Source organism: Bubalus bubalis, chromosome 5 (genome assembly GCF_019923935.1).
Source record: "Bubalus bubalis isolate 160015118507 breed Murrah chromosome 5, NDDB_SH_1, whole genome shotgun sequence".
In the NCBI taxonomy this organism is placed as follows: Eukaryota; Metazoa; Chordata; class Mammalia; order Artiodactyla; family Bovidae; genus Bubalus; species Bubalus bubalis.
The window spans coordinates 123448918-123593096 of record NC_059161.1 but is presented as its reverse complement, the minus strand read 5'-3'; the positions used below and the strand labels follow the sequence as shown (position 1 = coordinate 123593096).

At 41.0% G+C, this 144179-nt stretch overlaps 3 protein-coding genes across 7 annotated transcripts in view; 2 read left to right on the top strand and 1 right to left on the bottom strand.

The window, feature by feature from the left end:
* The window catches only part of RTN3 (reticulon 3), a 64309-nt gene extending 11531 nt beyond the window's left edge, over positions 1–52778 (bottom strand). Inside the window, exons 1-3 of one of the 2 annotated variants that reach the window (XM_006050833.3) lie at positions 52412–52778; positions 33112–33168; positions 23090–25402 (exon numbers count right to left, since the gene is read on the bottom strand). In XM_006050833.3, the coding sequence (XP_006050895.1) occupies positions 23090–25402; positions 33112–33168; positions 52412–52556 (2515 nt within the window). In that variant the 5' untranslated portion in view covers positions 52557–52778. The remainder of the gene's footprint in view (positions 1–23089; positions 25403–33111; positions 33169–52411) is intronic. The other variant, XM_006050836.3, reaches the window with a different exon arrangement.
* A 6301-nt stretch (positions 52779–59079) lies between these two features.
* Positions 59080–103237, top strand: ATL3 (atlastin GTPase 3). Of its 2 annotated transcripts, none has more exons than XM_006050832.4 (13): positions 59080–59227; positions 72106–72320; positions 72459–72602; positions 81492–81596; positions 82104–82154; positions 84898–84954; positions 85908–86000; positions 86946–87084; positions 97128–97255; positions 98337–98393; positions 99476–99547; positions 99925–100356; positions 101109–103237. In XM_006050832.4, exons 2-13 carry the CDS (start codon positions 72114–72116, stop codon positions 101193–101195), a joined length of 1572 nt encoding a protein of 523 aa, XP_006050894.2. In that variant the 5' UTR covers positions 59080–59227; positions 72106–72113; the 3' UTR covers positions 101196–103237. The 2 variants fall into 2 exon arrangements, with proteins under 2 accessions (XP_006050894.2, XP_006050893.2); XM_006050831.4 differs by lacking the exon at positions 59080–59227 and adding an exon at positions 59336–59562.
* Positions 103238–110027: 6790 nt separating this feature from the next.
* LOC102400714 (phospholipase A and acyltransferase 3) lies at positions 110028–141769 on the top strand. 3 transcript variants are annotated; one of them, XM_006050829.3, is made up of 5 exons: positions 110028–110180; positions 110618–110695; positions 128980–129082; positions 131605–131873; positions 138839–141769. In XM_006050829.3, the coding sequence occupies exons 2-5, from the start codon at positions 110681–110683 to the stop codon at positions 138938–138940; spliced, it is 489 nt and encodes a 162-aa protein (XP_006050891.1). In that variant the 5' UTR covers positions 110028–110180; positions 110618–110680; the 3' UTR covers positions 138941–141769. The 3 variants fall into 3 exon arrangements, with proteins under 3 accessions (XP_006050891.1, XP_025142348.1, XP_006050892.1); XM_025286563.2 differs by having other exon boundaries at positions 110078–110145; XM_006050830.3 differs by lacking the exon at positions 110028–110180 and adding an exon at positions 110225–110403.
* Positions 141770–144179: the final 2410 nt, after the last annotated feature.

The window sequence follows — 144179 nt, the reverse complement described above, 5'->3', positions numbered from 1 at the left end:
ATAGGGATATAAGACTTAAACACTATCAATCAATTTGACATTCAAAAGAACACTCTACACTTTTAACAGCAGAACATGCATTCTTTCCAAGTATGTGTAGAACATTTACCAAGATAAACTTAATTCTGGACTCAAGACACTTTTCATGATTTCTGACTATAAGGTAATTACATCAGAAACAATAACAGAAAGATACTGAGAAAACCAATGATAAACTTTGTATAAACTAAACGATATCCTGCTAAACAGCTCATAGACCAAAGGAAAAAATCAACAGGGAAATTACAAAGTATTTTGAACTGAATGAAAATAAAAATCTGTGGTGTCCAGCTAAGTGCCTATACTATAAGAGAAGAAAGATAAGAAATCAGTGATTTCATTTTCAACCTTAAAAAGCTAGAAGAAGAACTGATTGAATTCCAACTAAACAGAAGAAAGGAAAGAAAACCAGAGCAAATGTCAATGAGCAGATAACAGAAAAACAACAGAAACATCAATGAAACCAAAGTTGGTTCTTTGAGAATACCAATAAAATAGATAAAACTCTAGCTAGACTGATCAAGAAAAAGTGAAAGAATACACAAATTGCCAATATCAGGAATCAGAGAGGTGACATTGCTACAGATTCTAAAGACATTAAAAAGATAAGGGGATATTAGGATCAATGTTATGCCAATAAACTAGACAATTTAGATGCAGTGGACAAATTCTCCAATGACCAGACCATCAAAGCTCACTCAAGAAATAGACAGGGCTTCCCTGGTGGCTCAGTGGTAAAGAATCCTCCTGCCAATGCAGGAGACATGGGTTCGATTCCTGATTTGGGAAGATCCCACACGCCACGAAGCAACTAAGGCCGTGCACCACAACTACTGAGCCTGTGCTCTAGAGCCCGGCAGCCGCAACTGCGGAGCCCACGCGCTCAGCCACCACGGCCCGCGTGCCCTAGAGCCGTGCTACCCAACGAGCGAAACCACCGCAACGAGGCGCCTCACACTGCAGCTAGAGGGCAGCCCCTGCTGACCGCAGCCAGAGGAAAGCCCACGCAGCAACAAAGACCCAGCACAGCCAAATGACCAAGTTATTTTTTTTTTTTGCAAAAATGTGAGACTTAGTACTCATAAACCAGTCAATATAATTTACTACATCAACAAACTAAAGAACCATACGATCATCTTAAGAGATATGGAAAAACAAAATCCAATGTCTTCTGATAAAACTTCTCAGCAAATGAAGTTATAGAAGGGAATTTCCTTTAGTTAATAAAAGTAATCTGCAAGAAATCTAGAGCTAACATCGTATTTAATCAAAGAAGGCAAGGATATTCTCTTTTACTACTTCTATTGGCTTTAGCCAGCACGGTAAATCAAGAAAAATCAACTAAAAAGCATCAAACTAGAAAGGATGAAGTAAAACTGTCATTCACAAATGGCATGTTGCCTATGTAGAAAATCTAATGGAATCTACAAAAAAGCTAATAAATTTTAGCAAAGTTGCAGGATACAAAATTAATTCTATTTCCATGTATTAGTATTAACCATAAGAAACTGACCTAAAAACACCATTTAAAATAGCATGAAAATATGAAATACTTAAGACATAAATCTGCCAAGAGATGTATAAGACCTGTACTCTGAAATCTATAAAATGCTGCTGAGAGAAACTAATGATGACCTAAATTAATGGAAAGCTACATTGTTTTCAAATAGATGGGGAAAATGTCACATTTCATTTTCTTGGGCTCCAAAATCAACGCAGACGGTGACTACAGCCACGAAATTAAAAGACGCTTGCTCCTTAGAGGAAAAGCTATGACCAACCTAGACTGTGTATTAAAAAGCAGGGACATCACTTTGACACAAAGGTCCATATAGTCAAAGCTATGGTTTTTCCAGTAGTCATGTATGGATATGAGAGTTGGTCCATAAAGAAGGTTGATCGCTGAAGAACTGACACTTTTGAACTGTGGTGTTGGAGAAGACTCTCGAGAGTCCCTTGGACAGCAAGGAGATCAAACCAGTCAATCCTAAAGGAGATCAACCCTGAATATTCATTGAAAGGACTGATGCTGAAGCTCCTTTACTCTGGCCACCTGATGCAGAGCCGATTCACTGGAAAAGACCCTGATGCTGGGAAAAATTGAGGGCAAGAGAAAGATGCAACAGAGGATGAGATGGTTGGATGGCATCACTGACTCAATGGACATGAGTTTGAGTAAACTCAGAGAGACAGTGATGGACAGAGAAGCCTGGAGTGCTGCAGTTCATGGGGTCACAAAGAGTCAGACATGACTTAGCAACTGAACAACAACGTTGTTTTCATGGCTCTTTGCGACCCCGTGAATCGCAGCACGCCAGGCCTCCCTGTCCATCACCAGCTCCCAGAGTTCACTCACACTCACGTCCATCGAGTCAGTGATGCCATCCAGCCATCTCATCCTGTGTTGTCCCCTTCTCCTCCTGCCCCCAATCCCTCCCAGCATCAGGGTCTTTTCCAATGAGTCAACTCTTCACATGAGGTGGCCAAAGTACTGGAGTTTCAGCTTTAGCATCATTCATGGCTTAGAAGACTCAAAATTGCTAAACTGTTAATTTATCTATAATTCCAAGTAATTCTAGTCTGAATTTCAGTAGGTTTTTTGAAAATTAGAAATAGACAAACTGATTTTAAAATTCCTATGGAAATGTGAAGGACCTAAAAGAGCCAAAACAACTTTGAAGAAGAATAAAGTTAGAGGACTAGCCCTGTCTGATTTCAAGGGTTGTATAAAGTTACCACTATCAAGACACTATAGTACTGGCTTCAAGACACAGCAGAGCAATAGGCTGTCTACACACTTCAGAAATGGGTCAAATGGACAAACTAATTTTTGACAAAGCTGCTAAGACAGTTCCCTGTCTTAGGTAAGACAGGTTTCCCTGGTGGCTCAGACTATAAAGAATCTGCCTGCAATGCAGAAGACCTGGGTTCAACCCCTGGGTTGGGAAGACCCCTTGGAGGAGGGCATGGCAATCTACTCTAGTATTCCTGCCTAGAGAATCCCCCGACAGAGGAGCCTGGTGGGCTACAGTCTATGGGGTCTCAGAGTCAGACACAACTAAGTGACTAAGCAGAAGACCGTTCATGGTAGAACTGAGTCTTTAAAAAATGGTGTCAGAACAATAGAATATACATATGCAAAAATCTCCAAACTTTTATCAATACCTTGCATGATATGTAAAAATTAACACAGAAGGATCAGACTTAAATGTAAAATTTAGTACTACATAACTACTAGAAGAAATCAAACAAAAATCTCTGTTGACCTTGAACTGTGAAAAATTTCTTATATACATCAATTTGATACATAACAGGAAAAACTTTAAAAACTATACTTCATCAAAATTAAAAACTTCTGCTCTTTTTGAAGGACACTGTTAAAAGAATAAAAAGATAAGCCAGAGACTGGAGAAAGTAATCTTCAAAGAATATACCCAATAAACAACTTGTATCCAGAATGTGTGTGTAACACACACACACATTCTTTCTCAAAAACAAAACACAATAAAAACTAGTCAAAATGTGAACAGACTTTTCATCAAAGAAGCTATATGGATAGCAAGTAAACACATTAAAAGATGGTTAACACCAGAACACCATTAGTCATTAGGGAAATGCATATTAAAACCACAGCAAGAGCCTACTCTGTACCTGTCACGATGTCTACTCTTCAAAGACTGACTACAACAAATGTTGGCGAGGATAGGGAGGAACCACAAGTCTCATATACAGCTGGCTGAAATATAAAATAATGGAAACCACTTTGGAAAAAAATCTTGACAGTTTCTTACAAAGTTAAATCAATTATCCTATGACCCAGCCATTTCACTTGTAAGTATTCACCCAAGAGGAAAGAATACATTGTGTCCATATAAAGATGAAACATGGATGTTTATAGCAGCTCTATTTGTAAAATAAATTAGCAAAACTGAAAATTAAAAACTTCAGCAAAAACTGAAAACAACCCAAGTGTCTGTCAATAAATGGTATATCCATACAATAGAATATTACTTATCAACATGGATGAATCTCAAAAAAAATTAGGTTGAGTGAAAGAAGCCAAACCAAAAAAAACAGCACATACTTTGTGATTCCATATATATACAAAATTCTAGAAAATGCAAACCAGTCTAATGACAGCAGGCAGATCAATGCTTGCCTGGCAGGAGGGAGAGATTAAAAAAAAGGGAGCAATGAGATTTTTGTGTGCTGGAGATGTTCGCGGTAATAGCTTCAAGGGTGTAGACATATATCAAGACTTACCAAGTTACATATTTTAAATATGTGCAACTTATCGCACAGCAATAACACATTTTTTTTTTTTAAAGTTAAATGACCATGAGGTAATATGTATTATTTTTGGTCCTCAAGTGGTTATTCTAACAAAAACTTAGCAATGATTCATGAGACCGAGTCAGAGGAAAAGGAAGAATAATGAACAGAAAAGCCTTTTTAATTTGAAGTCTTTTACTATGAATTCAGACTTCATAATATTCCAAGCTTACCTCTGTATTGGCTATAAGTAAAAATGTCTGATAAATAACAGAACAGTTTCCCAACCTCTTAAACTACTCAGAAGTACGATTTGTAAACAACAAATGTACACATTCTTTTGAAGATTAAATTTTATTTAAAAATTACCAACAAAGGAAACTTTAGCAATCTGGTTACTGTGTCATTCAGAGAGAAGCAACCTATGGTCTTGGATGCTACAGGCAACATCAGAGATGATTATGAAAGGCATTAGTTAGATCCAGATTTAGGTACGACAGTGAATTAAGCAATGCTTATTTTAGGTATTATTCTGCTTTCTCTTTGGAGCCCCTTCATGCCTCCTGGCTTCCACTTGGCTCCAGATCCCTACCTGGTGACATACTTTATCTTCAGCTCTAGCGTCAGCACAGCCAAGAACAAACCCTGCTCCAGACTGCCTGGGTTTTCATCCTCTTACATTTACTAGCTGTGTGATGCTGAGCAAGACACCATCTCTCTGTGCCTTGGGTTTCTCATCTGCAAAATGGAACAGTACAGTCCCTGGTTTATAGTGATGTGGCTTGCAGTAAATGGGTTAACGAGTAGAAGTGCTCAGAACACTACTGATTAGGCAGTAATACAATGTTTGCTATTATTATTATTCATTTGACTGCCAATCCCTACTACCATTAAAATGGAAAATTAAGAACTAAAGTTAAAATCCGCTACAAAGAAATAAAGATTTTTCTTCTCTTTGTTGCTATATTTTCTATGAAAAAGGAGTTGCACTGTCAGCACTGATTAAATAAAGAGGATGGTGTGTAAAAAGTTAGAGGAAAGCAGAGCGTAGGAGGTAAACACAATATGACAAGGGGGCCTACAGGGCAGACTGAACTGGCACAGATGAGAGGTGCCGACACAGATGAGAGGTGCCGACACAGATGAGAGGTGCCGGCACAGATGAGAGGTGCCGGCATAGATGAGAGGTGCCAGCACAGAGGTGGAAACCCAAAGCCATGGGAAGAGAAGACGTCACCTAGAGGCATCTTAGAACACCTCAAAACCCACTTATTCTACCCTCCAAGCAGTAATCCAAAACAGTTACAGAAATAGGGCTCATCTCTCTTTCTCCCTCATTCCCTACACTCAAACACCATGGGCTGACAAAGCCTACCTCCTGGAATCTATTCACAGGAAAACAGGATCTTAATTGAGAGTCAATGGCTAACAAACTGCTATTCTAGTACACTATCTTACTGAGACAGAATTAAGCCTTGGCTAGTCTTTTCCAATGATAATGAACACAACTGGGAGGCTCCCTTAGATGTGAGGCATCCAATTATAATTGCCCCAACAGGAGCCCTGGAGAAGGAAATGGCAACCCTACTCCAGTATTCTTGCCTGGAGAATTTCATGGACAGAGGAGCCTGGCGGGCTCCAGTCCATGGGGTCACGAAGAGTTGGACACAACTGGGCAGCAACACTTACACTTACTTAGCCTCTTCCAATGTTCGAAGCATCACTACAAACAAAGCTAGTGGAGGTGATGGAATTTCAGTTGAGCTATTTCAAATCCTAAAAGATGGCGCTGTGAAAGTGCTGCACTCAATATGCCAGCAAATTTGGAAAACTCAGCAGTGGCCACAGGACTGGAAAAGGTCAGTTTTCATTCCAATCCCAAAGAAAGGCAATGCCAAAGAATGCTCAAACTACCGCACAATTGCCCTCATCTCACATGCTAGTAAAGTAATGCTCAAAATTCTCCAAACCAGGCTTCAACAGTACGTGAACCATGAACTTCCAGATGTTCAAGCTGGTTTTAGAAAAGGCAGAGGAACCAGAGATCAAATTGCCAGATGTTCTGTTGGATCATTGAAAAAGCAAGAGAGTTCCAGAAAAACATCTACTTTTGCTTTAATGACTACACCAAAGCCTTTGACTGTGTAGATCCACAATCTGTGGGAAATTCTTAAAGAGACGGGAATACCAGACCCCCTACCTGCCTCCTGAGAAACCTCCTCCTGTATGCAGGTCAAGAAGCAACAGTTATAACTGGACATGGAACAACAGACTGGTTCCAAATAGGAAAAGGAGTATCGGCTGTATATTGTCACCCTGCTCATTTAACTTATGTGCAGAGTACATCACACAAAATGCTGGGCTGGACGAAGCACAAGCTGGAATCAAGATTGCTGGGAGAAATATCAATAGCCTCAGACATGCAGATGACACCACCCTTATAGCAGAAAGTGAAGAACTAAAGAGCCTCTTGATGCAAGTGAAAAAGGAGAGTGAAAAAGCTGGCTTAAAACTCACCATTCAGAAAACTAAGATCATGGCATCTGGTCCTGTCACTTGATGGCAAATAGATGGGGAAACAGTGGAAACAGTGAGAGACTTACTTTTCTGGGTTCCAAAATCACTGCAGATGGTGACTGCAGCATGAAATTAAAAGACGCTTTTGCTCCTTGAAAGAAAAGCTATGAACAACCTAGACAGCGTATTAAAAAGCAGAGACATAATACTTTGCTGACAAAGGTCCATCTAGTCAAAGCTAAGGTTTTTCCAGTAGTCAGGTATGGATGTGAGAGTTGGACTATAAAGTAAGCTGAGCGCCAAAGAATTGATGCTTTTGAACTGTGGTGTTGCAGAAGACTTTTGAGAGTCCCTTGGACTGCAAGGAGATCCAACCAGTTCATCCTAAAGGAAATCAGTCCTGAATATGCATTGGAAGGACGGATGCTGAAGCTGAAGCTCCAATACTTTGGCCACCTGATGCGAAGAACTGACTCCTTGGAAAAGACCCTGATGCTGGGGAAGACTGAAGGCAGGAGGAGAAGGGGACGACAGAGGGTGAGATGGTTGCATTGCATCACTGACTCAGTGGACATGAGTTTGAGTAAGCTCCGGGAGGTGGTGATGGACAGGGAAGCCTGGCGTGCTGCAGTCCATGGGGTTGGAGTTGGACACAACTGAGCAACTGAACTGAACTGAAGTGAACCTCTTCCAAAGTCCTGAGCTAGTACAGTGGGGCTGGGAAAAAAATGAAAAAAAGTTCCCGGACTACAAAGTTAGTGTTTTCCTAACTTTTCAATTGTAAGTTTATTGTATTATCACATAACTTAAAATTTATTTTTATTTGAAAGACCCTTACTTTTTTCTAGTTATGTTTCAATCTGTTTAAAGTCTCATGTTATACTAAGTATTTCTTAGAATCCATTTCCAGCTTCTTTGTGTAAGTTTATGTAAACTAAGTCAAAAATTTCTGTTATCCTATTTTGCTACTGGCAGATTAAGCATATGACAGTGAACGTCTACATTAACCAAGAGTGTTTATGTTGCTGGTAGAATTATGAGTGATTCATTGCTTTCTTTAATTTTCCAAATCTTCAGCATATTTTTTACTTTAAAAACTTTAAAGGATGTTTACCTTTTGCCCTGGAGAAGGAAATGGCAACCCACTCCAGTAATCCTGCCTGGAGAATTCCATGGACAGAAGAGCCTGGCAGGCTACAGTCCATGGGGTTGCAGAGTCAGGCATGACTGAGCAACTGTAACTCACCTTTTGCCTGTATTATTTAAGGATGCAGTAACCTTCTTACACCAAAAGAGGGCACTAATATATCCAATGGTAACCTCAAGACTGAGGGAAAGAAATCGGTTCTTGCCAATTCCAATGAGGACAGCCCCAAACCTTGTTGACTCCTTGCCTATTGACTTTTATTACTAAACCAGGGAAACATTTCGGTTTGATGCCAATGTCAACCATTCCCAAAGCCATTCTCAAACTTTACTCTCCCAAGTGTACTCCTCAAAGGAAGAAAAGAAAGGCTGCTCAAACGCTTATTCTGAAAAGGAATAAATGTGCCAAGAAATTTTAAGGTTTGGTAGCCCATAAGCTTTAACTTCATTTTCAAAAATAACTCTCTAAGTAAGGATCCATACAACATGTTCTACCTTCTAAGCACTAATTTTCCAAAATTTGTTAATACAAATCTTTAAGATTTAAAAGTGACTGCAATAACTACAAGAAAAAAAATTCATGACCACAATACAAAAACTTCTTTAACAAATGGGGAAATTGAACAGTTAAGTTTTTTATATGAATAATTATTTCTGTAAAGAAAAATATACAGACATTTCCACACTGATTATTTTCTTTGGTTACTTTTGTTATTAATAATTCATTATCAGTGAAGCCGTTTTTTGTTATAAGACATTGGATAATGTATTTATAAACTTAGAGCCAAATTCCATGGCTGCTGAAATGGGTTAATAGTCTGCTCTGCTACAGACTGATCCTTAACAAATACACTCCCTCAAGACGGCACAGAAGGGTCACTGAGAACACAAACTTGACAAGGACAAACATGCGTGCTTTCGGTCATGCATACACTGGGCAGCAGGCCAAGGAAATTTGTAGGAACCCCTTTCAAGCCAGTGTTCCTCTCAAAGACTGTCTGGAAAGAGTTTTTCATTTATTTAAATAATCTAACATCCCCTTCCCCCAAGCCTTCAATTTTAGATTTTAAAAGCACAGAAGACAAAATGGTACTGACTACCCTTCCCCAACAAAATCGATGGATCTGAACATGTGAACTTTTGAACTAAGTTATCTAAAGAATAAAATTAAAGATAATAAATGTAGTGCTAAATCATGATGGAAAGGATAAAGACAAAAAACCCTGGCTTTAGTTTCTTAGCTTTTTTCTTTCCTTCTAGGTCCAGTTGGTTATTTCCACATGCTTGACAACCACTTAATTCTCCAACTAAGAAAGTTTAGACTTAAGTCTGCAGAAATTATCAGATCAAATGTTAAATTAAAACAAAACACTAGTTAACGTTAAAGCCCAATCAAACTTGAAAAGTGAGTTTATGCCCTTCGTGTGTATTTATCTGTAATTCAATCTTCCAGGCTAGTCATGTTATGGTAATGTGACATTTCTCCTATGGTTACAATACACTTGGATTTGTATGCTTCTCTGACAGTCCGTTAAATAATGCAGATAAGTGGCAGAGTTTCAGACTATCATAATAAGTAATACAATTATTTTCTTCTTTTAAAAAAGCTGACACTCCCTAAAACCTTTACCAGTAATAAGCAAAAGAAGTTTTAAACATAAAAGTATTAGGTATTATATTAATAATACACATACCCTTGACCTTTGAGATACTCTCTCCATTTTCCTTAGCTCTACTGAATGTCTCCCTCATGGGAAAATGGGCTGCGACGGCTTCCCTCCACTCTGCTTTATTTCGCAACCCCCCTGCCTCCGCCAGCATTTAATTTCCTCCCAACATACAGCAAAGCTGAAAACAGTTTAGAGTAAACACCCATATAATCACTAACTAGATTTTTACTAGCAATGTCTTATTTTAACTTTTTTTTAACATGGTAAGTATATGTAAGAAAATTTACCATCTTAACTATTTTTAAGTATGCAGTTCAGTGACATTAAGTACAGCCATTGTTGTGTAACCATCACCGTAATCATTAATGGTTTGCTACGCTTACTTACATATTTGTTCCTCTTATCTGTCCACTAGTCCATTTTAATTTAACATGTTCCAAAGTAAATGGCAAATATCAGGAAATCAACATGCACTCACCCACGTAACTCTATCAAACTACAGAACATTATCATCACCCCAAGAAGTTTACTCATGTACCTTCCCAGCCAACACTCTGACAGGTAGTCACAGCACTGATCTGATTCTTTTCCGTACACACAACAGTCTGCTTGTTCTACAATTTCATATAAATGGAATTGTGCAGTATGAATCGTTGCTGTACTGCTTCTTTTACTCTTCATAGTTTCTGAGATTCATCCATAAGTGTTGCAAGTATCAAAAGCTAAGTAGCTACACCACAGGTTATCTACTCCTTTACTGATGAATGGCTGTGATGAAGAAAACTGCTATGAACACACACAAGTGTTCGTGCAAATGCTTTCATTTCTCTACAGTGGAGTTGCTAGGTTATGGGGCAGGTGCATGTTTAGCTCTTTAAGAAACTGGGCAACATTTCTCCAAAATATCTGTACTATTTTGCATTCTTGCCAATAGTTGGCTAGTTGTCAGTCTTTAGTTTTAATCATTCAGGTGGGTGTGTAATGATCTTATTTTAATTATATGAAGACTTCTGAGGGTGAACATTTTCACTGATTATAGGGTTATTTACCTTTTGTGAAGCATCAGAATCTTTTCTGCCCACTTTATTTTCTTGTGTTATTTGCCCTTTTATTGTTGAAATGTATTTTAAGTATTTCCTGGATACTAGTCCATCATCAGATACATATTTTGTAAACACTTTATCTTTGTCAATAGCCGGCTTGTTAGTGGTGTCTTTTAATGAGCAAGCTTTACGTCTGATGAAGTCTAAATAACTCATTGATTCTTTATGATGAGTGCATTGACTTAACAAACCTTTGGCTACCTTCAAGTCATGAAGATATTCTATGCTTTCTTCTAAAAGTTTCATGATTTTAGTTTTTATGTTCATGCCTCTGATCCATTTTCACTTCATTTTTGCACATCATATGAAGTAGGGGTTGTGGCAGGCAGAATGCTAAGATGGCCCCCAAAACTCTTACTTCTTGGTGTACGTGTCTTCTATATTTCCTCCTGCCCCCAAATGTGAGCAGAACCTGTGAATACGATGGGATAGTCGCTCTCATGTCTAAGTTTCAGTTATGTAAGACCCTGTAGCAGCCTGGAGAGAAATCATCCTGACAGCTTTGAAAAAGTAAGCTAGCATGTTGTGAGCGAGTCCGAAGACCAGGGATCTGAGCACAGCCTCTTGGAGCTGAGCCGAGACTGCTGCCCACAGCCAGTAAACTAGAAGATGAAATCCTGAATAGAGGATCTGGCCTAACCTGTGCCTGAACTCCTGACCCTTGAAAACTGTGAAAGTACGGTGTTAGTCACTCAGTCGTGTCTGATTCTTTGCAACCCCACGGACTGTGTAGCCCACCAGGCCCCTCTGTCCATGGAATTTTTCAGGCAAGAATACTGGAGTGGGTCGCCTATCCCTTTTCCGGGGGATGTTCCCGACCCATGGATCGAACCCAGGCTTCCTGCATTGTGGCGGATTCTTTACCGTCTAAGTGACCAGGGAAGCCCTTGAGATGATAAACTTGTATTAAGTTACCAAGTTTTTGGTAATGTGTTATTTCTGGATTCTTCGTTTCTTTCATTTGTTGACTCTTCTGCAAGTTCCACAGTCTTTATTAGTGGAGTTTTATAATGTCTTGGAGTAAGTATTCCAAGTCCTCAGTTTTGCCCTTTTTCAAGATTGCTTTGGGTGTTAGGTCTGTATATTTCCAAAGAAATTTTAGAAAAAGCTTATCAATTTCTATTGAAAAATTCTTCTAGGACTTTGAATTGTACTGAATCCACATGTGAATTTGGGTAGGACTGACTTCTTTACAATATCAAGGTTTCCAATCCATGAATACAGCATGGCTCTCAGACAGTTCCCTGGCTCCTTTCTGCAGTTTTGTAATTTTCAGTATAGAGGTCCTGCATATTTTTTTTAGTTATGTTTATTCCTATTTTGTGCTTTGATGTTATTGTAAATGGAACTTTAAAAACATTTTTTATTTTCTCATTATTTGTTGCTAGCATATAACAAATAAAACTGAATTTTGTGTATTAACCTAATATCCTGTAACTGCTGAATAATTCATTTGTTAGTCTTAGCAGTTGCTTTGAAGATCCCTTAGGATTTTTCTATGTACACAATTATATAATCTTCAAATTAAGACAGCTTTACTTTTTTTCCAATAGTCATTCCTTTTATTTCTATTTCTTGTCTTAATCCAAAGGGGAGGATCTCCAGTATGATGGTAAATACAAATGGTGAGGGTGACATCTTTACCTTGTACCCAATGTCAGGGGAAGTGTTCAATATTTTGGCATTAACTATGTCAGTTGTAGTTTTTAACAGATACATTAGACTGAGATTACCTTCTATTCCTGGTTTGCTGAAAGCTTTTATCAGAAAAGGATGTTGAGATTTTTCAAATCTTTTCTGTATCGACTCACATACTCACCTAGATTTTCTATATGTTAACGTGGCAAATTATGTTGATTGGCTTCTGATCTCAAAACCTATTCCAAGAACAAACCCCACCTAGCCATGATACATTAACATTTTGATATAGTGCCTGATTTGATTTGCTGTTAATATTTTGTGAAGGACTTCTCATTTTATTATGTTTCTGAGTGATATTAGTTTATAATTTTCTTTGTAGTGTCTTTCTCTACTTTGTGTATCACTATAAATATACTAGTCTGAGTTGGAAAGTTGGCCTCCTTTTTCCTTAAATGCTTGAAACACATCCTACCCTGCCTCACTCCCACCCAGTGAAACTGCTGGGTCTGGACTTGAATATGTAACTGTGTTAGTTTTGGTAAACTGTATTTTTCAAAGAACTTGTTTAATTTAAGCTGGCATAAAGTTCATAACATTCTGCTGCTGCTGCTGCTAAGTCACTTCAGTCGTGTCCAACTCTGTGCGACCCCATAGACGGCAGCCCACCAGAATTCCCCGTCCCTGGGATTCTCCAGGCAAGAACACTGGCGTGGGTTGCCATTTCCTTCTCCAATGCATGAAAGTGAAAAGTGAAAGTGAAGTTGCTCAGTCATGTCCGACTCTTAGCGACCCCATGGACTGCAGCCTATCAGGCTCCTCGTCCATGGATTTTCCAGGCAAGAGTACTAGAGTGGGGTGCCACTGCCTTCTCCCCATAATATTCTACTGACCTTTTAATATCCATTGGATCTGAAATGACAACTACCTTTTCATGTTTAATATTGGTAACCTGTGTTCTTTTTTCCTGAATCAGTTAAGAAATCAATTTTGTTAAATTTTTCAGGAACCAAATTTTGGCTTTGTTAATTTTATTGCATTAATTTTTGCTCTTATCTTTATGATTTCCTTCCTTCTACTTCTTTTGGATTTACTTTGCTCTTTCTCTAGCTTAAGTTGAAACCTTCAGTTCAGTTCAGTCGATCAGTCATGTCCGACTCTTTGCGACCCCATGGACTGCAGGATACTAGGCCTCCCTGTCCATCACCAACTTGCAGAGTTTACTCAAACTCATGTCCACTGAGTCGGTGATGCCATCCAACCATCTCATCCTCTGTCATCCCCTTTCCTCCTGCCTTCAATCTTTCCCAGCATCAGGGTCTTTTCAAATGAGTCAGCTCTTTGCAACAGGTGGCCAAAGTATTGGAGTTTCAGTCCTGAATGTTCATTGGAAGGAGTGATGTTGAAGCTGAAACTCCAATACTTTGACTGTGTGGATCACCACAAACTGTGGAAAATTCTTAAAGAGATAAGAATATACCAGACCACCTGACCTGCCTCTTGAGAAATTTGTATGCAGGTCAGGAAACAACAGTTAGAACTGGACATGGAACAACAGACTGGTTCCAAATCAGGAAAGGAGTATGTCAAGGCTGTATATTGTCACCCTGCTTATTTAACTTATATGCAGAGTACATCATGAGAAACACTGGAATCAAGATTGCTGGGAGAAATATCAATAACCTCAGATATGTAGATGACACCACCCTTATGGCAGAAAGAGAAGAACTAAAGAGCCTCTTGATCAAAGTGAAAGAGGAGAGTGAAAAAGCTGGCTTAAAGCTCAACATTCAGAACACTAAGATCATGGCATCTGGTTCCATCACTTCATGGCAAATAGATGGGGAAACAGTGACAGACTTTATTTTTTGGGGCTCCAAAATCACTGCAGATGGCATTAAAAGATGCTTACTCCTTGAAAGAAAGTCGAAATCTCCGATTACTGAATTTATTTTTCTTTTCTAATATGTGCACTTAGAGCTATAAATTTCCCTCTCAGCACTATATTCCACAAGTTTGATTACTGTATTTTCATTGTTATTCAGTTTAAAAACATTTCAATTTTTTTCTCATGATTTCTTCTTTGAGCTATAGATTATACAAAAGTGACTAGCTTAATTTTCAGATATTTGGGAATTTTCCTAGGTATTTTATTTTCACTGTTTAACATTTTTGTTTCATTATGGTCTGAGACCATATTGTGTATGATCTTAATCTTTTAAATTTACTGCTTTGTTTGATGGCCTAGCATATTGTCTATACTGGTGAATGTATACCTTGTACATCTGGAAAAGAATGTATTTTATGCCGCTTGTAGGGCACAGCGTTCTGTAAGTATGATGCAGGTCAAAGTGGCTGGTTGTGCTGTTCAGATCTTTGTGTGTATGCATAGTTGGTTTGTCAACTGCTGAACAAGAGGTATTGAAGCCAGTAATTATGATTAAAGAATGGGCTATTTCTCCCTTTAACTCCGCCAATTTTTGCTTCATTTCTTTTGAAGCTGTGAGGTACATACACACTTAAAACTGTCAAGACATCTTGACATCTTTTATCATGGTAACATGTCACTTTTCATTTCTGGTAAAACCATTTGTCTTCTATGCTTACTTTTGCATGGCATACATTAATATACATTTTTGGTATACCTTTGCCCATCCATTTACTTTCAACTAATGTGTCTTTACATTTAGTGCGTATCTTTTTACAGTTAGTATATAAGTAGTTCTTGCATTTTTATGCAGTCTGTCACTCGGCTGGTTGTAGTCTTAGCCACTAACATACTGATGATGACTGCATCAGGTCTCCCACGTCATTACCATGTTTTCCTCTTTTGTTCCCTCATTCTTCCTTTTTGCCTTCTTTTTGATTATTTGAAAGTTTTAATTTAAACTATATGTCTCTGCATTATTATTTTAGGAAGCACAACATATACCCTTCACTTTTCAACTGACTTAAAATATCATACACTTTATAAAAAATGTAGAATCTCATCCTACAGTTTAGGCTCACATACTCTTGTTATAAATTGTTCTATCAAACAAACATTACCATCCCTGCACACAGTATAATTTCTCCTTTAAACAGTCTTAAATATTTTATAGAAGAGGGAAAAGAGTAAGTCTTTGGTATTTACTCAGATATTTACCATTTCCAATGCTCTTCGTTCCTTCTGAAGGTCTCAGTTTCTATCTGGTGTCAATTCCCTTCAGTCTGAAGACCTTCTTTTAGTGTTTCTTGTAGTGCAGGTCTTCTAGTGACAATTTTCTTAGTTTTCTTTTATCTGAAAATGTTTTTATTTTGCTTTCATTTTTGTTGAAAAGATAAATCTGGATTGACTTTTCCCTCTGTTTGGCACTTTAAAAGGTGTTATTTCACTCTCTTGGCATCCGTGGTTTTGATGTGCGTGCATGCTAAGCTGCTTCAGTCGTGTGACTCCTTGTGACCATATGGACATAGCTCATCAGGCTCCTCTGTCCAGGGGAGTCTCCAGGCAGGAATACTGCAGCGGGTTGCCGCGCCCTCCCCCTGGGGCCTTCCTGGCCCGGGGCTGTGCTGGCAGGCGGCTGTTTTACTACTAGCGCCACCTGGGAAGCCTATGGTTTTCGGTTAAGTAAGCTCTAATTACAACTGTCATTTCTTTGTGTCTTTTCTCCTTATCTTTCATTTCAAGCAATTTGACTAAGATATACTGGGCAGGAAAAGGATTAACTCAGCAGTTCTGGAATGCTCAATCCCTGCACATGCCAAAGAAAGGTCTGTCTTCAGGACTGGGAGATGAAATCTGAGCCAGTTGCATATGCTGGCTGATAAGTGTTTCTGTGTGCCTGGGGCCTTGTGCCATGTTGCACCAGTGTGACCACTTAAGTCTATCTGAACAATATGATTTATGGCAAACACTTGTTCCTGCTCTGGATGGCTGGGGTCTGAGTAGCTGAGATGAGTCACGGGGGTCAGCACACCGTCCTGAATACCCAGGACTCGGTGAGCTTCCCTAGTTGGCAACACTTTGCACATGCTGTCATGGATCACTGACGGGAGGATTAAGGACAGCTCTGTGTGAGTCTGCTGGACACCAGGAAGCTTGTACCTGGTTCCTCTTGGACTTTATCCCATGCGCCTTTCCCCCTTGCCAATTCTGATCTGTGTCCTTTTGCTGTGTACGGTGAGTGTAACAGCTTCTGAATCCTATCAAGTCATTCCAGCAAACCACTGAAACTGACAGTTGTCTTGGGAACCTCTGACACATGTACCAAGGCATGGTTTTCTTCATCCTTATCCTAAAAGGTGTTTGCCAAGCTTCTTTAATCAGTAAATGTGTTTTCCAAAAAATTTGATTTTTTTGTCATATTATCTTCAAATATGTTCTTCCCCAACTTCTCCCTTTCCTCTCTTCCGGGACTCCAACTATACAAGTTCAGTTCAGCTCAATTCAGTCGCTCAGTCGTGTCCGACTCTTTGCGACCCCATGAATCGCAGCACGTCAGGCCTCCCTGTCCATCACCAACTCCCGGAGTTCACTCAGACTCATGTCCATTGAGTCAGTGATGCCATCCAGCCATCTCATCCTCTGTCGTCCCCTTCTCCTCCTGCCCCCAATCCCTCCCAGCATCAGAGTCTTTTCCAGTGCGTCAACTCTTTGCATGAGGTGGCCAAAGTACTGGAGTTTCAGCTTTAGCATCATTCCTTCCAAAGAAATCCCAGGGCTGATCTCCTTTAGAATGGACTGGTTGGATCTCCTTGCAGTCCAAGGGACTCTCAAGAGTCTTCTCCAACACCACAGTTCAAAAGCATCAATTCTTTGGCGCTCAGCCTTCTTCACAGTCCAACTCTCACATCCATACATGACCACAGGAAAAACCATAGCCTTGACTAGCTGGACCTTTGTTGGCAATATTATAAGACCTAACTATACAAGTTAGGTCTTATAATATTGTCCCAAAGTTCCCTGAAGCTTTTTTCTTTCTTCAGATTGGATAGTTTTCTGTTCATCTATCATTAAGTTCACTGATTCTTCTATCATCTCTGTTTTACTATTAAGGCCACTTGGTGAATTTTAAGTTTAGCTACTGTATTACAGACTTCCACTTTGCTCTTTTTTAAAAAATAATTTTACTTATTTATATTTTTGGCTGTGCTGGCTCTTCGTTGCTGTGTGGGCCAGCTTTTCTCTAGTTGCAGCGAGCGGGGCCTACTCTCCAGTTGTGGTGCGCGGGCTGCTCACCATGGCAGCGTCTCCTGTGGGGAAGCACAGGCGCTAGAGAGCACAGGTTTCAGCAATTGCGGTGCATGGGTTTAGTTGCCCAGCAGCATGTGGGGTCTTCCTGGACCAGAGATCGAAAAAACTGGTGTCCCCTGCATTGTAGGCGATTCTTAACCACTGGACCACCAGGAAAGCCAAAATAATAAGTCTTCTATTAAAATTTTAACCACCCTGTCAGATGCCAACTTCAGTCTTCCTCTGGCAAGAAACAGTAAAAATAGAAAATTAATTTCGTGTTGTTGAAGTGTCAGTCCTTTTTAGAGTTTGCCCACTTTTGCTCATTTCCCAGTGCTTTCAGGTGTCCCTTTGTCCCCACAATGCTGTTCAGAGTATACAGTTACACGAAGAAAGTTGCCTGTGCCCTGTGGCATGTGGGATCTTAGTTCTCTGATCAGGGAAATGAACCTGTGTCCCCTGCGATGGAAGTGCAGATGCTTTTTTAAAAAAACAGTTTCAGTTATTTATATCCTTTGGTCTTTGTTGCTGTGCACAGGCTTTCTCCGTTTGCGGTGAGCGGGGACGACTCCTCGTTGTGGGTGCACAGGCTTCTCACTGTGGTGGTTTCTCTGGAGCATGTGGGCTTCAGTAGCTGTGGCACATGGGCATAAGAGTTGTGGCTTCCAGGCTCTAGAGCGTGGGCTCAGGTACTGGTGGCACATGGGCTCAGTTGCTCCGCTGCATGTGGATCTCCCTGGACTAGACATCAAACCAGTGTTCCCTGCACAGCAAGGCAGACTCTTACTGGACTTACTGGACCACCAGAGAAGTCCCAACAAAGGTCCAGTAAAAGCCTACTTGGCCACATTGCAAGAAAAATCACTGTGATCTTGTTTTTAAAAATTTACTTCAGAATCACACTGTGTGTAGGTATACAGATTCACTTACAATGACATGAAAATAAGTATTATTCTGAAAACCTTGTTTTCTAACTTGTTTTTTCTACTTTAAGTATTCATCATATAATAAAAACTCTAGTGTTAAATAATATTTTTTATTAATAAACTATGAACATTTTCTCATAACAGAAGAAACAACTTTGACAGCAAATTGATAGTAACTAGAAAAATAATGCATATACACAGAAGTGAAATTGATAAGCAGTGGCATAAGGACCCAAGAGAAGTATGTACATATGTATAAAAACAGATGAGTACAGGATGTTAACTTCAGCAATGTCTACAGTAGTAAAACACAGAAAATAACCCAAATATTAGTTAAAAGAAAAATTATATAGTAATAAAATGGGTTACAACACAGCCATTAAAATATATACCTCCATATGAAAAGAGTTAAAAAACTGAATGTTGAATGAAACAAGTTGCATAACAAAGATAATATTAATTTATTTTGAGGGTGAGCTCTGCATGGTATGAAGGATCTTAGTTCCCCCACCAGGGAACTAAACCCATGCTCCTAGCAATGGAAACACAGATTTTTAACCACTGGACCACAAGGGAAATCCCAACAAAGATAAAATTAATAAAGTTTTAAAAGCACAAAAGAATACCATATATGCATACATTTAAAATGTAGTGGAGCAGAAACTAACACAACACTATAAGATAATTTCCCTCTGGGGAAATGGGGGAATTGGGTCAGATGGTAATCAAAGGGTCCTTTAGTTTGAAAGCAAATATTAATTAACAATAGAAATTAAAAAAAAAAAAACAATAGAAATTAATTCTAATATACAGAAATACAAGTATATTTCTTTTTGTACTTCACATCAACCTATAACAACTCCAAAGGCTATATAACATTCAACTGCACAGGTATGTTACATACTCCAACAATCTTTAATTGTTAAGGCACTAAGATACCTGCCACTATTGTAAACAGCCCTACAAAGAATATCTCTATAGTTGTTTTTGCACATAAATTTCTTTTCCCCTTAAATACATACCTAGAAACAAAATTGCTAGGTCATTTCCAGGTCTGTTATATACTGCCATATATACCAAAGAATAGCAAAAGAAAAATAAAATACCATTAATTTTTTCCATAGCTTCCTTTGCCTATTTTCCCCAACAACTTTAGGCAGAATATAATTACAGAATTGGTTTTACTTTAGAAATGAAGACTGCTCAGATACACTGCTTAGAGCTAGATGGTGGTATCTATTAGTATAATTTACATCTTAAAAGATTTATTCATGATGTAAGACAATTTTAAAAGGTTTTCAATTCTGAAACCTTCAAAGGAAGAACTTTTAGCTTCTTGGTCTAATTATACTAGTTTTCTTTAATTATCATCTAAAAATGTCTATTTATCATAGAATTTAGTCAGTGACAAAACAACTTAAACTTCCATAGTCCTCTTCACCTCTCACACTAAATAACTCAGTTGAGATTTACTAATAATTAGTATTTACACAGTACTTTATTTACTATAGGATCTTCCCTGGTGGCTCAGACGGTAAAAAAGCATCTGCCTACAATGCGGGAGACCTGGGTTCAATCCTTGGGTCGGAAAGATCTCCTGGAGAAGGGAATGGCAACCCACTCCAGTATTCTTGCCTGGAAAATCCCATGGACGGAGGAACCTGGTTAGGCTACAGTCCATGGGGTCACAAAGAGTAACACTATGCTGCTCCTGCTGCTAAGTCACTTCAGTCATGTCTGACTCTGTGGGAACACCAGAGACGGCAGCCCACCAGGCTCCCCCGTCCCTGGGATTCTCCAGGCAAGAACACTGGAGTGGGTTGCCATTTCCTTCTCCAATGCATGAAAGTGAAAAGTGAAAGTGAAGTCGCTCAGTCGTGTCCGACCCTTAGCAACCCCATGGACTGTAGCCTACCAGGCTCCTCCGTCCATGGGAGTTTCCAGGCAAGAGTACTGGAGTGGGCTGCCATTGCCTTCTCCTATGAAGCAGGGCAAAATACCACAATATTAACAAAGCAAGATGCCAAACCAATTTGGCTAATTGTCAAAGGTCACACACTAAAGCAGGAATTTGCCAGAATTAGACACTGGATTGTTACCTAATTTCTATACACCTCATCACTTCAAAAGCCTATGTTTAAAAATTTTGACAACAACTCATGAAGAAAGCTAGTACTTACCAGGGTCAGAGAAATGGTATTGATGATCACCTACATCAACATCCTCACTTTATAGATAAGGAAACTAAAGCCCCAAAAGGTGATGTAACTTAATTGTTTAAAGTCACATTTCTAGCAACAATACGGATTCAGGTCTCTTTAATCCAAGTTCAACTATCTTCAACTTCTAGAGTATAACAGCTATCCTTATCTGCCATTTCACATTTCTGAGTTTATAAAAAAGCCTCAGTGTTTTCACAGATAATTATTAACAATGCATTCAGTAACAAATAATGATCTAGGACCTACTATATGCCAGGTCCTGTACTTGCTGCTAAATGAATATTTACTATATACTAGGCCCAAGGCAATGGCACCCCACTCCAGTACTCTTGCCTGGAAAATCCCATGGATGGAGGAGCCTGCTAGGCTGCAGTCCATGAGGTCGCTAAGGGTCAGACACAACTGTGTGACTTCACTTTGACTTTTCACTTTCATGCATTGGAGAAGGAAATGGCAACCCACTCGTGTTCTTGCCTGGAGAATCCCAGGGATGGGGGAGCCTGGTGGGCTGCCATCTATGGGGTCACACAGAGTCGGACATGACTGAAGCGACTTAGCAGCAGCAGCAGGCCCTCTGAAGAAAGCTGAGTGCTGAAGAATTTGATGCTTTTCAACTGTGGTGTTGAAGAAGACTCTAGAAAGTCCCTTGGACTGCAAGGAGATCAAACCAGTCAATCCTAAAGGAAATCCATCCTGAATATTCGTGAAGGACTGATGCTGAAGCTGAAGCTCCAATACTTTGGCCACCTGATGCTAAGAACTGACTCATTAGATAAGACCCTGATGCTGGGAAAGAATGAAGGCAGGTGGAGAAGGGGATGACAGAGGATGAGATGGCTGGATGGCATCACTGACTTGATAGACATGAGTTTGATTAATCAAGGAGCTGGTGATGAACAGGGAAGCCTGGCGTGCTACAGTCCGTGCGGTTGCAAAAAGTTGGACGCAACTGAGTGACTGAACTGAATGAACTGAGGCCCTTTATAACCTGCATTTACACTTTTAATCTTCACGCTATTATAAAGTAAGTACCATTATTATCTCTATTTTAAGGATTAAGATTTAGTAAGGTTAAATAACCTGTCCATGGTCTTCGGTAAGGAAATACCTTTATAAAATAAGAAGTAAATGGTGCCTTTCTGCTGCAGGCTATGATGGGCAGCACTCATGGTTCTGCAGCGGCCTATGGCTGTAGACTTCAAGGTGACCCACAGATGCCAGCAGGGAACCTAACCAAGCAAAGCAAGTTAGCGGTACCCTTGCAGGAAGAATTGACCAGAGGGAAGTGGCTACAAAGGACTGAGCCCCCCTCCTTATTCTGTGCATAATAAAACCTTTACAGGGGGAAAAAAAAATGGTACAACCTCACTTAAAAAGTTTCTCTTAACAAAAATCTCATTTGGTTTTAAATATTATAACTCTGTGTCTGATTTCATTTTAAAGAGAAATCTATTGTTTAAAAAGTTTGGAAAACCAGAGCCCTGCACAGCACCTAACTCTGACCACACTGATCATACACCAAGTGCAGAGCCTCCTATCAGATCAGAGGTTGGGGGTTGATTCTGGAGGCTTTATAGATCTTTTTTTCATTACATTAAGACACCAGAACGGAGAACTTCTGAAGTAATTTAAATGAAGGTCAACAGCTAGGACGGTAATCACTCAAATAAACAGAAGACAAGCAGAAGGGCTTCTAGTACCATACAAAGAGTTTTGACCTGAAGACTGTCAACAAGGTCCAAAGCAGAACAATCCATGAGTTCTCCTAAAGCATCACTGGCACGACTGTACTAGAGTACAGGTTACCTACTTTCAGAGCATAAAATCTCTGTGGTATAAGATCAGATTAATTAAAAGTTTCATTTATTATCTTCCCAGCAGGAATTCCTTTCTCTTTGATTGCTAAATAGATTTTACAAGGGCTAAGCAAAAAACCCAAGGGCTAAGCAGTGCTATTATTATGGAGATTTTATCATAATCTGTGTAAATAAGAGCCTAGTGATAGTCTTAAAAGCAGCAATCTCCCCTACAGTCAACGTATAATGAAAGGAAGACCTTGAAAAAACTGGACCATGACACTTTTTTTCTTTAAGAGAATATTAATTTTAACAAGTAGTCTCCTGCTTTGGGAAACATTTGTATAAGAAAACCAAATCAAACAACCATTAAAAAAAAATCTACCTTTCCCCATTATACAGTATATTTTATTCTAGCTATAATTTAGTGATATAAGTCAGAGAGTAAGAAAAATGGCCCTCTAAATAATCAATCATAGCAGAATTAACCACATGCAGTATTTCTTTTTTTTCCCACATGCAGTATTTCTAATGTAAGCAGTTACCTGATGCATCTGTCAGAAGTCTTGTTAGGACAGGCTTGTTTACTGGCTCAGTCTTGCTTAGGCTGGAAATAACCTCTACCCTACTGGTTTCTTTGATAATAGTGGGCTTCCTGGAAATCTCAAGATCAGATCCAGTCTTGACATCTTTGTGTTCTAGGACATCATATGATCTCTGTGGCCAAGAAGATTCTTTAACATTTGTTAAAGTCTGTTTGAGTATTTCTTCAGGAGATTCTCCTTTATCCTGTACAGAAGCTGACTTCTCAACCTTCCTTTCACTCAGTTCTTTAAGTGCTTTGATTGTGAGCTGTTCTTGTTCTAAGTCGAGAGATGCTATTGGAGTACCTTGGGTAGGGAAAACTTCCAGCTCACTCCCATTTGTTTCTTTGCTTTGTTCACTGTATTTGCTTTTTATGTTTTTAATTTCAGAACCACCTGACTTACTCTCATGCAAAGCATCTAGAGGAAGAGTTGTTTTAAAGTCCTTAGTCTCCTCTGATGTTGCTTCGAAGGTATTGACTTCACCTTTACCTACTATTCCTTTCTCTCTGGTTTCTGTAAAGGCCGCCATCAGGTCCTCTGGGGAAGAATCATCTAGATCTTTCACATTTTTTTCATGCAATGACTCCAGATAGGCAGAGCTTGTCACACTTTGTGCCAGTTCTGTAGGAGCTGCTTCTGAAGGGAGTTTTGGGTTCTCAGCTGCAACAGGCTTTTCAGGAACAGCTTCATGCTTACTACCTGACTGCTTCACTTCTGACGTGCCATTCTTATTAGATACTAGTGAACACACTGCTTCACCTGGGCTCCTTTCAAGAGGATCAGGCCGAACTTCTTGTGGCTCAGAGTCACTGACCGACCCTTCAACATTTTCAGATGTTCTGTCTTTCTTGTTACAACTGAGGATCTCTTTGACTTCTCCATCTGTTTTTACAACAGGACTTGGGATGGAAACAGGTTTTTCAGCCTGAATTTTGTTTCTCTCAAATGAATTATCTGCTGTGAGGTCCTCTATTACTGTGTCATCAGATTCACCAGAACTATCAGCTTCTGTCACTTCTCCCAACACAGAGGTCTGCCAGCTCATTCCACCTTTCAGGTGGCCGTCGGGTAAAACTACTTTATCTGTGGCCACTCCAGAGCCAAGAGAGACACATTTCTCCAGTGGAGATCCAGGTAACTCTGAAAGTGTGTCGTCTCTTTTCTGCACACTGTCTTGCACACCTTTGATAGTGACTTCCTGTGTGGAATCAAAATGATCTGGCACGGCATTTTCCTGTGGGAGAGATGTTTCCACCCAGTCACCTGGTGATTTAGTGTTAGTAGTGCTTCCATTAATAGAACATACAGGAATTTTCTGAGTGTTCGTTTTAAGATTTACAACAGGAATTTCTGAATTATATTCACTTGTGCCAAGTCCTGTAGTTTTTGTATTGTACTCAGCTTTATCATTCTGCTGTTTCACTTGGGGAACCAAATCCCAAGTCAGTACTTCATTAGTAAAGTTATGCATATCATTCACACATCTAGATACCTCTTCCAATGCTGCAGTTGTGTGTGAAAACTGCCTGGTGAGCAATGCAGAGGCTGGGTAACGCCCTGCTTCTTTCTTTCTCAGTGGAAATACTTTGTCATTAGACTCTGAAATGTCTGTAGGTGATTCTCTACTAGTATGCACTGCCCAGCTACCAAAATCATTTATGCTTTCCTTATATAAGTCTTTAAATTCTTTGTCAAATGCTGCTTTGTCAATAATTACTTCAAATGGTGATTCAGGGGAATCCTTTTCCATAACACCACCTCCTGAAGCTTCAGAAGGAGACAAGGAATATGGACAAACGCCTTCTGTTTTAGGCTGCTGGGTGGCTGGCTTCTGGGCTGTCAGCGCAGTGAACTTGTCATCTGCATCCAAGGCAGTTATATTATCCCTATTTGGTTCCTCATTTGGGCTCCGGGACTCTTGATCTTTATTTATCTGTTGTTCCATTTGACCAACTTCCTTTGAGAGAAAAGCAGGATGACCCAGGAAGCTGAGTGGAATGGAAGGACGGTCACAGTGAACTCCTTCTGCAGCAGAAACTGGGGAGTCTTCCATGTCTTTACTGGCCCCCGGAGGCTTTTCCATCTTTTTCCCATCTAGAAGAGACAAGCAGTCTTTTTCTTCTTGGGCTAAAAGAATCTGGCTGCCTAACATTTTGCTTTTTACTCCATGTAGTATTGTAAGGTCAGTGTTACGTATTTCAGAAGATGAACAAGAGGAGGAAGTCATAATTTCTGAAGGTGGCTCATCAGAGCAAAGAGAGCTCAATCCCTCTATGGCCAGAATTTGAAAGAAAAACAATTGTTTACCAGGTACAATTACACATTAGCTAGTCAGGCCAAGCAGCATGCTTTTTATTTTTAAATTCACATATATATATACACACAGGATGTATATATACATACACACATAAATATGTAACAAAACAATGATCAATAGTTATCCTATAAGACATGCATAAAACCGCCAGCAGTGACACAGAAGAGGCTTATCATGCTACAAACTGCAAATGAAAAAAAATTTTCATGACAAAATACTTATCAATCTACATTTTCCCTTTAATGGTAAAGCATGAAGAAGGTTATAATAAAGATTGGATAATCTGGGGAAGTGTTTATTCCTTTTCCTTTGGTATTTAGTAGAGCTATTCAGCAGAAACAATGTAATCCATATAAAACAAACATATTATGAAGTACTGATACACTCTCATCTGTAGATGGAACAATTCAGAACACACCCCTTTTATAAAACCACTGTTAAGAGCCTGACTATCTGAAAAGGAAAACAAGTGACGAGAGTTTTTTTTTTTTCCCATAGAGAAACAGCAGACCCCCCCAGCCTAAAAATCAGGCTAGAAGTACACTCCATTCTATCCACAGGGAAGGTGGGCCCCAAGTAAAGAGGGCCTTAATGTTTTAAAGGGCACTGAAAACATTGGTCTGTTCCAAAATCTCTTGTACCAACTTGTCAACTGAAAACTGAACTGTGTACACTGGTTTCCTTTATTAAGAGTGAACTCCAGAAAATCTTTTAAAACAAAATACTCCCCTAAAAGCAATACATTAATTAGGTCTTATCAGTTTTTAATATCACAGTAGCCACTGATTTACCACCCTGTTTTCCAACTCTCTAACCTAGGAAGTTTTTTACTGGAGAAAAGATCAGAGCAACTGTCCCAAGGGCAGCAACGATGTCCCAAGCACCATCGTTCTCACACACTGTTGTATCTCTGGAGCTGGAACAAAGTACGTCTTAAACAACGAGTTCCAAAAGAATGAATCAAAGATTCAGCTTGCTCAGGTGAGCCCTCAGGACAGAAATGCCTCCCTTGAGTGTGAATGAGCAATTGGGAAGATGTGAGAGAGAAAAACTTTTGCGATTACTTTTATTCAACTTATGTTTTTTAATTTGAGAAGCTGAATAGTAATTAGATGAAAGCAAAAGTATGACTTTATTCTATTCAAAATCATTTTATAAAGATGAAAAGAAATACTTAAATATCTTATAGCAAGAGACAAAATTCTACTATTACAAAAATGTGTTTCCAAATGCCAGATAAAGTTCCTATATTTTAAAACATTACTGAAATCTGATGTAACAGGATCTCTGACCTTTAGCACAGTGTAACCATAATCTGGGGGAAAAGTCTTTGTAAATTGAGAAAAAAATAGTTACAGTTTGGTGGTACAAATTGTAGCCATGACACAGAAATAAGCTATAATTCATATTTAGTTCTAATGCAGTAAACATGGCTTTGCATCTATCATTGTACAGTATGGATACACAGCAAGATTAAGGATAAATGAAGCTTACCACTGCAGGTTAAAAGGTTTAAAGACCTGAAATTTAAAGAACTATGGACTACATTAATATCAGAATATTCCACAGTCTGAGCTATGTATTATTATTGAATTTACTGGTGAATGTTTCTACTAGGAGACATTTAATGAATTAAATCTGGAATAAGGTAAAACTGGGACCCCCCCCTCCCTTCAAACGAATGGAATCTTGAACAACACTGACTCCACCTCTCACAGGGAATGCTCAGCTTATATGTTTTATAGAGATTGAGATTTCAGATGAGTTAGACTTGTCATTTTACAGACACAAGTGGACAGAATGAATTAGTAATAATTCATTGTTAATTACTGAGTGCCACTATCATGTGCCCGACACTGTTTTAGAATCTAGATTAAAAACCAGTGAACACAGAAAAAATCCTTGCTTTTGTGGAGCTTACAGTACAGAGTGGGAGACAGAAAAGAAGCAAAGTCAACAGATAAATGATAATGATGATGATGATGGATTTGATGAAATGAGAAAGAAAGCAACTGATACTGGATGCTAATGAAAGAATGCACACAGTATCAGAAACAAAAAAAACGTACGGCAGGGAGCTTCCTGGTGGTCCAGTGGTTCAGATTGATGCTTTCTCTGCCACAAGCCATGCGGTGCGGCCACACACACACAAAGAGGATGGTAGAAATGTTCTATGCTTTGTTAGGACACAAAATTCTCAGTTTTCTAAGCCTTGTTTCTTTTCTAATTTCCTTGAACTCTTACTACTCCAGAAGTTTAGAATTAGGTATACAATAATCTGAGGTAAAAACTAGATTAGGTTAGAAATTTTATTCTCAGAATACCAAGTTCTGTACTGAATGCCGTAACTTCTTGACAGACTTCATTTTACTGAAGATTCTTTAATATGACATAACTATTATATACACAAAAATAGCTTTATCATGTTCCCTAATGATAATGTTGTGGCAATGCTTGGAGCAGACAGTATTTTCTGGGGGGACAGGTTTAGGGGCTAAACAGAGTGTGGTGCTGCATTCTTTCCTCAGTAATTAGGAGAGTAATTCCTCAGCCAATAGCATCTATTAGCTATTAGCTCTGGATGTTAGCTCTCATGACAGTCAATCAAGCTTTCCCACATGTAGCAAAGTAAGTTAGCATTTTTGCTTTAATTTTAATAATTATCTTGCTTAGAATTTCAGCAAATGGAAAGAAGTTCATTTGGCTAGTTGAAATTCTAAAAAACTTGAACAGAACTGATTTGTATCAAGACATGGAAAAAAGCAGTCTGGAAGTAAAGTACATTAAATAAAACAAAGACCAGAATCTAATAGGTCTTTAGAAACTAAGCTCCATTGGCAAAGACTCTTCCAATTAGTCAGCATGACACTTAATAGTCATTACTCAGAAGTCTCCATTTACATATATTATCTTAAATAAGACTAGGAAATTAAGTTGGCGGTCATACTCTAAATTTCCAGACCACTCCCAGACCTAAAATTCCTATTAAGAGTTGCAAAATCCTTTCATTACACTTACTAATGGTGTGTGGCCTTGTCAAGTTGCTTACTACCATCTGAAAATTGGGATACTAAAGCACCTAACTTAAGAATTGCTCTAAAAAAAAAAAAAAAAAAAAAAAATTGCTCTGAGGATTAAACTGAGTTAATATATTAACTCAAAATTTTGATTGGAATAAGGCAAAAGCCCCATTTGACTAGAGAATCTTGCATGGAAATTGAAAAAGTTTCCCCTCTTCTATATCCAGAGTATTTTATCTCATAGAACAAGATGTGGTTAAGGCGCTAAGTCATGTCTGACTCGTGCAATCCCATGGACTCTAGCCCGCCAGGCTCTTCTGTCCATGGGATTCTCCAGGCAAGAATGCTGGAACGTATTGCCATTTTCTCCTCCAGGGGATCTTCCAGACCCAGGGATCAAACCAGAGTCTCCTGCATTGCAGTTGTATTCTTTACCGCTGAGCCATCAGGGAAGCCCAATCACAGGATAAAGAAACAACTTTTAACTGAATACTGTGTATGCATCAAGTGAATATTTTGAATTGAAAAAGCCTCTTCATATACTGTTTACTCTATCCGTCAAAATATCTTCTCTTATTCTCCAAACTGTCTTTTAGAAAAGGGTTTAGTATTTTTTTATTCAAGTGTTTTGTAACTTAATAATGAAAACACAATGTGATCTAGAGACAGGTAAGCCATAATGAATATTGTATATTACACTTCTTCCTTAAAAGAGTGAGTAACTTGGGATTATGCTACAGTTACCATTTGGTTCCTACCCAGCCTGGAAATTCATTACTTTTAGTTGGTAACATGGAAAAAGCACATACCAGGGAAGAAAGGGTGCCAAGCCTGTAGTAAGCCACCAAGTTACATTTTCACATACATATTATGCTTATTCATACAAGGGAGGCTTGAAATATTCAGGTATAGGCTTTCCTACACTTGAATTTTCTCACGTTCACAAAACAAGAGGGAAAGACAAATTATCGTGCAAAACAGTATCAGCAATTTTCAGCCAAGCATCAAAATAGGAAGTTAGCCAGCAGACACTTTGCAGCCAAGCTAGATCCTTAACAGAAAGTCTATTTTGTACAAAGAAAAATGTTTTGCTTTTGTTAAAAAAAAAAAAAAAAAAAAAAAAGGCTGTAACTGGCAATTTTTTCCCCTCAATGCTTGCCCCAAAGTTCAGTGTTTAACTTCCTATTCCATATACCTACTGCATTACTCAAATTATTTGCAAATATTCACTACTGCAAATGTGCTTCCAACTCTGGGTGGTGGATGGATCCTCCTTATAATCTTATTTTCACCCACTTTTCTTCCAATGTTTTCTACAGAAAATTGTAGTATTTTCCAGCTTCCACTTATTATCAAAGATTTCAAAAGAAGAAACCAAATTTGATTTTGTGTCTGATGGAGGGAGTATATCCCCCAGATGATACTAAATTATATCACTAACAGCAATAATATGGTTAAAATGGTCATTTCTGCCTCTTGTGTTCTCATGATGTTAACACGACATCCTAAAAAACCTGTAAACCTTAAAATATCACTAACACATCACCTTCACTGGAGGTAATAGTTACATACATGGACTTCAGAGTCCTAGGTGTGTCATTTACTCACTGTGTGACCTTGAACAAGGGATTTCACCATTTAAAACCCCAATGTCCTCAATTAGTAAAAGAAGCAATACCTTTCCTCCATAAAATTGGCTGTGAGGATTAAATGAGATAAAAAAGTACTAACCACAGTAAAAGCTCAAAACAAACAAAAAACAACCCACCCCAAATGACCACATAAACTACATCTATACCTCTGTTAATATCCTTATTTAACAGTACAGGAAAACGTTAAAATTTACTCCCCTATTTGAAATGCTCCAGGATTAAGTTGAAATTTAACTCTGCTTGATGAACTATAAAAAAGGAATCAATAAGCGAACGATTGCAAAGGACCTACTCAGGAATACAACTTACTTAAGAAGAACTGATTATTTTTGACATTCTCAACATAAATCTATTAGTTTTCAAAAAGCTTAACTTGTTAGCTTAAGTAGCTGTATACTTCAAAGTAGTACAACTTAATAAAGACTACATAATTTCCTTTTGAAAGATTTAACTGCCCTTTCTTCTCAGTCCAAATTAATGACAACTTTGGGAATTCCCTGGTGGTCCAGTGGTTAGAACTCAGCACTTTCACTACTATGGGCCCAGGTTCAACCCCTGGTCTGGGAATCAAGATCCCGTGAGCTTAGCAGCATGATCAAAAAACAGAAAAAGACAAGTTTTAGTACATGCCTCTCGAAGTCCAATAATGATAAATATATATTTCAATATTAAAAATGTCATTCTTAAGTATGAAAGTCATTTTTAATTACTGCTACATATTGCTTAATATGGCTTGAAAAGAAAGAGTGAAAGTGAAAGCCGCTCAGTTGTGTTCAACTCTTTGTGACCCCATGGACTGTAGCCTGCTAAGGCTCCTCTGTCCATGGAATTCTCCAGGCAAGAATACTGGAGTGGGTGGTCATTCCCTTCTCCAGGGTATCTTCCCAACCCAGGGACTGAACCCAGGTCTCCTGCATTGCAAGCGGATTCTTTACCAGCTGAGCCACCAGGGAAGCCCTAATATGGCTTGGACATATATAAGCAAGGCACAATTCTCCAAGGCTAAACAGCTCAGGGATATGAAAGCCAGAGACAGATTAGCTGGGTTAGTGCCAGTTATGGACTCAAAGGTACCTGCTGGCGACAGTCCCTCTGAAAGGCTGCCGCTGGGCGGAACTGGTCCTAGCTATTCTCTCCAGGGGGTTTAATCCAGTTAACTAAGTACTACAGCAACTTCCTTTCCCTTGCTTTTATTAAGGCAGACTAGAAGCTACCAGTCTTGGCCACCCTAGGACACACCTAATCACCTGCCAAAGAGTGCCCTCAAAAAACTGAATCAGCTGATCTCTAGACCTGCCAACAAAGTACAGCACCAACTGGGCTGCTTTTCCATTATGCCTTTTTTTTGCAGGAGAAAATACTAGTAATAGAGGCTAGATTGGAACATCTTCAGGGATATGACATTTTTAACTGCTTTTTTACAATACCCTTTTAATAGTAACATACCCTGAATCTGCACTGGTCAAAATAACTATAAAAGGAAGAATTACAAATCTATTTTTTTTAACAAACTTTCATAGTCACTGTGAAACTGAAACCTACTTGAACTTTTGTTTTAACTAGAAAAATCCCTTTTATTTACCTCTGATTTGAGTGTGTATGTAGTTTCTCCTAATATGGATTAAAGTAATTTTTAAAACTATGACATATCTTCTCAACATTCTATATATTAGGCATGTTGTGATTAGGTTGTATTGTCACACTATTTAGGCTATCAATTATTTCCTTTCTATATGAAAAAAGTGACTATGAAGAAAGTATCCTAAAAGATCTGAAATACTTTGAGAAAATATAATTATTTGTTCTATTTACACTATATTTTTAACTGACATCCTCCAGAATAGAATAAACGTAATATCTATTTGCCTAAATTATTAAATTTCTCATGAGGAAAAAAATACCCTTAAAAATATAAATCTAGTTGGGTTCTAGATGTTGAGGATCAATTTGTATGTTTATTTCCTAACATTCACAAAATATCTATATTTTAATATAAACAAGTTAATTTCAAAGGTCATGATTTGACCCAGAAGATATCCAAATTCACACAGTGAGGCACATTATAAAAGAGTTGGGGACTCTAATGCTATCAGTCTGAAATGAATGCAATAAACTGTCTATCATGTTTCCCAAGAAGCAGACTCTGAAAAAAACTTACTATGTTTATTTTATCCCATTAGGTTTTTTATTCTTACAAGGCGAAAGTCTTCCTAACAAACCAGCATGCTCACTTTCATTCCGGCTAGGACAATACATAGTGAGTTTAATTATCTTTTTTAAAATAATGATTTTCCGGTGACCTATCCCTGAGGTGGAGTACAAGAGCACAAATGAAACAGCACTTTTTAAAAATGCAAATCGAAGCAGCACAAAGCACACTCTCTTCCATGTAGCTATCAACTCTGATTCCCTTCCTCACTGATAGAGTAAGAACAAACCCCCCAAAACATCATAATTTAATCTCCAGGAAAACAAGCCTCGCTTGCCAAAAATTCAACTGGCTTGTTCAGTGTTCCTAGGCAATGTGGAACTGGCCTAGCTCTTGGGACGAATCTCAGATAAGTCCATACTAAAGTATTCTAGCTAGGATGGTGTATTAGTTCAGTGGAAGCACAGTTTTATAGAGTTTTCCCAAATCCACTACCTCTCCAAACAAATTAGATAACTGCAAATCAACAGGTTGAATGCATTCTGGAGAAAGTGTGTTTTCTGAGCTGCAGTTCTTTCTACTCCAAGTTCTTTTGGCAAGTTTTTAATTTTTAAAATACTCAAAGTCACACCTAAAACTTATGCTATGTTAAAGGGTCCACCCAGCCTCATTCTATTTTATTGAGCTTTACGAGAAAGTCATTAGGAGTTGCTAACTTGTATTTAGTTTTTATTTTAGGGAGTTTGGGGGCAACAGAAAACTCCTGCCTCATTTCCCCAGTTACAGCCTCTTTCTCTTAACATTTTTCTTTTATTAATGCACACAAAAAATGACAGACTTGCCTTGTGAGGTCGAAAATAGAGATACAGGCTGAGAGGAAGAGGAAGAAACAAAGGAATCTGAAAGAAAATATACAGCGTGAGAATTTGACAACCTCACACAGGAATCTGAACTTTTTTTTTTTTAATTTGGCAAAGCATCGTAATTTCATTGGGTTTAAGGAACAGGGGAAAACCCAAATCTATATTTCCAATTACTATTTTCACTCACCTGGCAGCAAAACCTTACTTCATTTTCAAAATGCATTTCTAAAAGTTAATCAATTCAATTTTTTCTAAGGACGAAAAGAGGAGCCCCTAGAATTTTTAAATAAGCTCAAGAAAGATAATGCTACCCTGCAACTTCATGCAGGAAAGAAAAAATATGTATCTGAGTACTAACTGGTTTTGCTTAAAACCATTTTTAACTTCATTTTGAGGAGTCAGCCATGAATATAAGCATTTAAATATATATAGTTGGCAAATATGTAAAACTGACCCTGAATACTGGAAAAAAAAAAAAGAAAAGAAAAAAATTTAAATCACAATTAATCCACTGGGAAAAACAGGACATATATAAGAAATCTTCTATCTCTAAAACTAGGACTTATATTTCTCTAAATTTGGCAACATATATCAAAATTTTAAATGCATAGACTTCCCCTACCAACCCCTGAGCATATTCTTTAAGTTGGTAAATATATCTGCATACATATACAAAGACATGTACATCAGTGAGGATATTCATAAGAGCGCTGGTTATAAACACCAGAAATAATCTAAACGACCATCGATAAAAGCCTAGTTAAATAGTTACCTCCAGATAATGGAATACTTGCCGCTACAAAAAACAATGAGGTACAGCTATGTACGTTGATATATTAAATTGAAAAGCAAAGTACTGAAGTTCATACAGTGTGCTTCCATTTGTTAACTGGCAACAAAAGGAACTTTGAGGTCTAGGGCAGGAGGGAGATTTGCTTTTCTTTACAACCTTTGGCCTTAAAAAAAATTAAAGAATATAAATTGCCTTCAGTAAAAATGGAAAAAAAAATAAAACAACATGTGAAAAACAAAACCCTGAAAAAGTACCCCTAAATATACCGATCTTTACTTAACTCCTTTCTTCCTTGTAATTATAAAAATGTTTTCACAAATATCAGAAATATACTTAAAATGAGGAGACTGCTTTAAAGGACTGGGCCATTGCTATATCTGTAAGTACTAATCTAAACACAACACAGGGAATATAGCCTATATTTTATAGGAACCACAAATGAAGTTTAACCTTTAAAAATTGTGAATCTTTGTATTGAACATCTGTAATTTACATAATATTGAACATGAACTATACTTCAATTAAAAAAAGAAAACTATTTGGTTGACAGAAACGGAGCACGTTAACACCAAGGCAGAACTTAGTGGACAAGAGGCAGTAATTTGGTAACTCAAGACCAGAATTTTAAAATTCACTATTTTTTAATTATCTTAAAATGAAGCATCACATTTACTCCTACCATTGAAAAACAGTACTCTTTTCTTTCTTAAAACAAGCATTTCTATTTAATGTTTCCAAATGGGTTAATATTTATCTTCAACATTAAATCTCTGCCAACTGAATAAACCTGAAAATCCAAATGCTAAGTAAGCCTGATGCTAAAAAGATCCCATGAACCTACCTTTTCATTTCCACCTGACACCCTCCTAATGGAAAATTTCAACACACAAATTTTTATGCAACAGCATCTACTCTGATACAGGGCACAGATAGCCAGAAGTAGTTTGCAACAATATTGCAAGAGCTCTTCTAACTTACAAAATCATATTGTATTCATATGCCATATTGATGCAGGCAACTGCACCCAAAAAAGGTGAACTTAATTCACAAATACTAATAATTAAATCAAATATTATCTACAAGTAACTAAGTTTAGGCATTGTAACAGTGCAGAGATGATGGTTGTGCCCACAAGCAACTGAAAAAGAAAAACCAGTAAAACTGCATTATGGGAAGAATGCATACAGCAGGGGCAGAAAGGATGATGGTCATCAGGTGAACAAGACAAGGGAAGGCAGTCTGGAGAGAAGGAACATCTGGCCCGATTCCAAATAGCTTTAAATATCATACAATGAAATTTGAATTATATCATATGACGTGTAATGAGGAATCACTGAAGGTATGGGATTGATAATATCTCGTGTGTTTTAAAGAACTCTGGCAGCAGGGTAAAGTGAAAATGAAAGTTGCTCAGTTGTGTCAGAGTCTTTGCAATCCCACAGACCATACAGTCCATGGAATTCTCCAGGCCAGAATACTGGAGTGGGTAGCCTATCCCTTCTCCAGGGGATCTTCCCCACTCAGGAACTGAACCGGGGTCTCCTACATTGCAGGCAGATTCTTTACCAACTGAGCTATCAGGGGTAAAGTATGGACTTAACTGAAAAGCTCCCACATAATCTTGGCAAGACATGAGGGCTTAAACTAAGGCAGTGAGGATGGGAATGAGGGGATGGATATGACAGGAAAGAATGGACAGGATTTTGAATCACTGAATGTTGGAGACTGGAGAAGCAAAAGTCAAAGGACTGAAGAACTACATGAAATGTGGCTGGCTAGGGTATGAGGAGGAATTCTTTGTATTAATTTCCACTAAGAAATAAGCTGTCTAAGGCATATCTTCAATACCTGGTCTAGTGGTTTTCCCTACTTTCTTCAATTTAAGTCTGAATTTGGCAATAAGGAGTTCATGATCTGAGCCACAGTCAGCTCCCGGTCTTGTTTTGGCTGACTGTATAGAGCTTCTCCATCTTTGGCTGCAAAGAATATACTCAATCTGATTTTGGTGTTGACCATCTGGTGATGTCCATGTGTAGAGTCTTCTCTTGTATTGTTGGAAGATGGTGTTTGCTATGACCAGTGCATTTTCTTGGCAAAACTCTATTAGCCTTTGCCCTGCTTCATTCCGTATTCCAAGGCCAAATTTGCCTGTTACTCCAGCTGTTTCTTGACTTCCTACTTTTGTATTCCAGTCCCCTATAATGAAAAGGACATCCTTTTTGGGTGTTAGTTCTAAAAGCTCTTGTAGGTCTTCACAGAACCGTTCAACTTCAGCTTCTTCAGCGTTACTGATTGGGGCACAGACCTGGATTACTGTGATACTAATGGTTTGCCATGGAAACTAATTCTGTAGTTTTTGAGATTGCATCCAAGTACTGCATTTTGGACTCTTTTGTTGACCATGATGGCCACTCCATTTCTTTAACGGATTCCTGCCCACAGTAGTAGATATATTATCACCCTGCTTATTTAACTTCTATGCAGAGTACATCATGAGAAACGCTGGGCTGGAAGAAGCACAAGCTGGAATTAAGATTGCTGGGAGAAATACCAATAACCTCAGATATGCAGATGACACCACCCTTATGGCAGAAAGTGAAGAGGAACTCAAAAGCCTCTGGATGAAAGTAAAGAGGAGAGTGAAAAAGTTGGCTTAAAGCTCAACATTCAGAAAACGAAGATCATGGCATCTGGTCCCATCACTTCATGGGAAATAGATGGGGAAACAGTGGAAACAGTGTCAGACTTTATTTTTCGGGGCTCCAAAATCACTACAGATGGTGATTGCAGCCATGAAATTAAAAGACGCTTACTCCTTGGAAGGAAAGTTATGACCAACCTGGACAACATATTCAAAAGTAGAGACATTACTTTGCCAACAAAGTTCCATCTAGTCAAGGCTATGGTTTTTCCAGTGGTCATGTATGGATGTGAGAGTTGGACTGTGAAGAAAGCTGAGCGCCGAAGAATTGATGCTTTTGAACTGTGGTGTTGGAGAAGACCCTTGAGAGTCCCTTGGACTGCAAGGAGATCCAACCAGTCCATCCTAAAGGAAATCAGTCCTGAATATTCATTAGAAGAACAGATGCTGAAGCTGAAACTCCAGTACTTTGGCCACATGGTGTGAAGAGCTGACTTATTTGAAAAGACCCTGATGCTGGGAGGGACTGGGGGCAGGAGGAGAAGGGGACGACAGAGGATGAGATGGCTGGATGGCATCACCGACTCGATGGACGTGGGTTTGGATGAACTCCAGAACTGGTGATGGACAGGGAGGCCTGGCGTGCTGCAATTCATGGGGTCACAAAGAGTCGGACATGACTGAGCGACTGAACTGAACTGAAGGCATATCTACAACAAAGTTTTATCCTTGAAAAGCTATGACAAACCTAGACAGCATATTAAAAAGCAGAGACATTACTTTGCCAACAAAGATCTGTATAGTCAAAATTACGGTTTTTCCAGTAGTCATGTATGGATGTGAGAGCTGGACCATAAAGAATGTTGAGACTAAAGAACTGATGCTTTTGAACTGTGGTGTTGGAGAAGACTCTTGAGAGTCCCTTGGACTGCAAGGAGATCAAACCAGTCAATTCTAAAGGAAATCCATCCTGAATATTCATGAAGGACTGATGCTGAAGCCGAAGCTCCAATACTTTGGCCACCTGATGTGAAGAGCTGACTCATTAGAAAAGACCTGATGCTGGGAAGACTGAAGGCAGGAGGCGAAGGGGATGACAAAAGATGAGAAGGTTGGATGGTATCATCAATTCAGTGGACGTGAGTTTGAGCAAGCTCTGGGAGATGGTGAAGGATGGGAAGCCTGGTGTGCTGCAGTCCATGGGGTTGCAAAGAGTCAGACATGACTGAGCAACTGAATACCAACAACAAAGGCATATTTTATATAGTCAAAGCTATGGTTTTTCTAGTAGTCATGTACCGATGTAAGAGTTGGTCCATAAAGAAGGCTAAGTGCCGAAGAATTGATGCTTCTGAATTGTGGTGCTGGAGACGACTCTTTAGAGTCCCTTGAACTGCAAGGAGATCAAACCAGTCAATCCTATAGGAAATAGAACCTGAATATGCATTGGAAAGACTGATGCTGAAACTCCAATATTCTGGCCACTAGATGCACAGAACTGACTCATTGGAAAAGACCTTGATGCTCTGAAGATTGAAGACAAGATTGAAAGATTGAAGACAAAAGGAAAAGGGGGCAGCAGAGGATGAGATGGTTAGATAGCATCACAATTCAAAGGACATGACTTTGAGCAAACTCTGGGAGGTAGTGGAGGACAGGAGCCTGGCAAGCTACATAGTCCATGGGGTTGCAGTCACACATGACTTAGCAACTGAACAACAATAAGGAATATCTAAGTGGAAACTGTTTACCAATATGAACAGGCTCAGGAGACAGGTAAGGGTTATAGGTAAATATCTAGGAGCTAACACCTGGGTGAGAACTGACACCACCAGAGTGAATGAATTTGTCCAGGGAGAATCAAAGAGGTGTTAACAATGGAATCTTGAGATACATGACCAATATTTACAGAGACTCAAAAAAGAATCACTAGTGAAGGAGACAGAAAAGAGTCAATGTGGGGGAAAATGTTTTGTCACCTGAAGAAAGCTTTAGAGAATGATTAACAGAGTTAAAAGCCAAGGAGTGGTGAAGACTTTGAAACAGGTCACTGAACTTAAGTAATCAGGTAATTCAGCACTGATGACTCTATGGTTAGAGGGAGGAGGGGGCCAGCCACTGAAAACTGAGGAGTGAGCGAAGTTTAAAAAGCACTAAAACCAAGTGTGCAGAGTATGGATGATAAAGAGAAGGACTAAAAACTGGGCACCAGTGAGAGAGAGGTAGAGTTGAAAGAGAGATTTTTTTAGGAATAGAAATGACAAGTGTATTTATATAGAGAAAGGCGCAAGTAGAAGGGAAAAGACTGAACATGAAAAAGAAGCAATATTTGTAGGAAAAAAGTCCAGGAAGTTGCTAGAAGGGATAAAAGACCACAAGTGAACCTGATGAAACCTAATTCCAATATATAATCAGATTTATAAGTAAAAGAATAAATCTGTGCCTATATGTAGTTATAAGACTGTTCATCACAAACATTAAGGAAATTTAATAAAAGTTACTAGGGACTGCTTAAATAGGTTTTAGTATATCCATACAATGGGATATTATTCATTAAAAATTGTACTGTTGATGAGAATTTATTCATACTAAATGATGCTGATAATACAATGAATAAAAAAGAACATTACAAAAGTAATTTAAATAATGTGACCCCATTTTGGTAAAAAATACAAATTCATTTAAGAAGAAAAATTGATAATGATATTTACTCTCTGAGTAGAGGGATTATGAGTTTTTTTTTTCTTGCTTCTTTGAGTTTTTGAATATGAGGAACATGTATTATTTCTAGAGATTGTTACAAAATGAAAGGCTATGCTACCCATTGGTTTTTAATTTTCCTTATATTTTTGTGTACTAAATTTTCTATTATGAACATACATTTTTCTTATAATTCCTGACACATACCTGTGCTTCCCACCTACATGAAACAGATTAGTTAGTTACCTTAGAGGGAGAAAAAGGACACCTAAAACAGGATCTCTCACAGGTCTCTCAATGAAACCGTTTAGTGAACAATCCTACTAGTCTTTACACCAATGGATTTTCAATCTTCATAATAATTTAAGCTGCAACAAACTGTCAAAACTACAACAAACAAACAAAAACTTCTCTTTGAAAACAGAGCTTCATTCCACTTAGAGAGTCCCAAGTGTCTATGATAGACACTGAATTAAGTATTTATATACATATTAAATCAAATCCTTACAAAAACTGAAGCTTATAAATGTCAGAATCAAGACTTAAACCTGAATGTTTTTTGAAAGCCAATGCTTCTTCTGTCTACCGGCCAGATCACTTGTCTCTTTTGCTGGTCTGTAACGCATGTGCTACTTATCTGAAAATTTACTAATCAAGTTTATGTATACATATTTTTGTGGTGGTTATACTTATGACATTCAGTTTATTAATTTAATTACATATGAACTCAGAATCAAATTATACAAAGTAATACACAACATTTAGAAATACTGCTTTGTTTCCATTAACATTTTATGAATTAATTTAACTTTTCCCGTATATTTTCTGCATACATGTGCATCTTTATCATGATAGGGTACTTTTTGAATAAATGATTTTGAGTAAATAATTTTAAGTAATGAGAAAAGTTGAGCAATAGACTTTTCCAGAGCCCTGATCCTCTCATCTATATATGTATTTTCAAGCCCTAGGATTATTATTTATTGAATCTTATTTCTCATGGGTTAGTTATATAAACTAAGGATTTAGTGTCACTGGTTCAAAATTTTTATAGATTATACTTCATTTAAAGTTACTTTAGGGACTTTCCTGGCAGTCCAGTGGTTAAGACTCTGTGCTTCCACTGAAGGGGGTTAAGATCCACTGGTTAGGGAACTGGGCTCCCACACACCATGAGATGTGGCCAAAATAAAGTAACAATAATGATAAGATTATTTTAAAAATTGCTTATGTTCCTTGTGCTGTATGATATATCCTTGTAGCTTATTTATTTTATTCACAGTAGTTTGTGCCTCTTCATCTACTCCTGTATTTTGCCCCACCCCTTTCCCTTTCCTGACTGGTAACCACTAGCTTGTTTTGAGTCTGTTTTGTTATATTCATTTTTGTTAGATTCCACATACAAGTGATAACATACAGTATTTGTCTTTGTCTATTTCTTCTTTTGTTCTCTTCCCTTGTGATTTGATGACTCTCTTTAGTGTTATGCTTGGATTCCTTTTTCTCTCTTTCCTTTTTTTGGGCTGCACCTCATGGCTTGCAGGATCTTAGTTCTCCAACTAGAGTCTGAACCCAGGCCCTCAGCAGTGAAAGCCGAGTCCCAACTGTTGGACTGCCAGGGAATTCTCTTTCTCTTTTGGGTGTGTATCTATTACAGATTTTTGGTTTGTGGTTACCACGAGGTTTCTATATATGTGATTATTCTAGGTTGCTGATCTCTCAATTTCAAACAAATCTTAACAACCCTGAATTTATACTCCCCTCCCCTCTCAAGTTTATGTTTTAAAACTCCATTGAACGAAGACGATAAGATCCTGTCCCCTGTCCCCATACCTCTTAACCTTTTCCTCCAGCAGCACACTGAGTAGGTAAAGCAGTGGAAAAATGGGGAGGAAAAATAGGAAAAAGGCACACTAGTGGAGGTTTCCAAATTCTTATCAAGCTTGTGTTAGATGGATTGCTGGGGGGGAGAGAAAGACAGAAAAAGCTTTGGATTGGATGTGAGAGTCCACTTTTGATTTAGATTGGGGGAAAATACACTAATAAACCTGATTGTTTGAATTTTCTAAACTGCAGTAAAAAAGTTTCCATGAATTACTTATTTTGGTGGTATCCATTCCTTCAACACCAGCAGAATATAGACTACACTGTTAGAGAAATAAGTTATTCTGGGAACAACTTTGTAGAATGCCTTCTATAACACCAAAGCTTTTTCCTTTATGATAGTTCCTACAGATTATTAAAACTTCTTCTAATACATAAAGAAAAATGAAGTGTTTGAAATTTATCTAAAATTAGTATAATGAAAATGAGAAATTAATCAGTTCTTTCAAACATCTTTTCTTATTCTAATTTTAAAACAAATTAATTTTTGACTTCTCTGGTCGTGAAGTGGTAAGAATCCACCTGCCAATGCAGGGGACACAGGTTCAGTACCTGGTTCGGGAAGATTGCACAGACCGCGGAACAACTGCCCCTGTGCCACAACTACCGAGACGGCGCCTGTGCTCACCAACAAGAGGAGCCACAGCATGAGAAGCCGATACACCACAGCGAAGAGCAGCCCTCGCCTGCCTCAACCAGAGAAAGCCCTCGTGCAGAAATGAAGACCCGGCACAGCCAAAAATACATAAGTTTTATCATTTAGCTACCCTTTTTGCTTTATAGCTGAGACCCCCCCCCACACACACAAAAGCATTCCTTCCACTCTTTCTCATGACCACAGTTCTTTTCATTTTTTCATTGAAGGATAATTGCTTTACAGAATTTTGTTGTTTTCTGTCAAACATCAGTATCAATCAGCCATAGTTGTACATATGTCCCCTCCCTCTTGAACCCCCCTTCCATCTCCATCCCCATCCCACCCCTCCAGGTTGACAAGGGGTTCTGAGACATATAGCAAATTCCCATTGACTATCTATTTTACATATGGTAATGTAAATTTCCATGTTACTCTCTCCATACATTGTAGTTTTGATTTGCATTTCTCTAATAATGAGTGGTGTTGAGTATCTTTTCATGTGTTTGTTAGCCGTCTGTACATCTTTGGAGAAATGTCTGTTTAGGTCTTTTCTCCACTTTTTGATTGGGTTGTTTCTTTTTCTGGTATTGAGTTGTATGAACTGCTTGTGTATTTTGGGAATTAGTCCTTTGTCAGTTGTTTCATTTGCTATTATTTTCTCCCATTCTAATGTTTGTCTTTTCACCTTGTTTACAGTTTCCTTTGCTATGTAAAAGCTTTTAAGTTTAATTAGGTCCCACCTGTTTATTTTTGTTTTTATTTCCATTACTCTAGGAGGTGGGTCCTGGAGGATCTTGCTTTGATTTATGTCCTTGAGTGTTCTGCCTATGTTTTCCTCTAAGAGTTTTATAGTTTCTGATCTTATATTTAGGTTTTTAATCCATTTTGAGCTTACCTTTGTGTATAGTGTTAGAAACTGTTGATGTAGCTGTTCAGTTTTCCCAGTACCACTAATTGAAGAGGCTATCTTTGCCCCATTGAATATTCTTGCCTCCTTTGTCAAAAATAAGGTACCTACAGGTGCATGGGTCTATGTTTGGGCTTTCTATCTTATTCTATTGGTCTATATTTGTTTTTGTGCCAGTACCATACTGTCTTGATGTCTGTAGCTTTGTAGCATAATCTGAAGTCAGGAAGGTTGATTCCTCCAGTTCCATTCTTCTTTCTCAAGACTTTTTTGGCTATTTGGGGTCTTTTGTGTTTCCATATGAACTGTGAAATTTTTTGTTCTAGTTTTGGGGAAAATGCCTTTGGTGATTTGATAGGGATAACAGTGAATCTGTAGATTGCATCTGGCCGTACAGTCATTTTCACAATATTGATTCCTCCTAGCCAGGAACATGGAATATCTCTCCATCTGTTTATGTCATCTTTGATTTTTTTCATCAGTGTCTTTTCTTTAGGGTTTTCTATGTACAGTATCATGTCATCTGCAAATAGTGAGAGCTTTATTTCTTCTTTTCCAACCTGGATTCCTTTTATTTCTTTTTCTTCTCTGATTGCTGTAGCTATGACTTCCAAAACTATGTTGAATAACAGTGGTGAGTGGACACCCTCGTCTTGTTCCTGATCTTAGGGGGAATCCTTTCAGCTTTCACCACTGAGAAGAACGTTTGCTGTGGGCTTACCATATATGGCCTTTACTATGTTGAGTAAGGTTCCTCCTGTGCCCATTTTTTGGAAGAGTTTTAATCATAAATGTGTGCTAAATTTTGTCAAAGGCTTTTTCTGCATCTATTGAGAGTATCATATGGTTTTTATCTTTCAATTTGTTAATATGGTGTATCACACTGACTGATTTGCATATATTGAAGAATCCCTGCATCCCTGGAATAAACCCAACTTGATCATGGTGTATGAGCTTTTTAATGTGTTGTTGAATTCTGTCTGCTAGAATTTTGTTGAGGATTTTGCATTTATATTCATCAGTGATATTGGCCTGTGGTTTTATTTTTGTGTGTCATCTTTGTATGTTTTTTTCATGACCACAGTTCTTGATGGCAACCCAGGATCTCAGTAAAAACTGCTAAACTGAGCCAGTTACTGTCCTCTCCCCCCTCAGAGGTCTAGGAAGCAGACTGATTTTCTCCCCAAACTTTATGCCATTTTTTCCTTTTTCAAAACTTTTTTGTGCTCACTAGACCTCCACTGCATTACTCGTACCTACTTGCCTCTCCCAAAACAATTTCTATTTCATGATTAAAGCTTTCTCTTATTAAAAAATTATTTTAGAAAATTTTATATTTACAGAAAAGATTGTTGCTTTTATTCAGCACTGTTTCTGCTGCTGTTAACATGTTATATTAGTATGGTGGTATTGATAAACGTCACAATTAATGAACTAATATTGATACATTGATACACTGATACATTGTAACTAAAGTCCATACTTCCCTGAGATTTCAATAACTTTTCCCTAATGTCCCCTCCCTGTTTCAAGATCCCATCTAGGAAACCACATCACATTTTGTCGTCATGTCTCTTTAGCCGCCTTTGGACTATGGCAACTTCTCAGGCTTTCTTTACTTCGATGATCTTGACAATTTTGAGAAGGACTGTTCAAGTATATTTCACAGAATGTCCCACAATTTGGGCTTGTCTGATGTTCTACTCATTGTTAGACTGGAGTTATGCATTTTAGGGAGGATTACCACTGAGGGGTAACCCTTCACTGAGGTGAAGGGCTGCCTTGTCATACCATATCAAGGTACATACTATTAATATGACTTATCAGCAATGATATTAACCTTGATCCCCCGGCTGAGGTAGAGTTTGCCAAGTTTCTCCATGGTAGTACTTTTCCCCACCCTTCTATACTGTACCCTTTGGAAGCAAGTTACTAAGCATTTCCCCCACTTAAGGCATGGGGGAGAATCTACATAAACTGGCAGGCTAATTTTTAATAATTTTAATTTACTAGAGCTAACATAACTACTGTAAAAATAGACCAATTAACAATGTTTTGGCCCTCTGGAATCAATAAACCAAATAAGATCTAATATCCATTCAACTTATTTGCTATTGGAAACAAATTCCAATCCGACTGGAAGCACCTTATGGCTAAGGATCATCTTACATCTTTTTTTTTTTTTTTTCATCTTACATCTTTCATAAGGCACAGAATATGATGGTCAGCATACAGTAGAAGACACAGGATATGGAGGCTTGAACATTATAGAGCCTTAGCCAGAGTTTAAATTGTTATTTCAGAAACAAACTTTGAGTCTGGACATTAGCCCTACTAATGTAGTAGTTATGCATTTCTAGGAGAAGTCAAGATGCTCACTGTTACAACACTACAGAGCTGGAAAGCTTTCTTTGTACATATGTAAAGTAAATGCATATGCAATCTAAGAGGAAAAATAAGCAGAACTCTTCTTGCAAAAGAAACAAAATTAGAAAGTCTGACAAACAAAATGAAGCATAAAAATAGTAAATTGGTTAAAAATGTTTTAATAACCCAACTTCTAAGTAGTGCTATATTTACTGTTAGGAATATTTTACTCTTCTGCAAATGTTTAAAACATATTAAATCAAAATCTCAGATTCTGTTAGAAGATGGAAATCAGACTTATTTTAACACATTTTACAATTCTGCCACATCATACTAGGTTACTATTGAGTACTTAATAGAAGTGAATCTCTAAAACACCAAAATGTGGCATTCAAGTGGTTATAATTTTCTGGATTTAAAGCCATTAGTGGAAAATTAACTAGAATCCAGAAGTAGTAAAAGAACACAATCTTAAACATACAGTGTATTTGGATATAGTATTATGCATTTATATGAAAAGTCTCGCCTCAGCACCAAAATGAATATATCAATTTCCATATGCAGAAGGTTTTGCAGAGTTTACAATCTGATTTTCAAAAACAATATTTTCTTAACCTGAGGTTTATGAGTGGATTTTATAGTAGTTCATGAATCTGTGAAAGTTGATGCAATACTTCATTTATATGCATTATTTTCCTGGGAGTAGAGGTTCTCCATCTACTCATCCATTCCATGAAGTCTTTGCTCTCATTAAAAAAATACAAAGGCCTGCTTTGTGCCAGGTTCTGACAGGCATCAGAGATAGAGCAGTAAATAAAACAGCAAAAATCTCCACTCTGATGAAACTTCTATTTTGTGGCAGACAAACAATATACAAAATAAATAAGTCAAATACTGTAAGACAGATTATGACAAGTGAAAAGAAAAATAAAGCAGGAAAAGCCTATAGGGTGTTTTTCTCTTATGCAATTTTGATAAGGCAAAGATCTAAGGGAGGTGAGAAAGTGAAGAGCTGTAGGAATGTATGAGGGAAGAGCATTCTAGGCACAGTGAGCAGCAAACAAGACACTGAGAGAGGTATTCCTGGTGTGCAAAATAACAAGATCAGTGTGGCTAAAGCTAGGTGAGCAAGGGGCAGGCTGGGGCCAGATATTTTCTAAGGACTTCAGCATTTAATCTGAGTGTGATCAGAAGTGACTAGAGCATATGCCAATGAGTGAAATGATCTGACTTACATTTTTTAGACTCACACCAGCTGCTGTGTGGAGAACAGACTGAAGAAAGCCAAGAGAGAAAGTCTGGAGATAAGTTAGGAGGCAATTGCAGTAATTCAGGAGAGCTATGACAATAGCCTGGACCAGGATAGCAGCGATGGAGCTTGGGAAAACTGGTAGTCAGTCACTGTGGAATCAATAAGATTTGCTGATTGCTGCGTAAAGGAAAGAGAGGAATCAATGGCATTTAAAATGAGGGAGAGAGACTTCTCTGGCAGTCCAGGCCTTAAGACTCTATGCTTCCAACGCATGGGTTCAATCCCTGGTCAGGGAGCCAAGATCCCACACTCCTCACAGTGAGGTTAAAAAATAAATAAATAAAATGAGAAAGACAAGTAACCACTGGATTTAATAACACGGAAAATAACTGGTGTATTTGATGAGAGAAGTTTCTGTAGAAAAGTGGAGCAAAAAGCCACCTGGCTTAGAAACCATGGGACCAGAAGTGAAGGTTTCTAAGTTAACTGAACTTGGTTAACCAATAACTGAATTTAAGAGTGTGACAGAACTATTTTTATCACATGTTGTTTCAAATTTGAAGGATAGGCAGTGTATGTATTTGAAAGAACTGAGTTGGATCCTTAATCCCTGTTTCATCCTACCTTTAACTTCGCAGCCACAATGTTTGATGTATGCTTAAATATTTGTTGAATTAAGTTAATGCATTGGCACAAATTAAACCATAAAGCAATACACAAGTGTAAGACATAAATCAAGTATTTCTGCCTTTTATGTAAAATGAAGACAATGCCCACTGTTGAAATGCTTTCAGGTGGCTCCATATTAGTTTTGCTAAAAATGTTTTTCAGAATACCTTTCAATATATCCTCAAGGGCAAAGTGCCAGTGAGGAAGTCAGAGAGCTCCTGCCTCCAACACCACGCCCCCACCCCCAGGTTATGATGATATGCTTATGAGGAAAACTGAACCAACAGACTGGAAAAAACAGGTAAGAATATTTCTTTGAAATTTAAAGAGACCATCACAAGAGGAAGCTAACTGATAACAATTACCCTATCACAAAATGTAAAACAGAAACACAAATCCTATGAAGTATTTAAAGGGATTTCTGCAGGAGTTCCCCAGTGGGCCACTGGTTAAGATTCAGTGCTTTCACTGCCATGGCATGGGTTCAGCCCCTGGGCTGAGGAACTAAGATTCCCGCAAGTGGTGGAGTACAACCAAAAAAAGAAAAGTAATAAATAAGGGGATTTTCTCTGAAATTTCTGTATTACACAGTAACATGTCCTACTCTAGTAACAGATGTTACTAGTCACAGATATGTAGTAAAACACTGCAATGATGCAATCATAAGCAATACTGATTACAGCTAAATTTACTTAATATACATGCGAGCATGCTAAGTTGCTTCAGTTGTTTGACTCTTTGCAACCCCACAGACCGTAGCCTGCCAGGCTCCTCTGTCCATGGGATTCTCCAGGCAAGAATACTGGAGTAGGTTGCTGTTCTCTTCTCCAGCGGATCTTCCCAATCCAGGGATAGAACCAGCACCTCTTAAGTGCCCTGCACTGGCAGGCAGGTTCTTTTCCACTAGTGCCACCTGGGGACTTCCCTGTGGCTTAGACAGTAAAGAATCCATTGTGTGCAATGTGGGAGACCTAGGTTCAATCTCTGGGTTGGGAAGATCCCCTGGAGGAGGGCATGGCAACCCACTCCAGCATTCTTGCTGAGGATCCCATGGATGGAGGAGCCTGGCAGGCTACGGTCCATAGGGTTGCAAAGAGTCCGAACTGAACTGACGCTATTGAGTGACTAAGCATACACAGCACAGTGCCACAAAAACACCTATAACATACCCAACGATCCAAAATAATTCTAGAAGAGCTGTTATAAATAAATGGGATAAAACTTCAGTCGGTCTCCTGTGCAACTCCTGAATGACTTAAATCATATGAACATAATATCAACTTGGTAATTTTCATCTAAAAAGTTATATTACAAAATTTATATTTCATAAGTCTGTACAATTAAGGAGGCAGCTATAAATTCATCATTAACAATAAAGTTGGACACAGACTGTAAGGTATGTACATACAACAAATACACATAGTTAATCATTTATTTGGAGCTTTTGTAATTCTGCTCAGAATTACAAAAATGGTAGTTGTAGGTTTATGGCTAGTCTAAAGCGAAGTGCCCTTCTACAGAACAATGTCTTGGCTCACACAAAACTGGAAACCTTAATGTTCCTTCTGCCCTTCAATGACACGTCACCAATTCCTTCACTACCAAGCTTCATTTACAGATGCTTATAAACTGCACAGGATTAAACAGGTGACTACTGTATCAGTAAGGATACATAATTTCCTCATCACAGAAAACAGTGGGACATGAATGAGGGACTGGACAACACCACCACCACAGAATACAATAAAAGCGATAATATTAGTTTCATTTTGTTTACAGACCATCTCTAAAATAATAAAAATAAAAGCACCGATGCTCTTACCAACTACTACATAAACAACTCCTTAGAGATTTCAATTTAAGGAAGGTGTAAGTGTTAAATATATGTGGACTGGTTTGTTTGATCAGAGTGGTTAAATTATTTGTGAATCTGACTCTAAAAGAAAACAGCATTAAAAGATATCTTCTATTCCCGGGGAATAAAAACCATTCAAATCAACAAGCATTTGTGAACCATACTACATGACCGTTCTTGCCCTTTCCTGTCCTCTTGCTTCCACTCACAGGAGTTTTATAACGTATCGTAACTATACTTATGGTCAGCATGCTGCAGAAAATATCTTAGCATACTGATGCCAAGCGACCTATGAAACATCTTGGCTGCACCCCCAACTTCTTTAACAGGTCAGTTGGGTGAAAAGAGTGGCAGCTCTTATAAATATGAGGGGTCAAAAGCTGAAAAAACCAATTCACTTTTATAAAGAAGAACAAAGTATAAGAGCAACCTTTACTGTGAGGAAGATTCATGATTTCTCACTTCTTATTCAATTGTTCTTTGTATCTATATATTTTAAATCTTTGTTATTCAATAAAAGTTAGGATTTAAGGGCAGCAAATTTGTCTACGTCACATTCCTGAGACTTAGGATGTGCACAAGGTCATATGGTCAATAAGCATAGACAGGACTGAAATATAGGTATCTCTGGGACTCAAGTCTGTGTGTTTATCACCATATTACACACTCACTGCTAATCTGACATGTGTACAATACAGACTTCAGTGCTGAACAGGTAGGTAGTCAAGAGTTTTTTTTTTGCTTAAGACTGAAAATACAAATTACATAATCGTGATTGACTGATATGTTAGAACAAAGTGTAAAAATGAAGCCATAAAAAGTACAGGGAACAACTCAGTTTCACGAGTGAGGAAAGAAGTAATTAAAGCAAAAACTTGTGTGTGTGTGTGTGTGTGTGTGTGTATTTTTAGTTGTCCAAGCTGTTTTTTTGCTTTGAGCTAACTTCCATGAACAGATACAAGAAATGTAGCTTTATTTTGGCACCATGATTTTCAGAGCAATAATAAAGAACAGTCTCTATCAAGTTAAAGAATTTCAGCGGATTCATTTTGATATTTGGCAAAACTAATACAATTATGTAAAGTTTAAAAATTAAAAAAAAAAAAAAGAATTTCAAAGGCTATAGACAGTAAACTATTAAACCACTTTTAAAGTTCAGGCAATAGACAGGTATCTATACTTGATATCTAATAAGGCAACCCTCATCCTAAAAAGAATACTAATTATTTATGTATCTTTCACCTCAACCTCAAATTTCTACCTGTGAAATCTTTGTTGTTTTTCAAAGGCAGAAATCTGGGAAGGCAATCCTGGCTCCTGACCTTCTCTATACGTCACTGCCAGCTGCGCTAACACTGAATGCGCTGGATGGGGGAGCGCTATCACTGATCACTTTTAATTAGAAACTAAATCTTAAAATTTGTTACTGAACAGGTAGGTCAAGACACAATTGTTTCCTGCAGGCATCAAGTGACCACCTACTCTTTTTTTTTAAAACTTCTTATTTTTTGTAAGTTTCTAAAACCAAGAGAAGCTTGGTGAACGAAAATGAAGCTAAAGGTTGACATTAACCCTTACAGATTTTAAAACAATCAAGGTAAATTTTTAAAGAAGCCATTTTATGAGTCAAATTTTGTAATAACAAACTTCATCTTATTTTCATGGTGCAAAAGCCTAAGACATTTCCTCTGAGAGATGGAGAAAACATGTAGCAAGGAGGAAGAGCTTTGGCAATGAAATTCTGACTATGCACTACAGTGTCTTAAGCTAAACTTTTCAAGTAGTGACCTGACAAATGAGGATCTTGCATTGAACTCACTAAAACTGTATTAATGATTTTTATACAATATTAATACATATTTGCAGTGGATCAGAGTTCAAGATGGCAAAAGTATCTATTTTTCAAGTGTATCAAAAATTTTAAATCAAGAAAATCAAAAGGTATGCACAAAAGGGCCAACAACGTAAGAATAACCAATGACAAGTGATTAAAGCCAAAACACCAAGTTGCTAAGTATATAAGGAAGCTGCTGTTCATCTGGACCTTTGCCCAGAACACAAAAATTTGGAGGAGAAATGGTAGTGGTTTAAAGGGGACAGGGGTTCCAAATTTGCTGCCTCATTCCTTTATCTGGACAGCTCATCTTGGCCTTGCAGAAGCTTCCTCTGATAACTGTTTCTACTGAAATGTCCATAACCACACTGGAAAATCCGAACGGGTACCAAAGCATTTATGTGGAAATCCACTGTTTGAAAAACACCTGGAGAATATATTGAAAGCTATGATAAATTTTGTTCTTTAGAGAATCAACGCAAGATTCTCGCAAAGCAGACAATGAAGCATTTTAAAACGTCTCAAAATTCTTTAAGGTAGCTAAATAAAGAGCAAAATTATCTGTACTCCCCCGAGCTTATGGTCCTTCGACAAAAAGCTTTTCTTCTTCTTCAAAGACTGAGTTCCTTTAAGAACCACCACCACCTGCTCATGGTGCTTTTTTTTTTCCCCCTCAAGAAGGCATCTGCACTGCAGATCTCCGCTCGAGGGGAGCTTGCCAGCCGGCTCCCGCCAGCAGGCAGACGCGTATACAATGGAAACTAAAAGCGGCCTGCAGCTTCCCTCCGAGTCTTTCATAGAGATGCGAGGAGAAGGGGGTTCCACCAGCCCCTGCTTTGTCTGAATTTTCTCCCCCTCCCCCCTTTCTGCGGGAAACACCCCCTTTTGTTATACTTCGATCAATAATAGCCGACAAAAAGCATGGAATTAAAACATGTCGACTGCTTGGCATGACTCTATCTATTCTCTTCTAGAATATAAGCTGCTAACCTCGTGTCCCCACCCCCACGCCGCGCCAGTGAAGAGCAGGCTGTGTTGCAGATGCAGCCACGGATCCATCTTGGACCGTCAGCAGCTCCCTCCCAAATCTTGCCTGAGCTATTCTCATCACGCCTCCTTCTACCTCCGAGCCTCAAAAAAATCGGGCATTCCGAGTCTGGCCACACAAAAATTATTAAAGGCGGATGAAAACAGTACAGAAAACGGCTTCAGTGTTTCCATTAAACTTCCTCATTCTCCCCACGGGCAACCGAAAAAAACAAAACAAAACCATATTTTCTGGAAGACAACCATGAACGGCTGGTTCTGTCAACACCTGTCTGCAAACCTGCAATGCAACCCAACCCTTTCACCGCCATCCCCTTAAAATCCTAACAGGGCATTTCTCCTACCACCAACCTGCCCCGATCCTCTCAGTCTCTCTAATCCTCCACTAAATCACCCGGGTTCAGAGGACGGATTAGCCAGTCCCCCCCCCACCCCCGCCCCGCTACACTGGTGTCTTGCGCCCACCTGCCCAGTCTCGGCGTTAACGCCCCCGGGAATATCTCCCCTCCCCCAGTCTTCCCCACACCCCGTTATTTCCTCACCGCCTGCAAGACCTGTCACCCCCCTCCCCCTTAGCCCATTTTCCAGACGCTCCTTCCCGGGGGCTGAAGCCTCCAGGACGCGAGGATGATGTGCCGTCCCTGACCCCCTAGGGACCCCCTCCCGAGGTCGGGGTCCCCCGGCGCGCCTCACCCGCACAGGAGGAGCCGCAGCTCTTCGTCCCCAGGGCGGGGCAGGCTCCCGGGCTCCCGCTGCCACCACCGGGCGCAGATGACTCGGCCCCGGAGGACGACGAAGAGACGGACGGGGACTGAGTGGCTGCCGACGGCTCCGCCATAGCTGCACGAGCAAAGGCGGGAGAGGGGTGAAGAGAGATGTGGGACGGGAGACAGGGAGGGGAGAGAAAATAATCCGGCAGCTGGCTCTCCAAAGTCGCCTCGCCTCTCCTACTCCGAGGACAGACTCCGACGGACTGACTGACTCAGTCCAGCGCCGCGAGAGGGCGGGAGAGCGACCGCGCAGGCGCACAAGGGCCCTCGGGCGGGGGTGGAGACGGTCGCCTTGCGCCCACTAACGCAGGGCGCAGGCGCAAGATCTTCCCTCGGCTCTCCTCCAGGGAAGGAGGGCCAAAACCTGCTTCGCGCAGCGCCAAGGCCCTTGGAGAGGTGGGCGGCGCCCCTCGGGGACCTGGCGCAGGGGGCGTGGTCAAACACCAAGCTCCTCCCATCACTGCGGCCGAAGTTGAGGTGGGCCCTGCGCCTTAGTCTTTCTCCACGGATTTTTCTGTGATTGTTTTAGCTTAGGCTGATTATGTGTTTTAACGATAGAAATTTCTTTTTGCTTCCATTAGTGAAGCATATCTTTCCCACAAATTCCAGAGCCGATGTTTTTTGTCTGATGCGTTCCTACTCGTGACTCCGATGGTGACAACCACAGTGTAGGCCCACTGTGCAAGGTGATGTATGGATTTTTCTGGATATATCCTAATACCCCATCACCATGAGGGACAGATGGTACGATCTCCCATTTGGTAGGTGGAGAAAGATGCTGTACAGAATGAAAAACGATTCCAATAACATTGCAATGCAGCCGCAGAACCTGCTTCACGTTCTTATCGCTACTCTTCCCCAGAAGGGGTCTACCTTGGGTCCCAAGGTTGCCAGTTCCCTGTCGAATAACTAACAGAGAAGACATGAACGAAAAAAAAAAAAAAAAAAGCAAAACTAATGAGAAAGATGAGCCAGAAGATAACAGCCTGACTGTGGTTATGGGATGTAAAATTAGGGGTTAAAAATTGAGAATATGGCACAAAAGACATATAATTGAATTTATTCGTCGCCTAAAAGGGGTCCTTAGTGGAAACTGTATTTGAAACCAGATACTATCTAATTTATACTGGATTTTACTCTTTTGGCTTCTCTGGTTGGCTTGCAAAATTCAAAGCCTTCTACCTACAACTGGCCAAATGATTTGCAACGTGCATGGTTCTTTTAAAAAGGGAAATGTAGACTAGGAGTAATAAAAATCAAGGCTATAGGCCTTGTTATTGCTAAAGCAGCAATCAATGACCCCAAGGGCAGTTGCAGGATCAGCAGATCCTGTAAAGATGCAACCTCATGAAGAGGGAAGTAGTCAGCCAAGCAGCCACAGAGAGGGAAAGCAATCTGACCAGTGGAAATCTTCTAGAACAGGCGGTGAACTACATCTGTCCTTGACAGATTTTAAGGTCAGGTAAAGCCGAGACAGGAGAAAAAAAAAAAAGAAAAAACTTCTGGCCATTGAAACACTCTTAAAAAAAGGCACAGAAGAATATTTCCCAAAATAACTTTGTGGCAAATATCTTACTCTAGCATTTAAAGGATCAGTTGATACTGCAGCAGCTTGTCCTTTGGATGACAGAGAGAAATGCAAGCCAATATGATAATCAAACCAGTTAGCTACCATTCTGATAAATACATAAATTTTAAGCATTTATATTATTAGGTGCTGGATAAGGAAATGAATGATGCTGGTCCTTAACTCTGACAGCAGTTGCTAGGATCTGCAGATCCTGCCTGGAAAGGAACCCTATTTCCATATCTAGAAAGAGAGAAAAGAAGATAAAAATCGAGACACTGATGTGGTCTTGGTGGTCTCTTTAGACCCTTCAGTTTTTTTACACAAGAGGCCTTTGTGTGGGGACTTCCCTGGTGGTCCAGTGGCTAAGAGTCTGTGTTCCCAGTGCAGGTGGCCTGGGTTTGATCCTTGGTCAGGAAACTAGATCCCCCATGCTGCAACTAAAGATCTCATGTACCTCAACTAAGACCCAATGAAGCCAAATAAATATGTTTTAAAAAAAGGCCTTTGTGCTCGGTCCAGTTCCTGAAGCTGCTTTTCCTTCCTGCTCCATCTGCTGTACCAGTACGTTTTCCTGAGACTGACTCTTGGTTGGGATGTTATTTGTGTACCTGATCTGTTGCACAGATGTTTACTGGTCATTTGCTGTGTGTTTGACACTATTCTGGGAAATCTGGAGGGATCCAAAAAATATGTTTGTCCTGAGTTTACAAGCTAGGTGAGACTTAGAACATAGTCACATAAAGTTAAAACAAAATACAAATTAAATAGCAGCCAAAACAACTCCCAAACAACACAAAACTATAACACTGTGATTAGATGACAAGTGATTGTATGAATTTAGGAGTAGAGGGAATCACTATGGAGTTATAGTGATTTGGGGAGGTTTTATGAAGAAATTAAGTCACATAGGAGCTTGGAGTGGTAAGGAGGTCCTTAAAGGCAAGAGAGAATGGTGCAAAGTAAATCCATGCGGTGCTTTTTTGCAGGTATACAATAAGACCTCCTTCCGGGCAGACCAATCACACAAAAAAGCACGCTTTTCTCCCAGCCCAGTCCATGATGCACTTCAGTGCTGGCTTGTCTGGCAGCACTTGGCCAAGATTTGATCCCCTCTTGCCCTTCCCTTCCACAGGCTGCATTAATGCAACACAAGACCACACAGCCTTCTGAGGTGACTGGAGGCTTAGAAGTGTGAGATGTTTTGGGTGTAGTTAGCCCAGGTTGGCTAGAGCCAAGGGCTTGAATTGAGGCAAAAGGGAGAGAAAATGGAGATGTTTCAGGGCCAGAGTATGGAGAAATAGAAGCAGAGCCCCAAAGAATGAAGGCTTATGAGGATTCAGTATAATTTTTCAGGCAGGGAAGGGCTCAGATGGAATTGTTAGAGTGCTCACTGGAGTACGACCATTTCTCAGGAGTTCTGCTGAGCAATTTTTACGGCCGAGGCACTGAGCTGGGAAATCTTTCTTGGTCCTGTCTTTATAGGACAGTATTTACAAAATTAATTTTCCATCTCATCTTCTAGGTCATTTTATTATCAGTTTTTTTTCCTGACTTTAAGGGGAAAAATTAATTAAAAATTTAATATACTCACATGCCATATATGTTTATACTCCAAGGTATATATACTATAAAGTTTTAATCTATCACTAACCTCCCTGTACCCACTGGTCTCCCCCTCTACACTCACAGTGGTAACTGCTGTTAGGAGCTTTTTTGTGGCAAATGCAAAGGTGAATATACCAAATCTATATTCTTATCTGCCTTTTTAATGCTTCCCAGGTAGTGTATTCGTAAAGAATCTGTCTGCCAATGCAGGAGCTACAAGAGATGCAGGTTCGATGCCTGAGTTGGGAAGATCCCCTAGAGAAGGAAATGGCAACCCATTCTAGTATTCTTGCCTGGAAAATCCCATGGACAGAGGAGCCTTTGCGGGGTACAATCCATGGAGTCACAGAGTCAGTACACGACTGAGCACGCGCACACACACACACACCCTTTTTAACACAAATGATAGTGCTTCCTTTCCTTAACAGCAAATTCTAGTGATCTTTTCTAGTGTCTTTTTGAGGCATTAAGACAGTTGTGCTGTTGATTGCAGTTAACAATAACGAAGCAGCTGATAGATTTAGAGGTTTTATTCTGTTACTATATTGAGGGCCTGATATTCAACTTATAACAGCCTAAGAGTTAGGATTGACTTTTCTTTTGACAAACTAGGACACCAAGTTATTCCCTCATTTTATACACAAGCAAAGTAAGGTATTTAAATGACACCCGGGAATGCCAGTTGTCCAGTCTGTCCCTATGAGTGCCTAGACTGTTGCTTAAATGTGGATCCTGCGAGTAGGTGGTAGGAGAGGAGTCTGAAGTGTGTCCCAGCACAGTGAGTGAAGGTATTTTATTCGCCTGTTTACCCCACAAGGCTGTGAGTCTCTGGAGGACAAGAATGTGCCTTATGTATTGTGGCAGCATTACTGCCTAGCACTGTGCCTGGTACATAACAAACACTCTGTTTTTGGAAAGCTTTGGAACCTGATTCACAGTGGATATTATTGCAGAAAACAATTTTGCTATTTTTGTCCTTTGTAACATACTTTAGTATGTTGAATATTTATGACTTTGTTTTGCTTTTCCAGAATGAATTTAATTACCAATTTTTGAGCACTAATCATGCACCAGTCATAATTACCAAACACATCTCATTTAATTAACTATGACGACTCTGTGGCTTGAGTATTCAAATCATTTGGCAGATGATGATGAAATGAGTTCAAAGAGGTAAACTAACCCAACTGTACAGCTAGTGAGCTAGAATTCAGAACCAGGTCAGTCTGACCACAAAGCCAGTGGCCTTGACCATTCAAACATATCTATATGTCATCTACTTCTTGAAAACCACAAGGAAAGCTCAGCCTCTGGTCATACTATATTGTTTTATCTCCAGGGTTTTGATAACCATGAATATTTGAGAAGGAAACAGTAATAACAAAATAGGCTTCTTGTTTACAGGAGTTTTTTTCTCAGTTGGGACTAATCCTAAAGTCTACCTATCATTTGTATTGTGTTGTTCCGAGTGCCAAAAACTTCTACAATATATGCAGAAGGCTGAGGTGCTGACATTGACCTTGATGATGTTATACTGAGCAAGATGTAATGTCACTATTTGCTGTCACTTCCTGACAGAGTGCATTTCAATGTATCTCTATTGGGAAGCCTTAAAATAGAATAGTGGAGAAGGAAATGGCAAACCACTCCAGTATTCTTGCCTGGCGAATCCCATGGACAGAGGAGCCTGGCAGGCTATAGCCCATGGAGTCATAAAGAGTTGGACATGACTGAGTGACTAACACAAATTAGAACACGGTATGTTGTTCAAAAGCAAAAATTAGATATTTAGTATTAAAGGAACAAAAAAAGAGAGTGGGTAGTGTTACGTGTAACATGTACTTTCTTTATTCATCCTTTAAGTACTTGAGTTTCTACTTTTGCCTGGCACTGTTTGGGGGCACTGGAGATACAAGCAGTGAACACAAACAAAAATTGCTGTCTGTTTGTAACTTATGTTCTAATGGGAAGACACAAACAAAAAGAAAAGTAAAACAGAAGTTGGATGTTGAGCAGTCTTATAGAGAAGGATGGGGAAGGGGAATATAAGGGTTTCCCTGATAGCTCAGATGGTAGAGTCTGCCTACAATGCAGGAGACTCAGGTTCGATCCCTGGGTCGGGAAGATTCCCCTGGAGAAGAAAATCCCATGGACGGAGGAGCCTCCTGGATGGAGGAGTCCATGGGGTTGCAAAGAGTTGGATATGACTGAATGACTAACACTATATGCTCATCACCACCATGTTCAATTTAACTTCTTAAATTGTTTATTGCAATCGTGACAAGTCATTAGTCTCGGGCCCCTTTCTCTGAGCATGCCGCACATGCCTTGGATTTGTGTAACATCTTGCTTTCTGCGCAATGTGAAACCCCAGTAACCACTTGTCCTGATATTCACATCTAGTTTCTTGTTGGTCAGTTAGTTTAGCTTAAATCTAGATTCACATATAATGCCTGGAGGAGGTATTCAAATAACCTTGAGAGTTTGCAGAGAATCAGAAGGGGCAGGGGAAAAGAAAGCAAAACAGGACCTCTTTAGGTAAGTTTAGGTAGAATTATCTTTACTTCTTTACTGCTGGCCTAATCACTCCGGGAATGAAACCCAGATCAAGGGCATCGCACAGCCTAGAGATGGCTGGAAGGAGGTTCTGGGTAGGTTATAAAAGGTAAGACAGAAGAAAGAAAGTGGAATAATGTGTCAAGTGAATGAAGCAAGGGTGATGCAAGAGGTGGTGGTGGTGGTGGCGACAGACACTTTAGCCTCTCATCAGCTACTTACCCCCAAGACAACTGTCCCTACCCCAACAAATCCAAAATAATAATATTCTTCAATTGTGACAACTGCCAGTTTTGCAATCACACGTGAGTGTGAATAAAAGCATTTTTGGAGAACCGTGTTTTGTATTGATCTACCATACAGTTTAAGTAAGAATGTCATTGCCAAAGCAACTTCAAGACAAGCTCCAGGAAGCCAGAGGTTTGTTTACAAAATACGGCCATAGCTTAGAAAGAACAAAGCCAGTGGAAGGACTTTCCCTGGAAGTTCTTATGTTAGCTGTTAACAGTAGCGATGGTGGGCCATCAGGCTTGGGCAGAGACAGGAATATCGGGAGTAGCTGTAATGGTGATAATGAAGTCACGCCCTCCTCTCCTTGTGAAGTCAAAATCATTTAAAAAACCAGTGATGCTCACGTCATCCGTGGTTGAGGCCTCCCTTCGGTCCTTACGGTAGAGTGCCGCCTACCTATGGCTCCGGCCAGCGTTAAACATCGAAACCCTCTCAAACGCGGCCGGTAGGGGTCCGAGGCCGGTTCCACCAAAGGCCTCGGACCTGGGCCTGGCCTCAAGACTAAGCTGGGCGGAGACCACTGGCCGGCTCGGTTCTCCCCGCACGGCCTGCTGGGAGTTGTAGTTCAGTCGTCGAAGAGCCGCGACAATCCTGGTCCCTCTCTTCCGCTTCCTCCCCGCCCCGGATGAGTTCGCCAAAGGAGAACCGCTGGCGGGTAACCAGAGAACTAGGGGCTACAATTCCCAAGGGACCGTTGCTCCCAGTGCGCAGCCCCAGGTATTCAAGACCCAGTGTCTGACTCCAGCGCACGCGCACACGCGTCGGGCGGTGGCGGGATTTTGCCGCGTGCGCTTTCCCGCCCCAGTCGGCTAGGCGCTCGCTGCGCCTCGGTCGACCCATGCCAACCCTCTGTGTTCTCGCTCTCTCGCGGCTTCGCGCGCCCCTCCTCGCTAGTTTCTGTTAGAGCCCAGGCCACGCCCGTTTCCCGCCTCCAGGGCCTGGTTCGTTCCCGCCCCAGCCCTGCCCTTTTTGCGCCCCTGCTGCTTCTGCTGGAGGCGGAGGCTCCATGTTGTCCCCTCAGCGAGCGGTAGCGGCTGCATCGGGAGGAGCAGGTGAGGCGCCCGATTTCCCCCGAGCCCGCTCTGTGGCCACCTCCACCGCCCTCGCTGCTGTAGCTCCGAGGAGACCGCACGCCCGCGCCGCAGCCCTTCCTCGTCCCGGGGTTGGGACTGCGCGCCCCTCCTTGGTGTCCCTTGGCCGGCTTTTTCGGGTCCAGGGGCTGCTCGCGGGGTCGGGACGGTAGGGCACGGGCGGCGCCTTCCTCGGCCACCTTCGGAGGTCGGGCCCTGCGCTCGGGGGAGACTGTTAGTGCCCCTTGGGGCTGCTGCCGCCCGCCTGGCGCCTCCCCTCCCCGCCTGGGGCGGCCCCGAGGGTCGGTGGTCCCGGGGCGTCGTTCCGAGGCTTCGCCCCGCCGGCCCCGCCCTGGCTGAGCTGGGCGCTCTTGGCTGCGGTCTCCTTCCTGCCTGGGCGCTTCGCACACTCGCGGGCCGAGTGGCTCTGGCCTTGTCAACGGGCCCAGGGAGCTGAAAAAAATATTACAGATGCCGTATTGTTCAACCTTTCAAAAAGCTGTGGAGGGCTGCGAAGTGTCTTTGAGTTGGAAACTTTATTTTTATCCAAACGACCTTGAGTTACAAGAAGTATTAGGAAGATTGATTTTCAACCCACACTTATCTCCCTAAAGGAGATAATAGAATGTGGCCTAAATTGATTTTTAAGAAGTTCTTTTAGTACGTGTGGTACAATACGTTCTTTTGCTTTCTTGAAGACATAAAGAATAGTGAAAGTATTAAATAAAAACAGATGGTCACCATAAATTCGTGGGTTTTGATTTCATCTGTCATTTTACCTGAGTTTATTTTTGTTTGCTGCGTGTTCTGTTGAAAAGGCCAGACGTTTCTTTGCGAAATCTAAAGGCAACAACAGAACATTGAAGTCTCTTCAATAAATCCCAGCCCTGAAATTTGAACACGAAGTTGGGTAGAATGTTTTGGGAAGGAGAGAAAAGAACTAACGGACCAAAAACGTGGTTTCACATTCTGGCTGGCTTTTGGAGAATCAAAACCTATGTAGTTTTAAGCCAAGATACGTATTCAGCATTGCAGTGTTGAGTTTCAAATGAGTGCTTTTTTTTCAGTCCCCACAGAAAGTAGCTCATAGTGTAGAAATCTCTCTTGCTGCTTTAACACCTGTCAAGGAAACGCTTAACTGAAGATCTCTACCAAATGAGGCATTAGGTTCGCAGCGCAGGTTGTTTTATTAGCTGTTATTTACTGTCTTACTGGAGTCATAAAGTTAAGAAAAGTAGTAGTAGAGAAGAAATGTGATGATGTGAGCTAGCATAATTGTTTTAGTTTTCACTAAACAGGGCTTGTTCAGTCGCTCAGTTGTGTCCCATCCTTTGTGACCCCATAGATTGCAGCACACCAGGCTTCCCTGTTTAGAATAGGCTTTTGTAGAATTGGTTTTCTAAGATGTAGCACATGCATTTTTTCATTTTCATGATTCCTAAGTCATAAAAGATATACTCACTAATTATTTAAAATGAAATAATGGAGACTTGTAAGAAGAAACGTAATGTCTTCTCTGCCTCCCCAGTTCCTCAGTGGTAGCCATTACTCACAATTTGGTCATATAGTCTAATATTTCTTTGAAATATTAGGGCACCCTAGGGCGTGTGAACTTGTTTGAGAATTGGTTTAAAATTTACCTCTCATGACTAGGCATGCCTTTAAAATTTCTGTGGCCATGTGTTTCATATTGAGAAATTGTTTAAACAACACAGCTATAGTTTAAAGTTAGTCTCAATTTTAAAACATTTTCCTGACTTTGAGATTCTAAGAGCATATTCTCTAAAAAATATCAAGGGGGAAACATGATGGGAAAGCTTTTAGTTAAAAGGAAAAAAAAAAAATCTTTTAGTTGCTGTAGAGCTGTGGTTCCCAGCTCTGCAGGGACTTTAGAATAACGGGGTTTTTAAAACCTGCCAATGCTTGGAGCTAACTCACAGATTCCGATTTAACTCATTGAGGGGCCAGGCACTAGTGAAAAAGCTCCTAAAACCCAAGCAATTTAATTTTTATATTAATAATCAAATTTCCCTATAGGTGGTTGCTTAATTTGAATTGATTTATTGCATTATAGGAAGTATGATTTGTAATGTCAATATTTTTATATTGAGTTGGTACTCTTCTGGGCTTCCCCAAATGGCTTGGCAGTTAAAGAATCCGCCTGCAATGCAGGAGACAAGAGACAGGGGTTCCATCCCTGAGCTGGGAAGATTCTCTGGAGGAGGAAATGGCAACCTACTCCAGTATTCTTGCCTGAAAAATCCCATGAAAAGAAGAGCCTACAGTCCATAGGGAGGCTAAAGTATATTACAAATTAGAAAGTAGATTTTACAGACAGAGTAGGTGAAAAAGGGGAGAAGTAGATTAATTCTTTATGTTTTGAAATGATGAGGAATCCAAATCAAATATTGCCAGTTAAGAAAGTCTTATTCAAATGGAATACAGATAATTAAAACCTTCAGCTAACCAGGTTGATTTTGGTGGTGGTCTTATTTTTAGGGTAGAGTCAAATAAGGTGAATATTGAATTCTTTCTGTTAAAAAGATTTTTTTCTCGTTTTTAGATTCAGTCTCTGCATTTCTGACATAATTGATTTTCATAAGTCCATGAAGCACTGCAAAATTCTTAATTGACTAAGAAAAAGTGCTTTTGTTCAGCATTGTGTGTGCTAAGCATTCTGTGGAGGCTTCCCTCATAGCTCAGTAGGTAAAGAATCTGCCTGCAATGCAGGAGACCTGGGTTCCATTCCTGGATTGGGAAGATCCCCTGGAGAGGGAAATGGCAACCCACTCCAGTATTCTTGCCAAGAGAATTCCATGGACAGAGGAGCCCAGCAGGCTACAGTCCATGGACTTGCAAGAGTTGGACATGACTTTGTGACCAAACCACTACCTGTGCTAAAATACAAAAATTTTCTATGACAGATGAAAATAATCTTCCTTGTAAACCTTTTAATTAATTAGAATGTAAATTTCCCCTAGTATTCTACTGAGTTGTGTTTAAATCGTATTTTCATGGAAACAACCTTAGAAATATATGTGTCTCTACCAATATACTACCTTGAGACAAAAGGCACTCCCACCATCAGCAAAAAGGAGCCACACCCAGCAGTTCTAGAGTTGGCTGAGAGTTTCCATGTACCTTTGTATATGATGATGTGTTTTCTTTGGCGTTCTCTGTGAATTGGGAACTTTAAAAGACTGCCAGCAAAAACAAGGCATGAAAATGGTATGCTTCTGGTTTTGGGTGTGTTGCTTTTGCTCTTTAGAAAATGTGGTATTTCAAAAGGAGAATGGAAAACTCAGGCCATAACTTTACCCTGAGTCATGCATGCTGCTCAGTGAGCTGTTTCTTTAAGGATAGTTAGGATTTGCTTTTCAGAACTCTCTGGACAGTAAGGATGAGAATGAGGCTCGCTCTGCCCCAGTGGTTTTTAACCCAGGGTGGTTTTGCCTGGTTGGGACACTTGGCAATGCCTGGAGACATGTATGGGTCTCCCAATCAAGAGGGAGCGCGATTGATACCTGGTGAGAAGAGGTGAGAGATGCTGCTGAATATCCTTCGGTAAGTGGGATAGTTTCCCATAACAGAGCTATTCACCCACAATACCAGTGGTGCTGAGGCTGAGAAACCCTGGTCTAAACCGATCGATTGATCTACTAACTTCTGTCTGAATTCCCTGAAATAGCAATTGTGATTGCTTCCAAATAACTGGTTTCGTTGAGTTTATCACTGTTTTCAAATATTTGAGGAGCATTTAAACTTCTTTCCCCCATAATGCTTTTTCTGATAGAACTTGTTTCTTTTTTTTTTTTTAATTAATTTTATTTTATTTTTAAACTTTACATAATTCTATTAGTTTTGCCAAACATCAAAATGTATCCGCCATAGGTATACATGTGTGAACTTGTTTCTTAAGATGTTTGTTTTCCGTAGGGTCAGAAAGGCCACTTACAATTCAGTCGTCTCATCTACATTTATTTAGCCTGTGCTGCTACGTTGTTTTCTTCTGCCCTTTAAAAATTCAGAAATCTGGAAAGAATTAGTGTTGTAATTTGCATAGTCTCTACAAATCTTTCCTAATAATAATTAATTTCACTTGTTAGTCTTTCGGCCATTCTATATGTCTGTCCTTTTGGTGAAGTTGTTCAGTTGCTAAGTTGTGTTCGACTCTTTGCGACCCCACGGACTGCGGCATGCCAGGCTTCCCTGTCCTTCACCATTTCCTGGAGTGCTCAAACTCACGTCCACTGAGTCCAGTTATACATCGATTAAATAAGCATATTTAAACATAGTGATTAATCTGGATTAAGGTGTGTATTAAAAAGGAGAGGCTAAGTCAGTGCTTTAAAAGTACTTAGAAAAAACTTCCATGTCAATTATTGGAATCCTTTATAATTACCAAATATTTTCAATATTTCTACATACTTTGAAATGATGACTGATACAGTATTACTTTGAGCTATTTACAGCACTAATAATTAGCAGTATAATAGTTTTACCACTCACCTTTTTTTTTAAAGTTAGGTTTTAAGTTCACTAAACTTCAGTTTTTCCTAAACGTAGGTTTATAAGTTTACTTAAATGTAAACGGATGGTCTGGAAACTGGGATCCCACAAGCTCTGTGGTGCGTCCCCCCCAAAAAAAGTGTATACTGAGGATAGATATGACTGGTCAGCCCATATCTTTTGTATGTGTATAAAATGTCACATCTGTTGTTCATGAACTCTTCATATACTAAACAAATATTAATTGTTCATATAAGTGAGTGTTACTCAGAAAATGTCAACTTAGAAAATAATTACTTTGCTAAGGGAGAAGGCATATAAGGTTACCACTTAAAGGTTTTTCTAGCACCATCCCTGGAGGTTAGATCTCCAGTATGATTCCTGAGAAATGGAAGTAATTTCACTGCAAATAGGGTGTCTCTTGCCCTTAAAAAAACCCTCAAGTCTTTTGTGGAGTCCTTCCTGTGCAAGTTGCTTTTTTTATCATGAATTTTGTTCTGTTCTTTAGCCAGGCCTATACGATTTAAGTTAAACCAAAGCATGAATAGGTTCCGTAACAAGTTTGGCCAATTTAGATATTCAGGAAATTTTCAGTTGTTCAACTGGCATTGAATTTTAGAGCTGGAAAATGGCTTTACCTAACTGCCTGATTTTGTAGAAGAAACTGAGACATAGGTAAGTAAAATGATTTACTTATGCTGTTACAGTTAGTACGAAACTGGGCCCTGAAGTCTGGCCTTTCCTGATTCTTAGGGAAGGCCTCTCTCCTCTACATACTCTTTCACTTGCTTAACAATCTTTGCCAAACCAGGAGCTGAAGTTACAGAAGGAAGAAATGATAGGGTTTGGTGGTACATTGCATATGAGGCAGGAAAGATGTGGAGGCTGAAAGGCAGAGATTTGAGAGTGGAGTAGCTGGCAGGATTCACTTTGATGATACTAAATGACTGATGATACTATATGCAGAGGTTTAATCTTGCCTCATTTTACTGTTGAGATTGAAGGCTGGACATGCCCAGAATCACACAGGTTGTTAGTGGGAGAACTGGAACAGGAACTTGTCCTCTGACTCTTATACCCATTTATTTCTATGTAATACTCCACCGAGACTCTGAGAGTAGGCTAATGGTGGAATATCCAGGTGAATGTATGCCTTAGGCAGTTGCACATTTGGACCCAAGTGCAGGTTAGAAATTAATGAAGTTGCATCACCAAAATAGAGGGTGCAGTGAAATTAATTAATTAATGGGCATCCCTTGTGGCTCACCTGGTAAAGAATTCACCTGCAATGCAGGAGACCTGGGTTCGATCCCTGGGTTGGGAAGATCCCCTGAAGAAGGGAAAGACTAACCACTCCAGTATTCTGGCCTGGAGAATTCCATGGACTGTGTAGTCCATGGGGTCGCAAAGAGTCAGACACGATTGAGCGAGTTTCAGTGAAATTAATGAGCAGAGAGCTCAATCAGGGAGAGGATGAGATCTGTACAAGGCTAAAGCAGGGCACTGGTGGGCATCACAGGCTGAAAAGAGGTTGATAAAGAGGCTGGAAGGGAAGGAGGAGTGGGCACTGTTGTAGAGTCCAAAGGTTTTAAGAAGTGTTAGAAGTCGTGGGCCATTGTGTTTTATCACAGGTGTAGGGTTGAATGAGAATCAAGAAAGGCCTATTGCGTTTGGCAGGTGAGGTCACTGATGAACTAGAGAATGGTTTCAACAGACTGAGAGGAAAGTCAGATGGCAAGGTGATGAGAAGGGAATGGGTAGATGAGTGCATTAAGACAGACTTGAAGGAGGCTGACAGTGACAGAAAGGAGACTGGGAGGAGGAAGGGAAGAAACTGACTTTACTGCAGTTCTTTACGTGTACTGTTAGGTTCAGTGTTCATGATACTAGAAGCTATTATTCTATGGTATTTATGGGGCCTGAACGTGACAAGTTTCCTTACTCCCCAGGAGCTCATTACAATATACAGTTGTAATGAGTGGAATAATCAGTGAAGGTCGCTCAGTGGTGTCCGACTCTTTGCGACCCCGTGGGCTATATATAGTCCATGGAATTCTCCAGGCCAGAATACTGGAATGGGCAGCCTTTCCCTTCTCCAGGGGGATCTTCTGACCCAGGGATTGAACCCAGGTCTCCCGCATTGCAGGTGGATTCTTTACCAGCTGAGCTACAAGGGAAGCCCCAAGTAGAATAATAGTATGTGCTAGTATTCTTTTTTTAATTAATTTATTTTAAATTGAAGGATAATAGGTTTGCAATAGTGTGTTGGTTTCTGCCATACATCAGCATGAATCAGCCATAGGTATACATATGTGCCCTCCCTCTTCAACCTCCCCCAGCACCTCCCAATAGTATTTACTAGTAGGGGAAATAGGAAAACAGGTTCGTTTGATTGAGTCCATAATATGTGTCATACGGGCTTCACAGGTGGCTCAGTGTTAAAGAATTCACCTGCTAATGCAGGAGCCACAGGAGACCTGGTTTTGATCCCTGGGTTGGGAAGATCCCCTGGAGAAGGAAATGGCAACCCACTCCAGTATTCTTACCTGGGAAGTCCCATGGACAGAGAGAGGAGCCTGGCAGACTACCGTTCATGGGGTTGCAAAGAGTCGAATGTGTCTGAGCACGCTTGGAGTTTGTGTCAGACACTGTTGCTTTGAGATGGTATTAATTTTATAAATAAATGGAACTACAAGTGGTTAGATGTTTATCCACAGTCACATTGTGACTAAAAGGTGGAGTTTGCTTGTTTATTATGCAAATGTTTACTGGATGTCTCCTCTCTATGGGCACTGTTCTGGTTCTTCGGGGACATAGCATTGAACAAAAGAGACAAAATTCTCTGTCTTCATAGATCTTACATTCTGGAGGTGAGAGAGGAAGGATTCAAGCCCTGTGGACTGAGGACTGGGTGGGAGGTCAGGCCCGAGGGAGGGTGCAGGTGAGTGATGAAGGACGAGCAAGTGTTTGCTGGAGTCGAGCGGAAGGCACATTTCAGGCCGTGGAAACAAATAGATGAATAGGCTGTATGTTTGAAATTTTGAAATTAGAATAGCACTTGGATCCTGACTTTCTCCTAGGAGCAGTATAAATTTACCTGGGAAGATGAGGAGAATAAAGAATTAGAGAAACTAAAGCAACAGGGCGGAGAAGGCGATGGCACCCCACTCCAGTACTTTTGCCTGGAGAATCCCATGGATGGAGGAGCCTGGTAGGCTGCAGTCCATGGGGTCGCTAAGAGTCGGACACGACTGAGCGACTTCACTTTCACTTTTCACTTTCATGCATTGGAGAAGGAAATGGCAACCCACTCTAGTGTTCTTCCTGGAGAATCCCAGGGACGGGGGAACCTGGTGGGCTGCCGTCTATGGGGTCGCACAGAGTTGCACACGACAGAAGCGACGCAGCAGCAGCAAGGCAACAGGGTGAATGGTGAAAGGCTTTGACTTACAGAATTAAGATTTTAGCTTTGAGCCATCAATCCATAAAATGTTTTTGATAGTTTTGATACGTAGTTGCTGTCATGGTATGTTTATGTACTATAATGAAGGTGTTCAGCCCTAGGGAATGAGGTGACAATTGAAAGCAACACTCTGGAGATGTTGACTTGAATGATCAACCTGATAGGAAATATTGGAAGCTGGCCTGGCTAAAGGAGAGGGCCCTGAGGTTTTGATTAAGGGCTTTAAGGGATTGGGAGGATCTGAGATGCAAAGATAAATGAGCAAAGGACATTTACATGATACCTAAAAATAAGATTTTTGCTTGGATGATCAATAATATAGTTTTATTGTCTTAGGAAGTGAGAGATAAAGATGGTATGGTGAAAAGTGAGCACCTCTGTTTGAATTATTGATGTGTGTAGTTCAAAATGATTTTTCCCTTACGTGGACCCAAACCGAGATCTTTTAAGGTCCTTTGTGCCTACTATACTGTTAGAAATGCAGGATCTCCCCAGCTCCCTCAACTAAATATAGCCCGGTTCTCTTCCTTTTCACTTTACTATAGGCAGAAAGAGGAAGAGATGAGGAAAGGTTTTATCTTTTTTTTTTTTCAAACTGTGCTTAGTGGTCTTCATCTTTTCTTGAAGTGCAAGTCATTGCATACAACTGCATATATTTTTTGTCACGGAATTTTTCTATCTTGTTTATGGTCCAGGTAACGTTATCTTCCATGCCTGTTGCCCTGACAGTACCGCCTGCATCCTTACAGTGGTAGCTTTCGACTATATTACATACATATTCATTCTTATTTAGCAGTTGTTTGTTGTGTGCCTGCTTTCTGTTGGAAATTCACATTGCTCAGTGAACTAATAGATGAAGTGGAAAGAACCAGTGCCATGAAGTTAATTGTGGAGTCCGGAGGACTACTGTATTGGTTACTTGGTTTGGCTGTCTCTCATAGACCCTCCAAGTAAATGATTTAAGCAAGGTAGACATTTTCCTTTCCTGTGAAACTGAGCCAGCAGTGGCAGTTTTGCAACACTTAAGTCCTCAGCCCTACCTGTCTCGTTGCTCTAATATTCCTGAGGTGTTATCCTCACACGCCTGGTCCAGGGCGACTTGCTCCTACTTTTGCATCTAACCAGCAAGAAGGGGGAAGATGCATGATCTGAAAGTTGCTGTGTCATTTCCAGTCAAAACTTAGGCACTAGTGATACCCTGCATACAGGCTTGGTTTGGAAATGTGTTTCTTCTGAGTATTTATATGCCTAGCTAAAAATATTACCATAGCAGCAGGAGAAAAATGGATGTTGGGGGAGCAACCAGCCATCTCAGGGACTTTGGTTCTGCTTTGAGTATTGCACAGCACTTAACCCCGTGCCTTATCCATAAGGTGTGAATAAATTGTTCTCATTTGTTCTTTTATATGAAAGATTGAAGGTCTTCACGCCCCGGATTCACCTGCTGTTATGTCAGTAAGAACTCCAAAAGATTATTCACAAAAATGTTTCCTTTTTGTAATGGGAAATAATGGGAAAGAAAAGTGTTAGTATCTGTGTATTATAGTGCCAGCATGACATTTAATCTATAGTTATAGGTTGTTTTCCAGTAGTTTGCAAAAAAAGTAAAAAATGGCAAGCCTTTTGTTGCTATCTGATACTGTAAGTTTAAAAAATGAGCAGCAGTGCATACTTAAAGGGTAGAGTCTGGCAGTCAGGCTGTTGTGTCTACTTTGCCCGCTATGATCATTCAGCCTTCAGTGCTTCCCAGACGAAAGGGTTTCTGGGACCATATGTATGATTTTGGCCATATCTACCTACCTCTACTATGCTCAACTTAATATTTGTTCTTCAATCTACTTTAAATTCATTAGTTGTTTTTTTTTTTTTTAACTTAGCCTCCTTCTAAGCAATAATCCACTAAAACATGGTTTTGTTTTCTAATTCAGTTCAGTTCAGTCGCTCAGTTTTGTCCGACTCTGCGACCCCATGAATCACAGCACACCAGGCCTCCCTGTCCATCACCAACTCTGGAGTTCACTCAAACTCATGTCCATCGAGTCAGTGATGCCATCCAGCCATCTCATCCTCTGTCGTCCCCTTCTCCTCCTGCCCCCAATCCCTCCCAGCATCAGGGTCTTTTCCAATGAGTCAACTCTTCGCATGAGGTGGCCAAAGTATGGGAATTTGCTTTAGCATCGGTCCTTCCAATGAACACCCAGGACTGATCTCCTTTAGAATGGACTGGTTGGATCTCCTTGCAGTCCAAGGACTCTCAAGAGTCTTCTCCAACACCACAGTTCAAAAGCATCAATTATTCGGCACTCAGCTTTCTTCACAGTCCAACTCTTACATCCACACATGACCTCTGGAAAAACCATAGCCTTGACTAGCCGGACCTTTGTTGGCAAAGTAATGTCTCTGCTTTGGAATATACTATCTAGGTTGGTCATAACTTTCCTTCCAAGAAGTAAGCGTCTTTTAATTTCATGGCTGCAGTCACCATCTGCAGTGATTTTTGGAGCCCCCCAAAATAAAGTCTGACACTGTTTCCATTTTTTCCCCATCTATTTGCCATGAAGTGATGGGACCAGATGCCATGATCTTCGTTTTCTGAATGTGGAGCTTTAAGCCAACTTTTTCACTCTCCTCTTTACTTTCATCCAGAGGCTTTTGAGTTCCTCTTCACTTTCTGCCATAAGGGTGGTGTCATCTGCATATCTGAGGTTATTGGTATTTCTCCCAGAAATCTTGATTCCAGCTTGTGTTTCTTCCAGTCCAGCGTTTCTCATGATGTACTCTGCATACAAGTTAGATAAGCAGGGTGACAGTATACAGCCTTGACGTACTCCTTTTCCTACTTGGAACCAGTCTGTTGTTCCATGTCCAGTTCTAACTGTTGCTTCCTGACCTGTATATAGGTTTCTCAAGAAGCAGGTCAGGTGGTCTGGTATTCCCATCTCTTTCAGAATTTTCCACAGTTTATTGTGATCCACACAGTCAAAGGCTTTGGCATAGTCAATAAAGCAGAAATAGATGTGTTTCTGGAATCCGCTTGGTTTTTCGATGATCCAGCGGATGTTGGCAATTTGATCTCTGGTTCCTCTGCCTTTTCTAAAAGCAGCTTGAACATCTGGAAGTTCACAGTTCACGTATTGCTGAAGCCTGGCTTGGAGAATTTTGAGCATTACTTTACTTGCATGTGAGATGAGTGCAATTGTGCGGTAGTTTGAGCATTCTTTGGCATTGCCTTACTCATTCATAATTTCCTAATATTCATTAAATACCCAATTATTAGAATCTGCTTGCTAATGCAGGAAACATGGGTTTGATCCCTGGGTTGGGAAGGTCTCCTAGACAAGGAAATGGCAATCCACTCCAGTATTCTTACCTGGAGAATTCCATCTAGTCCATGGGGTGACAGAGAATGGGATGTGACTTAGCAACTAAACAACAGCAACAGGTGTCCTTTTAACTGCCTGAGAACATCTCCTTTAGTACAGGAAGTGGTGCTTTGCTTCGTTTCATAGACTCCACTGCTGCTTTGTTTTTTTTTTTTTTTTGTAAACTTTCCGTAAATCCACATAGCTAAGTGGCTCTGAATTTCAAAGAATATCTTTGTGCTTTTAACTCTAGAAGAGAAACTACGAGTTAGTGTTAATTTTGAGCTAAAGAATTGCTTGCCTCTAAAACCTTGACTAGGTTTGTAAGAGTGATCTGCAAAGCATAGTGACCTACAGATCTTTTCAAGTTTTCTCCAGGACTTGTTGGGACCTGTTACTTAACTTTTGTAGGCCTTAGTTTCTTTATTTTTAAAATGGAGCGGTATTATTGACTTCGTAGAGTTCTAAGGATTAAGTAAAATGATGTATGTGAAAGGCTTGGCCTTGGCAGGTACCCTTTCTACTCTTGGACTTTTGGTTTATTTTCAGTTTGGGACCATTTTGAATGAAGCTGATGTGAACATTCTTGCGTATATGTTTTTTGATGGATCTACACATTTATTTCTCGTAGGTATATACCTAGGAGTGGAGTTGCCTGGGTCATAGTTACGTTTAGTTTTAGTAGATCCTACCCAGCAGTTTTTCAGAGTGGTTCCATCCCCATCAGAGTGTCTGAGAATTACAGTTGCACCATGCTGATGGGCAAGCAGTGGTATCTCCATAAGGTTTTGATTTACATTTCTTTGTTAAGTAATGGTATAGAAACTTTTCATACGATTATTGGCCGTTTGGATATCCTTTTTAAATGAAATGCCTGTTCATAATCTTTTGCTTATTACTCTTCTTAAAGATGGAATAGTTGTCTTTTTCTTTGGGATTTCTATAATGATTCTGAATATGAGTCCTTTGGATTTAGGTGTTAAAATATTTTCTTTTAGCCTGTAACTTGCATTTTTACTCCCTTAATGATGTCTTTTAATGAACAAAATTCTTAATGAAGTCTAATTAATTTGTCTTTTTTCTTTTCTTTTATGGTTGGGTGCTTTTGTGCTCTGTTTAAAAAGTTTTTACTCTTCCATGCTAAAGATACATATATTTGAAACTTTTTTTTTTATCTCTATAACAACATAGGTGATGCTATGGAGAGTGGAAAGCCTGGTCCAGTGCAGGTTGTTTTGGTTCAGAAAGACCAACATTCCTTTGAGCTAGAAGAGAGAGCCTTGGCCAGCATCCTCTTACAGGACCACATCCGAGAGCTTGATGTGGTGGTCGTGTCGGTGGCTGGTGCCTTCCGAAAGGGCAAGTCCTTCCTTCTGGACTTCATGCTACGCTACTTATATTTCCAGGTGAGGTAGAGTTATTTCATTTCAAATTAGAAAGTGGAGACTTTTGTGTCCAAAAGAGCAAACTCACCTCATGATTTATCCTTGATGTGCAAAGTTACTTGATTAAGTTTTAATGGAAATTTCTTATTTCTCCTGTAGAAGGAAGGTGGCCATTCAAACTGGTTGGGTGACCCAGAAGAACCGTTGACAGGGTTTTCATGGCGAGGGGGCTCTGACCCCGAAACCACCGGAATTCAGATCTGGAGTGAGGTTTTCACTGTGGAGAAGCCAGGTGGAAAGAAGGTAAGGAAGAAAAAGACTTAGAAACTAACAAACAGTGAAATGAAAACTTTAATGTGTAGTCTGATAATCCAATTAAAATGATTTTTATCAAAATGATATGAGTTCAAGATTTAAAAATAATGCACGAATGCAGTTTAAAAGGTCAGTGGTAGCAGAAGGCTTCTGAGATGACCTAGTCCTCCGTCTGCTCATTTTCACTCCCAGAGGTGAATGCTCTCAACTCTTCAGAAGTTCCTTTACACTCTTACTTCTGTCAGCATTCACTCTACCCACCCCTCCGGCTGTCAGCAGCTCCTCTCATGAGCCTCATAAGCTTCAGTTGTAGAGCTGCTCCCAGATTTCTTTGTAAGGGTCAGCTGGGGCAAGGTATATGTCTGCTCCAGTGGAAAGAGAGAATCTGGGGTTACGACTGTTTCTTAAATAGACTTTAACCCTTCCTTCTGTTTTTAGTCTCACCCTAAAGCATCTTTTCACGGTTGTTTGTGTCTCTCATTTTTTGTCTTTCCAAGGCTTGAGATTTCCTATCTCCCCTTCATGTTGTTCAGTTTCAGCCTTTTCCTTGATGTTAAGGTATTAAATATTTTGAGAGATGCAGAATTGATGCATGACTCTTGATCACTGTTTCTACAGCTTCTGTTTTATGAATTTCCTTATTATTTCTTTAAATATTTTGTTTCTCTCTGTTTTAGTGAAGTTTCAGAAGAAAGGTATATTAGAAAACCCTCTAATTTTTTTTTAAATGCTTAGATATGCATACAAAAAAATGTGTAGCAAAATAGGGAGATTTTTGCACTTTTTTTTTTAAAGGAAGAGAATGTAGAGAATTCCCTGGCAGTCCAGTGACTGGGGCTCTGATCACTGCCAAGTGTACATGTTCGATTCCTGGTCAGAGTACTAAGATCCCATAAGCCTTGGGGGCGAGGAGGTGGGTAGGAAGAGACTGGAGGAGAATGAGGATTTTTTGAAATATAAGGTTAGAAACTTTAGCTTGGAAGAATCTTTAGATATTATTTTATCCATTCTTTAAACAGCTTTATTAAGATACAATTGATATTCCATTTCTCCCCTTCCAACTTTTGTGCTTTTGTCCTATATTTTACTATAACAATATTGTTTTTATTTTTATTTATGTTTAAATATTCAGTTATCTTTTAAAGATATTTAAATAATAAGAAAAAAGCCATGTACTTACACATGCAGTTACCATTAACTGTACTTCGCTTTTTACGTCCAGATTTCTGTGTTCAGATTTCTATCTATTTTTTGTGTTCATTTTTCCTCCCGCTTGAAGGACTTCCTTTAATAGTTCTTATAGTGCTACTCTTCTGGTGCAGAATTCTTTTAGCTTTTGTTTTGTGTCTGAAAAGTATTCACCTTTGTTTTGAAAATAGTTATGCTGAGTATAGGATTCTAGGATGGGAGTTTTGTCTTTTAGTGCTTCAGAGATGTCAGTCCCCTGTCTTTTTGCTGACATTGTTTCTGCTGAGAAATCTATTGTTATCCTTATTTTTGTTTGTCTCTGTGTTTAATGTGTCTTTTTTGTCTGGTTGCTTTAAAAATTTTTTTCTTTATCATTTTTTTTTTTTTTTTTAGGAATTTGATTATGACATGTCTTTGTGTATTTATGTTTCTTGTGTTTGAATTTTTTTGAGCTTTTTGAATCTGCAAGTTTATAATTTTTATAAAATTCAAACATTTGGGGGGCCATTGCTTCTTCAAATATTTTTTTGTCCCTGTTACATGTATGTCAGGCTGCTTGAAGTTGTCCCATAGCTCACTGGTGCTCCATTCATTAAAAAAAATTTTATTTCTCTGTTTCCTTTCAGATAGTTTCTGTTGCTAAGACTTCTAGTTCACCAGTCTTTTAAATCTGTTGTTAATCCCATCTAGTGTATTTTTTTCTTTAAATATTTTTTCTTTATTATTTATTTTCACTGCCAGTTCAGTTCAGTTCAGTCGCTCAGTTGTGTCCGACTCTTTGCGACCCCATGAATCGCAGCACTCCAGGCCTCCCTGTCCATCACCAACTCCCAGAGTTCACTCAGACTCATGTCCATCGAGTCAGTGATGCCATCCAGCCATCTCATCCTCTGTCGTCCCCTTCTCCTCCTGCCCCCAATCCCTCCCAGCATCAGGGTCTTTTCCAATGAGTCAACTCTTCGCATGAGGTGGCCAAAGTACTGGAGTTTCAGCTTTTTAGCATCATTCCTTCCAAAGAAATCCCAGGGCTGATCTCCTTCAGAATGCACTGGTTGGATCTCCTTGCAGTCCAAGGGACTCTCAAGAGTCTTCTCCAACACCCAGTTCAGAAGCATCAATTCTTCAGCCCTCAGCTTTCTTCACAGTCCAACTCTCACATCCGTACATGACCACGGGAAAAACCATAGCCTTGACTAGCCGGACCTTTGTTGGCAAAGTAATGTCTCTGCTTTTCAATATGCTATCTAGGTTGGTCATAACTTTTCTTCCAAGGAGTAAGCATCTTTTAATTTCATGGCTGCAGTCACCATCTGCAGTGATTTTGGAGCCCAGGAAAATAAAGTCTGACACTGTTTCCACTGTTTCCCCATCTATTTGCCATGAAGTGATGGGACCAGATGCCATGATCTTTGTTTTCTGAATGTTGAGTTTTAAGCCAACTTTTTCACTCTCCTCTTTGACCTTCATCAAGAGGCTTTTGAGTTCCTCTTCACTTTCTGCCATAAGGGTGGTGTCATCTGCATATCTGAGGTTATTGATATTTCTCCCGGCAATCTTGATTCCAGCTTGTGCTTCTTCCAGCCCAGCGTTTCTCATGATGTACTCTGCATATAAATTAAATAAAGCAGAGTGACAATATACAGCCTTGACGTACTCCTTTTCCTATTTGGAACCTGTACTGAGCCTTAATTATGGCTCACAGGATCTTTGTCATGGCATGGGGGCTTCTTAGTTGCGGCATACATGTGGTGTCTAGTTCCCTGACCAGGGATTGAACCCAGGCCCCCTGCATTGGGAGTATGGAGTCTTACCTGCTGGACCATCAGAGATGTCCCTCATCTAGTGTATTTTTCATTTCAGACATTGAGATTTTCATCTTCAGAAGTTTATTTTAGGTCTTTTTTTTTTTTTAATGTTTTTTTATGGCACTTAACTTTTTGAATGTATGAAGTACAGGTATACAGAATACTGTTTTTAGAGTCATATTCTGTTAGTTTTATGTCTGTGACAGTGATTTTTTCTCATTTGGGTCATATCTTTGCATGCCTGCAAACTTTTGGTTGGATGCCAGAATTTTAACTAGTGTGAATTTTAACTAGTTGAATGCTGGATATTTTTGAATTCCCATAAAATACTTAGCTTGTTATATAGGACGCATTTAAGAAATTTGGAAGCTGATGGATCCTTTTTGGTCTTGCTTTTGAATTTTAGGGTTTGTTAAATGAGACAGCTGTATTTAATCTAGAGCTATTTGTTCCTTACTACTGAGGCAAGACATTAGAATTACAGGGCTTTTGTAGTCTGACTGGAGGGAAGAGGTGCTATTCTTGGCCCCCTGTGAGCAGTGGGTAATCTTCCCTCTAAGCCTTTTGAATGGCTCTTTCTCCAGCGTCAGGTAATTTCCTTATTCACATGAGCTTGTTGAGACTCAGCCGAACACTTGATGGGGACTCTGCGATCCATGGTGTTCTTTGCCTCTGTAGCCCTCTCCTCCCAGGCGCTCTGCCTGAGTCCCGTTGCCTTGGTCTCCCTGACTCTCAGCTGTGTTTTCTCAACTCAGGGACTGTGTCAGCTCTGCCTGGGTTCCCCTTCCTTAGCCAGTTAGCTGTGTCACCTGCAGGGCTGACCTCATCTGTTTCCTTTCTCTCAAGGATCATTATCCTTTGTTACCTGATGCCCAGTGTTTTGCCTCTGTTGTCTCATAAAGTGTTAGTTGCTCAGTCATGTCTGACTCATTGTGACCCCCTGGACTGTAGCCCACCAGGCTCCTCTGTCCATGTGATTCTCCAGACCACACTACCAGAGTAGGTTGCCATTTCCTTCTCCAGGGGATCTTTCCAACCCAGAGGTTGAACCCCGAGTCTCCTGAATTCAGGCAGATTCTTTTTTTTTTTTTTTTCAAATTCTGCACAATTTTAATTATATGTGGAATCTAAAAATTGAAACAAGTGAACAAATGTAACAAAACGAAAATGAGTTGTAGATCCCGAGAGCAAGCAGATGGTTGCTAGAGGGGATTGAAGTTGGAGGAGGAAAAAAATAGGTGAGGGAGATTAAGAGGTACAAACTTCCAGATACAAAATAAATGAGTAATGGGCATGACATATACATTATAGAGAATATAGTCAATAATAATATAATCTTTGTATGGTGACAGATGACAACTGGACTTATCATGGCGATTTTTTTGAACATACAGAAAAAATCAAATCACTATGTGCCACAAACTAAGACGATGGCATAGGTCAGTTAAACTTTAAAAACAAACTAACCAATAAACAAACTCATAGAAAACCAGAGTTTTGTGGCTACCAGAGGCTAGAGATGAAAGATGGGGAGAATTAGATGTATTCAGTCAAAAGGTACAAACGTCTGTTTATAAGATAAATAAGCACAAGGGATGTAATTAATGTACAACATAATAAATATAATTAACATACTGTATGTTATATATGAAAGCTGTTAAGAGAGTAAATCCTAAGAGTTCTCACCACAAGGAAAAAAATTTCTTTAATTTAGTATCTATGTGAAGTTGACTGATATTCCCTAAACTTACTGTAATAAACATTTCATGATGTAAGTCAAATCATTATGGTATAAACCTTCAACTTATGTAGTGCTATCTGTCAATTATACCTCAAGAAAACTGGAAGAAAAAAGGTATGAAAAGGAATATTGATACACACACAAAAAGAGAACTTGATGAGTAGGAAATAGTTGTTTATATTATTTAAAGTAACAGTTAAGCAACAGAGGAAGTAAAAGGGTTTTATAATTCAAAAAATTATAAAGAGAGGAAAATACAGGTGTCAACAATGCTTTCTTGAATTTAGAGCATGAGGAAATAATTTCTAAATTTGATAAATCAAGAAACAGCAATACAAGTATATTTTAAACAGGAAAATAACCACCAAGAGAGTACAAACGAAACTGGTTAAAAATAGATGGCTCTGAGAAATGTAAATCAGAACTACACTTTGGTACCACCTCACACTGGTCAGAATGGCCATCATTAAAAATTCTGGAAATAATAAATGCTGGTGAGGGTGGAGAGAAAAGGGAAGACTCCCACACTGTTGTGGGAATATAAACTGGTGCAGCCCCTATACAGAACATTATAAACAGTTCTCAAAAAACTAAAAAGAGAGTTGTCCACCAGTCCCACTCCTGCTGCTGCTGCTGCTAAGTCACTTCAGTCATTTCCGACTCTGTGTGACCCCATAGACGGCAGCCCACGAGGCTCCCCCGTCCCTCGGATTCTCCAGGCAAGAACACTGGAGTGGGTTGCCATTGCCTTCTCCTCAGGCAGATTCTTTATTGTCTGAGCCACCAGGGACAGTAACCATCAGATGAATATGTCATATTTTATTTACCTATTTCCCTATTGGTGGGCATTTAGATTGTTTCTTTTTTTTTTCATTTTGTAATCCCTGCTATAGTGAACAACCTGAAAAATGTTTTTGTGAGTAGTGTGCAAGCATGTCTCCAGGCCACAGTTTTTTGAACTGTGTCCATGACCCAATAAAGTGTAGAGAAATCAATTTATTGCTTATGACCAGTTTCGTTTTTTCAGATTAATTATTCATTTTATTTTTTTAAATTAATTTTAATTGGAGGGTAATTGCTTTACAATATTGTGGTGGTTTTTGCCATACATTTATATAAATCAGCCATGGGTGTACAGTTCAGTTCAGTCGGTCAGTTGTGTCCAACTCTTTGCAACCCCATGGACAGCAGCATGCCAGGCCTCCCTGTCCATCACCAACTCCCGGAGCTTGCCCAAACTCATGTCCATTGAGTCGGTGATGCCATCCAGTCATCTTACCCTCTTTCATCCCCTTCTCCCACCTTCAGTCTTTCCCAGCATCAGGATCTTTTCAGATGAGTCAGTTCTTTGCATCAGGTGGCCAAAGTTTTAGAGTTTCAGCTTCAACATCAGTCCTTCCAATGAATATTCAGGACTGATCTCCTTTAGGATGGACTGGTTAGATCTCCTTGCAGTCCAAGGGACTCTCAAGAGTCTTCTCCAACACCACAGTTCAAAAGCATCAATTCTTTGGCACTCAGCTTTCTTTATAGTCCAACTCTCACATCTATACATGACTACTGGAAAAACCATAGCCTTGACGAGACAGACCTTTGTTGGCAAAGTAATGTCTCTGCTTTTTAACATGCTGTCTAGGTTGGTCATAACTTTTCTTCTAAAGAGTAAGTGTTTTTTAATTTCATGGCTGCAGTCACCATATGCAGTGATTTTGGAGCCCCCCAAAATAAAGTCTGTCACTGTTTCCACTGTTTCCCCATCTATTTGCCATGAAGTGATGGGACCAGATGCCATGATCTTAGTTTTCTGAATGTTGAGCTTTAAGCCAACTTTTTCACTCTCCTCTTTCACTTTTATCAAGAGACTCTTTAGTTCTTCTTCGCTTTCTGCCATAAGGGTGGTGTCATCTGCGTATCTGAGGTTATTGATATTTCTCCCAGCAATCTTGATTCCAGCTTGTGTTTCTTCCAGTCCAGCGTTTCTTATGATGTACTCTGCATATAAGTTAAATTGACAATATACAGCCTTGACGTATTCCTTTTCCTATTTGGAACCAGTCTGTTGTTCCATGTCCAGTTCTAACTGTTGCTTCCTGACCTGCATACAGATTTCTCAAGAGGCAGGTCAGATGGTCTGGTATTCACATCTCTTTAAGAATTTTCCACAGTTTGTTGTGATCCACACAGTCAAAGGCTTTGGCATAGTCAATAAAGCAGAAATAGATGTTTTTCTGGAACTCTCTTACTTTTTCCATAATCCAGCGGATGTTGGCAATTTGATCTCTGGTTCCTCTGCCTTTTCTAAAACCAGCTTGAACATCTGAAAGTCACAGTTCACATACTGTTGAAACCTGGCTTGGAGAATTTTGAACACGGGTGTTCATGTACACGGGTGTACATGTGTCCCCCATCCTGAGCCCCCCTCCCACCTCTCTCCTCCCCATCCCATCCCTCTGGGTTGTCCCAGTGCACCAGCTTTGAGTGCCCTGTCTAATGCATCGAACTTTGACTGTTATGACCAGTTTTTTAAAAATAAGAACTAGGAAGTATTAGAGTATATATAGTGCAGATAAAAATTAAATTTCAGCTTAATGCATGTGCATATTTGATTGTAATATAAAATATATTTCTTACTGTGGGTTCTAGTGAAAAACATTGGAAAGTCTCTTAAAAGTAGAATTACTGGGTCTGAGAATACCCATTTCCTCTATTTCTCACTATTGCCAAACTGTTCTTGAAGGTCGTTAGGGCATTTTACTGTTCCACTACATGGTATATGAATACCATTCCCCTCCAAATATCCAGCACTTTACGTGTACTATGACTCCCACTCCTCAAAGAGCTTCTCTTTAGTATTTCTTCTTTTTCCCTCTAGTTAGCCTCATTTTTCTTATTAGCAGATGTTATGATTTTCTTTTTCATTGAGAGATAATTTGCCTACAATAAAATGCATCATTTCAAAGTGTGTAATTCAGCTATTTTTAGTACACTTATAAGACTGCGCAAGTATTACCATGTAACGCTAGAACATTTTCATCACCCCCAAAAGAAACCCAGTCACGTCCCATTTCCCTCTTCTCCCAGCCCCTGGCCACACCTGATCTCCTTTCCTCTTCCATGTTTGCTGTTTCATACAAATGGAATCGTATAAAATATGGGTATTTTGTATGACCTCTTCCAGCCCAGTGCCCTCAAGGCCCTACCATGATGTGACATGTATTGAGACTTGACTCATTTCCATGGTAAAATAATCCAGTGTATGGATATGTACTCCTTTTTGTTCATCCATTCATCAGTCAAACAACATTGAGCCTGTTTCTGTACCTTGGTTATTGTGAATAATGCTGCAGTGAATGTGGGAGTGCAGGTATCTTTTCAATTATCGGAAGTTATGTAAGGATGGTAGGTACTGCATCTTTTTTTTTTTTTTTTTAACATTTTTACATAAATCTCACTTCTAAGGTGGGACTGGGTCATTAAGTTCTTTTTGGAAAGAATGAGGCTTCATGAGACCTAGTTACATAGAGTGAACGATGGCTTTGATTCTGTTGCTTTCATTTGGCGTCTGTGGTGTGGTCTCTTTCGTAAAGATTCAAATAAATGTTTGTTTTTCTTTTATCAAATGACCAGAAAATCCTATATATTAAAGAGAAGTATTCAGCTTTGCAGGGGAATGCCAACAAGGCCATATGTTTTATTTTTATTGGATAATGCCTGAGTTTAAACTAAGTCAATATTTTAAATTTGTTTTTCAACAACAAAAACATCCACAGGACTGGCTTGAAAAGTGAGCTAATTGGCTTCAACATTTGGCTGTCTTACCTGTTAGGGTGATTTTCCTCTCTTTTCATATTGCTCTGTAAACACCTCTGTTTTGTACTGTCTGTCAGAGCAGATAATCTTTTCCAGCAAAGTTCTCTGGTCAGAAAAAACCAAGGCATCTAAATACTTACCTTTATTGAAAAAAATCTGCATGTAAGTAGACTCATGTGGTTCACACCCGTGTTGTTCAAGGGTTAGCTGTAATTGTGCTTTTCTGATAGAACCTGCAAGCATGTGCTTCCCCTTCTCACTTGAACATATTCTGTGTGTGTGTGTGTGTGTGTGTGTTTGTGTGTGTGTGTGTGTTTGTGTTTGTGTTTATAGGTCGCAGTTGTTCTGATGGACACCCAGGGGGCATTTGACAGCCAGTCCACTGTGAAAGACTGTGCAACCATCTTCGCTCTGAGCACCATGACTAGCTCTGTGCAGGTAAAACCACTTGACTAGGAAAACATTTTGTAGAAGAAATAGGATAAAGAGGACACATCTAGTTTCAGCTATTGTTCTGTTATCAGAATTCCTATGGTGATAAGTATAAGTAAATGTTCTTTTTATACTACAGATATCAGTGAAGCTCTTACAAGCTCAAGAAGCAGCCTAAATTACTAATATTTTCCCACTTTGGTCATAGTATAGTATATTCCAGGAAAAGTCTGAGAAGTGGAAATTGAAGTTAAATTAGTTGCATTATATGGGAAATGTAGACTTGGTGTAAAAAAGTAAGAAAACTATTTTAAACTATAAAGGAAGAATTATGCGATTTCAACCTTATATGCATAGTTCTCCAAAAACACAGATAATATTACTGTTTAAACAGACCTTGTATTCTTATATGCAGACCTTTAACTGTACAAGCTTCTGTTCACTGCTTTAGACTTACTTGGTATTCATCTGAAGTAGACTAGAGTAGTATCAATCTGAATTTTTGTTTTCTAGATTTATAATTTGTCCCAGAACATTCAAGAAGATGATCTTCAACAGCTGCAGGTATGTATTCCTCATAAAAATGTTAATAATGTCATTTAAAAGTTTTAAGGCCAAGGTGCATTTTACAACTGAGTAGTTTCAGCAAAAGATTGAAATGTGGAGGAAGGTGTGGGCTCATGGTAATCCTTCACTCTGTGTATCTATGATTGGAGTGGTCAGGGGTGCTCTTACTTAGTTAAGCAGGGGCCCGAAAAAAGTGAGAAGGTAAATCCTGCAGATATTTTGGGGGGAAAGTGGTGCAGGGAAGGAAACAGCAGGGAGACAGGCCTTGAGGTGGAGTGTCCTTGGTGGGGTCCAGGAACAGCACGGAGGCCAGTGGATGAGGCTGGAGGATGAGTAGGAGAAGGGCGCGTGATGACGTCAGAGAGGCGGGCACTCAGCTTCCAGTGATGCCCTGCTTTGTAAGGACTTGGGCTTTTCCTCTACGTGAGATGGGAGCCAGGTTTTGATCAGAGGATATTGCTTGGCATGTGATAAAAGGATCATGGTGACTGTTGTGTTTAGAGTGTATTTTTAGAGGTGCAGTGATGCATTCAGTGAGACTGCTTATGAACCTACTGCAGTAATTCAAGTGAGGCTAAATAAATTAATATTTATAAAAGGCATAGGGTCATTGCCTAGAAAACAGTATGTGCTTAATATGTGCTAGCTGTTACTTATTAAACCTGTTACTGTTATTAGTCATTGTCCTCTCTCCATAGCAGCAGTTCTTACATGTGTTTCCTGTAAAATCCTCTTCATTGGGTATCCCTGAGTTGGATGCAGTCTGGCATGCTTCTCGAATTCTACTCCTCCCACTGACATTCAAGAAATATATCAGAATGTGAGAGTCTTGGGGGTGTCATTTATTATAGAGATTACCTTGAGTTAGTTTTAATTTATATTCCTTTAAAAAAATAATTCCAAAATTTTGGCTCTTAATGTTTCTATTAGCAGTTACTTGTACTTCATAATTGGTGGTTCTACACCAGTGCCATCATTCAGTGGTTGAGAGCTGTTGCTCCGTGATACATATCCATCAAAACTTGAGTTTGATACCTTTTCACCTGAAACTGACCCCTTTCTAAGCTCCTTTCTTTCACACATTTTTTGAAATACCCAATTTGTGTGAGGGCTTCCCTGGTGGGTTGGTGGTAAAGAATCCACCTGCCAGTGCAGGAGACGCGAGTTTGATCCCTGGGTCAGGAAGATCCCCTGGAGAAGGAAATGGCAACCCAGTCCAATATTCTTGCCTGGGAAATCCCACGGACGGAGGAGCCTGGCAGGCCACAGTCTGTGGGGTTGCAAAGAGTCGGACTTGACTGAGCAACTACACAACAGCAACAACAATTAGTGTGAGGCAGTGGACCAAGTGCTGTAGACACACTAGTGTGTGAGGTAGACTGGATTCTTGGTGGATTTTGTAGTCCAGTCAGTGAGAGGGTGCAGAAATGACTAGGCATGAGTGATGTGTCAGGACTACTGCACACACGTCACAGAGTGCCACAACCTGGGTGGCTTAAAACGTAGAAATGTATCATCTCACAGTTGGGGAAGCTGGAAGTGATATGTGTATGTAATATATATAAAGACTTCCACCCGTTTCCTTAATCATCAGCCCCGCTCCCTCACCTCCTCTTTCAGGGTAACTGGTGCTTTAATTTCTGAGCCTTTCAGGGATTCTGCTGAGAGACTCTGCTTGGTACTTTTTGGCCCCTTCCTCATAGATCTCTTATTCTTAGAGGGGTGGAGAAAGCCAAAACGCAGGACAGTTCTCATTTGTTCTCCTTCCAAAGTGTATGTGACAACTCTTCTTTTTCATACCCTTTCTCTTCCTCTCTGTCCTATGAGTTTATAACTTTTGCACTTCATTTTGCTATACTTTTTGGTGCAGCTTCATGAAGAAATAGAGGTAAATGTATAAACCCTAACTTTAAAGAATTCCTTCATTGGGTCATCCGAACGGCATGCATCCTACAGGTCTGGTACATGCTGTCCTTGGTGCTGGAGGTCCCATAGTGCACAGAGCGTCCCTGCCCTCATGGACTTGAAATGCTAGCAGTGAAGACAGATACTAATCAAGATAAGTAAAGGTATAGTGTGTTAGATAGACAAGTGAGGAGAAAAATTTGAAAGGACATGGGACAGGAAATACTGGGTGGAGAGGTGTAATGTTTTTAGGTAGATGGCCATGGGAGGCTTCATTAGGAAGGAGTCATTGGAGTAAATACCTGAAGGAGTGATGTAGCTGTTCAGGTGTGTGGGGGAAGGACATTGCAGGCAGAAGGAGGCATCAGAACAAAGGCCTTAGAACGGCAGTGCGTGCAGCAAGTTTGCGGAACATCAAGGAGGGCCAGTGTGGCCAGATCACTCTGTAGGGTCTGGCTTTTATGCACAGTGAGGTTGAAGGGTTTCGAGCAGAGGCCTCGTGTGGTCTGACTCACCTTCTGTATAACAGAGCCGCTGTGGCTGCTGAATTGAGGAGAGTCTGTGGGGCTGACACAGTGAGAAGCTGTTGCAATATTCTAAGCCATGTGGAAGTTGCACATGGTTGGATTTTGGGTTTGCTAATGAATTGGAATGAGGAATTTCTGAGAGAGAAATAGTCTAGATTATTTTAAGATTCGTGACTCCTGTGGGAGTGTAGAATTTTGGTCTCATATAAGTAGTATTCAGTCTGTTAAAAGAATTATTTGCTAAAGAATAGCCATTAAAATATTTTATGTAATATTGTCTTACAAACCATAACTTTTCTTTTTTAAAGCTCTTCACAGAATATGGTCGTCTGGCGATGGATGAAATTTTCCAAAAACCCTTCCAGGTAGGCTGTTAACTGTAAATATAAGTCACATCTTTGTTTTAGTTCATAGATGAGCAAACTATAATCCACAGGCCAAGTATGGCCAGCTGCCTGTTTTTATATGACCTTGGAGTTAGGAATGGTTTTTTTTTTACATTTTTAAATGGTTGAAAAAAAATCAAAAGAGGAATAATATTTCATGGTATGTGGAAATAATCTGAAATTTAAATGTCACTTGGCCATAGTGAAGGCTTTATTGGAACACAGCTACACTCATTTGTATTGTCCATGGCTGCTTTTTGCTACAGTCTGAAATATTTACTCTCTGGCCCTTTACAGAAAACGTTTGCTGACCCCAGCTTTAGCTAATTGCTTTATGAGGATGAGAATGCACAGTAACCTCAGTAAGATTAAAGGATCTCTAAGCATTATTTTTTATTTTAGTTTTTTTTCCTGTCTGATGTTAACAGATCTCATTTTATGATTAGCTAGTACTCTTTTTTATCTTGTCCTTCATCATATTCTTCATATTTGCCTTTTGAGCAGACCCCTGAATGTAGCATTTTCTCATCAGTCTATTTTCATCAATCTCTTCCTCTTAACCCATGAGGACAAAAATATCAGATAGGATATACTGACCTCACAAATGGCTTATACATGTCCTTCTAGTCTTTATAGGGTTTCTAAGACATTGGAGAAGGAAATGGCAACCCACTCCAGTGTTCTTGCCTGGAGAATCCCAGGGATGGCGGAGCCTGGTGGGCTGCCGTCTATGGTGTCACACAGAGTCGGACACGACTGACGCGACTTAGCAGCAGCAAGACATTACAGGGTAGGATTGGGTAGATAAATCCTTTAGCACATTCTCCTGCCCCTTTTGAAGAAGGTGGCATTTTGGGAAGAAGTGTTTCAATGGTTATTTTGAAAATACATTTATGCAGTTTTATAATGCGTTCTGCTCTTTTTCTAAATAGACGCTGATGTTCCTGGTTCGAGACTGGAGTTTCCCTTATGAATACAACTATGGATTACAGGGAGGAATGTCATTTTTGGAAAAGCGTCTACAGGTAAATAGAAATATAGTCTTCTGAGGAATTACCTAAAAGTAGTGATAACTTTCTCATTTGCCTTTAGCGAATATTTAAATACTTTAAATATTTAAAGTATTAAAATATTTTAATACTTTAGCAAAGTATTTAAAGGGATTCCCTCTTAGCTCAGTTGGTAAAGAATCTGCCTGCAATGCAGGAGACCTGGGTTCAATTCCTGGATCAGGAAGATCCTCTGGACAAAGAAATGGCAACCTATTCCAGTATTCTTGCTTGGGAAATCCCATGGACAGAGGAGTCTGGCTGGCTACAGTCCGTGGGGTCACAGGAGTCAGACACGACCTAGCGACTAAACCACTCTCCACCACTGTATTTAAAGCAGATTATGGAAAATTACATTGTGTGTTAAATACTTAGGAATATTAATTAGCACAAACTGATGTTATTCATGGTAAGGTTAAAGAACCCGTGTATATAACTCACAGGGATTGGAGAGAAAAACCCCAGGCAAAAACCCAAGCTTTGATTGCAATTTCCATTTCACAATTCACATGTGAGTCTATATGTGCTTTTGGTTTCTGGTGTGGATACAAACAGGCTTAGCCTGTTTTCCAAAATTAAAACACAGGGGTCCTTTGTCAATTACTGCTCACTGGTTCGTGCCCACAAGCCTCTCCTTGTCCTTCATGCTCACAAATCTTTCCTTATTCTTCCTAAGTCTTGTGCAATACTCTTTTAAGAAACTCTTTAGTACCTGTTCTTTGATAGCTCTAGGAGCCAAGCCATAGTTAATCAAATTTATGCATTTATTGCTTCTCAGGGTTCTGAGTTTTCTCACTGGACAGCACCTGGGCCACTGTGATCTTTTAGAGTCGGAAAGTCTTCTTTCCTTTGTCCTATACGAGTGAGTGCTGGTTAGGAGAAACACGTGGTCGTTTGTAAATTGTTGGCCTCTATTGGCAGGTAAAAGAACACCAGCATGAAGAAATTCAGAATGTCCGGAATCACATCCATTCATGTTTCTCCAGCGTCTCCTGTTTTCTGCTACCACATCCGGGACTTCAGGTGGCCACAAGCCCTGACTTTGATGGCAAATTGAAAGGTGTGTTGCAAATGATGTTATTTATACATGTGATTTTTATCTTTGGAATTAAAAAGAGTGACCAGAAAATATCAGTTATGAATAGTAAGTCCTTGACAGAAATACTGTGTTATTTTAGAAAGGATAGTGTTTAGAGTCTAGTTCAGTTTTTTCCTCCTGCCTTAGTGTGACCATCAGCATTATATTATCTTAGTTTCTCCATCTGAAATGGTTGTGGTAATACCCATTAATGATCTTTCTAAGAATGATGTTGTGATTCCTGGTTTACAAGAGATAAAAATGCTAGATAAAGGAAGACTTAACATTAGTTAGCTCATTTTTATGAAGTAAAACTAAAGTCCCAAACAAAGGTGGTATGATGCATGGCGTGGCTATTGTTTTCATTTTATTTGTGATTATAGCAAACTTGATGCTAGGTCATGAGTTACTATCAGGAAGTGCTAACCAGACGCTAGCTTAGAGGAATCAGAGGTGGGACTCTTGGGTTCCATTTTCTTATTTTTGATCCTTCCTCACTGAAACCTTGGGTCATTTAATGGCTAGTCCTCAGTTTACACATGGGTTTAACCAAACACTTTTGTTTGTAAATTAATTCTGAGCTTCTTTTTTTGTTGTTCAGTCACTAAGTCCAGTCTGACTATTTTTGTGACCCCATGGACTGTAGCCCACCAGACTCCTCTGTTTAGGGCATTTCCCAGCAAGAATACTGGAGAGGGTTGTCATTTCCTTCTCTAGGGGATATTTCAGATCCCCTGAGATTGAACCCAAGTCTCCTGCATTGGCAGGTGGATTCTTTATCACTGAGCCACCAGGGAAGCCCATTTGAGCTTCTTAGGTTCCTAGTAAAATTGAAATAATAGCTGCCATTTTTAGAGGCCATTTGTCTGTCTCTCCAGGCCGCTGTGACAAAATACCACAGACTGGGTAGTTTATAAAAACCAGAAATTCATTTCTCATAGTTCTGGAGGCTGGATTTCCAAGATCTGAGTGCCAGCATGATCCGGTGAGGTTGTCTTTCTGGCCTTAAAACTTCTGGTTGTATCCTTTTGGGGGGAATGGGCTGGAGAGCATGGTAGGATCTCTTTCATAGGAGCACTGATCCCACCTGGCTTCACTCCCATGACCTAATCACTTCCCGAAGGCCCCGCCTACTAATACTATCACCTTTAGGGGTTAGAATTTCAACATGTGAGTTTTGGAAGGACACCGACATTCAGACCATAGCAGCAGCACTATGTGGAGTAGGAAATGGCAGCCCACTCCAGTATTCTTGCCTGGAGAATCCCAAGGACAGAGGAGCCTAGCAGGCTACAGTCCACGGGGTCACAAAGAGTCAGACACAACTAGAGCATCACCACTGTGCTAGTTACTTTTATACTTAATGCTCCCAGTGATTCCATGGAACTGATATTGTTTGCTTTATCTTACAAGTGAAGAAACTGGCTTAGAAAAGTTACATAACTTGCTCAGAGTATTCAGCTAGTAGGTGGTGGGGCACAGATCCACGTCCAGATCCTTCTTGCTCAAAGCTGTAGTGTGCTAGAACAAAGTTCTGCTGTACTGGGCAAGTCACTTAGAGCATTTACACTGCTTAGTTACTAGAACTTGCCTTGTGAAGTGGAAGTTTTTTATTACTTCGTATTAAACATAAAATGCATAATTTTCAATTTATGTAACTCAGTGGATTCAAGAAAGTTAATATGCTCATTCAGCTTAAGATTTACATTCCAGCTGGTATTATTGCAAAAAAAAAATTGAATCTGAAAGGCTCACCTTTACCTTCTATTTGCCACCTGTGTGACATTTCATGTGGTTGGCAGCTTTCCTGAGTGGGAAACTCTCACAGCCTGTAGGTTGGCAGTTCAGAAACCCAAGGTTGGGGCCTGCCTTTGGAGAGAAATCCGCTTAGGCAACACTGGTTCTGAAACAAAAGCAGTTGTGAGTGAATTCTCTGAGTTGAGTAGGTGAGAAAGTTGAGCTTGTAGGTAAGGTGTTCTTTAGAATTTTAACGCTCCATTATTAGACGTGCATTTACCAAATCTGAGCTCTGGTATATTCATCACTGGTAGGGAAGCTATCCAGTGAAATCTTAACTGAAGATGTTTAAGAGAAGATGGGTGGGAGTGACTCCTCATACCTTTTGTCTTGCTTTAGGGTGGTTTCAGGTTATTGGGCATTGGTTCAGTTCAATTCAGTCGCTCAGTCGTGTCCGACTCTTGGCGACCCCATGAATTGCAGCACGCCAGGCCTCCCTGTCCATCACCAATTCCCGGAGTTCACTCAAACTCACGTCCATCGAGTTGGTGATGCCATCCAGCCATCTCATCTTCTGTCATCCCCTTCTCCTCCTGCCCCCAATTCCTCCCAGCATCAGGGTCTTTTCCAGTGAGTCAGCTCTTTGCACGAGGTGGCCAAAGTATTGGAGTTTCAGCCTCAGCATCAGTCCTTCCAGTAAATACCCAGGACTGGTCTCCTTTAGGATGGACAGGTTGGATCTCCTTGCGAGTAACATACATAATATACAAACATGACATTCCTCCATATTATTCAACATCTAAATATTTCGGAATATTCTGTTTTAAAATTAATTTTCATTATGTTATTCTAGGAAACAGGAAGAGCTTTTTAAAGTTCTGTAACCTTGATTTTTGAAATTTTCTATCATCCTTGGGTATGTATTTTAACAGGAAGAGCTTTTTAAAGTTCTGTAACCTTGATTTTTGAAATTTTCTATCACCCTTGGGTATGTATTTTATGTTAGTTTCCTAGGAACTGCTGTAAAAAACTGCCATAAACTAGATTTCTTAACAAATTCATCCGCTAGCAGTTCAGGAGACCAGAATTCCGAAATCAGGATGTTGTCAAGCTAGGCTCTTCCTGGAGGCTCTTGAGGGGAAGCTGTCTTGTCCTTCTCTTGGTGGTTGCTGGCAGTCCCTGGAATAACTTGGCTTTTAGTTTCATCACTCTGCTTCCTGCCTCTGTGGTCACTGGCCACCTTCTCTGTGTTCTCTCTTCTTGCAAGGACATTGCTCTTTGAATTTAGGTCCCACTTTCATCCAGTATGATCTCAACTTATCACATCTGTAAAGCCTCTATTTTTAAATGAGATCACATTCTGAGATTCCAGATAGACATGCATTTTAGCGGGGGACACTCCAGAGTACACAGATTTACAGGTATGAAGGGTTTGTCACTAAACATTCAGGGTGCTAACTAAGCTTCATATTATAAAATAGGGAACAAATTCTATATAAGCAACCTTTGGTCTTATAATTATTCACTATGCGTGATAAAACTATAAAACACATTTTTAGGGTTAAAATTCTTTTTTACTACATGGAAAGGCAAGTCCCAAAGGAAGAAATACAGATGGTCAAGGCATAATTCATGAAAATATGTGTTGCCTAACAATAATCAAGAAAGTGCAAATGTGTTGGTACAAATTTGTATACTGTGTACCACATTAGCAGCATTGTAAATGTTCACAACTTTTGATCCAGTATTTCACTTTTAGGAAATTTTCCTAAAGAATTATGCATATATAAGTAGATTAAAATATGTGGACAAGAATAGTAACTCTGTTGCATTATTATAACAGTGAATTATTGGAAGCAACCCAAATATATATTTCTGAGGAATTGGTTCAATTATGGTACATCTCACAAAGGGATGAAAATAAATCATTTAAAAGGAAAAAATAGATAAATGGATCCATCTGTATTTACATAGAAAGATGTTCATGATATGTTGTTAAATGTGGAAAGTGCGGAGAAGCATATATTGTATGATCCTAATTATTTAAAACTGAATATTTATGAGGTTGTTTTTAAAAAAGGAAGGATTTGAGAAATAAAAATTTCCTTTTTTATTTCACTTTAAAAAAATGTTAATGGTTTGCCCTTGTGTGTCTGTTAAGGGAACTATAGTCATTAGGAGGGTTGTTGATGAAGAATTCTTGTTAGCTCTGCAAAGGTATGTGGGTATTTGTAATTTTAGGGAACCTTTAAAAGAAGATATTGAAGGGTTTTGAGTGAAGAGCAAATTGAGGATGTTCCATTGCAAACAGTGTGAGACTTGTGAATATTTAGCAAGTGCTTGGCTGAGAACCATGTAAACTTCGTTGTGGGGGACCTTTAAGTAGAGTTGATAACATTTTTCAGAGTTAAAAAAATTACCTAGACATTGTATTTTCTCAAGCATATACTTGTACATTGACTTGGTTGAGCTCCTGCAGCTCTGCTCTATATAACCTGGATAAGACATTAGCCTGAGAATGTTTAGGGGTAATCCAGAAAAAGACCTTCATGTAGTTTTTGTAGAACATTTAAATTTATTAAGAACTGCATTCTGAAGCTGTTTCTGCAAATGTTCCCCTAATTACTTCAGGGATTGTTTTACTGGTCTTACTTTATTTTTTAAAAGAATAACCATTTATTCAGGGGTGAACACCTGCCAGACACAGTCTTGGTTATGGTATAATCAGTGCTAAGCTGCCGCTTCCTACAGTAGTTAGCTAGGAGACTAGCTCATCTTTGAGACTCCTTTTCAACAGACACAGGATGACTGCCATCACCATAAAGAAAACTGTCTTCCTTTTTTACTAGAGCAGACAGACATAATACAGTAACTACTGAGATATTTAGCTAGAAATGAAACAGAAGACATTGTAGGGAGCAGTCTTCTTGGACGCCGTGAGACATTGAAATTGTCTAAGTGATGCGACAATAGTTCTTGTCTGCTCTTAAGCCTAAAACTCATATTTTGGTACAGCCTTCATAGAAACATTAATTGCTGAGGCTCTGTTAAATCTGGGTAAAACCATGGACAATACCATTTGTGTTGTCTGTAGATCCTGCTGTTTCTCGTGTGAAATATTTCTGAAGCTCTCAGTTTTTCAGTGTGATGACCATTGAAACCTTTAAAAAAAAGTTTTTCCGAGTGGATAATGCAGTCACATGTTTTAAATCCCAAAAAGGATTAAAATGTATTCAGTGAAAAGTCTCTTTTTTGTAGGCTTCCAGAGTTTCTTTAGTATATGCAAAGCAAATATAAATATACATAGGATAGCATGTTATTAATATGTACACTTTTTTGTTTTTCACTTCAGGGTTTTAAAGAATTTGTCCCACTTTTTCTTTCTTGAAATTTTGGGGTCCCGTTTTTTCACATTATAATTTATGATCCAGTTACAGTTCAGTTCAGTTCAGTCACTCAGTCATGTCCGACTCTTTGTGACTCCATGGACGCCAGCACGCCAGGCTTCTCTGTCCATCACCAGCCTCCAGAGCTTGCTCGAACTCATGTCCACCGAGTCGGTGATGCCATCCAACCATGTCCTCCTCTGTCGTCCCCTTCTCCTGCCATCAATCTTTCCCAGGGTCAGGGTCTTTTCCAGTGATCCAGTTTGGATCCAGCTTATTTTCTGAATGACTACCTATGCATCTCAACACTGTTGAAGAGTCCAACTTGTCCTCATGGTTGAAATGTCACCTTTATCAAATGTTAAATGTAGGGATCAACATCTTATAGGGCCATATTTTGGTTCCACCCTGAGAGGACTATGAAATTAAGAGTATTTAGATGGAGATTGGTATCTGTTTATTTAGGTATCTCATTAAAAAACAAATATTTTTTGATGTCAAGAGATCTTATGATTGATTATTTAAGATGGTATAGAAATCAGTGATTAGAAGTATATGTTACTATTTAGAAAAAAAATCTCATGCAGATTTCAATTTTGTGAGCATAAGTAAACTCTAATTATAAAATTGAAAGCATGGGGAAAAATTAATTTTATTTGACCTCTGGAATTGGGGAAGGACTCTTTAAAATTAGAAGGAATACAGTATAGACACTCAAAAAAAAAAAAATTAGAAGGAATAAAAGAAATTATCAAGAAAAAGTGCTATAGTTTTGAATACATAATAATCTTATGCATGTTTGTAAAAAGGCAAACAAAATGGAGAAAAATTTCAGTTATCATAGTATACATAAAGAATATGTTTATTTACTTGCTGAAGAGTGACTAAGATAAAGGCCCTAAAAGTTCACTGAAAAGGTAATCAGCTGATGAACAAATATGGGAGAGAGTTTGGCCTAACAAGTAATAAAATAAATAAAAGCAAATTAAAAGAATGATCTACCATTAAATTTTTAAATATGCTATTTGATATCCAAAAGAATGCATCAGTATTACATACAAGAGAGAATATACATAATGTATATATGTAAGGTATGAAGTGTAATGAATATCATCAACCCACTGCCCAACTTACTATTAATATCTTGAGCTAGAATTGGCACACGTTCTGTAATGGACTAAACTAAATATTTTAGACTTTGTGGGCCATACAATTACTTAGATCTACTTTGTAGCAAGAAAGCAGCCACAGACAATTGTATTAATGAATGTACATGGTTATATTTCAATAAAACTTTATTTATAAATATAGTTAGCTGTCATATTTGGCCCAAGGGCTGGAAAACTACATTATCAGTGCTGTTTTCTATATTTGTATGCTTCTTTCCTTCTCCCTGCCTCTCCACAGAAATAACTACTATTCTAAATTTTGGTTATGCTGTCTTGTCCTTGAATTAAAAAAGTTATTACTTGTATGTGAAGTGAAGTGAAGTGAAAGTTACTCAGTCATGTCCCACTCTTTGGGACCCCATGGACTATAGTCCACCTGGCCCTCTATCCATGGAATTGTCCAGGCCAGAATATTGGAGTGGGTAGCTGCTCCCTTTTCCAGAGCATCTTTCCCACCCAGGGATCAAACCCAGGTCTCCCTCATTGCAGGCAGATTCTTTACCAGCTAAGCCACCAGGGAAGCCCTTGTGTTTGATTCACTTAACAGTCTTTTGCTAAGTTTCTTCAATTTTTTTTTTTGAACTTTATAAAAATATACTATGTGGCCAATTTGCATTTTCACTGTGAGCTTTATTTTTTAGTTTTGTTTTCTTTTAAATTAATTTATCTATTTTAATTGGAGGCTAATTACAATATTATGGTGGTTTTTGCCATACATCAACATGAATCAATCACGTGTGTACATGTGTCCCCCCATCCTGAACCCCCTTTCCACCTCCCTCCCCATCCCTCTGGGTTGTCCCAGAGCACCAACTTTGGGTGCCCTGCTTCATGCATCCAACTTGGCACTGGTCCATCTGTTTTACATATGGTAATATACATGTTTCAATGCTGTTCTCTCAAATCATCCCACCCTCATCTTGTCCCACAGAGTCCAAAAGTCTGTTCTTCATGTCTGTGTCTCTTTTGCTGTCTCGCATATAGGGTTGTCGTTACCGTCTTTGTGTGCTTTATTTTTAAGGCTATCTGTATTATTGCATGCGATTGTAATTCATTCAGCTTCATTGTAGGATAATAGAGCATTCTGTGAATATAACAATTTATTCTCAGTGGAAGCTTGGGCTTCTCCAGTTTTTTTGCTATTATGAATAGCACTGCTATGAACATTCTTGTGGATGTGGACATATGGGAGTTTGCCAGGTTATGTGCTTACAAGTGGGATTGATAGATAATTGAAATACATATATCTTCACCTTAGGTAATGCCAAATTGTTTTCCAGAGTTCTTATTCCAGTTTACACTCCCTTCATCAGTGTTATAAAAATTCCTGTTGATCCGTATCCTTGGCAACACTTGATATTAACAGCCATCTTAGTTTTGTTAAATTACTGATTATAAAATAGTATCTCATTGTGATCTTAAATTGCATTTCTCTGATTACTAATGGGGTTGAATATCTTTTCATGTATTTATTTCTATTCATGTTTCCTTTCCTCTGAAATTCTTCTTGTCTAGTTTTCGATTGGGTGTTCTTTCTCTGCAATGTCAAGATTCTATATGTCTGTTTTAAGTTGTGAACCTTGTATTCTGTCTTCCATATCTTAGTTTTCTTCCTTATTTTGCATCATCTGATCTCTCTGTGTTGTTCTTTGTTATTTTATTCAGATCTTTTTTTTTTCTCCAGAGGAGATTTGATCTGTGTTTGCTTCTTTGGGGAGCCAGGGGCTTACCAGCCCAGTCCTGTTTCAGGATCCAGCTTAATTCAGGAATTATTTTTGCACAAAGTTTGTTACCCCATTATAGTGAATGGCCTCAAATGAGCCACAGCTTCACATGTACTTAGCTCAGTGCTCTGGTTTCAGCTCACTCCCCACCTACTCAGCCCCTTGCAGCTCTCTTTGTAGACTCTCTTTGTAGACTTCCAAGTCTACAATGGAATAGAATACATCTTTTGCAGGATCTTGTTAGGAAGAAGTTCCCTTCCGATTCTCTGATGTTTAGTACTTTCAGAACCAGAAGCTGCAAGATACGATTTTTCGCCAATCAAGTCAGTAAAGGTTTTAAAAGCAATAAAAATCTCGTGAGCTCATAGTAATGAACAAGCCTTCTCATATGTTGGTGATAGGAATATAAGCTGGTACAATTTTCTACAAAAGCAGTTTAGCAATATATAAGAGCCTTAAAAAGGAAGGGGAGAGTATTTTAAATGTTAATTTTGATTGTCTGATGGTGGGTTTTATGGATGGTTGTTATTTTTCTTAATAGTTTTGAATATTTTCTAGAAATTTATATTTTTCTCACATACCTGGTAATTCCTCTTAGAAGACGCTATAATCTTTAGAAATAAAATAACCTGAAGTTTTTTTCTGTGGAGATGTTTATGGTGATCCTTGTAGCTGGAAAAAATTTAGTAAACCACTTTTGTTTAATTCACTGCTCTATTCCCAACTCGTACAACAATGCCTGCCACAAAAAGGTGGTCAGAATCTGTTAAATGAATACATAAGACTGTCTCCATTTTGTAAATTTGGGCTCTGCAGTGTTAAGTTCCTACCTTTATGTGGGTTCCTGTCTACTTTATTTTTAGCTGATAGTTTGAATTAGTTGAATTCAATAACTTGAATTATGAAGATGCTGGATCATATAAATCAGATTCCTTGTATTTTCATACTTGGGCCAGCTACTTCTCACTTTGAGGAAAGAGCTCTGTTTAATAGCTTCCTGACCCTTCTGTGGGAACTCTATAGAAGCTGGAAAGCAGCTGTCATGTTTCCTGAAATAGTAGTCTTTTCCCTTTGGGGTGGCCCAGAGAACAACTGAACGACTTCACTTTCACTTTTCACTTTCATGAATTGGAGAAGGAAATGGCAGCCCACTCCATTGTTCTTGCCTGGAGAATCCCAGGGACGGGGAAGCCTGGTGGGCTGCTGTCTATGGGGTCGCACAGAGTCGGACACGACTGAAGTGACTTAGCAGCAGCAGAGAACCTCTCTGAGGAGAGAATGGAAAATAAATATCATGAGATTCAGATGCTTCTACTTCCTTTAACGTTAAAAAAATGAACAAAAGTAAAGCAAATGGATAAATAGCAATTTATAATGCTTTTAAGGGGGAGAGTGAGGGTGTGGCAAAGGCCTGGTCTGGGAGAACCTAAAGGGTTGATAAGGATTTTCCTGAAGATATGTTAATGAAAATTTTTTTTTTTTAAGATTTTTTTTTGTTTTGATGTGGACCATTTTTGAAGTCTTTATTGAATTTGTTACAACACTACTTCTGTTTTATGTTTTGGCTTTTTAGCCACAAGACATGTGGGATCTTAGTTCCCCCACCTGGGATTGAACCCCCACCTCCTGATAGGAAGGCAAAGTCCTTATTACCACTGAACTGCCAGGGAAGTCCCGTAAAATAAAAAGTAAAATTTCTTGGACGTGTAGGGAGTAGAGGTGAATCTCGCAGAGTGAAAACCAGGGTAGCGATATTGTGGATATTCTGTTCTGGACTAGAGAGGACTTAATTCTGCAGAAGGGAAGGCGACAGCACAGTCACGTGAGAACAGACCGTCAGCAGCCTGGTCCTTACCAGAAAGGGCCTGGCTCACAGTCTGGGACTTCTGCTGCTCCCTTTCAGCTAGAGGTGTTAGAACAACCAGATGGACCGAAGATTGCTTTATGCTCCCCTTGGCTGAATAAATCTGTTTGGCTTATTGTTTCCTTTTTCTTGGTCCTGCGGACAGACATTGCCAGTGAATTCAAAGAGCAGTTACAGACACTGATACTGCATGTATTAAACCCAGCCAACTTAATGGAAAAGGAGATCAATGGCTCAAAAGTCACCTGTCGGGGACTGCTGGAGTATTTTAAGGTAAATATGGGGTTTTCATTATTAAAATATTTGACTTTTGGTGAAACTGATATACGTTATGAACTAACTCAGTTCAGGTATTTTATTTTTTTTTATTTTTATTTTTTTAATTTTATTTTATTTTTAAACTTTACATAATTGTATTAGTTTTGCCAAATATCAAAATGAATCCGCCACAGGTATACATGTGTTCCCCATCCTGAACCCTCCTCCCTCCTCCCTCCCCATTCCATCCCTCTGGGTCGTCCCAGTGCACCAGCCCCAAGCATCCAGTATCGTGCATCGAACCTGGACTGGCAACTCGTTTCATACATGATATTTTACATGTTTCAATGCCATTCTCCCAAATCTTCCCACCCTCTCCCTCTCTCACAGAGTCCATAAGACTGTTCTATACATCAGTGTCTCTTTTGCTGTCTTGTACACAGGGTTATTGTTACCATCTTTCTAAATTCCATATATATGCGTTAGTATACTGTATTGGTGTTTCTCTTTCTGGCTTACTTCACTGTATAATAGGCTCCAGTTTCATCCACCTCATTAGCAGTTCAGGTATTTTAAAGCTTGGGGGAAGTTGGAAGGAAAAGCCTTTTCAGACTCCATTGTACTTCCAGGAGTAGGCCACTGGGTGGCAGTATTGGTCTAGCCACCAAATGGATGTTCTCTGCACTCTCTTAGAGGAGTGATTACTGTGGCTAAAGGAAGACTGTTCCTCATGGAAGATGGTGTGGAGAGGAGGTGGTTAGGAAGTTGCTGTGAGTAGGAGACGGCACCTAGATGTGACACGACTACCTCACGGCGGATGGTCACTCTGCCCACAGGCAGTGGTGAGGCCAGCGTGCATGGGGAGTCTGGCGGGAGCCATAGCCTTGGTAGGCGTGTGCTGCTTTGAGAACATTTTTAGTTAACTAAAAAAATGCTAACATGCACTCAGAGGTGTGCTGTGTTTTTGCTAATTCCTGGGTGTGGATCTAGGTCTCTAGGAAAATGCAATTGTACGGTCACTGTTTCTGAAAAGTAAGCTGCAGTTAAATATGATGAGTGGCGTTTTTCATAACTGTTTTTCTGTTTATATTCTAAGGCGTATATTAAAATTTACCAAGGAGAAGATCTGCCTCACCCCAAATCCATGCTTCAGGTAAGCAGTTCTTTGACAGTCCTGGTAGTTCCCCTTTTCTTTTTTTAAAAAACTTGTATTTATTTTTGGCTGTGCTGGGTCTTTGTTGCTGCGCGAGGGCTTTCTGCAGTGGGGGCTACTCTCCGTTGCAGTGCCCTGGGCTTCTTACTGCGGCGGCTTCCCTTGTTGCAGAGCCTGGGCTCTGGGGCATGCGGGTTAGTTCAGTAGTTTTGGCTCACGGGGTCTAGAGCATGGGCTCAGCAGTTGTAGCACACAGGCTTAGTTGCCTCCTGGTGTGTAGAATCGTCCTGGACCAGGGATCGAGCCTGTGTCCCTGCATTGGCAGACAGATTCTTTACCACTGAGCCACCAGGGAAGGTCCCCCTTTTTCATTATGCTGAGGTCTGTTCACGTTTAGCATGTTTTCAGCAGTGTGACTGACTTCAGATTTTTTTGTCTGTATTCATGGTGGTGGAGTTAGAACAGAACAGCGTCCCCCCAAAAAGTATTGTACGAAAGTTAAACATACCCCATTCCGTTAGACAAATCATTCTCCTATTGCCTGTTGTCTATTTTCGTAAAACATGTCCTGACTTATCTATTTACTAATCAGATTTTTCACTTTCAGCAAGTTTTATTATCAACATTTTGATGTTTTCAAGATGTCATTTTGTGAATACATACGATTTCTGACTTACATGTGCTGAAGATAAGGTTGTTTATTGCCAAATGTTTATTTCTTTAGTAGACAAACATTTTCACAAAGGGAGTTAGCATGTGAGATTGGTATTGTAAAGATAAATTTTTTCTCTTCTGAGTTACATCTATTTCATAACATACAAAATTGAAGCAAAGGAAATATTTTCAGAGGTTTAGTTTTATGACAAAGATTCTTATGTATGAGAATACTTTTTGGCAGAAAATCTGGCAGAAAAGGTGTATTTTATTTAATCAGTTGGACTTTGTGGAAACCTGAAAAATAACAGAAGAATCATAAAGGAAGAAGAATGGGGAATAGAGTGAAACAGAACTTCTGTTTGGTTATTTGTGGAAGAATATTAAAAGAGAAAGAATTTATCATTTGTGGTTTCCTTTCTTAAAAGGCCACTGCTGAAGCCAACAATTTAGCAGCTGCAGCCTCTGCCAAGGATGTTTATTACAACAACATGGAAGAGGTATGTTGGACATAAGTCTTATTCTGAAATATCTAACCTGGGCAATATTTTCAACTTCAGAAGTCCAAGCTTGATCCTGCTTAGTGTATCTGATGATGATGAGGCAACATTCAGGTTATCCTGGTTATTGGGGCCTTTTAATTACGACCCTGTCTGACTTTCTTACAGTGGCACAGCTCTCACTGATCAATATCACCCTGGTTAGTAAGTGTGCTTTTCAGAAGAATTGAACCCAGACTTTTGTTGACCTTAGTCATCATTTTAAAGTTCGTTTCTAGTATCTTAAAATTTTCTAAGCTTTTCAGCGTTTTCACTTGTTTTATTTGGCACTTGTTTCTGAAGGATTCTTTACCGCGTTCTGTCTTTATTCTTGTCAGGTTTGTGGGGGAGACAAACCTTATCTGTCTCCAGACATTCTAGAGGAGAAGCACTGCGAATTCAAACAGCTTGCTCTGGACCATTTTAAGAAGACGAAAAAGATGGGTGGGAAGGATTTTAGCCTTCGTTACCAGCAGGAGCTGGAGGAGGAGATCAAGGAACTGTACGAGAACTTCTGCAAGCACAACAGTAGCAAGAACGTCTTCAGCACCTTCCGAACCCCCGCAGTGCTCTTCACGGGCATCGTGGCTCTGTACATCGCCTCCGGCCTCACTGGCTTTATTGGTCTTGAGGTGGTGGCCCAGCTGTTCAACTGTATGGTTGGACTGCTGTTAATAGCGCTTCTCACCTGGGGGTACATCAGGTACTCTGGTCAGTATCGTGAGCTGGGCGGTGCTATTGATTCTGGCGCAGCGTATGTATTAGAGCAGGTAAGTGGTGCCAGCCCAGGAGGCTGATGGTCGATAACAGATAGATATCCGTGCTTCTGTTGTAAAATATCTCCATTTGGAAGAGTTCAACAGTGATAGAAGGCATGAGAAATATACCTTTTTTTTTTTGATAGGTCTTATGTTTTATTATTGTTCTTTAAGATGTTAATGTTTATTCCTACCTAATATTTTGTTTCCATGCTTAAAACCTGCTCATTAATGTAAAAAACTTTACAAGTTAACATACATTGTGTTCTTCACGGGAAACTTAAATATGTGTTCATCAGACATAATTCCTGTGTGATTATCTCCTATATCCAAGGTTAGTTTGCTTCACTGAAAGTCGTGAGCTTTGAAAAATATGAATTTAGCGAAATGTTCTGTTTTGAGATCTACCAGTGGATGGCATCTCTTTCACTTAAATCGCTTCATCAAACCAGTGGCTCTTGACATTGACATGATCTCCAGGTATACAGATTTGAGACTGCTTTGTTTTTCTGAGTAGCAGGAACAGATCAGTTAGAAGCTTGCAGTGAAGGCTGGCGAGCTGCCCATCCACTAAAGATTCAGCTGACCTACTTTCTGGGGCATTAGCAGTCGCCACAACGCTCCCTGACCCCTGCATTTTCATTCCCTACTTTTCTGTCTCAGTGTAGACAGAGATTTTTGAAAGTTTGTCTGTAATGGCTTGCTGTTTTGACACTGTGCTGTAATTTTATTAACTGACATGTTGAATAAATGGACTTTTGCAGGCCACTTCTCACATCGGTAATTCCACTCAGGCTGCTGTAAGGGATGCAGTTGCTGGGAGACCACCCTCGGATAAAAAAGCTCAGTAGCATCCTAATGAGAGGATCAGACAAGAACCCTTCTAGCTCCCTCTGATTTCTGGGCGTCTGCGACGGCCACAGGCCCAGGTCTCCAGGAGCGCAGACCCGGGACCATCTGGGAAGAGCCGAAACACGGCACTAATAAATGAACAGACCTTTCCTGTGGTTTCAAATTCTTAAACACACTTCCATTTCCCTTGGAAGCGTTTCTTTTCCTTGCTGGTGTAGATCCAAGCTTGTGTCTGTTTTCTTATTACTCTCTGCTTTGTGCACTTTATGGGGGAGAAAGCTAAAAGAACAATGGAAATGCGATTTTAAGTCCTTTATGTGCCGCTTAGTGCCTTTTAAGATTGAACCCATGCTTTCGAGGACTTGATCGGGAGGAAATTGAGGACATTCACATGAAAGATGCTGTTTTGAGATGAACTGTCAGTTTGTACCGTACTCTTTTGAGAAGGATTCCTTTTTTTAAAAGTTTACAAAACTTGGCAAAAGCTTCAAAACTAAAGACTGACTAAAAATGATGCTATTACGGTTTTTAAATCTTACGATATTAGAGAATTGTGTTTGCCACATAATATGGAAAAATTGTATTTAAATTAACCATACACTGAAATTTAAGGTCTGTTTCCTGGCAGGCTTGCAGTTTTGTTAGAACATATTCTGGTTTGTTTTTGTTTTTTTGCCTTCATTCATTCCTATAGCTTCTTTCTAGAAAAGAGGCAGACATGCCTTGAAAAACCAGAGCTGCTCATAATAAAAGGAATGAGTGTAATACTTTAAGGAAAAAACTTGAGTTTAAATGAACCATGTGACCTCTGATAAGTCATCTGAACTTGTGCCTTGGTCAGACTCGCTGATTGTAGGTTTATAACACATATGTGTATTGTACATAACTCACACAGTCGTCATTCATGAGAACAGAACTTTATCAAGGACTAGAGGAAGGATTTTTACCAAACATGCTGCCTTTAATCAATGTCCCGTCTCATGTGGCTTGGCAGTGCATCAGGTCTTCATCCACAGCGTTTATTTGCAGTCTCCTGTTCATGGTCTGATGTTTTTAATAATGAAGCTAAAACTGTCAGTTTTATTTAGTGAACCATCGTTTATTTAACTTTATACGTGACTAGTCTGGTAGCTCTAAAATATCTTTGGCTTAGTAAGGACCAAGTCCCACCCAAGTATGGATATATAATATCTAGGAAGTATCTAAATTCTTTATTTACCTTGATTGTGTGATAAAAATTTTTGTCTACCAGTTGCCTTTTCCTTTGTTTATCATGGTGAATTGTTGTGGATTCTAAAACTTCATACAACTTGCCTGCAAGTATTTATATAAGCATTCAGGTATATGAGCCTTAATTCTTAAGGTAATTTCTATTGTTGTGGGAGGGAGGTAGGGAGTTATAGGCAAATTCCAAGTGTAAGTTCTATATACGTGAAGTATGAATGGATGGTGGAAAAAAGTCTTTTCTAGTCTGTCATCTCTTTATCAAAGAGTATTTTTCTTGACTATTTTAACACTTTACCACTCAAGTATTTTTGTAAGTTTTGAATTAATTCTAAGTGCTTAATGTATTTTTCACATTTACATACCATCTTGCCCTGAAGTTCTTGCTATTTTATTCAGTCATGGTTAAATTTTAGAAAAACTCCAACTTGTTCTAAAAACTGTTTACTTGCATATCAGTAATACTTAGCTTTATTAAATTAAAACCTTAGTTTTGAAATTTTGGTGCATTTTCAGGTGGCCTATCATATTCCTGAAGATTGATACTTATTTGCTAAAGGCCTTACAGATGTTGACATACTTAGCTTTTAATGCACTGTATAAGCATGTTTATAGATTTCAGAAGAGTTGTCTAGAATTATCCTACTTTTAATGATGAGAAAAGGATGCTATGTTTAAAACTTGAATACTAAAATACTAGATTTTTAAAAAATAAAAAACATGCAATCATGTATGATTTAATGAAACCTTAGATTTTGGTTACTGTTTAAATTCACCAAATTTCTGTTTTGATCATAAAGGAATAATGTTTAATTACCCTGGGGAAGCCTTTTTTTTTTTTTTTTTTTTTTGGTCTTATTCTGCCTCTGGAAATTGTTTATAGTTTTCTCAGTGAGGATTTTTATGAGTTTCCTTTTTTTTTTTTTTTTAAGAGAATTGATGACTTTGTATCAACTTTTCCAGTAAAAGGTGCATTCTCATTGCTGGCTGTAAGTAGTCCTGGGGAGGTTTATGACCAGGTTGCAAAGAATGCCTTTTTCCTCTTACCTCCCCTCAGCTGTTGGTTTGTGGGTCAGGGACTTTACTTAGGACTGTAAGGTTTTCCTGGTGTTTGTTTCTCTGCCACTCTTGCCTTTCCATGCAAGCATTTTTAGTTGGCACATTCCTACTAACATATAAAAGGTTTTCATGATTTTCTGTGAAAAGAATTCATTTTCAGTTAAGTTCAGTCGCTCAGTCGTGTCCGACTTTTTGCGACCCCATGAATCGCAGCACGCCAGGCCATCCTGTCCATCACTAACTCCCGGAGTTAACTCAAACTCACGTCCATCGAGTTGGTGATGCCATCCAGCCATCTCATCCTCTGTCGTCCCCTTCTCCTCCTGCCCACAATCCCTCCCAGCATCAGAGTCTTTTCCAATGAGTCAACTCTTCACATGAGGTGGCCAAAGTACTGGAGTTTCACCTTTAGCATCATTCCTTCCAAAGAACACCCAGGACTGATCTCCTTTAGAATGGACTGGTTGGATCTCCTTGTAGTCCAAGAGTCTTCTCCAACACCACAGTTCAAAAGCATCAATTCTTCGGCGCTCAGCTTTCTGCACAGTCCAAATTTCACATTCATACATGACCACTTAGGAGAGGTTAAGTTTTTTTTTTTTTTTTTTTTTTTTAATACTTCCAGTTAGCTTTTAAGTAAAAATAATAGAATCAAAATTTCAGTTCTTTCACTGAGGACTCTCTAGATTGATGTATAGACAGAATGAGGGAAAACTATCTTGTAAGATGATGAAACAGCCTCAGAGTCATACCTTATTTTAGCAGTATATCAAGAAAGCTGTCATGTGGAGGTCTCTGTAGTTTCACACTTGGTAGAGTTGCTTCTGAGTATTGTTTTTGTTTTGCCTGGTCTTTCCTTTTTTTCTCTTTTGTGAAGTAAAATGCTTTAGGTGAACAAACAGACAAACTGCCTCGTACTGGCAGTGCATTTAACAGGTCATACCCAGCGTTCCACCTGGCTTATGAAAATGGTGTCTTGGATAAGTATGTATGAGTTACAGAAAAACTACGTGGTTGATTTAAGTCCAGGCAAAAGTGATTAAAAAACAAATAGTTTTATTTTTCCCTGGTTTTTTAAACAAAATAATGTAACTTATATGGATATCTTAATAGAGCTATTTTTTTCCCCATGGAACTATTGAAATGTAATTTAGGATTATTTAGGATGGCTGCCATCTAAGGTAGCCAACACAGGTTGCATCATTTGGCTTAATATTTAGATCCATCACAATTTTAGTCAAGGAATAGGGGCATAGTGAAGAAAAGCTTCAGTTACTAACATACCAACTATTGTGTAGGTGGTGTTTTAAAATGATATTCCGAAGCCTATTTGTGAAGAGACCATTTGCAGTTGAGTAGATTTCCTTCTGTGAAGTCATATTGTTGCTGTGTTTTGAATGGTGGCTGTCTTCTATCTTGACCTGCATAAAACAGCCCTGGGAGGGATGTTTAAAAAAATTCAAATTGCTAGCTTTGTACCGAGGGATTGTCTCAGTGGATCTGGGTCTGGGTTGTGGCCCTGGAATCACCACTTTTAAAAACAGCATCACAGGTGGTTCAGAGAGCACAGTGGGAGAGGCTGCTCCGAGGGATGGGAAAGTGCAATTCAGCGTTGCCTGGAGGCAAGTGGACACCTTTTGCCTGAGGTTCAGAATGGGTGGTCTCCTGCCAGATACACTCTCTGAGAGTTAGGAGTAACAAGGACGCATTTAGTCCAGAGGATTACCCAAGCTCTATGAAAATGTTTCTCTAAATTAGAAAGTCCTCGTGCCTTCTCTGAAAAATGAATGTACAGGTATCCTGTTTACCAACAGGTGTACTTAGGATTAAAAACTAGTTTGAAAGTTGTTTTTCTTTGAAAAAGCAAAAATTGAGCACTGTGACTTGAACCTCTGAATCTTTTCATGCACAGAAAACCGTAAGCCATAAGTAAAAATGAACAAAAAGGACAGAGAGGATCATAATTTTGAAAATTAGTGACAGAGTACCCCTTACCAGGGGCCTTCAAGATTAATCTAAGGGCAGAAAGATTTTAGAAGAAATGTTTCTTCTTGCGAAAGGAGTCTCACGTGCCAGAACTCAAATTATAAATGTAGTGTTCTTATGACCAGGGGAAGATGCATCTGATTCCCAAAGTGTTCCAGTTTAGATACATAAATGCTGTCATGGACTTAAGCCTTAAAGGAGTGAATACTAATTTTGAGCGTATACAAATTTTCTTCTCTGATTTTTCTTTCAAAAAAATGATTTGTTAAAAGCACTTTCTTCCTCCTAGACTTTTTGAATGGCTTTAAAATTTAATATACTTTTTAAAAAGTGCAATGGATTAGATTATGCTATTAGTATAAAAGCATGTTTCTATTTCTTAGTTTTAAGGTCATTTAATGGAATAAAGATCACAGCACCATGTTACTTGTGTTTTTCCTTTCTCTTTAATATGGGAAGATGTGTTAAGTAGATTTGGGCTTGGTAAAGTGAATAGGATCTCTAAGGGAATGAAAACTTGGTGTCAAAGGTGGCAGTGGTAATGTGGTTTGAGTGAGTCGGCTTTCTCTGTCCTGCAAAGTAATACCGCACTAGTATCGTAATCTCTAGCATAATGCCAGAGAAGGCTGTGCTGTTGACAGTATTGCATAAAATGGAGCACAGATTTTATAGTTACATGGACTTGTGAGGACCTTTGAATTTGGAGGACTTTCATTTAGTTGCCCGATCTGGAGCCAACTGGTTAAATGGTTTGTCTCTGGGAGTGGGGTGAGGTAAATAAAGCTCTACTGAAAGCTTGCCCTTTTATAGACGACCTTGGAGGCAGTGAAGAAGTTGTTGGAACTCAAATATTGACAGATCACTGTACAAACCCCATTCAGCCCTACAATAAAAAGATTTCTTTCCTAGTTTGAAACACACTGGGTGGGGTCAGTAGCCAGCCATCCCTGATCATACCAGGCTGGGTGTTGCACTGAGTTCACAGTTTAGTAGGAAAGGGGCAAACTCACAAGTTAATGTAATATGGCGAGTATGGGGAGTATTGGCCCTCATCAGTGTAAGCTGGGGGGGAAGAAAGGAGCAGGGTGGGGAAAGTGGTCATGTGGGTAAGGAGAAGTCAAGCAAACTATGACTTCTCTTTGGTGCATTGATGGACATTTTTGCCTTTGACTACTTTAACAGTTTGCCAAAGATAAGTCCAATGCTAATTAACTTAATAATTAGAAGAATTTTTTAAATGAGGAAGCATTTGCTTGTAATTGGATGTCTAGAAGTTAAACTGGCATGAATTCAAATGTCAACAGGACTATTATTTCCTGTTTGCAGTGGCTGCATCGTTTGCTCTTGTAGATTTCTTCCACGCTGCTGGGGAGGGCAGGAACAGATGGTTCCAGGCTTACATCATTCCACTTTACTGTCCCCAGAGGAAAGAGGCTTTTTGACCCATTACCTATTACAATGTTTGTGTGTATTTTATATACATACAAACCTCTATCCTAGAGGAAGATTCTGACTGGTCTGCCTTGGGTCATATGCTCCTTCCAGGGTCCCTGGCTGCCTTGAGGGCTGGGGCATGATAATGAGCCAGCTGTAGGTCACGTGTGTCCCTACTCAGGGTGGTGGGGGGTACTGTGACTCGTGGCTCCACCAGAATCAAGCAGAGTCACCAAATGAAAGAATGTTGGACAAAAGCAAACGTTCTCTGCAGTTTTCAGTTCCCCAGACTGGCCATTTAGTGGAATGAGAGCCTGGAACTTCTCGGGAATGTGCATTTAAGGGGAAATAGAGGAGGTTATGCTGCACATTTACTAGTGGAAGCTCTTCAGGGCCTCTCAATAGGGGTTTGTTTTCACCTCTAAAGTAGGACTTGAGGGGTTGCAGACCTAGGCAATTCATGAGGAAGTTACACTTCACCTTCCTTTCCTAAAAGCCTGATTTTTCTGGTCAAAGCGAACTGTCACGAGTCAGTGTACTTACATCGCCTGCCCCGAGTGCCCTGGATACAGATTAAAAGCCTATTCACTTGGCTGGTGGGGTACCTTTCCCTGAGGAGCCATCTGGTTTGGAGTTGCTGTTCCGCATCAGAGCTTTCAAGTCACGTAATGCTCTGTGGATTCTGCTCCCTTAAATGCGGTTTGTCTGCCCACACTTCCTCCCCTCCTGCTCTCCTCTTGCCCTGGCCTTGCTTCTCATACCTGCCCCACCTGCTCAGAATCCCTGCAGAGTCTTTTAGTTCTGCTCTGCGTGTTATTCTGTAGTTGCCAAACTGTATCCGACTCTGTGACCCTATGGACTGTACCCCACCAGGCTCCTCTGTCTATGGGATTTCCCAGGCAAGAATACTGGAGTGGGTTGCCATTTCCTCCTCCAGGGTATCTTCCCCACCCAGGGACTGAACGCGCATCTCCTGCTTTGCAGGTGGATTTTTGATTGCTGAGTCACCAGGGAAGCCCTCTTGGCATATAACCTTGTGCCATTTTCTCAGTTACTCCTTCCTCAGAGACAGCACAACAATGGATTCTCCTGGAGGAGAACCCTCAGAAGGCAGAGAATGGAGAGATGGCAAATAATGAAAAATTAATATTTTCCACCTGTCACAAGAAGAATGGGCCTCCATAGCTGTGGCTGCAGAAAAGACTGGAAGAGGCTTCATAGGCAGATAGCAGTTTGGTCCTGGCTGTTTTGAACTTGGCCGTCCACCCACATCATGGTGATGGACTTGGAATGGGGCTTAAGGATGGACTGCTTTGTTGCTGATGGTGGTGGCAACACGTGGTAACTTCTCTTGGGGCCTTTCCTAGAGAGCTCCACTTTTGAGAGCTGTGTGAAAGGTGAAACTACACTTCCTGACCTCCCTGCTTCTCAGTAGGGATGTTGTTTTTCCTGGCACAGTTAGTGGGGGGAAAAGAAAAAAGTAAAAAAAGTGACGTCTGGGCTGATTGAAAGCATAGATTAAGGAGAGGCAGGAATAGGTGTGGTTTCCTCAAAACCAAAATTTTGCATTCTGGGTTTGGACGGCCTTACAGATAATCTCTTGCTCAATACACATAATACAATTTGTTGGGTGAGTAGTATGCACATAAAACTTTGGTGTTTATTTCAGTGCCTCTGACCTCCGTGCTGGGAAGCTGGTTTGTGGATAAGCATGTACCTTTACTCCTGTTAACAATAGCCAACAGGTCCCCAGTGAGGACTTGCCCCAGGCTTGGCTTCATCTGTTGCTCTTCCTTCGCGGAACCTATTTTTATTGTTACATTGTGTACATGCTCAGTCCTATCAGACTCTCTGCAACCCCATGGACTGTAGCTCACCAGGATCCTCTGTCCATGGAATTTTCTGGGTAAGAATATTGGAGTGGGTAGCCATTCCCTACTCCAGGGGACCCAGATATGAAACCCATATCTCCTGCATTGGCAGGTGGATTCTTTACTACTTGAGCCACCTGAGAAGCCTATCTGACAGCAAAGCTGTGTATATTTTTATACATTATCTTACATATTGTACAATATCATCACCACTCTAGTTTGCAGATGAACAAACTGAGGCTCAGAGAGGGAAGGGTGCTTTTGACCCTGTAGGTAGCCAGGTTCAGGATTTGGCCAACGGTCCTGATTTCAAGCTCACTGCCAGCAGCGAAGGGTCAGGAAATAGTGATAGACCAGAACTACTTTTACCCCTGCAGGGTCACAGCCCAGTGCATAACAAGGGCCTGTGTTTGGTCTTTCCTTCTCATGAAAGGCCTATCATGTGCCAGATTGGTGCCAGATTTGGGGGACTTCTGATGGCTTGGGAACCAATAGTTAAAAATACTTTCTCTCTGCTAGGCCCTTGCCTTTAAATGGCCTTAAAATTTATTATACAGTTTCCCCTTATCCTAAGAGTATGTGTTCCAAGATTCCCAGGGAATGCCCCAAACCTGAAGTCCAGAACCCTAAAATAATCTCAGCTTATCCATAGTTCTGTCTCCTTGTTTTTTTTACCCAGCGGAGGGCAGATAGAGAACTCGTGGATATCGGAGGTCTACGGTAGTTTTAAACTACAGGATAAGCCCACTTGAGGGGATGAGCAAACTGATTACTCTGCAGGACGATATGTATAGATAGGTATGCTGCTGCTGCTGCTAAGTCGCTTCAGTCGTGTCGGACTCTGCGACCCCATAGACGGCAGCCCACCAGGCTCCCCCGTCCCTGGGATTCTCCAGGCAAGAACACTGGAGTGGGTTGCCATTTCCTTCTTCAATGCATGAAAGTGAAAAGTGAAAGTGAAGTCGCTCAGTCGTGTCCGACTCTTAGCGACCCCACGGACTGCAGCCTACCAGGCTCCTCCGTCCATGGGATTTTCCAGGCAGGAGTACTGGAGTGGGGTGCCATTGCCTTCTCTATAGATAGGTATATGAGATCTTAAAATATTGAGCGGGGGTGGCCCCGAGCTGAGTTCTGGGGTCTCCTCTTCTCAGGGCAGTGTGTGCAGAGAGGGTTCGCCGGTGAGTGGAAAGCATCCTGGCCTGTCTGCACCAGAGGCCGGAGCAGGCTGTCCCTGTCGCCCTGGGGCGTGGGCTCTGCGAGGCTCTAATTAGTCATACGGGGAGGGGCCGAGTGACCTCACGCTGGCCTGAACTCTGCGGCCATTTAACTGGTTCCTTTCCTGGTGGAGGCCGCTACTGCCGTCCAAGTTCGCGAGGTGGGTGGAGCGGTACTTCCCAGCTCTTAAGGAAGGTGAGACGCTTGGGGTGGCTCTCCCGGTGTCCCAGGCTGTGGGGGGGATGGAGAACTTGGGTGAGACCGGAGTAAACAAATTAGTTCGGTTTAGCTGAGCTCAGCGGCCGGGGAGGAAGGGCCGCGCGCGCGCGGCGCCGCGGACTTTCTGGGGCGCGGCCGCCCGGGCAGGTGACACCGATCGCGCTCCCCGCCGCTGCACCGCCAGCCTCTCCGGTATCAGGTGAACCTTCCTGCCCGCCCTGCCAGGGTTCATGGCCAGGTGCAGGGGCTGGGAGGGGACCGGCAAGGAACTGGAATGGAGTGAGCCGGTCGTGGCCGGAGAATTTGGAGATCAACTGGGCACGGTCTCCTCCGCCAGAAGCCACTGGCCCCTGGGGTCTTGGGGACGCGGTTTCTTTTTACTGACGGTGACTCCCCGCTCCTTCCTGCTTCAGGCATTTACGCAGCTGATAAAGTCAACTCCAGCCTGAAATCGAGGGCCGCCATCACCCAAGAAGATGCGCGCACCCTTTGTAAGTAAGGCAGGCGTGCCTGGGCTGGCGGTGGGGGCCGTGTTTGGGTCGGTCTGAGTCATCAGAGAACCGGCCCTTGAGGACGTGCGGGCCACACCTCCATTGGCCGGTGGGGTGGGCATCAGGCGTGAGACGGTCAGTGGTTAGAGTTGTCTTAGCGTGAGTACTTGTGTGGGCAGGTCCTGTTTGCCTGAAACAGGAGCCGGCGAAGGCAGGGCCAAGCCAAGCTGGGAGGCAGCAAGGAGAGACTTGCTCCGCCAAGGTCCTGTCTGCCTTCCTGAGTCAGACCAGAGCACCTGGAAGGGCTCCTGGAGCACGATGTCTGGGCTGCACCAGCTGCAGCCCACCCCGCCCCCAGCGCCTGGGTTTGACCACAGGGGCGTTTTCCTGGCCTCAGCTGAGACACTTCATGGCGCCCTGCCCGCAGTTTCCCAACTTTCACTTTCCCTATTTCTAATCTGTGATGTGGTTCAGAAATCATAAAGGGGCTTAGTACATGCTTCCTTTCAACCTATCAGGACCCGCTGCAGAGAGGTTTTGAGCCCGGCTTTTGAGGAGGACACCCCTGGGATCATGTTCACCATCCTGTTCCCTAGCTGTGGCACTTTGATCACGTTTCCAATCCCAGAGTGACGATTATGTGACTTAATACTTCTGAAGTGCTCAGAACAGTGCTTTGCACACATATTAAGTGCTCACCTGCAATTCATTGTTCTGATTATGATTATGGTTTAATCCGTGTAAAGAGCTTAAGGCAGCGCATGGTATTAGGGTGTACCTGGCATATTTGATGCTGGGAGTGGTCATTTAAAAGCATCCCTCTTCCTTATCTAACAACATTATTTTCAGTAATAATCATGAAATAAATATTAGTAATGGCTGGAAAAGAAACACAGTAAAGTTGCTTCTGTTGGGCTTTGTATATGAAATCATGCCAGTGAAAAAATAAAAATTGAAAAGTAGGGTAGATGTTATAGAGAAAAATAAAAGTAATGGGTTAATAGTTTTTAGTTGCATTAATGTAATTTAGAAGAAAACTTGTTCTTATAGTTAGGTTGGTTATAGTCATGAATAATGACAACATTATAGTTTCTGTTTTGGAACTTTTTCTGAAAAGTTGTCCTTGACTTTGACAAAACTGATCTTCTTTGCATATGCAACTCTCAGTAGAGGCAGACTTGTCAATCTATCTTGGCTCACAGTTGATCGAAGAACACTTTTTATTAATTTCAAAAGTTTCTCACATGTGAAACAACAGATATACAAATAGGAAAAGCCTTAAACATTAGAATCGGTTTGTCAGAGATTCATAAAAATCCCATTTTGTAATAAATTCCAGAAACTGCAATGCTGCCTATGTCTTAAAAATTAATTCTAGTGGCTTTTATTTTAAATTTTATTTATGTTTGTTGATCTCTAGGTTTTTTGTTTGTTTTGTTTTTTGTCTGTGCCGTTCAGTTTGTGGGATTTAGTTCCCTGACCAGGGGTACAACTCAGGCTCTAGGCAGTGAGATAAGATCAGAGAGTCCTAAGCACTGGACTATCTAGGGAATTTCTGATTTTTTATTTTTATTTTTAAAATTTATTTTATTGGGGTATAGTTGATTTATAATGTGTTAATTTCTGCTGTACAACACAGTGATTCAGTTTTTTATATATATATATACACACACACACATATATTCTTTTTAATGTTCTTTTCCATTATAACTTATCACAGGATATTAACTATAATTCCCTGTGCTATACAGTAGGACTTCGTTGTTTATCCATTCTAGTGGCTTTTAAATATATCCACATTTAAAACATTTTGACTAAAACATCTTCACCAGAAAATCCATCATAAGTTTTTATTTTATTTGGTAAAATTCTCCCAAGTTTTTCTTCTTTGGCAAAAATCAGAGAGAATGGCTGAATGATGGTGAACTTTGACATTTATTTAATCCATTGCTTTAGAATGAGAGTTTAGTTCCCAGTGAAATTGATTCAGACTTTCAGACACTTCTGTTTTAGTCTCTTTTCTTCTGGTGCTGGGAGCGCAGATGCTTGTCTTCTGTTTAAACACAGGAAAATGTAGGGAGGGATTGGTAGCCCAAACTGTCCTGAAAGCGAACTTGAACCATTCTGAGCCATTCAGAACTTACTGTAGGAGCAGACACATGGAGCTGAGTCTGTGTGTGTTGGAGCTTCACTGTATAGCTAGGTGTTCTCTGATTAGACTTCCACATAGAAAACTAAACTTTTCAAAGAATAGGAATGTGTGCTTACTTAAAGCTCGCATGCTGCTGCTGCTGCTAAGTTGCTTCAGTCGTGTCCAACTCTGTGTGACCCCATAGACAGCAGCCCACCAGGCTCCGCCATCCTTGGGATTCTCCAGGCAAGAACACTGGAGTGGGTTTGCCATTACCTTCTCCAATCCAGGAAAGTGAAAAGTGAAAGTGAAGTCATTCAGTTGTGTCCGACTCTTAGCGACCCTATGGACTGAAGCCTACAAGGCTCCTCCGCAAGAATTGGATGAGTTAGAACTTAGACCATTATCACTGATACTGTTTAAAAGTGTCGCCATATCGTGATAATAAACAGCAGACTGATTCTTGGTGTGTCTTGTTTTAAAATTCTCTATGGACAGCTCTCACCTATTTGTCTGCACTCAGAGGATGGGTGCACTTTCCTACTCTATGTGTGCCACTGCCTGGCTCTTGTGTGTGTGTGTGTGTGTGTGTGTGTGTGTGTGTATGTGTGTGTATGTATATGTGTGTGTGCTTTGTCGTGTCCGACTCTTTGCAACTCCATGGATTATAGACTGCCAGGCTTCTCTGTCCATGGGATTTCCCAGGCAAGAATACTGGAGTGGGTTGCTATTCTCTTCTCCAGGGGATCTTCCCAACCCATGGATCAAACCCACATCTCCTGTATGGCAGGCAGATTCTTTGCCACTGAGCCACCTGGGAAGCCTGGCTCTTAGGACTTGACAATTGTTAGTTATTCTGATAGAAGCTCCCTGGATCTCCCCGGGTTGGAGAGGCTGCATGTCTACCATATGGGCCCACATTTCTCCAAGCCCTTCAGTCCAGTCCTGAGGCCTCCAGGTCAGTGCCACTGTGTTCTATTAATACATTTGCTTAGGAGGCGTGGTCCAAGAGCTTTGCCTTCCCTTCTCCGTGCACCATGTCCTTAAACCCGTGGCTTGTTGAGCAGCTGCTGCTGGGTAAGTGAAGATTCAGAGGGCATCCGAGGCTCCAGACATGCAGAAATTTTAAAAAAAATTTATTTCAAGCTGGAGGATAATTGCTTTACAGTGTTGTGTTGGTTTCTGCTGTACAACAACACGAATCAGCTATAAGTATACACACATCCCCTCCCTCTGGAACCTCTCTCCCACCCCTACTCCCATCCCACCTTCTAGGTCATCACAGAGCCCTGAGCTGAGTTCCACGCGCTACAAACTGCTTCCCGCTAGCTTTCTATTTTACACATGGCAGTATATGCATGTCAGTGCTACTCTCTCAATTCGTCCCACCCTCTCCTGCCCCTCCTGTGCCCACAAGTCTGTTTTCCACATCTGCATCTCTATTCCTGCCTGCAGATACGCAGAAATTGATGGGCTTGCTCTGGGCTCTGACTTGAGACTCTCTTATGGACCTCTTCACCACCCTCGAGGTTTGCCTGACATCCTGACAGATCTCTGTGGAGCTAGTTAAGGTGCAAAGGGGAGGAGGGAGAAGTGGATGCTTCAGGCAGGGCAGGGGTTCATCTGCACCGTGGAGGGGCTTGAGCAGGAAGCAGAGTGTTCCTCTAGCCCACAAACTTCTGCTGAGAACGTTGAATGTGCCTGGCTGGCTGCCCAGTGCAGCTGGTGGGCTGGGCAGGGAAACTGATTTCTCCTTTCCCCGGGGCTCAGCCAGACAATTACAGTCATCATTATAGACAAACCAGGCTGTGGCTGATAAACACTCTCCGCAGGGAAGCCAGGGGGAGGCGCTGAGGAGGCGGAGACATGAGGGATGAGTAGGAATTTGCTAGCAAACAGTCAAGGGCCTTGTAGGCCTAGAACACAGTGAAGCAGTGGGCAAAACTCACCGTGGGGGTGGAGAGCAGATGTCAGAAGCTTCGTGTGAATTACTGGGTGCAGCGAAAAGAACTTGGCCTTTGGGTTCAGGAAGACCTGTAGTGTAATCCTGACATCACTTCTTTTTAAAAATAATTTAGTTAATGAATTTATTTTTGGCTGTGCTGGGTCTTTGTTGCCGCGTGGGCTTTTCTCTAGTTGTGGCGAGTGGGGCCTGGTCTCCAGTTGCAGTTCGCGGGCTCCTTGTTGCTGCGGCTTCTCTTGTTGTGGAGCACAGGCTCTAGGGCAGGTGGGCTTCAGTAGTTGAGGCTCCCGGGCTCTAGAGCGCAGGCTCCATAGCTGTGGGGCATGGGCTTAGTTGCTCTATGGCATGTAGGATCTTTCTGGATCAGGGATTGAACCCGTGACTCCTGCATTGGCAGGTGGATTCTTTACCATTGAGCCAGCAGGGAAGCCCCCTGGCACCACTTCTCAGGAGTTCTCTTGGGCAAGTTACTTTCTATCTCTGAGCTGTTTTCTGGTGGTTAATATGGGGCTGCTGTAAGGATTCCAAGTAACTTGTGAAAACCCTGAGGGGTGCCTGGTGGCAGCCGTGGTGGTTCCCAGATGAGTTCAGGGGAAGTCGTTTCCCGTGGGCTGAGGTTCAACATGTGGAGCAGGTCTGGGGCTTGTGGGGCTCAAGAGCCTGGGAAGGCAGATGAGTTTTGCCTCCTTTTTCAGAATACCCATGACCTTTGGGCTGCTGGGGCTGGACTGGTGCCTGATTGAAGCTGCCACTGTCCCTCTCCCAGAGGCTGGGAGGGAACAGGTGATGAGTCAACCCAGCCCCTCCTCTATCTTCTTGCTGGGCCTGAAGCTGGGGAGTCTGGCCTCCCCCTTCACCCAGTTCCTTGTACCCACCCAGCCTGGGGCATAAGTTTGGGACTCTCTAACAGGTATTAAGTGGTTTTTAGAGTTCTCACTCCCATTATCTCATTATTCCTGACACAAAATCTGCTGTAGAAGCTCAGAGAGGTTAAGTGATTCCTGAAGGTCACACAGCAATAGAGCAAAGGGGCCTCAGTCTCAGGTGGACTGGGTTCTGCTTCTGAAAATGCAGTCTCAGACAGACAGTATTGAGGGTGGGCTCCTCTGGGGTTTCTTTTCTTCCTAAAGTCTTTGCGTTAAAACTCCCAACTCTCTGCCAGCAAAATCCATTCTCAGCACCCTCCCCAGACTTCAGGGTTTTACTTTTGTTTTGAATTATGTGCCTCTCGAGGGTTTCCCCAGAGTATCAGAAATGGAGTGGGTGAGATGAGGGATTTCCACACTCACCACAGCATGTGATTTGGGAACAAAGAGAACTTGCTCTCTGGCTGGGTTTCACAACCTCCAGAATGTCTCCAGTTGGTCCTGGAGCTGTCTATGAACCTTCCGAATCAAGAATAATAAAAACACCCCCAAGAACAGTGGCAGCAAAAACTGCCATTTACAGAATGCTACCTATTTCCCAGGGCTTCCCAGGTGGCGCTAGTGGTATAGAACCCACCTGCCAATGTAGGAGACACATGTTCTATCCCCGAGTCAGGAGATCCCCTGGAGGAGGGCATAGCAACCCACTCCAGTATTCTTTTTTAAAAAAATTAATTTTTTAATTTTAATTGGAGGCTAGTTCCTTTACAATATTGTGGTGTTTTTTTTGCCATGCATTGATATGAATCAGTCATGGGTGTACATCCGGAGCACCCCCTCCCACCTCCCTCCCCATCCCATCCCTCAGGGTTATCCCAGTGTACTTGTTTTGAGTGCCCTGTTTCATGCATCACATTTGGACTGGTCGTCTATTTCACATATGATAATATACATGTTTCAATGCTATTCTCTCAAATCATCCCACCCTTGCCTTCTCCCACAGAGTTGAAAAGTTTGTCCTTTATATCTGTGTCTCTTTTGCTGTCTTGCATATAGGGTCGTTGTTACCATCTTTCTAAATTTCATATATATGCGTTAATATACTGTATTGTTGTTTTTCTTTCTGACTTACTTCACTCTGTATACTAGGCTTCAGTTTCATCCACCTCATTAGAACTGACTCAAATGCATTCTTTTTATTAGCTGGGTAATACTCCATTGTGTATATGTACCACAGCTTTCTTATCCATTCATCTGCTGATGGACATCTAGGTTGCTTCCATGTCCTAGCTATTGTAAACAGTGCTGTGATGAACATTGGGGTACATGTGTCTCTTTCAATTCCAACTCCAGTATTCTTGCCTGGAGAATCCCATGGACAGAGGAGCCTGGCGGGGTACAGCCCATGGGGTTGCAAAGAGTCAGACTCTACTGCAGCGACTGAGCACGCACCTGTGTACCACGTAGTGTTTGCTTTACAGATACTAACTCATATGATCCTCAGGACAGTCTCCTGAATCGTGTGCCCTCATTACCCTTATCTTAGAGCTGAGGGAACTGAGGCTGGGAGTTAGGTAACGGTGCCCAAGGCTACTCAACTAATAAGTAGTACAGCTGGAACTTGAACCCTGGCTGTATGGCTTCAGAGCCCCAAGGCTGTAATCAGTATGCAGTTTCTAAAAACCAAATGCATCCTGATTTAAACACAGAAGTCATGCTCACTAGCCTACTTTCTGTATTTTTTTGTACTCCTGAAATATTTCATTTAAAAAAAACCAACATTGACAGCCTCTTCAATAAATGGTGCTGGGAAAACTGGACAGCTACATGTAAAAGAATGAAATGAGAACACTTCCTAACACCATACACAAAGATAAACTCAAAATGGATTAAAGACCTAAATGTAAGATCAGAAACTATAAAACTCTTGGAGGAAAACATAGGCAGAACACTCGATGACATAAATCAAAGCAAGATCCTCTATGACCCACCTCCTAGAGTAATGAAAATAAAAACAAAAGTAAACAGGTGGGACCTGATTAAACTTAAAAGCTTTTGCACAGCAAAGGAAGCTATAAGCAAGGTGAAAAGACAACCCTCAGAATGGGAGAAAATAATAGCAAATGAAACAACTGACAAAGGATTAACTTGCAAAATATACAAACAGCTCATACAACTCAATACCAGAAAAACAAACAAGCCAATCAAAAAGTGGGGAAAAGACTTAAACAGACATTTCTCCAGAGAAGACATACAGATGGCTAACACATGAAAAACACATGAAAAATGCTCAACATCATTCATTATTAGAGAAATGCAAATCAAAACTACAATGAGATAATCACCTCACACTGGTCAGAATGGCCCTCATCAAAAAGTCTACAAACAATAAATGCTGGAGAGGGTGTGGAGAGAAGGGAACGCTCATGCACTGTTGGTGGGAATGTAAATTGATACAGCCACTATGGAAGACAGTATGGAGATTCCTTAAAAAACTAGGAATAAAACCAACATATGACCCAGAAATCCCACTCCTAGGCATATACCCTGAAGAAACCAAAATTGAAAGAGACACATGTATCCCATTGTTCATTGCAGCACTATTTACAATAGCTAGAACATGGCAGCAGCCTCGATATCCATCGACAGATGAATGGATAAAGAAGTTGTGGTACATATACACAATGGGATATTACTCAAAACACATTTGAGTCAGTTCTGGTGAGGTGGATGAACTTAGAACCTATTATACAGAGTGAAGTAAGTCAGAAAGAGAAAGATAAATACTGTATTCTAACACACATATATGGTACTGAAGAATTTATTTACAGGGCAACAATGAAGAAACAGACATAGAGAATAGACTTATGGACATGGGGACAGGGGAGGAGAGGGTGAGATGTATGAAAAGAGTAACATGGAAACTTACACTACCATATGTAAAATAGATAGCCAACAGGAATTTGCTGTGTGGCTCAGGAAACTCAAACAGGGGCTCTGTGTCAACCTTGAGGGGTGGGATGGGGAGGGAGATGGGAGGGAGGTTCGAAAGGGAGGGGATATATGTATACCTATGGCTGATTCATGTTGAGGTTTGACAGAAAAGAGCAAAATTCTGTAAAGCAATTATCCTTCAATAAAAAATAAATTAATTAAAAAAAAAAACAGACTGCAAACTTCTGACGAGGGGGCTAAATTGGGCTGAGCGTGGGTGGACTAGAAGGCGTATAGTGGTCTTGAATGAAAGAAAAATATTCCTTTTGCTTTGTTTCAACCCTTGGGTTGAAAATTCTTCTGGAAGTGCCTTTCCTTTCCCCTCTGGTCCTGTGCAGTGCCCGCACCTCAGGGTCTCACACTGGCTCTGAGTTTCAGGAGTGAATGTGGGTTATCATGCAGGGGCAGATGGCGAACTCTGCTAGAGGGCTGGGCGGTGTCCCTCCTCCTTGTGGTGGGGACGAGGTGGGGGTTCAGGTTCCTGATTGGCTACTTGCGGGCTGACCCTGGGTAAGTGACCTGATCTCTTAGTCTCAGTTTCCCCAACTGCAAAATGAGGTATGACTGCCCCTCTCTGTCTAGCCTTCTCTGCCCTATGGACACCCTCTCCTGTGGTTCTCCCTCTGGGCTGCACAGTAGAATCACCCGGAGGCTTAAAAAAAAAAACACACCAGGCCTGGGGTCCATCCTGCTTCTGACCCAACCCTAAGATCGCCCTGAGATGCCCGCATCGCTGTGCTTTTGCTCCTGTCTGCCCCCACCCCTGTTCACCTGTCTCCATCTGTCTGCTTTCCATCTATCTGCTTTTCTGCCTCCTCTGATTGCAGCAGAGTCTGAGGGTTAAGAGTGAAGGATTTGGGGGACTTCTCTGGCAGCCCAGTGGTTAAGACTCAGCACTTTCACTGCAGAGGGCACAGGTTTGATCCCTGGTCAGGAAATCCCATCTGCCACATGGTGTGGCCAAAAAAAAAAAAAAAGTGCAGGATTTGGGCTTGAATACATGGTCCCCCTCATTTTTCAAGACTTCAACAAAAATCTCAGCTGCTGCCTTTCCCAGGAGGAGGTCCTGTCCTCCTGGTCTCTCTTATACCCATTTCAGCCAGGTTTTTGCCTCCAACTCCCAATAGGAGCTGTTCTAAAGATCAGCAGTGACCTTCACCCCAGACCGCTCCTCTGATCTCCAGACTCACACATGCAGCTGCCCGGCTCCAGGTGGACATTTCACCCCAGAATACCCTCCCCGCCAGCAGCCTGCCCATTCGGCCTCCTGGAAACCTTAAAGTAACATTTCACTCCTCTTTCATTCAAACCCTCCCTCATCGCAACAGCAAATCCTGTTGAGTCTACCTTCAAAGAAGTCCAGAATCCATTATTTCTCACGCCCTGCTGTCCCCATCTTGTCTGAGCCATCAGCTTCTCTCTCCATCTTCCATCCTACCCTCTTCTTCCCACTGCACTCCAGCCACGCTGGCCTCCCGGATGTTCCTCAAACACACGCCTACCTGGGGCCTTTGCTCAGGCTGTGCCCTTGGCCTGGATGTTCCCGGCATCTGCGGGGCCCACTCTCTGCCTTCCCTGACACCCTTAGACTGTTGCAGCCTGTGTCCTCCCCCCCACCCCTGCCCACCACATTGCACTCCATACCACTTAATCCTGTCTTACCTTTTCTTTCTTTTTGTTTTTATTTGATATCTCTTCTATTTGATATCATCATTTACTGGGGCTTCCCTGGTGGCTCCTCCTGCAATGCAGGAGATCCAAGTTCGATTCCTGGATCAGGAAGATCCCTTGGAGAAGGGAATGGCCACCCACTCCAGTATTCTTGCCTGGAGAATCCCACGGACAGAGGAGGCTGGCGGGCTACAGTCCATGGGGTCACAAAGAGTTGCACAGGACCGAGCAACTAAGCGCACCCACGCTGAGGCTTTAAATGCATTTGAAGAATTTCTCTCTCTCCCTGCTACTGAACAAGAGCTCTATGAAGATGGCTATCTTGGCTTTGTTCATGGGCGTAGCCCAGGTACCCGGCTCTGTGAGCCTCTGTTGAGTGAATGAGAAAATGTATGAGTCCTTTGACCCTCCCAGGCAGAGGTGAGCATCTCCAAGGTGAAAGAATTCTCAAGGGGTATCGTTGACCAGTTACACCACTTCCCTGAGGTGGGAGAGGGTGTTTGTTAAGGGCAGGGTGATTCTGCATGCATGCTGGCAGCCTCCTCTCCTGTAATTTGGGCAAGGCTCAGGTCTGAGACCACAGCTCGGGATAAAGGCTGGAGGCTTGGAGTCAGGAACCCAGTGAGCTCTGGAGCCCATCAGCGTGAGAGCACGTCACATGCTTGTTTTACCGCTGCAGTCACTGTTGCCGTTGTCCTGGACGCCCCAGTGCTTTATGTCAGCCTTTCACAGACGTAAGAGGAGTGTAAAGATACATGCGGTTGGAATGAATAGGCGGACATATTTGTGATAAAGTACATACAGTAACACAGTGGTAGAATCTAGGTGGTGGGTATATGTTCACTAAAAACTGCTTTCAATTTTGAGCACTTGAAAAATCTTCATAATAAAGTGGAGAAATTATAAAGTTGGAAAGTATGCTATAAACTTAAAAATGCTCATTGCAGAAAAGCTGGAAAATGCAGAAAAATAGAAGGAAACAAAATAATCACAACAACCACCCTTAGCCCGAGCACCTAGAGGGAATCTGTTAGGATGTTGGTATATATCTTTCTAGTCTTTTGTGTATTTATTTTGTTACATAATAGTAATTGTAGGGATTACCCCAGATCGAGCACACTGATGTTTATCAAACCTTACATTGTTTTCTGATTCTAAAGCAAATATATATGTTTTGGAAAACTAGAAAAGAATTAAAAAGGAAATTAATATCCCAAATTCTACCACCTAGTAATAAACACGGTTTACATTTTGGTGTATTTCCACAAATTTTTTTTTTAATCTGTTGGTTTTCCTTTTGAAACAAAGTTTTAAAAAAATACCATTTTGTGTAAAGGTTTTTTTTTTAACTTAAAAAATTAAGTTATCCTTGATTGTAAAGCTTTTTTATTAGCCATTATCTTATGGATATTTCTTGTCTTTAAGTATTCTTTTAAAATATAACTTTTAAAACATAACTGTACAGTATTTAGCTAATATCTTTATGTAGAATATTTAGGTCTCTAATGTTTTGTCATTAGATGTGAGTTTGTGACATCTTTTGTAGGCATTTCAGATTATTATTAAGAGCTGGTCTATAAAGATGTGAGTCAGAGAATATGAATATATTTAAGATTGTGTGCAGGCATGCATACTAAGTTGCTTCAGTTGTATCCGACTCTTTGCGACCCTATGGACCGTAGGCTGCCAGACTCCTCTGTCCGAGGGATTCTCTAGGCAAAAGTACTGGAGTGGGTTGCCATGCCCTCCTCCAGGGGGTCGTCCTGACCTAGGGATCCAACCCGTGTCTCTGACGTCTCCAGCATTGGCAGGCAGGTTCTTTACCACTAGTGCCGCCTGGAAGCCCATTTTTAAGGTTAGTGATATAAATTGCCAAATTGACCTTCAGAAAAGTTGTATTGATTTATACTCCTGTCAACAGTGACTGAGGTACCTGTTTGCCTGCATCTTTTCTTATATTTAGTATTAGTATTTCCCCTGAATCATTTTTAATTTACTTCTATTTGATTACTATTGAGATAGAATAAATTTTCTTGTGTTAGTGGTAATATATATTTCTCTTTTAAAAAATATTTATTATACCCTGACTCCATTTTTTTTTTAATTTCAGTGTTTAAATTTTTTCTTGATTCATGAAAATTCTTTATATATTAAGGCTGTCATTTTCTTCCAGTTAGTCATGGTAGTTTGTCTGTGGTGTTTTTTCAGTGCACAGAATTTTCTGGTCTGGCTCTTTTGATTACAAGCAGCCCACTTAAGCTAGCTCAAGTAAAGAAGCTTTATTCTAAAGACACATGGAGAAGGGTAAGGGGAAAACCTAAGTACAGGAGCTATAATAAAGCTGGGCCTCCCAGGGGCTGGGAGGCAGTTCAGGATCATGGTGATTCTAGGCACTCCACAGCTGAAATTTGTGCATCTCTACTTCCCTGGTGGCTCAGACAGTAAAGCGTCTGTCTACAATGTGAGAGACCTGGGTTCGATCCCTGGATTGGGAAGATTCCCCGGAGAAGGAAATGGCAACCCACTCCAGTACTCTTGCTTTGAAAATCCCATGGACGGAGGAGCTTGGTGCAGGCTACTATCCATGGGGTTGCAAAGAGCCGGGCACGACTAAGCGACTTCACTGTCACTTTCAGTGCTCCACCCATGGCGTGACTCAGCTAGCTGTTCTTGATGTGCGTGCTTCTTTCTCTCCCACTGTCCGCAGGGGTCTTCTGCTTGGTCAGAGTGGGTATGAGAACTCCAACCCTTGGTTTGGCCTGTGCTTCACTGGGGTCTCTCTTGTCTCCTCCATGTCATGATTTTTCAATTTTAGCTCTTGTGTCAAAAGCTAGTTTTTAAAATTACTTGATTCAAATTTTTGAGAAGGAGAGAGAGAGGACCATGGAGGATCACAGGGCACTGACCTGCTTGGGATCCGTGCCTTTTTCTAGTCCAGTTGGTGGAGGCTGGGCTGCAGTGGTCATGTGGTATAAAATATGGCTGCTGGGGCTGTCGGGATTGTGGGTGGTCATTTTCTCTTAAGAGGGAGTGTGAACATAATAGGCAATGATAGAAAGTTTAAATAAGAACTTTAACATTTTTTTAATCATAAAAACTTTTTCCCCAAATGTTTATTATTTATTTATTTATTTTTGACTGCGCTGGGTTTTCACTGCTGCGAGGGTTTTCCTCTAGTTGCGATGAGCGAGGTCTACTCTAGTTGCAGAGGCTTCTCTTGTTGCCGAGCCCGGGCTCTAGGGTGCGTGGGCTTCGGTAGTTGTGGTGCCTGGGCTCTAGAGTACAGGCTCAATAGTGTTGGCACACAGGTTTAATTGTTCCAAGGCATGTGGGATCTTCCTGGATCAGGGATCAAACCTGTGTCTCCTGCATTGGTAGGTGGATTCTTCACCACTGAGCCACCACGGAAACCTATAAAAACTTTCAATCTTTTACTTTATGCTTTTTTCTTTGGACTTTAGAATGTCTTTCTCTATTCTAAGATCTGACATGTACCCACCTATATTATTTTAGGTTTTATTTTGTGGTTTTATGTGTTATTGATAAATGTTAATGATTTTTAAGCATTATTAACATGGTAATAATATTTACAGGCTTCAAATGCAAGATGGTTTTAAGAGGTTTTGGTGACAGAGAATATTCACCTTTTCCAATTAAAAAACTGCAAGGTCATCAGTATGAAGGATTTTTTTCCCATCTAAAATTATTAAATTTTTTTTTATCATAAAAGTAATTCACATTGATTAAAAATAATAAAATAATATAAAATGTAAAAGTCTCTGAATCTCAGTCCCCCACTGTATATAGTATATAACAGTTTGATGTATTTTCTGTAGCTCATACATAGTGTATAATATGTTTTGCTTATAAGTGTACAATTAAAAAAAATTTTTTTATAGGGTATAGTTGATTTACAGTGTTGTGTTAGTTCAGGTATACAGCAAAGTGAATGTGTTGTACGTATACATATACCCACTCTTCTAGATTCTTTTCCCATATAAGCCATTACAGAGTATTGAGTAGAATTCCCTGTGCTATACAGTAGGTTCTTATTAGTTATCTGTTTTATATACAGTGTTGTGTATGTGTCAGTCGCAATCTTCCAGTTTATCTCTCCCTACTCCCCTCCCCCCAGAGCCATGTTTATTTCCTACATCTGTAACTCTATTTCTGTTTTGCAGATAAGTTTATTTGTAGCCTAGTTTTAGATTTAATATAAAAGCAATATCATATATTTGTCACAATGATGTTTTTGAACAAAAATGGGATAATGTTTTCCAACTTATCTTTTCGATTGCTTCTGTGTCTGCTCATGTAAAACCAACCTGTTCTCCCTATTGGCTGTAAATACATACACATATAAGATAATTATTTCACTGGTCCTTATTAATGGTCATTTAGGTTGTTTTTCTAATATGAATTGCAGAGGCCAGACATTGTTCCCCATTTGCTTGCTAAGGAAAATGGCTGTTACACAGCTCATTATAAGCTGTGCTTTTGTGGAGAGGATAAAGACTTTTTGTTCTGAAATCCCGTGGGCGCAGAGTCTCAGCTTTGCCATTGTCATTGCCTGTGTCGTGTGGGAGAGCCCGGGTTACTGCGCTCGGGAGAATTGCTGGCTTCCTGCTGGCTCACCTGTTCCTGGGGGAAGAACCACCTGGCATAGCATACCACTAGATTTTAGAGCTGGGGATCAAGCTGAGTGAGGGATGGATCACTTTTGATCCAAACTTAAGGGCCAGAGAGGGAACATTTTATCATGTCTGGTCTCTGTTGCCGTAGAGAGAAAACAGCATTGGCCACAATGTAAATGATGGGGATGGCTGTGTGCCAATAAAACTTTATAGACGCTGGAGTTTGAATTTCATATAATTTCTTGTGTCACAATATATTCTTCTTTTGACTTTTCCCCCAACCATTAAAAAATGTAAACATTATTCTTTGCCAGCAGACGAAAATAAGCAGAGGCACACAACGGGCCCAAGGACTGTAGTTCTCATATTTCTAATTTATAACACGATTTCTTGAGTTTTAAATTTTGATTCAGCACAGTTGGCTGTGTGTATCATTAAGCAGTTGTTTCTCCAGTTACAGTTTAGTGAAAGAGTGTGAATTATTCATGTCTTGTGATCATGGCAACCTGTCCTCACTGGTCCTTGCAAGACCCCTTGTCTTCTGTTTATTTTTAAGTTCCATTATATCATCATTTTTCTCTCCATCTTCCGAATGGTTAGCTAGCATCCTAATATGTTTAATAGGTGTTCTTTAATTTCTAAAATGATGTGTGTGTTTTTGAGATTCTTTTGTTGTTGCTTTTTAAAAATAATTTTTTGGGTATGGGTCTGATAGGACATGTATTATTGGTTTGTGTGTGGGTGTCTTTAATTTATATAAGTGGTATTTTGCAGAGCTCAGTCTTCATTTTTCCACTCAGCACTGTAGCTAAGATTGTCCGTGTCGTCAAGTGAACACCGAGTCCTTGCTTCTAACTGGTGCACAGAGTCCTGTGGGTGAATCCATCCCCTTTTAGATCATTTTTAAAAAGAAGTTTCTTTGAGTGGTGGCATGTTTTAAGCTAGTGAGTATTTGGAAATATGTGCCTTTTGCCTTTTATAAGAGAAAGGCAATATGATTATTAAAAAAATCACAGCCTTTTTGCTTTCAAATTGTAGATATCCATTTTTCAAAGTTAAAAATTTTTATTAATTAAAAAATTAAGGTCGAATTTACTCCCTTTGGTGTTCAGTTCAATGGGTTTTGATAAACACATACAATTGAGTAACCAATCACCATGATCAAATACAGAATAGTACAGAAACTTTCATTGCTCCAAAATTCCCTCATACCCCTTTCTTGTCCACCCCTTGTAGCCCCTGGCAATCATGGATTACTTTCCTGTCCCATAGTGATGACTATTATGGAATGACATATAAGTGGAATCACACAGTATGTAGATTTTTACTGTATGTGGATTTTTGGTACGGCTTTTTTCACTTAGCATCAGTATTCAGTGTTACAGAGTCTGAGTTTCTTCATAGATATTTATGTTGCTGTGTGTGTGTGTGTGTGTGTGTGTGTGTGTGTGTGTGTATAGTAAACATGTTTCTCTGCATAGGTCTTCTTTCATTGTGATTTGCTTGGGACACAGTGAGCTCCTTGGGTCTGCGTACCTACTGGCTGCTTATTGCTCGACAGCATATTAAGTGAAAATGTTAGTCGCTCAGTTGTGTCTGGCTTTTTGCGACACCATGGACTGTAGCCCACCAGGCTCTTCTGTCCACGGAAATCTCAGGCAAGAATACTTGAGTGGGCTGCCATTCCCTTCTCCAGGGGATCTTCTGACCGAGGGATTGAACCTGTGTCTCCTGCACTGCAGGCAGACTCTTTAACGTATGAGCCATCAGGGAAGCCCTCATATTACTCAAGTCCAAAATGTCTCCTTTTCTAATCTTTAGGCTCCCTGAGGGCTGGGTCTCTGCCTTGCCTTTATGTCCTGGCTTATTCATGGAAATGCCAGTTAAGTTCCCTTCTGGGGATCCTTGAAAACCTCCTAACTCTTACTCAACAATTAATATACATTTTCCTCTTTTGTTTTGGAAAACAAATGGGATTTGTAAGTTGTAACCATTGTCCAGTGTTCTGAAATAGATTCTCAGTAAGGTCTGGGTGCCTTTTTCTGGGAAGATAAATTATAGTTGCTGCAATAAGACAACATGATTTGTCTGTATACTTCCTGCCACAGGGGATGCTTCTTGGCAGTTTTAGTGCTTCTATAAATAGAAATGAACTGCCCTTGACCCTGCTTCACAGCCACTGTAGAGTGGTGATGGGCTATTCCCACTGCTCATCATTGCTATCCCAGGGAGTCCACACTCCCTACTCATCTTTGATGGAATCTCTCAGTCAGGCCAGAGTTTGGAGGTGGGATGTGGACAGACCCCCAGAGCAAGGGGTGAGGGGGAAAGGACAGATGGCTGGAACAACCTCTGAGGAGCTCTATCTCCAGGTGTCCCAAAGAGATTTACGGTTGGTTTAGACGAGGGAAGTCCAGATCGGAGTGCCCCCACCTGCAGCTCTTAGCACAGTGTCTGGTATTGGGACCTCGGTACATTGAATGACAGTGGTCTTGAAGCTCTCCTGACTGTTCTCAGGCTCTGGGCCACTGCTCTCATCACAGGGTGGGGCTCTGAGGAGCGTTTCAGCATCCTTCCCACCTTCCCCTGCAGACTCACGCAAACCCTCACTCCCACATGTGCCCACTGTGATGTAATGAGAAATGTGTATTTAGTCTTGGTCCTGAGCTTCTAAAACCCGAGTAACTTCCTGAGCAGTGGGGTTGAGAGGAATGCATTTCATCATTCAGAAGAAGCCACTTTCAACTAACCAGTGATCAAAGAGCTGGAGGTAGCATTAAGCACCATTGAGCAATGATCTCATCAACTGAGCCTACATGATGAAGCCTCCACAAAACCCCTAACATGGGGTGTTGGTGAGAGCGTGGAGGTGCTGGAGAGCAGTGGTCCCCAGAGGGGGCAAGGAAGCTCCGAATCCCTCCCCTTACAGCTCGCCCTCTGCATTCCTGGCTATTCCTGAGTTGCATATTTTCTAGTAAATGGGTCATCTAGCAAGTAAACTGTTTTCCTGAGTTCTATGAGCTGTTCTGGCAATCCACTGAACCCAAGGAAGGAGGCTGTGGGAACCATCAATTTACAGCCAGTTGTTCAGAGCGCAGGAGACAACTTCAGCTTGCACCTGGCATCTGAAGCGAAGTCTCCTGGGGCTAAGCCTGTGGGGTCTGCGCTGACTCTGGGCCGTGAGTGTCAGAACTGAGTTAAACTGTGGGACACCCAGTCAGTGTGCACTGAGGATTGAACTGCTTAGTGTGGGAAACCCACACATCCGGTGTCAGAAGTAGAGGAGTGAGCACAGTGCAGAGAGTTTTCCTTTGCTTGTCACACACGCATGCAAGCACTCTCACCCTCAGGAGGAGCAGCCAGGGGGACATTACTGCCAGAGGCTGACACCACCTGTCTTCCAGGCTCTGGGTCAGGTAGGGGGAGTGTCTGTGGAATACTGTGCCCCCCAGATTTGACAGCCTCTGTAGGGCCCCCAGATGGGCAGTAGTCAGATAACCCGTGTGCTTGCCTGACGGTCACTGTGGTGGTCAAGACGATGGCCTGGGAATCAGGCGGCCTAGCATTGAGTCCTGGTCACATCACTCAGGGGCTGGGTGGTTTTGCAAAATCTCCCTTCCATCTCTGAGCCTTGATTTCCTCTTTCATCACACGGGGATCACAACAGTGCCCACCTCATAGGCGGGTTGTGTGAACTTATTGAGCTGCACCTGTGAAACGCTTAGCAGAGTGCTTGACTCAGAGCTCGAGTTCAGTCAATAATATTAAGAGTAACAGGAAGGTAGAAGCCCCAGCAAATGAAGAAACCCTTCAGGTGTGCACTTTGCAAGTCATAAAGACAGATGGGCAGGCCCGTAGTCCCTGCAGTTCTGGGACACAAGTGTGTGAAGTGGGCTGGGCGGGCTCGGGAGGACATCCTGGAGAGCTGTGAGATGAAGGCCGCTGAGCTGCTCCCTCTGGGCTCAGCCCCGCCCTGGTTCCCAGCTCTTCCATCACCTCTAATGGCCTTCTTCTTGGTTTTGCAGCCTGAACCCCAGCCTGGAGACCTGATTGAGATTTTCCGCCCTTTCTACAGACACTGGGCTGTCTACATTGGCAACGGATATGTGGTCCACCTGGCCCCGCCAAGTAAGGGCACCCAGGGCCTCCACTGTGCTGAGGCTGGAGCAGAGGGGACAGGGGGGAGCTGTGGGTAACCAGGGACCCCAACATTCTTCTTCCTCCCCAACAAGACTTCAGCCACACTGGCCTCCTTGCAGCCTTCCTTTCTGAGGTCCTTGCTTTTGCTCTCCCTTCTGCTTGTGATGCTCTTTCCTGGCTCTCAGCACAGCTGCTTCCCCTTCATCATTCAAGCCTCAACTCAAATGGCCATTCCTGAGCGTGGACCTCCCCAGCCTGAGTGAGGGCAGCTTCCCCTGGTCATCTGCTCCTGTGTGACTTCACTTAATCTTCCCCACAGCCTTTTCAAAACCTAAAAGTATCTTATTTTTTCTGTTTGTTCATTGTGAGTGTCCTTTCACCAGAGCATAAACTAGTTGAGGGCGAGTGGGGTGTCTAGTTCATGTTCCTCTTCAGCACCTTGGACAAGGCCTGGCACATAGTAGGGCCTCAGTATTGACTGACTGTGCTGAGTGGGTGTAACTGCTGGACAGGAGACAGGAAAGGCATGACAGGGATCTGGGTGGACAGTGTGACACCCATCACTGGGTGAGCAATGCTCCTTAAAGAGAAAAGATGCTTCTATCTGCATCTTCTCATTGGAGCTTCACAGGAATCTTGTGAAATAGGTGAGGCAGGGGGACTGACCTCATACTACTGAGAAAATGGTGGAAGTCAGAGCTGGAAGGAAACTTAGAGAAGAGCCCAGTACTAATGAGACCCAACACTTGCTGGGCACCAACCCTATGCCAGGCACTGGTGGAAGCACCTTACCTAATCTGTTTCTTAAATCCTTGCAGCTCCTCATCCACAGCTGTAGGCACATGGGGTGCAGAGAAGCTAAGCCACTTGTCCAAGGTCACATAGCAGGAAAGTCCTGGAGTTGGGACTCAAACCCTGGCTGACTCTCTATTTCCTGCCTTTAAACCTGATGCTCTGCTGTGAAGTCTGAGGTTCCCCCAAATTCAGTCATCGAGTGTTTGCCTCATCCAGGTGCCCTTTCTCCAATTGTTTAATTAGTATTTTGTTTAATAGACTAACTTTAAAAAGTAAAATAATTCTTTTAAAAGGAACTTTTAAATTCCTAAATTGATGTGTGTTCATGAATCCATCTTAGCTTGTCTTTGTGGATTCCCAGTGGTGGCTCAGCTAAGTTAAGTGACATGTCAAGACCGTGCAGTGATGGAACCAGAATCAGCACACATTGCTTCTGCCTCTGGGTCTGTGCACACTCTCACCAGGGTGGCACCCAGCGTGTGGAGTGTAAGGAAGCCCTCACTGTTGGGTGTCGGCTCTGAACTTGCACCTCTGGAGCTGGAACCTCCTGAAATTCTGTGCCCCAGGCACCTAGCTTGCCTCTCCCCAGTCCCAGCCTACTACCTGCCCGCTGAGGGGCTGAAGGTAGATGGGCCTCTGGAGCTTCCCTGATCCAGTCCCCACGCTGACCCTCTCCATAGACTCAGGGCTCAAACACAGCACCTTTTTATTTATTTCACTGAATCCTTTAAGCACCTCCTGCCCTACTAGGAGGTAATCTGAATTCCTCTGATTTTCCAAATCTCATAGTTGTTCTCTGGGCAGAGGGGTTCAGTCCTCTCTAGAAAGCTGAGCAGAACAGGACCTGCACTCTGATCAGACCCTCTGGCCATTGCTTGTTGCTGTCACGTGGCATCACAGCGCAAGATGGGTCCTGCCCCATGTAACGGGATGCTTCCCCTCCTGGGAGAGACCGAGGGTTCCCAATCATGGCAGGGCCACAGAAGCTCTCTGAAGGACATGAGTCTCCTCTGTGATGTTCCCTGGGACCCACCTCTTTAAAGGCAAGCCCAGTTTTCAGCCATCATACCCTCCCTACATGATATTAGCTGGTGACCTCAAGAGGGATCTCTGTGTGGGCACCAGCTTTTGCTCCACACCATCCTGGCCCCTGTATTGACCCTAAATCCCTTTCTTCAAGGCAGTTTCACTTCTGGAAACCTGTTGCACCTTCTAGCCCCTCAGCATTGGCCAGGGTTGTGCCAGTGTACCCCTTGAATCTCCCTGGTGTCATACCTCTAGGAGCAGCCATGGGATTTTGGTCCCTTTGCTCCAAGGGGAATGGGATCCATTCCCAAGATCCATCCACCTTTTCTGCAGTGATCAGCTTTGTGTGTGTCAGGGAAGTGGAGTCTTGGCGGGATCACAAAAAATTCACACTCTATTCTCCCAGGGAGGTGGGTGTGCTCAGAGCCTGTATTTGCACAATCACGAGGGCCACTGGGGTGTCACAGGGTGTGCAAGGCCAGCTTCTGTAGGTTAAAAAAATCACAACAAATTATGGAACTTCACTCCTTGTTTCAGATAAGGAGACCAGGGACCAGAGACCACAAGGGTCTTATCCAAAGCCACACAGCTCTGACCCTGACTCATCTGCTCATCCCCTTGTTGGTGTGGTGGATGCTAGGCTGGGGGCCGGCCCAGGACCAATTGTGTTCCTTTTCCTGAATCCACAGGCGAAATCCCAGGAGCTGGTGCGGCCAGTCTCATGTCTGCACTGACCGACAAGGCCTTAGTGAAGAAGGAGCGGCTGTGTGACGTGGTTGGGAGAGACAGGTACCACGTCAACAACAAGCACGATGGCAGATACTCGCCATTGCCTCCCAGCAAAATCATCCAGCGGGCAGAGGAGCTGGTGGGCCAGGAGGTTCTCTACAAGCTGACCAGCGAGAACTGCGAGCACTTTGTCAATGAGCTGCGCTACGGGGTCCCCCGCAGCGATCAGGTGGGTCCTCAGTGTGCCCCCGTCTCCACCTTCTCAGCTGATGCGGGCATCAGTGTGGACTTGGCTGGGGTGGAGACAGGCGCACAAACAAGACAGGAGAGCAGAGACAGAACTGTCCTCAAGAACATCATAGTCAGGGTGGGGACAGGGGTGAGGTGATGGGCACCGCAGACAATTGGGAGTAGGGGATGCTGGCTGAAGGCTTGAACACAGGCATTATTGTCAGCCCAGTTGCCCAGCCCTCCCTGGCCGCCTGGCCCTGACATGGACCCTTCCCACAGCCCCAGAGGCAGGTTTCATTGTCCTGCTTAACAGATGCACAAACGGAGCCCCAGAGCACTTGTTGGTGGCCTTTCTTGTCATCAAACAAATCTGTGTTATCTCTTTTCCTGAGAGCTGTCTCCAGCTGTGCTGATAAGTAGCAGAGGTGAGATTTGAATCCCAGGTCTTTTTGATACAGCTTTTCCTGCTTATAAAAAGTACTGTGCCCAGTCCTGCTGTAACCCAAGGGGCAGTCCAGGGGCCCCCAGGGGATGTTTATTTACTTAGTTGACTTTAGCCATGGCCACTCTCTTTTTTGAATCACTTCTCCTGGGAAACTAACTTCCTCCTCATTTTCTCTCACTTCCTCCCCTCCTTTTCTGGCCCTCCTCCTCCTTTTGAGTGTGTGTGTGACAACATTATTTTTAAAATTTCTTAGATACCAGTTGATGCAAAGGAGTATGATTTTTCTTTTTCTTTTGATGAAAGGTGAGGTTAAGATCCATCAGGTTGTTGATTTTCATTACTTTTTAACTTTTTGCTATTTGGTCTCTCCCTTGGTCAGTGTGGTGGTCAGGTAGCCCACAAGGCCCCTCTGTCGATGGGATTTTCCAGGCAAGAATACTGGAGTGGGTTGCCATTTGGTAAAGTACAAGTGATGATATTGATCTTGGAAGGTTACTGTGTGAATTAGATAAGAGCATCCTTATGCTTAGCATAGTGGCAACTAAGAAAATTCTCTTAATAAATTGTGGGAGTTGAAGTGGTCATAATGGTCCTCATTTTCATTCGTTCTCTTGGTTCACCCAGTGTCTTGTCCACTGGCCTGTCTGGGCCACAGTGACATCCTGGGGAGGCATTCACCAGCAAGGATCATGCTCAGCCTTCTTCCTCATACTGCTGATAACCAGCGGTGTTTACTACACTGACCTGCATGCTGATTAGTTCATCCATATATATGTACATATATGCAATAAATATATAAATATGTATATGTGAATGTGAAAGGCGATTAATATAAAAATCGAGGAATATCAAGTACACCCCTACCTGGTATGGACAGGGTAATACTGCCAATGTTTGGTGAAGAGTTCCAGAATCTCTGGGTCACAGTCTGGTTTCAACTTCTCTGACAGTTTATAAGAGCCTCCTTCTGGGAAAGTCATTGGGCAGGTCCATGAGAGGAACCTCATTAGGTTACAAAGGTGATGAAAACAGAAGGAATCTGGGGGATTTTGGCATCAGCACACGTGCCTATTGGGGAAAATGACATTCGAAAGCTTTGTCCTGAGTCACATTGGATGCATCCTGTCATCCTAGTATCTGTCTAGCAGCCTTTAGAGACACCCTTCAATTTTCTCCTGTGTTAATGCTTTTACCCTCTGAAGCTCACATCTTTCCCATTCTTGGATTACTCTCTAGTTTTGGTGGAATACCAACTTGAATAGATTCTGAGAAAAGGTGCATTTTAAAAAGACTGGGCATGCCTGAAAATATCTTCATTTTATCCTATTTGATTGATGGTTTGACTGGGGATGGAATTTTAGGCTGAAAAAAATTTTGCCCCAAATTTGAAGGTATTGCTCCATTGTTATGTCATTTAAGCTATTCTTGCTGAGAAGTCTGAATTCATTCTGATTTTCGAGCCTTTGTATATGACCAATTTTATCTTTCTGGAAGTTTATAGACTCTTCTCCTTATCTTCAGTGTTCTGAAATTTATCTATGATAAACCTTGCACAGATCTGTTTTTATGAATTGTATTGGGAACTGGATGACTCCTTTCAGTATGGAAACCCCAATTCTTCAGTTCTGGGAAGTTTTCCATTTTCTCTTTTTTTTTTATTCCGGAGGTTGTATCCCTAGACTGCGCCTCTGATTTTCTTTTTTTAAAATTTTTATTTATTTCTTTCTGACTGTGCTGGGTCTTCATTGCTGTGCTGGCTTCTGATTGTCATGGCTTGTCTTGTCATGGAGCATGGCTCTCGGGCACGTGGCCGTGAGTAGCTGCAGCACGGGGGCCCAGCAGTTGCGGCTCCCGGGCTCGCAGCACGGGCTCAATAGTTGTGGTGCATGGGCTTAGTTGCTCTGTGGCAGGTGGGATCTTCCTGGGTCAGGAATGGGACCCGGATCTCCTGTATTGGCAGGCAGATTCTTTGTTACTGAGCCACCAGGGAAGCCCTCTTCTGATTTCCTTATCTTCTCTCTCCTGTTTTCCAATTATTTATCTTTTTAAATAAGAAAACTAACATTTACTGGTATATTTAGTATAATAGAAGTTTTTTAAAAGTAGCATTGATGATGTCAGAATAAAGAGAAACTTACGCTAAATAAATCTGATTTCATAATTTGTGGTACTAGGTAACAGTTGAGGTCCCAATTAGACCTGGCTTCAACTTCAGGTAAATGTCCACCCTCCTATGCAGCAATAAAATAAAAAAAGAGATTACTGTGCACATTTGGGAAGTAATAAATTTAGGGTGTTGTATTAGGAAGATTTATAAAATATCTCTTAATTCTGTCATTTTTAGTTCTCCTTTAGTGGTTATTAATAGACTGAAGAACAAATTCAGAAGTTCATATAAGTAGAACATTTTATTTCAACACAGTATTATTACATAATCTAGTAAAATACGTTTGTCAGTACACAAACGTAATATTTAGAGCGTTTAAATACAATTCCAAATCTTGAGATAGTAAAAGAACCAAGAAATATTTGTTTATTGTTCATTCTTTCTACAAACATCTTTGTGAAAAGTGAAGCAACACTAACCAGACACCTGCCATTTCTCTTCCTGAGCCTTTAGCCCGATGCACCACTCATACACCTGAAAAAGGCGAAACAGCATCAGCAGTTCTCCTGGACCCCCTTCAGAGAACACAAAAGCAGGGTAGACTGCAGAGCAAGGGGAGGCGCCGTGTAAACTGTTCCCAAAGATTTCCCCTTCACTTCTTGGCCTAGATGAGGGTTTCTCAGCCTCAGCACTGTTAACGTTTTGGGCCATCGACAATGAAGTTAAACCTTCGTTGTCCTGACTTGCTCTGTGCATTGAAGGATATTTAGCAGCGTCTGTGGCTTCTACCCTCTAGATGCCAGTAGCCTTCCCACCCCCAGGTGTAAGAGCCAGAATGTCTATGCTAAGCTGCTAAGTCACTTCTGTCATGTCCGACTCTGTGCGACCCCATAGACAGCAGCCCACCAGGCTCCCCTGTCCCTGGGATTCTCCAGGCAACCCACTGGAGTGGGTTGCCATTTCCTTCTGCAATGCATGAAAGTGAAAAGTGAAAGTGAAGTCGCTCAGTCTTGTCTGACTCTTCGGGACCCCATGGACTGAAGCCTACAAGGCTCCTCCTTCCATGGGATTTTCCACGCAAGAGTACTGGAGTGGGTTGCCATTGTCTTCTCCAGAATGTCTATAGATATTGACAAATATCTCCCAGAGGCCAAGCCTCTCCCCTCCTTGAGAATCATTGGCCAAGGCAAGCAACGATCATAATACACGGTGTGGCCAAATTAAAATGCAGCTTCCGCACTTGTCCCATCTCACCAGAGAGGGTGGAAGTAGCGGGTGCTGGACAATGTCCAGCAGTAGTTTTCTTTGTAATCGCTGTCAAAGCAGCAACTCTCTTTTTCATTTAACTCATGAGGACATTTGTGTTTGTGTTAAAAGAATCTGATTAGTCATTATGTTTATTTGTGTTCAGCTCTTTAAAGCAGACTAGATTTTCCTTCAACAGACTACATGTGACTCGTAACTTTCCAGTTAGAAAGGGAAGCAATAGATTAAAACCAAAATGTAGTTTGTGCTTTCCATGCCTGAGTATTCTAAAACAGATTCTCCTATTTTCCATCTACTTACCTAAAAATACTCGGGTTTCAAGAAATGTATCCTTAGTAAGCTTTTGTAAATAAGCCTTCACATTGAACAGTACTTTTTAAAAAAAGCAGCTAGGAGCTACACACTCAGGCTGAAGTCTATTCTGTGTCAGATAAAATTTTAAGATAAGTAGAAATTGAAGATTTGGCCAATGGTAATGTGTATATTTCATAAACCTGGATAAATTGCAGGGTGTTATTTAAAAATTACTGTAAATATTAAAGCCAACTTGCTGTCAAATATTTTATAAACATTCTTAGTTTGTAACCGCTCATAGTCTGAATTGCTCAGTTGCTCAGTTGCTCTCTGAGTGATATTACTCTTCTTATATCCACTTACAACATTGCTGAAAGTAAAGAAAGCACATTCAAGCTGTCTTTTTCCTAGAAACAATTCCAGGACTTAACTCAGAGTGGACGTTTTAGCATAAGCAGCTGCTGCTGCTGCTGCTGCTAAGTCGCTTCAGTCATGTCTGACTCTGTGCGACCCCATAGACGGCAGCCCACCAGGCCCCACCGTCCCTGGGATTCTCCAGGCAAGAACACTGGAGTGGGTTGCCATTTCCTCCTCCAATGCATGAAAGTGAAAAGTGAAAGTGAAGTCGCTCACTGATATCCGACTCTTAGCAACCCCATGGACTGCAGGCTCCTCCGTCCATGGAATTTTCCAGGCAAGAGTACTGGAGTGGGGTGCCTTGACAGAATTACAGTTTGCCCACTTTGAAAAAAAAGATAACTAAAGACAATTTTTCTCCTTCGTAATATTCTGATTGAAGACCTCTGATGCACACCATGTAGCCTATTTTCATGATCAGAACTCCTGCAATTTCAGCACAGTGGCTGGGCTGGACCCAGCAGCCTTGCAACAAGAAAATCATCAATGACATCTGAAGGGAGCACTGTCTCTCCCAGGAAGATCATTCTTTCTGTAAAATTTGCACCCTCAGAACTAACTATATACTACTTTTGTATTGAATTACATACTTTGTACAAAGCATGAGCACAAACAATGAGGCTATTGTTGTTTTCCTTGACCAAGTACCTTTTGTATGAACTGGCTCCATCAGCATTTCTTCTCACACTATGAGGTTCTGTAAAGAACTGGGGTCTTATTGTTCCTACTCCATAATCTGCAAACCATTTCTCCCAACCTAACACCTAGCTTAGCAAGGAAAACACTGGATACAAGTGGTTATATGCAGGTTCCCTAGCAAGACCGAAACAGAGCCACGGGTGCCATAAAGCCAGCCTAATTTCCTTTCACTGCTGCTGCTGCTGCTAAGTCGCTTCAGTCGTGTCCGACTCTGTGCGACCCTGTGGACTGCAGCCTACCAGGGTTCTCCGTCCATGGGATTCTCCAGTCAAGAACACTGGAGTGGGTTGCTATTTCCTCCTCCAATGCATGAAAGTGAAAAGTGAAAGTGAAGTTGCTCAGTCGTGTCTGACTGTAGTGACCCCATGGACTGCAGCCTCCCAGGCCTCTCCTTCCATGGGATTTTCCAGGCAAAAGTACTGGAGTTGGGTGCCATCACCTTCTCCGAATTACCTGTCACAGGAAGCTCTCAAGACTGACCGACAGTGGAACTTAGGTCAGTTTCCTCATTCGAACTTCTGTCCTCACGTGTTCTGCTGCCGAGGATACCAGTTCTGGGTACCTGGTGATCTTAGTTACACTGGGATATTTCCTGGAATTTCATATAGCTTTGCTGGACACATTTATGGCTCAGATAAGCCTGGGCAGCGCCAAGATACATATTTTTTAACCACTGAAGCTTTCCAAATTGTTCTTTATATTGGGCATGTGTGAGTTTTGCAGCCACAAAATATACAACCTAGACAAGCTCTGTGCTTAGGGTACCAAGGGCAGAGTTGGCGGGTCATGTAAGGATGTGGATTTTGGGTTTCAGGTCCACATTTTCACCCTTTATATTATTGAGATGTCTGATATATTGTCTCATTGGATTTCTTGGCATCAAACCATTAAGAAAATCTTTTCCTTTTTGAATCTTGATTCTGCTTAAATGCCTGGTTTGGTTTCAGGGGAGATGTCTTGATCCATGTTCATGATACTCTTTTAGTTGGGAGAAGTAGAGTTTTGCCGACTGGGGCATTGTGCCTTCATTGCAGTGAGTGTTCTCTGAGTCCTAGTGAAATTATGCCTAAAACTAATGACTTACTTTATTTCTAGTTGGAGTTCAGGAAAGAGTGAAATTTGACATATGTTCAATTTTTACCATGAAACTTACTCTTACTTTTGTCCCAGTGTTTTTTTTTTTTTTTCCTATTATAAGCAATACAAGTCAGATATCTTAATAGTTTAATGTATAACCTCACTACTCTTTTTCATAGTTGAGTCATATATTTAAGAACATGCAAAGGTCAATGGTTGGCTGGACTGTGCTCTGGGGATTCAGCAAGGGTGAGATAAGTGAGGGATTTGTAGGACAGAGGTCAGAGTTTATTAAGGATTCAATAGCAATTCCTCTTCAACTTTACACTTACTTCAAGAGCTCCCTGTTGGCCTGCCAGGATTTCAACCATCTGGCTTCGTCTCCCTGTCCTTTCTACAGCCACCCTCTGGGGCTCTGTCTGCTTTAAAAACTCACAGGGTCAAAGGAGTTTCCCTCTTTATGCCTGTGTACTTTGTTGGCAGCTGGCCCCATCCACCAATTCCTTTCCCATCCTGCCCTTCTCTCCCCATTTCCCTGCCAATATTTGTTGACTCCTGAGTTTGTCAAGGAAGCTAAGGGGCATGTCCAGCTCCCTGATGTACAGTCTGTTCTGAGCTTCCTGACACAGAGTCTGACTCACTGTCCTCTCTCTTGCAGGTCAGAGATGCCATCATGGCAGTTGGCATCGCGGGAGTGGGCCTTGCAGCCATGGGCCTCATCGGAGTCATGTTCTCAAGAAACAAGAAACAAAAGCAGTGACTTTATACAGTCCTGTCTGCAGTGACTTTATACATTGAGGGGGTCTCGTTTGCCTAGAGGGTTTCTGCTTTGGTTTGTAGTTTTCATTCTATTTTACAATAAGGTTTATTTTCAAAAGAATAAAATAAAGCCCAGTAAGGAAAGATTTTATTGGGGGACATGCATCAAGAACTGTCTGGCATGAAGTCTGTTGAGGTTGCAGCGAGGCTCTGTTCCTGCTGATTCCAGGTTGTGCTCTGGGTCTTTGGTGATTTTCTCTCACTTTCGAATTGTGGGCTGTGTTCTTTGCCTGCAGGAAACAAAGTCCAGCTCTGGTTATCTCAAGTAATGGGTGTTTCCAGTTGTGTAGGTACAGGTGGGCAGCAAGAGAGACAGACAAACCTGACTGATATGCAAGAACAGGAACCAAGGGAAACCAGGACCCTTGACCTGGAACTAGACCCAGGCCGGCTTCCAGGAGTCAGCAGCCGGAGTCTGTAGATGTCCAGTGGGGCTCAAACCAAACCAAACCACTGCCATAATGAAAATTACATGCTCTGCCCAATCTTGTTTAAAACCTCCCCTGCTCTCCACAGCTTTTCTCTGCCTTATCACTTCCACCCCACAGTGATCCTGCGTCCTCTCCTCTTGGGGCTTCTCACGGCCCCCAAGTCTCTGATCCCACACCCACTCCTGTGGCTTCTCTTCCCATACCCGTTCAGCTTCATCCCTCCCCGCGGCCTGCGAGGCGCTCCTAGCACAAGCTCCTGAGAGAGAATCTGATTGGCTCCCTCACCACACTGGGCTGTCTCCTGATTGGATCAGGTGGCCCACTAGACCAATCAGCTCTGCCCAGTGGGGCCAGGTCACGTGGTACAAAGGCTGCCTCAGACCTTATGGAGTGTGGGTGTGGATGGTCTTATATGTGATGTGCCTGGTGCTGAGGCCTCTGGGGAGGGGTTAGGGAAGGAGGTATGACCATTTGTGATTGGTCCTTGAGGTTTGCCTCTGTTACTAGCTGGGCTTGGCAGATGTTCAAAGTGACCAGTTTCCTGAAACGGGCTTTTGTGGGCTCTTCGGAAGCACCCTTCTGGAGCCAATTGTCCTTCCCTCCACAAGGCAAGTCATCTCCTCCATCTGGTTGCCAATGTTTCCCTTGGCAGCCTTGGTTGTCTGGGGACCATGTGTGTGTGGAATCCCGGACAGGACTTATAAATGGCTCATTTCTAGTTTACTCCTGCTTGGACCATACCTGGTCTAGTAAAAACTTATGCTCATTCTTTCCCCAGTGTTGACATAAGCATAGTTTTCTTCCAGTTAGTTTCTTTTCGCTTTATCTTAGCTCTGTTGATATAACTTCTCATGCCTGTTTTCAAGTGTGCCAAGCTCAAGGGACACAGGCCAAAATTAAAGGGGAGTCTCTTGAAGGCCTTTCTCTCACACTGGGCAGAATGTGATGTGGACCCATGGAGTATAGATCTCCAAATTAATTATGGAATAAAAAGGAATGAGGTAAACTAAACACAAGAAAGCAAAACAAAAGCAGCCCATTCAATTAAAAAATAATGAAACATTACCTATAAAAAGTGAGATTTGTGGAAATAATCAGATAAGATGGAAGAACTAATTCCAAATATATTGATAGTGACCATAAATATAAATGAACTAAACTTGCCAAGTAAAAGACAAACATTATACTGGGTTAGAAAACGAATCCAGGGAATACTGTTTACAGCAGATACGATTGAAATATAAGGACATAAAGACTGAAGTTAATAAGATGGACAGTTTATGTGACAAGTCATTTGACGTTGTGAAAACATTAATGTTATCAAGGAAAAAAATTGAGGGTGTGTATAAAGTGTCCTAGACTGAAAGACATGTTGAGGACAAAGTAACTAAATATGAGAAAGGACTCTAAAAGCAAATTGGGTTTCCTGGGGAAATTTGAATGTGAACTGGATAATGAAGAAAATTAAGGAATCATGAATCTTATTAAGTGTGATAAAGGTATGAGGTTCACATAAAACACATGGCATAAAAATAGATGCAGACAAAGCAAAATGACCGAAAATCAGATTTTGACCCACGCCTTAGGCATATGGGTGGCCATTTTACTGCTACTTTTGTATATTAAAACATTTACATAGTAAATACCTTATAAATAGCTGAAACTTGAAAATTTAAACAAAATAAAACTTTCAAAATTATTTTAATAAATTTTATAGTAATATTTTTAATAAAAGAAGATATACTAGGCAACTACTAACTAAAAACTGGTTAATTCATTGATATTAATTAACTGAAAGCTGGCATAGCTATATTGATATCAGAAAATATAAGCTTTAAACCAAAAATGAGTACTAGACAGAAAGGATGAAAAGTGTATCATAATAAGAAATACACTTGGTCCTTGTCCTTGGTTCTGGGCCAGAGCGCCTAAAACCCTCAGAATTTCCTTGTTGATAGGCTTTATCTTTTGCTATTTCTAAGGAACCCCTTTAATCAACCTGAGTTTGTGCTAATGGGGTGACTTAGACCCTAAGATAGCCTTAGGATGGGGCTGGTCATCGGAAAGACCCAGTGATTAGAGGGTTGGAAATTTCAGGCTGCTGATCTCTAAGAAGGGAACGTGGGAGGGGGTGCTGAAGATTAAGCTCTATAAAACTGTTCAGCGAGGAGACTTGATGAACTTCCTGGTGGTGAACACACCAAGGTGTCCGGAGAGTGGCTGCCTAAAGAGGAGAGGGAAGCTCCTTGCATCTTCTGCCCCCACGCCTTGCCCTCCACCTCTCTTCCATTTGGTTGCTTCTGAATTGTATCCATCCTAATAAATTGGTAAACATTTAAGCTGCCTTTCTGAGTTCTGTGAGCCTTTCTGGAAAACTGCTGAAATGTAGGAGGGGTTTTGACAAAAGTACAGGTGAGTGGTGAAGGACATCTGATGTGAAGGAAGACAGTCTTAGGGGACTGAGCACTTAGGCTGTGAAGGTTGTGTTTAGTGTCAAAATCGAACCGATTCAGTGAGCACCCAGTTGGTGTCTGGAAACTCAGAGAATTAACTGCTGGTGTCGAGAAACGTTCCACAAAGATCCTGAAAACACTTTCAATTCCCTAGGAAGGTATGATATTAATAGTTCTAAAATTGTTTGCATCTAATAAAAATCCTAAAAGAGATATTAAAATTTTTGGTCTGTTGTAAGGAGAAAATGACCAGTTCACCACAGTGGGAGATCTACCTATGCCTCTGTCAGGATCTGATAAAACAAGGGGACACAAAAATCAGTTAAGATACAGAAACTTCGCAAAACATACTGACAAGCTGATTCAATGAGCACATAGAGTGAAGTGTGAAATACAGATTCTTTCTGACCGCACACAAAGGAATGCTTACAAAAACTGACCATGCCTGGGTAGGAGGCAGGCAGCCCTTTAGGAGGCATTTCAGACCTCCTGGGAGTCAGGACTCACTCTCTGACACACACATACTCTGCACATACAGTGCACTCACACCCAACCTGTGTACATCACTCTGACTCACTCCCCTGCTGCATGTCCACCCACAATGCCTTCTGGACCCCCTCTCCGACTCGCCTTTGTCCTCTAAAGAGCGCCTTTCCAGCGCAGTCATCCCAGTAAAAAGAGGGACCGCTCACCAGTGCAAGAAGGGCTCCCAACTGTTGACTGCAGGTGATGAACAGAGGGAGCCTGCAGGCTGGACTGGGGCTCCTTGAGGGTCAGGTTCTAGAATGTTCCCTGCCAGGGCTCCCCTCTGCCTGTCTCTGGTTTTCCTGTCTCAGGCCAAGCCAAGACCGAGACTTGGAGACCTGACTGAGATTTCTGCCTCTGGCTGTGAACACTGGGCCTTCTGTGTGAGCAGGGGCTGTGTGAGCCATCTGGCTCCCTCAAGCAAGGACGGGTTCTCTGTTTAAGCCCCAGGGTTGAGGTGGAGAGGGGGAACAGTTGCACCATCATGTACTGGTTCTCCCTTCAGTGCCTGGCACAACAGGCACTCAAGGGCCATTTGCTGAATTCGTCGTGCTCCCCACCCCCACAATGTACCAAGGGCTCGTCTTCATTAGAAGTGAGTTAATGGGCAGACTGTTGACTTTATTCCATTAGAGAGTGGGGTTCAGTTCAAGCCAACCCCGGTTCTTGGGAAGCATCTCATCTTGGGTCCAGGCTCCTATATATTAGTTGTTCTGGAGGGACGAACAGGAATAAGACGCAGTTACTTCCTTTCAATAGTTTACAACTGGCTGCACAGTGTAAGGAGAGGAGCGTGGGCCTCCCAACTGGACAGAAGCAGTTGGGGATCCTCGGTCTTCTGCTCCCTGACTGTGCAACTTGCACACGTGACTTCCACCACCCCCCTGCTAAGTTCAGCTGCACTTCCTGCAGAGCAGATAATAATCCCTACCTCCGTGCTGTGTAGGGATGGAGTGAAAGCCTGCATGGGGAGGCACTGGGGCAGGCTTGGCCAAGTCCTGGACCAACTCCTTAGTGCCTTCCATAGCATCGCAGCATTAAAGAGAATGTCCAAACCCTGGGAACCACTCAATAGCAAGAAACTGGCCAAATAAAATAGATGTCTGCATTTAATGGCATGTTATTCAACCATTAAAACAGACAGAGGGCACATGTGCATATACACATGTAGGCATATGTGTTTATATATATGTTTATATTCAAAATAAGTATAAATGTTGGACTTACTGAAAAACATTTAGTAATTGTAAACTGACCCTTTTTGTATATAGTTCTTTGCCTGTTGACACTCTCACATATCCATGTGACCATCAGGAGAACACAGATCACAGGAGAGTCACTCACCCCTAAAGCTCCCCAGGCCCCTTTGTTGTCAGCCAGCCCCTCACCCCAGCTCCACACCTCAGCTCCTGCGATCTCTTTTCTCTCCCTATAGCTTTGCCTTTTCTAGAATGTCATACAAATGGAATCATACAGAAGCTTGCTTTTTGTGTCTGGGTTCTTTAACTTAGCAGAATGCATCTGATGTTCATTTATGTTGTAGCACGTGGCGTGCTTTGTTCCTTGTTACTGCTGAGTGGTATCCTGCTGCATGCATGGGCCAGCCTTTCTTTATTCACCAGCTGAAGGACATTTGTGAAGTTTTTGATATTTAACAATAATTATTACAGCCACTATAGATATTCCCATATAGGTTTGTTTGTGTGCATGAACGTGGATTCTAATTTCTTTTGGGTAAACACTAGGTGTAGGATTGCAGAATCATAAACTA

What these genes read in the sequence shown, in the direction of transcription:
- ATL3 (XM_006050831.4), top strand. Translation starts at nt 59,517, where the DNA reads ATGTTGTCCCCTCAGCGAGCGGTAGCGGCTGCATCGGGAGGAGCAG. An exon ending in GGCTGCATCGGGAGGAGCAG is followed by an intron (nt 59,563 to 72,105) that starts GTGAGGCGCCCG and finishes ATAACAACATAG; the next exon opens with GTGATGCTATGGAGAGTGGA. An exon ending in ATGATCTTCAACAGCTGCAG is followed by an intron (nt 82,155 to 84,897) that starts GTATGTATTCCT and finishes TCTTTTTTAAAG; the next exon opens with CTCTTCACAGAATATGGTCG.
- LOC102400714 (XM_006050829.3), top strand. An exon ending in GGTCCACCTGGCCCCGCCAA is followed by an intron (nt 129,083 to 131,604) that starts GTAAGGGCACCC and finishes CTGAATCCACAG; the next exon opens with GCGAAATCCCAGGAGCTGGT. An exon ending in GGGTCCCCCGCAGCGATCAG is followed by an intron (nt 131,874 to 138,838) that starts GTGGGTCCTCAG and finishes TCTCTCTTGCAG; the next exon opens with GTCAGAGATGCCATCATGGC.